Raw genomic sequence first — 143,881 nt, forward strand, 5'->3', positions numbered from 1 at the left:
AAACTTTATATCTTATCCTTTACAGTGGAAGGTTTTGATCAGATAGGGGCTGATGATCCTAATGATGACAATGGGCCTACTGACATATCTGTAGACGATGAAAACAAAGCAATTGATGATGAGGAGCTGGACAAGGACATCCTGGATGATGGAGAGGAACCCATTGATGATCTGGACCTAGCCAACAGGGCTCCCACAAAAACTCCAACTGGGAAGAAAGCAAATGATGATGGTGTTACCTTCCATCCTACTGCTCTGTTAGAGGCATGCGTCTCTCCTGTGAGAGCTGACAAGAAGAATGAAGGAGAATCTAAGACTCAGAGCATGTGCTCTCCAATACCTTTCTCTGAGGCGATCAGGATCCTTAGTACTCCCCACAACAAAACAAGTGATGTCAATACACTTGATGCGTCATCAAGTGGTGCTGCTGTTGTCACTTCCCCAATGTCTGCTCAAAAAGTCTACTGCTCTGGCCTGCTGGAAGAACTGGAGGATTCTGCATCTGATACTGCTAGTGAAGCTCCTGAATTAGAAGAGGAAATGGATACAGTTGAAGCCCCCATAGTCAGTGGTTTGAGGATGGTGGGACTAATGGAGAAAATGGCTCTGCCCAATGAGAGCCAACACCCAAGAACAAGTGGGGCCCGGTTATTGCTCCAAGACTAAGCTCCAGGGTGCACAGCACGCAAAACATCATGGAGAAAGCTGCAGCATACAAAATGAAGCAAAACCTGGAAATCCCCCTACCTTTAAAAGTAAGTCTTTTACTACTGAATCTGCATCTAGTTTAGAAGCTTATGCTTCTGCAGTTAACATCAAGATTGGTGATGATGAGATAGAGAAAAAACAGATTATTAATGACATCATTAGAGATGAAACTGGAAAATGCCTTTTATTTGCATCTCAGAACCCTGAAATATCTCTGCCTGACAATTTAGATACTGGAATTAATGCTGACCCTGGAGTTTGTACTCCAAAAAGAGACATTCCCTGCACCAACACACCAGGGGGCACTGCTGGTGCTATAGGTAGCTCTGGGAATGTTGTGATGGTGGACTTTTTAGTCTGACACATCCCTTCAAAATCCCATGATTGGCATCTTTTGGAATATTAGAGGTCTAGGCCAAAAAGGGAAATTACAGTGCCTGTCTGACTTAGTTAACAAGTATAAGCCTGATTTTTTAGGCTTTCAAGAAATTAAGAGAGAAAATTTATCTGACTCTTTCCTCAATACCCTAGCTGGTTCTACTGCTTATGAGTGGCACATACTACCTGTAGTAGGCTCTGCTAGGGGTATCCTTGTGGGTACCAAATCCAATCTTTTTGAGGTTCTTAATGTTAGTAATAAGAAGTATTGTATTATTATATCATAAAAAATAAGAATGATGGCTTCTGCAGGCATTTAATTGTGGTATATGGAACAGCTTATGCTGTAGAAAAACTTGACTTTATTGCTGAACTACATGAAAGTATGGATGGCTTGTGCTATCCTGTGCTGTTTGGGGGTGACTTCAACCTGATTAGGGAGGCTAAGGAGAAAACCTCTGGCAATATTAATACCTCATGGGCATTCTTGTTCAATGACTGGATAAACAAATGGGGCCTTATGGAATATAAGCTGTCAAACAGGGTTTTTACCTGGAGTAACAATCAGGACAACCCCATCTTTGCCACTATTGACAGAGTTTTCTCTGCCACTAGCTGGGACAGTCACTTCCCTCTCACCACCTTGTGTGCGCTGCCTAGAGTGGGGAGTGATCATGCCCCAATTCTACTTGACTCTGGGGTGGGTGCATGTAACCCAACCAGACCCTTTAAATTTGAGAAGTGGTGGCTGGAACAACCAGACTTTCGAGCCTTAGTTATTTAGGAGAAGTGTTAAAGGATGGAGTATAAACCTGGAAGCTGCCATGAAGAAAAGAAAGAAGGATTTACTTCAGGAATTTGATATCCTGGATGTCTTTGCTGAACAAAACAGAAATAATGCTGGGGATATCCTCAGGATGAAACAAATCAGGGGGGAACTTGAGAAGATTTGGAAAAAAGAGGAAACTGCCATGTGGCAGAGGTCTAGAGATAGGAAGATCAAAGAGGGGGATAGAAACACTGCATATTTTCATGCTGTTGCCAACCAGCATAGGAGGAAAAACCAGCTGTCTATCTTGGAGGGTCCAGATGGACATGTGTACTCCACTAAAGACATGCTAGATGTTGCCACTGACTTCTATAAAAAAACTCTTTGGTTTTGAACCCAGACCCAATATCCATCTAGATGACCAGTTTTGGTCTGAGGAGGAGCTTGTGACAGAAGTAGAGAATGCCTTGCTTGAAAGGCCTTTTTCGGAAGAGGAAATTAAAGAAGTTGTTATGAGCTCATATGCTAATAGGGCCCCTGGCCCTGATGGCCTCCATTCTTGTTTTATCAACACTTTTGGGAGGTTATCAAAAATGATTTTATGGCTCTGGTGAGGGATTTTGAAAATGGGACTCTGGATATCCAGAGATTAAATTACTCTATTGTGACTCTTATTCCTAAAGAGCCAGATGCCAAAAATATGAGAAAATTCAGACCCATTTGTTTGAGTAACTGCTCTGTAAAAATCTTCAGTAAAGCTATGACAAATAGGGTTGCCCCTGTAGGTCATAGGCTTCTATCTCCATGTCAATCTGCTTTTGTGAGAGGCAGATTTATTTTAGAGAGTATGGTTACTGCCCATGAGGCCATTCATGAAGTTAACAAATCAAGTGAGCCTGGGATTGTGCTCAAGTTAGATTATGAGAAAGCCTACGATCGGGTGAACTGAGATTTCCTAGTAGAGATGCTAACTTCTAGGGGTTTTGGAGCTAAATGGATTCGGTGGAACCTATCCATTTTGCAACAAAGCTCTTTCTGTGTCAAGATTAATGATGTCCTAGGGCCTTACTTTGTAGGGGACAAAGGGCTCAAACAAGGAGACCCGAGCTCCCCCATGCTTTTCAATCTGGTAGCTGATGTGTTCTCTTGTATGCTGGTGAAAGCTGTTAACAATAACATAATCTCTGGGATTGTTCCTCGTATCATCCCACAGGGGCTGATATGTTTACAATATGCTGATGACACAATCCTCTTCCTAAATCGCAAACCTGACTATGTTAAGAATTTAAAATGGCTCCTGGCATGCTTTGAAAACCTTTCTGGGTTGAAGATTAACTATGATAAGTGTGAGGTAGTGCCAATAAATATGAATGAAGATGATGCTAAGTTGTTATCCCAAATCTTTTGCTGTAAATTGGGGGATTTCCCCCTGAAATACCTAGGAGTTCCACTACACTACCTCAAGCCGAGAAGAGAAGACATTCAGTACATCATAGACAAGATTATTAAGAGAATTTGTGGCTGGAAAGGGAGACTACTTAGCTATGAGGCAAAGTTAGTCCTCCTTAAAGCCTGCATTACTAGTATTCCTATGTATCTAATGTATGTTATTAAATTCCCTAAATGGGCAATCAAAGCCATCACTTCTCAGATGGCTCATTTCTTCTGGGGGAACCTGGGAGATGAGCATAAATATCATCTTGCTAACTGGTAGATCATAAGTATAGAACTAGCAAACCTAATTTTCTATGGTCTAAACAGGGGGTAGGATCTCCTTTTTGGAAAGGAGTTACTTGGGCTTTTGAAGGTATAAGACCTTTTTTCAAATGGAATTTGGGCAATGGCGATAAGGTCAGCTTCTGGGATGACACCTGGGTGGGGGATTTTTCCCTGAAAACTCAATTTTGGGAAGTCTATGAAATTTGTCAACAACAACACTGCACAGTTTCAGAGGTGTGGGATGGTTTCAGTCTAAAACTTACCTTCAACAGATGTGTGGGGGTTGAGTTTATGGAGAGATGGCGTGACCTGATCCGAGTCATCTCTACCAAAACCATAACTAATGAGGAGGACCAACCTGTTTGGTTGTTAGAATCATCAGGGGTTTACTCGGTCAAGTCTTTTTACACCATGATAAACTGGGGTGGGGTTTCTACCCCTGTCTGGATTTTTTTTTTTTTGAAGATTGTTGTTCCCCACAGATATCTAGTCTTTCTGTGGCTAGCTTTTAATAATAAAATTCTTACCAGAGATAACTTAAATAAAAGGAGGGTGGTGGAAAACCTGAAGTGTTTGTATTGTGATGAGGAAGAATCAGTTTGCCACCTATTCTTTGAATGTGTGGTTGCCAAACAGATTTGGAGTGATGTGGCCGAATCTTTTGAGTTCAATATCCCTAATAATATGACTGAGTTATCCTCCTTTTGGAGTATGAATAATAAGAAAACTGTTGTTAATATTGCTTGTGTTGATACCATTTGGGGCATTTGGACTATGCGTAACGACATGTGCTTTCAGGGCATACCATGGAAAAGCACCCGTGCAATCTTGGCAAGGATCAGCGCATCGTTACATCAATGGAAGATCCTCTGTGGGGGCGACCAATCGGTGCTGCTGAGAAGATGCCTTCAACTCCTGGATCGGCGAAGAGGCGAGCTGCTCAGGATTGCGTGGGCTTGGGGCTGAGAGCGTGGGCGAAGAAGACCCGGGGCGAGGCGCTGAAGGCTCATTCGGAGTGAATGATGCACACCCAAAAAAAACGATCTTATATCCTGTGATAGCTCTGGCGTGGCTCGGGCGAGGGTTGTGTTTTGTCTGTTTGGCAGTAGACGCTTTTCCCTTTCGGCAGTTTTGATATATCTGCAACAAAACATTTAGGCCGTAGTTTCCTACTTTTCCGTATTCTCTGGTCTGCTACTTCGGATAGGCTCGATTGCTTGTAACAGTCTTGATGACTTGCGTTGCTCCATTTTTAATAAGAATGGGGCGTGGGGAAACCCCTTTTGATCAAAAAAAAAAGTCCTTCGTGGTGGGCCCATACAGTAACGTGGTACGTACACTAAGCACCTACTGTGATGTATACGTAGCATGTCCGGCTGTATCCGTCAGGACAAACGTTTCCGTTGAACGTTATGGCGTGCAAGATAAGGAAGAAGGTATCTGGCATCACGGGTCCACCAATGTACACGTCTTGCGCAGAATGCAATCTGAATGAATCACAGATTAGGTGTGAAAACAAGCAATGTTTTGGGGAGAGTATCTGGTGCTACCGAGGCTTAAATGCTACCGTAATACGGACATCTGGGCCGTCGGATTTTTAGATTGGACGGCATCCGGGAGTTGTTGGATCTGCTGGGTCGATGCGCAATTTTTGGACTCCTCGTAGGTGTTTTTGCAAATGTTGCAGAGTTATTGAGAGCCATCAGATCTGAGAATCCAACGGCCCAGAAGCTTGTATCACGGTAGCACCTAAAACATGGTAGCACTAGATATTTTCCCCAATGTTTTGTCCGGCAAACCACAAAGCTATATCACTTCTTTTTTTTCCTTTTCTTTTTCGAGGGGAAGCTATATCACTTCTACCGCATATATTATTTGCTGAGATAGAATATATCGCTTTGTGTGAGATATCACATTAGATGTGATCAATTTTAAAAAAATCTATTTTTCTATAAATGGCGATTTTATTTTCTCAAATGTAAACAAAAATCTATATGTTCAAACATTCTAATTCATGGCAGATGTTTGCAAATTTGCAAATTGTGCATATCCTATCCTATCCTTACCGGGCACCGCTAGGTGTTTTCTAGTTCCATTTATCAAACTACCAGGCCGGCAATCGGTAGTACCCACGTACACACATACTTGCAGATTACTATGTGTACAAAATAACCGGGTCTCCCTACATTTCTTTTTATAAGGCGTGTTTGATCAAGCATGGAGATTAACACATGCCATATAACAAAAAAAAGATCAATTGAGAGAAATGACTATACAATCCATGAATAAGCAATAGTAGTTGGTAACTTAGTGTGCATGTTTAACAAAAAATATTGGAGAGAAAGAGAGGATATCAATGAAGGAATGTACGAGAAGATAAAATTATAGAAACTACGTCCTCCGTTCCAAAATAGATGACCCAACTTTATACTAACTTTGCACTAAATTTAGTACAAAGTTGAGTCATCTATTTTGGAACGGAGGGAGTATATGCCTAATGTTTTTTAGGAAACAAATTCTTTAGTTTTGCATGTGACAAACACATATTTTTCTTACATTTGCCATGATTTAGAGAGCTAAATTTTGTACGTTTTACAGAACAAAATTTCTAAATTTGCCATGTGACCATTGTATATTTTTTAAATTCGCCATGTGACCGTTATATATTTTCTAAATTTTGCCATGATTTTATAGACTGAAATTTGTAGTTTTTTGCCATGTGATACAAAGTTTCTAAATTTTCTGTGATCTTTAGAGAAACAATTATATGTTTATGGCAAAATTTATCATTTAGGCATGGCAATTTTTGTGGTAGTTTATTTATGTTTTTTAAGAGTTTATTTATGTTAGAGCATGGCTAATTTTTTTTCGTATTACAGAGATATCAATATATGAAAATTTTATGTGTGTGGCTTTATCATCTAGGCATGTCTATTTTATTTTTTGCTATACATATGTATTTTGAAATCCTGACTATCTGGTAGTTTTGTTTTTAAAAGTGTGACAATTTTTTAGCTAGTTCCGTCGGTGCGGCCGTGGCCGGTGGCAGCACCCAGCTACGCAATTGCATCCGTCCGCGGTGGATCAGGAAAAGTGAAGATGTGCGTAGCTTGTCTTGTATGACTTTGCTTTTTGCAGGTAGATTCTTTGTGTATGGCTGTTGGTGTTGACTGTGCATCTTAGTTATACAGAAATTGCGTGTGTTCATTGTATTAGTATCCACTTGATACTTTATTTGGAATCATAAAATAGAGAAAAAACGAATAGAATGTATGAAGTCTCAGAGAACTGGTGTAGCATGATTTCGCTGTCTAATTCACCTCCATTTTCCTCATCATGGTGCATCTTGAAGTTTCCACAACTTTTTTGAAGAGACTGAATTTTCTACTCTCGGGTGTACTACACCCGAGCGAGATATTATTTTTTCGAAAAAACGGTGTGTTAACCAAAATCCAAAAAAAAAAAAACAGAAATTTGCAACATAAATATTTATCAAGTGTTTGAGGTTCTTGCAAATTTTCATCAAAAAACACATCTGAGGAGCTCTCACAAAAAAAAATCGCTGCTCAAAGTTTTGTGCACGTTATTATCGTAGTTTCTACATGTGTACTGATAAACATACAACATGGGGCCATTTGTTTTGCGGGGAACAGCATGGTGCCATTGGTCACAACAATTATTATGCAGAAAGAAGAAAATATTGGTACGTGCATCCTGCATCCATCAGTCGCCCCGTGGCGGCAGACTGGAGGTCAGATGGAAGGAGAGCATGCTGGGAGAGTCCACTCTAACGATGACTTCTTCCCCTGCAGATTCATCGCTCGAGTTGTCATCTTCCGCCACTACCACCCTGCGTTGTCGGGCTGCTGCTAGGGGCGGAAAGGGCACAAGTGCCGGAGAAAGAGCAGATGTTGTGTTCATCATCGCATTGGAACCTTCTGACCTCACAGAAAGCAGAGGCAGCTGCGTGCTGGATGCCATCCTTGAAGGTGCCTTGGGATAGGATGTGATGTTCTTGTGGTTCGCTTCCGCGTGATCGAGGCTTGGTCGTCGCTGAGCACGGTGCATGTCATCCATCTGTGAATGAGATGATCCACTTTTTTAGTTCAGTTGATGACACACACACACACACAGAGAGAGAGTGATCATATCAGGCTATGAGACAAACAGGATATAAGAAAAAACTGACATGCTCTTTGCTCTGCGTTGGTGGTGGTCCAAGGTTCGGAGACGGAGACAGCAACGATGCACTTGTTTGCAGATCGGATTCTATATCTGGCATGTCTATTTCAATTAGGATGGCCCTTGTTCTAGCTTCCACCTGATAACTGGTTGCAGTATAGCAGTAGTCTATATGGTTCATGGCTGTAAACAAGTGAACTCATCAATTACTTGTAAAATAAATTAAAATAAAATACTAGTTTTGCTTCCATAACAAACAGAATAACTGTTCGATTGGTGAAAATATTGAGAACCTGAAGACTGCAGGCCAGATTAGTTTAAATCAGCGCTTGATGGCAGCAGCACAGCTGGAGGTGTGATCAGTTGTTGGTGTGTTGTCTTGAGAAACCCTTCGAGTAAGATGCCTATGTAATTATGCCCGAGTTCAAACTCTTCCCCCTTAATGTAGATGTTCATACTAGATCTTTCAGAAAGGAGAACCCTCATCTTACGCATTGCCATTTTCTCAAATATCTGAGGGAGAAAAATCATCGCAATAACTAGAGCGCTTTCCTGTAATTTCCATGTACGAATGATTAATTTGAGGCTTAACAGATGTGAAAAAAGGTAACAATGTTATACCAAATCGACCTAGTGGAGCACACTAGGTAGTAAGATATTTTGGATATTTTAATATGAACTATATACAGACTGAAATGAGTGAACAAACACACTAAAATGCGTCTATATACAGCTGATTCAATAAAAATTGAAAACATCTTGTAATAGTGAACGGAGGGAGTACTTGATAGCAATCTGGTGAAGCGATCTGCCCAAGTAAAAACCCAATTTGGGTGAAGAGAAGCAAAAACCCAATTTGCAACGGTTGTTGTAAGATTGCACATGTTTTAGACGAAAGGCACGATTGCCCTGCTTTTTTAATAAACATATTTGAAATTAGTAATCAGCAGGATTTGAAACCCTATTAAGAACCACAGAAGAAAAAAATCTACTTCACTGATACTTACAGAATAAAAAAGAAAGTAACAAAAGAAAAAGGAGTATGCAATTCGAGAAATGTCCAAGCGTCAAAAATGTTCATGAGTACATGCTTACATAGGCAGCATTATGCGAGGATACCTGCCACATAAAATCCTCAACAGAAGGATCAGACTGGCGCAATTGCTCGATTTTTTTAGCTTCAATGAAGAAACAGTGCACCACCGATTCTGTAATAACGTCACAAATATATGGCTTTCTGGTCAATGCCTCGTATAGACCCAAAGTGCTTCCATGTGGCAAAATTGGATCTAATGAATGCCTTCTGCTTAGTCTCTGACTTTTCCACTGTAGAGAAAGGAGGCAAGGGGATGTATATGTTCATCATTTAACCAGCCAGAAACATACATGTATATACTTTCACTAAAATGTAATAAAACGGTCTTGACTCTAGCTTGAAACAGAAAACATACCTTTACTATTCCAGCCGAAACAAGCCATATACCAATCGGCCTTGAGCCTTCCCTGTAAAGGATTTGTTGTTTCCTTTGCATTACTTAACAATGGACCACGAACAGCAGAAGGCAGTGCACCGACTAAAGGATGAGAGCTTAAAAGTTCGCTAACTCTTGGCATTTTCACCATCGGTGGATTCCTTTTAAGCTTCTTCAAGTCTGTCTGCCAAGTGAATTATTTACTAGGGTTAACATACTGCAATTTGTGAACTGAACCAGAGAGATCGATTCACTTTCACTTCACATGCAATAAGAAATGAAACCATATATTCCAACTACCTGCAAAGCATCATCGAGATGTACCATTTCCTCTTCCTCGAGCAACCCAGTCTTCCTGAGGTCTTGAATATACTTGCTCAAGTGTGTCAATACCGCATATGTTACTTGTCGAGTCATTAATGCACCAAGCACCTGAAAATTGTTGAAATAACTTCAGAAACTAGATAATAGTGTCCTGCCAAAAAATAAGAGAAAATAATAAAAGAATCTAGATAGCATGTGATAATGGTGAATTATCAGGATCACCAAGGGTATTCTTTTTAATCAATATGGCATTCCTTAGTTTATTCATGTCATGGAGTTTTTCTCATTATTACAGACCTATTTTTTAAATACAAAATGAAGTACTCTAAAGCTTTATAGACCTAGGGACAATGTAGAACATCAATTCGGGAAGAATTTTACATCAATTTTGTGAAAGAAGCGACAATTCCTCAAAAATGATTGCCAAATCCCTCCATTCCAAATTCTATATCTAACCATTTATAGCCACCCAACCTTTCAATGTCATGCAAGAATCTGTGTACATGTGTGTCTAAAAGCCGAACTCCTCCCAAACTTTTGTTCTTGAACACACACCTAAGTGCGCACTATTTTGTACTAGAAGAAACACCCAACATTGTGAAGGTCTTGCAGCCAAGAAAAACAAAAGGCAACAACAGGAAAAACAAAAAATATAAAATACTAAAAAGACCAAAAAAAAGAACCAAAAAATTGTACAGCCCCACAGATCGGAGCTGCCCAAGGCGAACTGGCCCCATTTTAATTCAGACAGTCTGCTTTCATCATCAAGTTTTGCCGGAGATTGCTAGTTGAACGAATTTATCAAGATTTGGAGAGGCTAATGATTAATGAGCCCATAATAACTTGAGTCAAATGATAGAAGCACATTGTAACCATAACCTGAGGGAATGTAACACGAACATCTTCTAGAAACTTTTTGCTTCCTCCCTTGCAACAGTACTTTCATCGATCACAATTCTTGCCATTTCACTTTCACCTGAAGAAGAAGAATATAAAACTATTAAAATGGTGAAGTGGATTAGGATATTTATCTCCAATATCCATAAAACAGTGTGCAAATGGGACTTCAGACAACCTTTTCATGGTAGTTGCAAAATAAAGTAAAGTTGTTCAGGGTTCGACCTTGATAAGCTCGAAACATTTTGACGTTGCTATACCTCACAAGTCTGAGCACTAAATACCGTAACTGATAGATTCTACAGGAAAGCAATCCCTCCACTTTCTCTTCCCACTTATATGAACTACAACAGCGGACACCTACACCAAGAATATGTTCTCACACTCTCATACATAACATTCCTAATATAGGCGCCAACTAATGAGATAGAATTTCGTTTGTACATTTTTCAGGACTTTATAGGCCAAACAAATAGTATAAAACTAGCACATAACAGCATTTAAAGAGTAAGAAGGATATTACCGAGAAAATCATGTAGTTGCCTCCTTGCAGTTCTATGAGCATGGAGAAATGCTGCACATGTGTAACATCCTAGCTCCAATCTTTCTACTGTGAAGTATGTGATAAGCCTTTGTGGCAACCTGCTCATTTGAAGGAACCTATAGTAATTTGAGAATTGTACATTGGACCGCAACACCTTCCAATTGCATAATGGTTGACTAGAAACGAGATCCTTAGCTTCATCAACAAATCTCATTAAAATATTTGTTGTAGATTGAGTTATTCGTCCCTCTTCAAGCATTCCACGGTAAGCAGCTTGCACACCTGACAAAAATATTTGTTGTAATGTTTTTAAACTAATCATGTTTACTCCCTCCATTCTCTATAATTGTACATGGCCTCAAAATTATCTCTTTCAAAATCTTTTATACACTGAGTAAATAACCGTGTAGTTATATCAATATTTTCACTGGTGAGCCTACTTAAACACAGTGGAAGTCGTTAAACAGTTGTGAGTGCATAGACTTCTCATGAAATTTCAGATTTAGTGCCTCATTGGTGGACCATAGATAGATACAATGAAACAGATGTAGTAGTATGAAATTGCATATTCTCATACATATTTCAAGATAAGTAGAATCAATGATAAAATATTAAGTAATAACTCAAGAACAAAGAAAAAAGGAAAACGGAATGATACAGAATGTTAATAAGATACACAGAACTAATATGTACCGAAAGTCCCTAACATAGCTAATGAAATATGTTCCACAGAACAAAGAGTGATGTGTTGGCCCGAGTAAAATCCAAATTCCAATTCATGTAGAGAATATGTACCAAAATTATGACCAAGACAGAATTAAATGAGAGCCTACGGTTTAGTTACAATCATGTACAGTAAAAAAATTGTGTGTGTGTGAGTGTGTGTGTGTGTGTGTGTGTGTGTGTGTGTGTGTGTGTGTGCGCGCGCGTGTGTGTGTGTGTGTGTGTGTGTGGAAAAACGTATCATAAAAATGTGGGTACTTGCTACTGCAAGATATTCTATGTAATAAGATATACTGTAGGTCTTCAAAATTTGCCATCTAGCTCCCTGGAACTCCCGAATTGCACATCTAACCTACTAAACAAGTTAGTGGCTTACGGCAGGTCCAAAGGACCTCACACTAGTGTAGAAACCATTATAGAAGAATGCTACCTCTTGAGCACTGCGTTGGTTTTCCCTTGAAGAGGAAAGGGTGATGCAGCAAAGTAGCGTAAGTATTTCCCTCAGTTTTTGAGAACCAAGGTATCAATCCAGTAGGAGGCTACGCGCGAGTCCCTCGCACCTGCACAATACAAATAAATCCTCACAACCAACGCGATAAGGGGTTGTCAATCCCTTCACGGTCACTTACGAGAGTGAGATCTGATAGATATGATAGGATAATATTTTTGGTATTTTTATGATAAAGATGCAAAGTAAAATAAAAGCAAAGTAAAAAAGCAAAGGCAATAACAAAGTGTTGGAAGATTAATATGATGAAGATACACCCGGGGGCCATAGATTTCACTAGTGGCTTCTCTCAAAAGCATAAGTATTTTACGGTGGGTGAACAAATTACTGTTGAGCAATTGACAGAATTGAGCATAGTTATGAGAATATCTAGGTATGATCATGTATATAGGCATCACGTCCGAGACAAGTAGACCGACTCCTGCCTGCATCTACTACTATTACTCCACTCATCGACCGCTATCCAGCATGCATCTAGAGTATTAAGTTCATGAAAACAGAGTAACGCCTTAAGCAAGATGACATGATGTAGAGGGATAAATTCATGCAATATGATAAAAAAAACCATCTTGTTATCCTTGATGGCAACAATACAATACGTGCCTTGCTGCCCCTACTGTCACTGGGAAAGGACACCGCAAGATTGAACCCAAAGCTAAGCACTTCTCCCATTGCAAGAAAGATCAATCTAGTAGGCCAAACCAAACTGATAATTCGAAGAGACTTGCAAAGATAACCAATCATACATAAAAGAATTCAGAGAAGATTCAAATATTGTTCATAGATAATCTTGATCATAAACCCACAATTCATCGGTCTCAACAAACACATCGCAAAAAGAAGATTACATCGAATAGATCTCCACGAGAGAGGGGGAGAACATTGTATTGAGATCCAAAAAGAGAGAAGAAGCCATCTAGCTACTAACTATGGACCCGAAGGTCTGAGGTAAACTACTCACACTTCATCGGAGAGGCTATGGTGATGATGTAGAAGCCCTCCGTGATGGATGCCCCCTCCGGCGGAGCTCCGGAACAGGCTCCAAGATGGGATCTCGTGGGTACAGAAGGTTGCGGTGCTGGAATTAGGTTTTTGGCTCCGTATCTGATCGTTTGGGGGTACGTAGGTATATATAGGAGGAAGAAGTACGTCGGTGGAGCAACATGGGGCCCACGAGGGTGGAGGGCGCGCCCTGGGGGGTGGGCGCACCCCTTACCTCGTGGCCTCCTGGAAGCTTCTCTTACGTAGGGTCCAAGTCTCCTGGATCGTGTTCGTTCCAAAAATCACGCTCCCGAAGGTTTCATTCCGTTTGGACTCCGTTTGATATTCTTTTTCTGCGAAACTCTGAAATAGGCAAAAAACAGCAATTCTGGGCTGGGCCTCCGGTTAATAGGTTAGTCCCAAAAATAATATAAAAGTGGATAATAAATCCCAATATTGTCCAAAACAGTAGATAATATAGCATGGAGCAATCAAAAATTATAGATACGTTGGAGACGTATCAAGCATCCCCAAGCTTAATTCCTGCTCGTCCTCGAGTAGGTAAATGATAAAAACAGAATTTTTGATGCGGAGTGCTACTTGGCATAATTTCAATGTAATTCTTCTTAATTGTGGTATGAATATTCAGATCCAAAAGATTCAAGATAAAAGTTCATATTGACATAAAAATAATAGTACTTCAAGCATACTAACTAAGCAATTATGTCTTCTCAAAATAGCATGGCCAAAGAAAGTTCATCCCTACAAAATCATATAGTTTAGTCATGCTCCATTTTCGTCACACAAGAATGCTCTCATCATGCACAACCCCGATGACAAGCCAAGCAATTGTTTCATACTTTAGTAATCTCAAACTTTATAAACCTTCAGGCAATACATGAGCGTGAGCCATGGACATAGCACTATGGGTGGAATAGAATATGATGATGTGGGTTATGTGGAGAAGACAAAAAAGGAGAAAGTCTCACATCAACGAGGCTAATCAATGGGCTATGGAGATGCCCATCGATTGATGTTAATGCAAGGAGTAGGGATTGCCATGCAACGGATGCACTAGAGCTATAAATGTATGAAAGCTCAACAAAAGAAACTAAGTGGGTGTGCATCCAACTTGCTTGCTCACGAAGACCTAGGGCACTTGAGGAGGCCCATTGTTGGAATATACAAGCCAAGTTCTATAATGAAAAATTCCCACTAGTATATGAAAGTGACAAAACAAAAGACTCTCTATCATGAAGATTATGGTGCTACTTTGAAGCACAAGTGTGGAAAAAAAGGATAGTAGCATTGCCCCTTTTTATTTCTTTTTTTTGGCCTTATTTTTTTTATTTGGCCTTTCTCTTTTTTTGGGGGGGGGGGGGGGGGGACAATGCTCTATTAAATGATGATCATCACACTTCTATTTATTTACAACTCAATGATTACAACTCGATACTAGAACAAAGTATGACTCTATATGAATGCCTCCGGCGGTGTACCGGGATATGCAATGAATCTAGAGTGACATGTATGAAAGAATTATGAACGGTGGCTTTGCCACAAATACTATGTCAACTACATGATCATGCTAAGCAATATGACAATGATGAATGTGTCATGGTAAACGGAATGGTGGAAAGTTGCATGGCAATATATGTCGGAATGGCTATGGAAATGCCATAGTAGGTAGGTATGGTGGCTGTTTTGAGGAAGATATAAGGAGGTTTATGTGTGAAAGAGCGTATCATATCACGGGGTTTGGATGCACCGGCGAAGTTTGCACCAACTCTCAATGTGAGAAAGGGCAATGCACGGTACCGAAGAGGCTAACAATGATGGAAGGGTGAGAGTGCGTATAATCCATGGACTCAACATTAGTCATAAAGAACTCACATACTTATTGCAAAAATCTACAAGTCATCAAAAACCAAGCACTACGCGCATGCTCCTAGGGGGATAGATTGGTAGGAAAAGACCATCGCTCGTCCCCGACCGCCACTCATAAGGAGGACAATCAAAGAACACCTCATGTTTCAAATTTGTTACATAACGTTTACGATACGTGCATGCTACGGGACTTGCAAACTTCAACACAAGCATTTCTCAAATTCACAACTACTCAACTAGCACGAATTTGATATTATTACCTCCATATCTCAAAATAATCATCAAGCATCAAACTTCTCTTAGTATTCAACACACTCATAAGGAAGTTTTACTAATCTTGAATACCTAGCATATTAGGATTATTTAAGCAAATTACCATGCTATTTAAGACTCTCAGAATAATCTAAGTGAAGCATGAGAAATCAATAGTTTCTATAAAACAAATCCACCACCGTGCTCTAAAAGATATAAGTGAAGTACTAGAGCAAAACTATATAACTCAAAATATATAAGTGAAGCACAAAGAGTATTCTAATAATTTCCAAATCATGTATGGCTCTCTCAAAAGGTGTGTACAGCAAGGATGATTGTGGTAAACTAAAAATCAAAGACTCAAATCATACAAGACGCTCCAAGCAAAACACATATCATGTGGTGAATAAAAATATAGCTCCAAGTAAAGTTGCCGATGGAAGTAGACGAAAGAGGGGATGCCTTCCGGGGCATCCCCAAGCTTTGGCTTTTTGGTGTCCTTAGATTATCTTGGGGGTTCCATGGGCATCCCCAAGCTTAGGCTCTTGCCACTCCTTGTTCCATAATCCATCAAAATCTTTCACCCAAAACTTGAAAACTTCACAACACAAAACTCACCAGAAATCTCGTAAGCTCCGTTAGCGAAAGAAAACAAAAGACCACTTCAAGGTACTGTAATGAACTTATTCTTTATTTATATTGGTGTTAAACCTACTGTATTCCAACTTCTCTATGGTTTATAAACTATTTTACTAGCCATAGATTCATCAAAATAAGCAAACAACACATGAAAAACAGAATCTGTCAAAAACAGAACAGTCTGTAGTAATCTGTAACTAACACAAACTTATAGAACTCCAAAAAATCAGCCAAAATAGGACGACCTAGGCAATTGTTTTATTGATCAGCAGAAATTAGAATCAGTATTTTATCACGTTCTGGTGATTTTTAACAATTGTTTTCGTGAACAGAAAGTTTCTGGAAATTTCTGCAAGATCAAATAACTATCATCCAAGAAGATCCTATAGGTTTAACTTGGCACAAACACTAATTAAAACATAAAAACACATCTAACCAGAGGCTAGATCAAATATTTATTCCTAAACAGAAGCAAAAAGCAAAAAAAACTAAAAATAAAATTGGGTTGCCTCCCAACAAGCGCTATCGTTTAACGCCCCTAGCTAGGCATAAAAGCAAGGATAGATCTAGGTATTGCCATCTTTGGTAGGCAATTCTTCAATTGGACATCTATCATCCTTAGAAATTTCCTTCTTTTTAGTAATTATCAAACTTTTAGGCACAAGATCGAAAAATTCATTTGTAGCAAATGGTTCCTTAATGATAGCAACAAGATTGGGATGAATACTTATAGATTTGAGATCCGCAGTTTCCTTACTAGAGGATTCACCCTTATTTTTAGGAACATACATAAGCTTGGCAATTTTAGTAGGAGGACTTGGAGCATTCTTTACGGAAGAAAAAGCGGTTCCCAAGTTGGTAATGATATCTTCAAGTTTATCGATCCTAGTGGAATCCTGATTTATTTTCTCATTAACTATGGGTTCCTTTTCTTTTATATTTTTCAAAGTGACTCCTACTTTAGATCCATATTGAGAGATTCGGTTGTGGATCTTTTTATCCAAATTTTCAATTAACTCTATGGTAGCAACCTTATTTTCAATAATTTCAAGCCTTTACATTACATGCTCCAAAGTTAACATAGTTCCATTAACCAAAAGAGGGGGTGAGCCAAACAAATCTATCATAGCATTATAGGAATCAAAAGTATGGCTACCTAAGAAATTCCCTCCGGTAATGGTATCAAGGATATATCTATACCAAGGATTAGCACCTACATAAAAATTGCGGAGAAGAACGGAAGTAGATTGCTTCCTGGTAGATCTATTTTGAGCATTGCAAATTCTATACCAAGCATCTTTTAGATTTTCTCCCTCCCTTTGCTTAAAATTTAGAACGTCATTCTCGGGAGACAACGGAGAAGATAGAGGACTAGCCATAACGACAAGCAAGCGAAAAAGAGGCAAACGGAAAAGAGAGGGCGAATAAAACGGCAAGGGTGAAGTGGGGGAGAGGAAAATGAGAGGCAAATGGCAAATAATGTAATGCGGGAGATAAGGGATTGTGATGGGTACTTGGTATGTTGACTTTTGCGTAGACCTCCCCGGCAACGGCGCCAGAAATCCTTCTTGCTACCTCTTGAGCACTGCGTTGGTTTTCCCTTGAAGAGGAAAGGGCGATGCAGCAAAGTAGCGTAAGTATTTCCCTTAGTTTTTGAGAACTAAGGTATCAATCCAGTAGGAGGCTACGCGCGAGTCCCTCGCACCTGCACAATACAAATAAATCCTCGCAACCAAGGTGATAAGGGGTTTTCAATCCCTTCACGGTCACTTACGAGAGTGAGATCTGATAGATATGATAGGATAATATTTTTGGTATTTTTATGTTAAAGATGCAAAGTAAAATAAAAGCAAAGTAAAAAGCAAAGGCAATAACAAAGTGTTGGAAGATTAATATGATGAAGATAGACCCGGGGGCCATAGGTTTCACTAGTGGCTTCTCTCAAAAGCATAAGTATTTTACGGTGGGTGAACGAATTACAGTTGAGCAATTGACAGAATTGAGCATAGTTATGAGAATATCTAGGTATGATCATGTATATAGGCATCACGTCCGAGACAAGTAGACCGACTCCTGCCTGCATCTACTACTATTACTCCACTCATCGACCGCTATCCAGCATGCATCTAGAGTATTAAGTTCATGAAAACAGAGTAACGCCTTAAGCAAGATGACATGATGTAGAGGGATAAATTCATGCAATATGATAAAAACCCCATCTTGTTATCCTCGATGGCAACAATACAATACATGCCTTGCTGCCCCTACTGTCACTGGGAAAGGACACCGCAAGATTGAACCCAAAGCTAAGCACTTCTCCCATTGCAAGAAAGATCAATCTAGTAGGCCAAACCAAACTGATAATTCAAAGAGACTTGCAAAGATAACCAATCATACATAAAAGAATTCATAGAAGATTCAAATATTGTACATAGATAATCTTGATCATAAACCCACAATTCATCGATCTCAACAAACACACCGCAAAAACAAGATTACATCGAATAGATCTCCACGAGAGAGGGGGAGAACATTGTATTGAGATCCAAAAATAGAGAAGAAGCCATCTAGGTACTAACTATGGACCCGAAGGTCTGAGGTAAACTACTCACACTTCATCGGAGAGGCTATGGTGATGATGTAGAAGCCCACCGTGATGGATGCCCCCTGCGGCGGAGCTCCAAAACAGGCCCCAAGATGGGATCTCGTGGGTACAGAAGGTTGCGGTGGTGGAATTAGGTTTTTGGCTCCGTATCTGATCGTTTGGGGGTACGTAGGTATATATAGGAGGAAGAAGTACATCGGTGGAGCAACATGGGGCCCACGAGGGTGGAGGGCGCGCCCCCCTACCTCGTGGCCTCCTAGAAGCTTCTCGTACGTAGGGTCCAAGTCTCCTGGATCATGTTCGTTCCAAAAATCACGCTCCCGAAGGTTTCATTCCGTTTGGACTCCGTTTGATATTCTTTTTCTGCGAAACTCTAAAATAGGCAAAAAATAGCAACTCTGGGCTGGGCCTCCGGTTAATAGGTTAGTCCCAAAAATAATATAAAAGTGGATAATAAAGCCCAATATTGTCCAAAATAGTAGATAATATAGCATGGAGCAATCAAAAATTATAGATACGTTGGAGACGTATCAAGCAACAACATTAGCAGCGCACCTCAAAAGTACCACGCCATTGGTATCTGACCAAAATACGAGCGACATGTTCGGATATGCACACGCCACTAATTAAGCATCACTTGTGAGGTGCCGACAGAAGGGCACGCCACTATTAAGTGGTACCCAACAGTCCGACCCGGCATAAGTTAATTGTGGCGTTTGGAGCACGCCACTACTACGAGGAATACTAGTGGCGTAACAGGCACGCCACTAGTAACTGGCGTCGGGCCAGATTCTGAAACCCACTTCCTAATTGTGGGGCCTTTTGTCGGCACGCCACCAGTAAACCTTATACCGGTGGCATGCTACTTTGCGACACACACCACTATGCATGGGTCCCGCTTAGTCACAGTATTCTCCTTTGAAGGCACACCACTAGTTAGTACATAGCTTATTCATTGTGTGCTCACTGTGAGGCATGCCACTAATAGCTCTACTCAAATAATTGAAGTGAGCTCAGTGAACACATGTGAGCCCTCTCCTTCTTTCCTCCTCCTATCCTTCTTTGATCCTCCTCGCCTTCACTTTCTTGCTCCTCACCTTGTTCTTTCCTCCAACTCTCCCTCTCACCTACACCACCTCTCATTTTTTAGATCTAACTAATTAATTAAGATTAGGCGTAGATTTAACTGTCTAGCTAACTAATTAAGCCATCCAGATCTAATCTTTCTCTATCATCCGCTCCCTCACATATATTAAAATTCTCGCGTTCTCTCATCCATTAATAATGCATGGTTAGCTCCTAAAACAAAGGGAGGGGGAGCAATCAACCAAACATCAAATTTAATCAGCATGTTATCATGCAACTAAATTGCATACCATTCAAAAGCCGCACTCGGGTATCCAACAAATTCATGGTATGTGTGTGATCATCTTTGTCAGGAACATCATGAGGATGTGCTTGTACATCTTCCAAGTTATTCAAACATGTGATATATTTCTTCACAGTAATCCAATCAACTGTCCCAAGTTCCTCATCATCCCTGAGATCACCAAAAGCCTCCAATGCCTTATTTAGCATCTCATATCTTGTATACTTCAATACACGAAGCTATAGTTGCAGGAAATCAGATTAGAAAATTGGGCATGAAAAGAACATAACTATGCTATTTCATATTCATCAATGATATGTGAAACCAAAACTAGTTTTGTTTCTGGTTCAAGGTGAGAGTCATACTAGACCTAAACACCCTTGAGTAGAGCATAGAGGAGGCTTAATAATAAATGGAAGGCAATGAAGAACTTTTGAAGCTGCAAGGGGTTAAAGGGTTGAACCAAAATACAGAATATTACTTATTTTCTCATATTTTTACATGTAAAGTTCACAAATGAAGCCTAGTTATTTGGAGTAATCTCCATGTCTGTCAATAACTAGAAACACTGTAAGAAACAAATAGATAGAACCAACATCTTGAGAATAGTGCATCTTTGTGCCGAGATAGGTTTGATCCTGGTGGAGAGCAAATCTTGTTGATATATTATGTGGGAAAAATAAACATGTTTGCCTTGTTGTCATCTAAATAATGTGTCGTGTGTGCTAGTACTCTCAGCCATATTATTTATTTACAATGACTCAATTCATCACTATATGTGTACTGAAGCACCCCTTGAGTTAGTTCTCAAAAGGTCAGCAAAGCATGCAAATGTATAGTTAAGCTAAACCTTTAATCCCAAGATCTAAACATATCATAGGGGCTCAATCGCATTTAGTTCAATAGTTTAAGAGCTCTCTTAGCCTCCCCTGTCGGCTACTTCAGCTGCGGCGAACACTCCTTTCTAACCGCCGGCGAGCATTTCAGCCGCGACTTCCACCAACTTTGCCCCCTTCCCACCCTAGCACATGAGATGTTGTCTGGTACGCCGCCCCCAGTACCCCGATGTGGATGTGCATGATTTCGAGCTCCTCCAAAGTGGCTCATTGGCTTCTAGATCCTAAGTCGAGGTTGGATGTGGGCTTTCTGATGGTCGGGTCTGCCACATCAATTCATCTAATGGCCCCGGAGGTGCAGCCGTCGGCTTGACTCACTTCGGTATGGTTTGTCCAAACACGTTGCCTCTCGTTCGCGCAGCCAATGGGGACCCCTCGCAGATGAAGTGTAACCACCCTAGTCATAGTTGTTCTCGCCGATAGCAGGCCACACTCCCCTCCATCTTCGTTTGGTCAGAGCTCCCACAAGACCTAGAAGGCATGTGCTTTCAACCCTTCAACTGCTTGGAGGAAGATCACATCATTGTGGAGTGCACCAACGGGACGAAGTGTCTTCGTTGTGGCAGCCCTAGGCATGTGGCCTGCGAGTGCAACCGCTGCCGGCCGCATCCCTTTGAGGGGGACAACGTGTCTGCTGCGTCATGCCCATAGCCCGGATCGCACGTTCCCTGTGTTGGCAGCATCCGCGACTCCAGTCAGAAGGCGCCTGGCCATCGTTTCTCCTACGCGCCACGAGGAGCCAGCTTGCCAGTTGGCGTGGGCAGTTTTGGTGCCCCCTTGATCGTTGTCCCACCACGCCACGTGATCCCTCTGAGGCTACTCAACATTGTCTGGTAATCTCCGCGCATGTCGCTCCACCGTCCTAATCATTAGTGCTCCTTCCCATGTAGGCAGTGCCACAGCCTTTCTCGGGTGATCCTTCCCTCTGGCCCTGGGTGGAGACCTATATCGTCCATCGCTCGGTGGCTATTCGAGACGCAAAAGTGTCCAATAGTGGAGCCTGATAGTTGTGGTTCCCTATGACAGCTATTGGGTCTCCCTCTGGCAAGTCAGGTAGTGGTGCTCCAACGTTTGGGGCGTAGGGAACGTGGCTTTCTCAACAGTTACTCGTGGTGTCTCCGACAAAGGTGTCACGAAGCATGGTTCTGGACGAGTAAACTCTTGACGGCGATGGCTTCACCTTGAGATTCTCACTATGGAAAAAGGTACATTGGGGTACTTCTAGGACCATCCGCTTTCGAGTGTTATTTTATTTAGAGGGAATTCCACTGCTGGCGTGGAGTTGCGCCATGGTGGAGTCCATTTTGGGCTCGCCATGCACCATCGAGCGAATTCGTACATATTGATATGACCAGCCAGGAGGACTTGGTGTGTACCTCTTCATGTGTATCTTTGATCATTGACCCAAGCCTAATTACCTGCGAGAAGCTCCTTTGGCCTTTGTTACCGCTGCTCTCTAACTTCGGTCAAGCGGCGTGGATGCAGCTTTGGTGCTGATGACTGTGGGGCCTACGGGATGAACTTTGAGTCGGCCAATCCAATCTCCATCTTGTCTTTTGGCGTACCCTCCCAGGAGCTGATAACTTCAGAAGTGAGGTCTCCAACCGTGGGATCGGTTGTGGTGGTTGCCTCTCTGTGAGCCATGTTCAAACTAGCCGATGGGGTCCTCGAGAAGAACACGTACACCCACCCCTTTCAGGTCCTCGCCAGTTTCCAGTGTGGCGGCATTTCACCAAGACCTCGATACAATCTTAACGAGGCCAATTTTGTGGTAACCAGGAGCTCGTTGACTTGCTTCCTAGGAACAACACGAGGATCGCTGATCAACAAACAACACCGCGTGCTAATTTGTTGCCTAAACCTAGTGCACCAAGGTCAGACCATTGGAGACAACGTGTTGTAGGATTATATCTCCATCTTCTCCTCGCCATTGGAATCCTCACACTTCACCGCAATCTTAGCGTTCTATGGCTAGGTGTCGATTGTCCTCACGCTCTCGAGGTTGTCACCTCTGGTTGCAGCAGTGACATTGATGCTCAGCATCGCTGGTTGTTGGTGCTAGACATTTCGATGGCTTCTACACCTACCAGGCTGCTGGTGTGCAATATGTGGGTCCTCAATTCTCTGTCCCATCGCATGCCTATCTTTCAAGTCATATAATCTTCCAACCCTACTATTATATGCTTCCAGGAAACCAAATTGGAGGTTATGTTTTCCCAAGTTGTGCGACATTGCCTCATCTTGTGGTACGCGTAGGCATATCCTCTTTTCCTGGGGATTTTCCTTAAGTTGCTTCACTAATCTACATACCAGTGATAACACAATAATGGTTATAGTTTACCTAGTCAAGGGTGCTGCTTGGTGGCTCACAGGAGTGGACGATCTCCAGGCCGATGACGGGACGATCTCTTTCTCTAGGAGATTAAAGGTGCCTTTGATTTTGATTTCAAACCGTGGACTATTTTTGGGACTTTAACCTCATTGTCAACCCATAAGACAAAAATGGAATCAATAAATTGGTGGATGATGGCCAGGTTTTGCCATGCCCTAATGCGGTCGAGCTCAAGGCAGTGTATCTCAATGGGTGCGGTGTACTTGGTCTAACTTGCATGATCACATGACTAGAGAAACTAGATAGGGTGTTCTCCACATTGTAGTGGGAAGAGCTGCACACAGCCCTCCTCGATCTCCATGCAAACATGCAACGGGGTAAGTGTTTTAGGTTTGAGTGCTTTTGGCCCAGCGCTGAAGGTTTCCAACAGACTGTGGCTGTTGCTTGGCAATCAATGCCCTTGACTGGTAACCCCTTCCTCATGTTGGGTGCCTAGCTCGGGGCCAGGACTAAGTGCCTAGCTACCTGGAGTGGTCGGTGGACCTGTAATATCAAGCTATCGACCATCATCACCCTTGGAGTCATCCACCATGTAGACATGGATGTGGAAGCGAGGACTCTCTCGCGTGAGGAGTTTGGTCTGTGCAAAATCCCAATCGGGACTGTCCTTTCTGTGTTCATTGCTAGGCCGGTGTGAGCTTAGACTGACAAGCCTCGTCCATGTCCCAATCAAAATGTTCTCTAGAGCCATGGTGAATGGACTGACGACAGTCTTTCCAAGCTCGTTGGCATGCACTGGAGTGCCGGCGTGCATGGTCGTTGCTAGGGTTTATTTTTCCCCGTCAAAAATTCTGCTAACCAAACCTGTTACCGGAAATTCTAGTGACCCCGCAGATAATTTGATATTGTTCGAAATAATTTGAAGTTAAACTACTAGATAATGTCAAATAGGGTTTGTGTCCATATTCTATTGCAACACTGCTCTTGGTCTAGCATTAGGGCGCACAACCTATCGTCTAGACGTTGCATGATCAAGTCCCCGTTTGCAAACTATTTTTTAGCGGTATTCAAGCTTAGCAAAAACATATAGTCCAAGGTGCGGAAACAACATATCATTTGGACGTCACTGGGTCGAGTCCTCATTTGTAAACAATTTTTTTAGAGGTACTCAAGCTTAGCAAAAAAGTTATAGTTCAAGGTGAGGAAACAAAGACTCAAATCTGAGTTGACTGAAACAAGACGTGTTGACTAGCACCGGAGATACTTCATGTATACAATGGATCAAATTCAGTACATTCTGCTTGTCAGATTTTTGAATTCGAAAACCATTCAAAATATTCTAGAAAAATATCCAAAAAAAACTTGGAAACTATTTTTGCAGCCCCTCCCAGAAAGAACCCATTATCGAGAAAAAGACTGGTCGTTGCTTACATGACAACTTTATGGTCGGGCAGTTCATTCCTGGCTAGGAGATTGCATGCACTCAATTAGCCATCAAGGGTTTAGTAGTGTAGGCGATGGCCCAGGGTGATGAGGAGCATGTCGAGTCTCTCAACTGGTTCCATCCCTTTTGGATCACCAGGTTAATTAGACCGTCCACTAGCTTTTGCCAGGCGTGGAACTGTGGAAGACACTTTTCGCTGGCCTTCGCAGCAGGATGGATCCTATTCTTACCACTCTTGGTATGTGGTTCTGTTTGCGGCCCGTTAGGATGCCATGATGTGCATTATCGGTCATCTGAGATTCACGAGCGTCGCTAAACTTAGTCGTTGGACGTTAGATAAGCTGGCTTGTCATGGACTCCCAGACCAACTGGTTGCCCATTTTGCGATCAGCACGATGTACGAAACGGTGGCTAGTTGTTGTGTACGTGCAAGAACATTATGGAGTGCCCCCCTTAGAGCAAGCAGCCGGGCAGACAAGGCCCCTTCAACCTAGGACAGCCCCTTCGAGCAGGGTCGTGCTGTCTAAGTGCCAGGTTTTTAAATCTAAGTAAGTTGATTTTCTCATCATTGATTCTTTTGTCAAGATTCATGTTATCTTTTTTTCCCTTTGTTTTGTTTCATGCCTTTTTGGGTCTAAATTTTTGACTTGCCCCCGTCTGGGTTAGTAGATTTTCTCATTGGGCCTGAAGCCCTTACATGTTTCATTTTTTTTCTTCAATTTTTTTAATTTGTTTTCATATGCTTTTGCTTTTTTAGGTTTTCGATTTTCATTTTATAGGTATTTTGTGATGTTGGGTGAGTCTAAATGTATATAAACAAACACAAAATATTTGCACGAAAATTGCACTATTATATTATTATTTTTGCATACTAACAAATGCAATTTCATACAAACGTGTGTGCTAGTTTGTAGTTTACTTTATTTTTATTTTTTCTTAAAGTATAATACTAATGCCACTAATTCATTATTTCTTGGAAAAAAGCAATTTTCAGATTTAGCTTCAGTTTTATTTTATTTTATTTCTTCTTTAAGGGTAATACCAATGCCACCAATTTATTCCTTCTTAGCACACTTCTTGTTTGAGAAAATTCCATTATTATATGTGATTCTTGATATTATAAAAAAAATGCAATTTAGGTGTAACTGGTGTGAAAATTTTGTCATTATTTTTTTAATTTTGTATTTTCTTAAGGGGTAATAACAATGCCACTAACTCATTCTACCTTGGAAAACTTCATTGTTTTGATTTGTGTGTGTGTGTGTGTGTGTGTGATTATATGTGCATACTATACAGTGTGTGCGTAAATAATACTAGAGTGCAAAAATTGCACTATTATATGCTTATTCATTGCATATTACAAAAAGTGTAATTTTAGTGCAAAGTTGTGTGCAATTTGTTTCAATGTTTTTTCTTTCAATTTTCTTCTTCTTAAAGGGCAATACCAATGACACTGATTCATTCATTCTTAGCAAAGTTCATTATTTTGAATATTGTTTTCCTTTTTCATTTTTATTTTCTTCTTAAAGGGTAATACCAATGTTAGTAATTCATTATTACTTAAAATGTTCATTTTGTGATTTTGTTTTAGTTCCATTTTCTTTCTTTTTTAAGGATAATACCAATGCCGCTAATTCATTCTTCTCATGAAACTTCTTATTTGCGAAAATTCCACAACTATGTGATTATCCCTGCAAATTCTAAAAGTGTGCAATTTATGTGTAAATTATGTGCATACAATTTCATTTTTTCTTTCCTTAAAGGTAAATACCAATGACACTAATTTATTCTTCCTACAAAGATTTCATTATCTAAATTTTGCTTTACTTTTTATTTCATATACTTTTCTTAAGGGTAATACCAATGCCACAAATTCACTTCTTCTTAGAAGACTTCTTTCTTACGAAAATTCCATTATTATATGATTATTCTGGCATATTATAAAAAGCATAATTTATGTGTAAATTTTCTCATTTTTTTATTTTTTGTTCATTTTCTTTCTTCTTAATGGGTAATAACAATGTTACTAATTCATTCATTTTTAGATTTTTTTTGCAAAAAAACCAAAATTATATGCTTATTATTGCATATTATGGAAAATAAATTTATGTGTAAATTGTGTGTAATATTTTTCATTATTTTTTTTATTTTCTTTCTTCTTAAGTACAAATACTAATGCCACTACTTCATTCTCTCTAAGAAAACTTCTTTTTTGCGAAATCACTATTAGATGCTTATTCTTGCATATTATAAAATAATAATTTATGTGTACATTGTGTGCAAAAAATTATTTTCTTTATTTGTAAAGGGAGAAACAAATGCCACTAATTCATTCCTTATTTGCAAATTATGTTTTGAATAATTCCACCATTGTATGCTCATTCTTGATGAATGATATAAAAAGCATAAATTATGTGTAGATTTTTTCATTGTTTTTAAATTTATTTCATTCTCTTTCTTCTTCATAGGAAGTACCATTTCTTTATTCCTTCATTCTTCTCTCTTGTTTAATTTTGTTGTTGTACGCAAGTGTAGTGGGATTAAGAATGCTGGAGATTTTATGTACACATAGTTTCATTTTATTTTAGATTTGTATTTCTTTAATTTAGGGGTAATCCACTCCCATCATTAATTTATCTTATGCACCTTGGTTTTTCATTTGTTCAAATTTCTATCAGGTAACACCATTCCTAGAGTTTTCTTCTATTGAAAGAACCTTGTCATTTTTTGTGTGCCTTTTTTAAGTCGTTATTGGTTTAGCGAGTAGCGGAATTTTTCAGCCTAATTGGTATTTTTTTAGTATTGTGGTCATTTTTCTGAGTAAATTCATGAGTTAGGTTGTGCGAGGGAAATCAACTGTCTCAAAATTGCGGTCAGTTGGTTTTTGCTATATATGGTTGTTTGATATGAATTGAACGGCAGCTAAAAATGTGGTTGAGCCAAAAGAAAATTTTAGTCACCTGTCCACTAGTCGGTCCCTTAAATATATATACCATACACATGCTACATGTATTATTTTTTCTAAATGTTAAGAAAGGCCTCTTTTATGGATTTATGCATCTTTAAGTAAAATAAAAATCAGGTTATGCATATTGTATAGAAAACAAGTCACATATGATACTTTGTAAAGCTAACCTTAGTTGCTGTGAATTTTCTAAGACCAAGTAGGTGCAACAAAAGTTTTGTGGTAGAACCATTTAAAGTCAATGTCAGAAACATAATGCCACCAGTGAAGAACACAAACTGCAAAACATTTATAATATCAAGAAAGCTCGAATGAATATTTCATATGTACTTTCTAGGGGAAAAAAAGGGCATATACCATTGTTCCAACTTCTGGTTTCAGATAAGGTTGAACTGCATCACTGGCATGCTAGTAAAAGTATTCCAGTACATATATTAGAAAATTATACAACATGTTACTTTAAGAAAAGATGTAGACACACATAATGGCAACAACAGATGATAGAGCAACTGCCCCTCGCAGCCCCGACCAAACAAGAACTATGGCTTCTTTGACGTCCAAGCCATACCCGAAGTGACGCAACAATGGATACAAGACAATGAGAACCAATGCACGCGATATTTGCACATACACATAGAGAAGAAGAAGGAACCCCCATGGAGTGCCTAAAATAGCAAGAGACAAGAGATTTATATGGACGACACGAATATGGGTTAGAACCAAGCCCATAATGCCATGTGGAAATAAAATGTATCAGACGCTCAGTTGTGTGCAGTTGTCAGAGGATTTGGTCCAATGATTTTTGACTACTCGTGGCCATAATGATTAGGAAGATTACACATGCACCATCATAAGCATGAGAATAGTGGCACATGATGAATAGATAAATAAAACAAATGCTCTGTAACCCATCCGTGAAAGAGTTAGTAAACTTTAACAAAAACAATTGCTAATGGTCAGATGTAATCCACAATAATGTTAAGTAGCCCACGTTGGACACAAACATGTTAACACATGCCAATCTAAGAACAAATGTGAATTGATCTGCGTAAGCTAATGACAAATAATAGTGATTGATCTTTGATAACTCTTGAACGAGTCTCTAGAACAAAATCCAGATTTCACAGAAGCAGATGGGTATGTCTCAAATAGCAATAAGACAAATTTATGAAGTTAAATTATCAAGGCCGTTGATACTAGTAAGTCTAGTATTAGATAACTATCATCACATTACCCAAATTTGAATCCCCACAAATACCCCAAAAATCAAGAAATACACAAATCTTAAATGGTAGAAGCATAACCTGATGGACTTACGCGACTACTTTCACTATTCAAAATAATCTTTAAACACTGAGTCTCTGGCATGTCAGTGTTGTAAGGTCAAAAGTCTAGTTTTATTCAAGTAAGAAAGGTCTACTATATGGGGGTTTCAACAGAGTTGATACATTCCACCCAGTTTGTTTTGTCCCATGGTGCAGAAGCTCAAAAAACCTCACATGTCTTAAAAGCCCAAGTTCCAAACATATGTGTCATGTATTTATTTGTTTGCAATATCGTGATGAATGGTAGAATGATTTCACACATGACAGTAGAAAACAAACAAAAATCTTGTGAAAGTCAAGTGGAAGTGCTTACATAGTGCCTTTTGATTAACAATGAAAAGTAGATACAGATACATCAATATCCATACCTTGCCTCTCAAAATGGATATTATCTTGTAGTACACCATCTGCAATAATAACCACACTGGAGGGGATTCAGATGTATTAAACATTATGGAAATGTCCATATTAAAAACATTAATCATACCAAACAAAAGCAAACATGGTTTAGTTTAGCTAGGGAGAAACATAAATATCAGAAAGTATGTTTTTAGACATGTAGAAAAGTTCAAAAAAGTTGTTGATACCTCAGTATGAAAATAAGTGTGTTCGCAATGTAAGCAACCATCTCCCTGAATACAAGTACAAAATAGTAATCAGACATGAATTTCACACATCTCATAAAACATAGAAAGAAAATCTAGCATGAATTAGGGAATCTGTGTGTCTCCAACATGGAGAGCACACATCTTTATTACCACAGGTTTGCACTTTGGCCCTCATAGAAATACAATTACCACTCCAAAAGAATCAATAAGTCCAATATATGTTGTCTTGAATGAGAATTTGTAGTAATGCCTAATTTACCATGAACTGAAAGACCCCAATGTACATTCTATAACCAAATTTTCTATGAAAAGAAAGAGACAACAATGCAATACCAACATTGTCTAGTAAACAATAAAATTTGTTCTTGATGCTTCTGGGTGTCATTTAAAAAAATCATGCAATTTAATTTGGTATTTAGGGACTCCGCTATAAGTTGTAAATGCCATTTCACGCCATTAATGATGAAATTACATGGCCATTACCAACTATTTATAAAAATCTAAAGTTTTACAATACATAGACAAATAACAAGCTTCTACTAGTCAACTCTCATTTACTATATTTATGAGAGCATGGTTTAAATATAATGAATTCCAGGCAATGCTCACAGAAATAGAGGATCAACGGCTTCATGGAACTGATTTCATACATGATGAACAATGGAACAATTAATATATTTGACTAGGAGTATTAAGGTTGATAATATGTTGAGAACTTTCATCTTGCTGACAATAGAGAGAGATATATATTGCTTGAACATACCAGAAATGATGTAAATTTTGCTGGTTGTCACCCTTAAAAGCAGTTTGTGCAAAAGCAGCATAAAACCTGTCAACCTAACAAAGTTAATATTGGAGGGGAGGTGTAAAATATGCAAATCAGAATGTAAAGAGAAGTTTTACTAACATCCCAAGGTCATGACAGCCAAAACACCAGAGACCTCCAATGCATCTTGCGCCTCATACCAACAAATATAAGTAACATAAAATAGCTCAAAAAAACTGGAGGTCTGATCAGTGATAACATCTTAGGGAATCTCCAAAAACCCTCAAATCGCCCGCATATGTCCGGACCGAGCTGTCCGGGTGCACTTTGCCATCCAACGCGGACCCGTATATGTTCGCGGGTGGGTGCAAGCGTCCATTTTCACACAAACCGAAAGCAAACTAGGGAACTTTCTGGGCGTCCGAACCTCCGCCACGTGGGACTCCGACACCCCTGGCCCACCCAAAACCGCACCCTGAGCCCGTGTCTCTGTCCCTTTCCACTTGCTCTCCTTTGCTAGGAATTCGCTTCCTCCCTGGCCGACGACGCTGCTGTACCACCTCGACCGCCCGCCATATCCTTGTCGGACCTCCTCCGCTCCACCTTGTCGCCATGCCGCTTTGCCTATGCCGATATTCCACCTCTCGTAAGTCCGCCGCGCAGGCCGTCCATGGGGGTCACCATGCCCGGTAAGTGTTTGGCAAAATGCCCATGCTATTTTTTCTTTGACATTTTTCTCCCTTATTTGAAGCAACGGATTCAGACATGGAGTATTTGTGTGAGAACTACGCCAAGTCTTCCAACGACGCAACTAACAAGCATGAGTATGCAGATGAAACAACGATGATGCAGGAGGTCATTTTAGACGCGGAGCATGCAGAAGAGCATGCTCTCAATTTTAAGGGATCGATTAAGGGTCATCGAGTGTTGAATCAAAATTGGGCAAGGTGGCATTTGACTCTAATGGGTGACTACTTTGCCCTTGATAATGCCCATGTACGAACAATTTTCGCCAGTGCTTCGAATACGGAAAAATGTGTTTGGTTGCCTCTAAAATGGCGTTCGGCCTACGATGACTACTTCATCCCAAAGAAGGATTTCATAGGAAGAGTTGAATTATCTGTTTACCAGAAATGCACGGCTGCATGCACAACTGCATTGCAAACGCGTGCATATGTCACAACCGTAGATTCGTGGGTCGAGTACCTTCGTATGTCCGAGATCACATACGGAAACACCATGGTCAGATTTTCTACTGCGATGGTCAAGGTGTTTGGGCCTCAATACTTGAGAGAACCAACTTTCAGAGACAGCGAAAGGATCATGGCACTCTCGGAAGCAAGATGATGGCCAGTATGCATGAACTGGAGATGGATGAACTGCCCATATGCTCTAGAAGGACAATACAAAGGCTATTTAAAGAATCCCGGCCATCATTCTTGAAGCAATTGCATGATAGGACCACTGGACTTGGCACGCTTTCTTCAGGTCTCACAATGACATCAATGTGTTGTAATGGTTGTTTGCTAGGTTAACTGAAGGACAAGCTCTTCCGTTCAACTATATTATCAATGAGCATGACTACAACATGGGCTACTATCTGGTTAATGGTATATATCCTTCGTGGGTGACCTTTGTCAAGACCATATCTAAACCATTTGGTCAGAAAAGACCTCACTTTACCCGAAGACAAGAAGGAGCTAGAAAAGATGTGGAGAGGACATTTGGAGTGCTCCAAAATGTTTTGTAGTTGTTCGAGGACCTGCAAATATATGGGATCCGAAGACCTTGTGTGAGGTGATGACATGTTGTGTGATCATGCACAACATGATCGTGGAGGATGAGACTGAAGATCCTGCTAGAGGTCCAATTCGAGAACATGGGTGATCCTATCCAACTTCCACATCAGAATCCCGCCACATGTGATGAGATTGTCCAAATGCATCAACAAATTTGGCATCAATCAACTCATGAGCAGCTTCAGAAATATATGACTGAGCATATGTGGGCACTTCAAGGGGATAACCAGAACGTATGCATGAGTTGAATTCAAGTTCGAACTTTGAACTATTTTATTTCAAAACTTAGTTGGATTGTAATATTTACATGTGAACTAGTGTCACATTTGAATATTTTCACTCGCCAAAGACTTGATATGCTATTATTTGAGTATTACAGAATTTTAAAAACAGGGGCCGACAGTTGGGGGACAAGGTTGGATGGCCGGCTCCTATATCCGGGTCTGCGGACAGATATTGTGCCCGTTTTGGGGGTGCGTTGGAGATGCCCCTAAATGGCCTGCAATTTGTCTTGCAGCAGACACCAGAGGAAAAACAATCATGCACAAGCAATGACAAGCTCCAATCAAGAATACTGATGTTTATTTATGCTAGACAAACTTGACAGCTCATATGGATTTAAGCATGATAACTTCAGTTTAATGGTACACAGCCAATGAGTCCAAAAGCTAGAAAGAAAGTAAACTGACTGGACTAGGTTAGAAATGACAACTGAACCATCTCTTGATATATAAAAAATCTAGAACTCTATTCCTCGTGATTTTACTGGAAAAGCCAACATTCTTTTTCAGATTTCCAACTCCCCCTCCCCCCCCCAAACCCTATAAAAATGCATCAATTCATGCGGAGCCCGGGGGTGTTAACCTCCTTTGAGGGTGAGAGAGAGAGAGAGAGAGAGAGAAATCAGTTTATAGGCAAAATTACATTCCATCTTGCAAAAAGGACTACTTGACAATCATTACATGACTGGAACTGGAATTTTTTTCAGGCAGTGAACTATTTCATAACAATGAGCAAATCATGTCCTGGTAGATAAATATGAGAGTTCGAGATGTTTCTTATCAGATTATCTTACAGTGAAGAAAGCAATATAGCTGGCAGCGAGAGTAAGTGAAATCCCTATGATTGTATCATTGAAAATAAAGCTCCGCCATAGTACTGATGCAATTCCAAACGCAAGGCCCAGAGCAATACTGGTCAAAGAAAATACTGATTAGCATAGTAGCATGGCTTTGTATCATCTAGTTCAAACTTATATACTTTTCACATACGCTCCAAATGAAACTTCTGACAAGAACTTTATTATGGACCCTGCATCATAAGTTCTTCCAAGCACCATTCGGTAGAATAACTGATAGACAACAATAGCAGTCCTATGAAAATGCAAGGTCATTTAGTATCTCAGTACTTGTATAATAAATACTTCAAATTTTGGTGTGAAGCATACATTCTAAAGTGTTTCTCCCAATAATTTCTAGACACATCTAACATAACACAAAAACTTGTAATCTGTATATTGAGTAACTCATTCTATTTTGGTTCTCCTGAATGGAATTGCTCCTAGTAAAACATAGAGGGACAGAGAGACAAACTGGAAAAAAGCATGCCGTCTAAGAATCAAAAGATGAACAATTCGTGGGTCATAGTACCATACCCATCGTTCATCAAGGATTCTCCTTCAATTATTGTACTGAGCTTTTTACTTGCTCCTAGGTCTTTTAGAAGTGCAACCACAGCAACGGGATCGGTTGCACTAAGTAGTCCACTACACAGGAACGAAGTTTCCCAGTTCCAATCATATGGAAAAGTAAGCTGTGGAAAATTGACTAGCTAGTCTCAGAACAATGAAAGCAATGGCCTTAGTCCGTTATTTATCCATGTACATACCTTTACGGCAGTTCCAAGCAAAAATTTTGAGATCACCACACCAGGAACAGCATTTTTGGGTCTAAATTTTTGACTTGCCCCCGTCTGGGTTAGTAGATTTTCTCATTGGGCCTGAAGCCCTTACATGTTTCATTTTTTTTTCTTCAATTTTTTTAATTTGTTTTCATATGCTTTTGCTTTTTTAGGTTTTCGATTTTCATTTTATAGGTATTTTGTGATGTTGGGTGAGTCTAAATGTATATAAACAAACACAAAATATTTGCACGAAAATTGCACTATTATATTATTATTTTTGCATACTAACAAATGCAATTTCATACAAACGTGTGTGCTAGTTTGTAGTTTACTTTATTTTTATTTTTTCTTAAAGTATAATACTAATGCCACTAATTCATTATTTCTTGGAAAAAAACAATTTTCAGATTTAGCTTCAGTTTTATTTTATTTTATTTCTTCTTTAAGGGTAATACCAATGCCACCAATTTATTCCTTCTTAGCAAACTTCTTGTTTGAGAAAATTCCATTATTATATGTGATTCTTGATATTATAAAAAAATGCAATTTAGGTGTAACTGGTGTGAAAATTTTGTCATTATTTTTTTAATTTTGTATTTTCTTAAGGGGTAATAACAATGCCACTAACTCATTCTACCTTGGAAAACTTCATTGTTTTGATTTGTGTGTGTGTGTGTGTATGTGTGTGTGTGTGTGTGTGTGATTATATGTGCATACTATACAATGTGTGCGTAAATAATACTAGAGTGCAAAACTTGCACTATTATATGCTTATTCATTGCATATTACGAAAAGTGTAATTTTAGTGCAAAGTTGTGTGCAATTTGTTTCAATGTTTTTTCTTTCAATTTTCTTCTTCTTAAAGGGCAATACCAATGACACTGATTCATCCATTCTTAGCAAAGTTCATTATTTTGAATATTTTTTTCCTTTTTCATTTTTATTTTCTTCTTAAAGGGTAATACCAATGTTAGTAATTCATTATTACTTAAAATGTTCACTTTGTGATTTTGTTTTAGTTCCATTTTCTTTCTTTTTTAAGGATAATACCAATGCCGCTAATTCATTCTTCTCATGAAACTTCTTATTTGCGAAAATTCCACAACTATGTGATTATCCCTGCAAATTCTAAAAGTGTGCAATTTATGTGTAAATTATGTGCATACAATTTCATTTTTTCTTTCCTTAAAGGTAAATACCAATGACACTAATTTATTCTTCCTACAAAGATTTCATTATCTAAATTTTGCTTTACTTTTTATTTCATATACTTTTCTTAAGGGTAATACCAATGCCACAAATTCACTTCTTCTTAGAAGACTTCTTTTTTACGAAAATTCCATTATTATATGATTATTCTGGCATATTATAAAAAGCATAATTTATGTGTAAATTTTCTCATTTTTTTATTTTTTGTTCATTTTCTTTCTTCTTAATGGGTAATAAAAATGTTACTAATTCATTCATTATTAGATTTTTTTTGCAAAAAAAACCAAAATTATATGCTTATTATTGCATATTATGGAAAATAAATTTATGTGTAAATTGTGTGTAATATTTTTCATTATTTTTTTTATTTTCTTTCTTCTTAAGTACAAATACTAATGCCACTACTTCATTCTCTCTAAGAAAACTTCTTTTTTGCGAAATCACTATTAGATGCTTATTCTTGCATATTATAAAATAATAATTTATGTGTACATTGTGTGCAAAAAATTATTTTCTTTATTTGTAAAGGGAGAAACAAATGCCACTAATTCATTCCTTATTTGCAAATTATGTTTTGAATAATTCCACCATTGTATGCTCATTCTTGATGAATGATATAAAAAGCATAAATTATGTGTAGATTTTTTCATTGTTTTTAAATTTATTTCATTCTCTTTCTTCTTCATAGGAAGTACCATTTCTTTATTCCTTCATTCTTCTCTCTTGTTTAATTTTGTTGTTGTACGCAAGTGTAGTGGGATTAAGAATGCTGGAGATTTTATGTACACATAGTTTCATTTTATTTTAGATTTGTATTTCTTTAATTTAGGGGTAATCCACTCCCATCATTAATTTATCTTATGCACCTTGTTTTTTCATTTGTTCAAATTTCTATCAGGTAACACCATTCCTAGAGTTTTCTTCTATTGAAAGAACCTTGTCATTTTTTGTGTGCCTTTTTTAAGTCGTTATTGGTTTAGCGAGTAGCAGAATTTTTCAGCCTAATTGGTATTTTTTTTTTTAGTATTGTGGTCATTTTTCTGAGTAAATTCATGAGTTAGGTTGTGCGAGGGAAATCAACTGTCTCAAAATTGCGGTCAGTTGGTTTTTGCTGTATATGGTTGTTTGATATGAATTGAACGGCAGCTAAAAATGTGGTTGAGCCAAAAGAAAATTTTAGTCACCTGTCCACTAGTCGGTCCCTTAAATATATATACCATACACATGCTACATGTATTATTTTTTCTAAATGTTAAGAAAGGCCTCTTTTATGGATTTATGCATCTTTAAGTAAAATAAAAATCAGGTTATGCATATTGTATAGAAAACAAGTCACATATGATACTTTGTAAAGCTAACCTTAGTTGCTGTGAATTTTCTAAGACCAAGTAGGTGCAACAAAAGTTTTGTGGTAGAACCATTTAAAGTCAATGTCAGAAACATAATGCCACCAGTGAAGAACACAAACTGCAAAAAATTTATAATATCAAGAAAGCTCGAATGAATATTTCATATGTACTTTCTAGGGAAAAAAAAAGGGCATACACCATTGTTCCAACTTCTGGTTTCAGATAAGGTTGAACTGCATCACTGGCATGCTAGTAAAAGTATTCCAGTACATATATTAGAAAATTATACAACATGTTACTTTAAGAAAAGATGTAGACACACATAATGGCAACAACAGATGATAGAGCAACTGCCCCTCGCAGCCCCGACCAAACAAGAACTATGGCTTCTTTGACGTCCAAGCCATACCCGAAGTGACGCAACAATGGATACAAGACAATGAGAACCAATGCACGCGATATTTGCACATACACATAGAGAAGAAGAAGGAACCCCCATGGAGTGCCTAAAATAGCAAGAGACAAGAGATTTATATGGACGACACGAATATGGGTTAGAACCAAGCCCATAATGCCATGTGGAAATAAAATGTATCAGACGCTCAGTTGTGTGCAGTTGTCAGAGGATTTGGTCCAATGATTTTTGACTACTCGTGGCCATAATGATTAGGAAGATTACACATGCACCATCATAAGCATGAGAATAGTGGCACATGATGAATAGATAAATAAAACAAATGCTCTGTAACCCATCCGTGAAAGAGTTAGTAAACTTTAACAAAAACAATTGCTAATGGTCAGATGTAATCCACAATAATGTTAAGTAGCCCACGTTGGACACAAACATGTTAACACATGCCAATCTAAGAACAAATGTGAATTGATCTGCGTAAGCTAATGACAAATAATAGTGATTGATCTTTGATAACTCTTGAACGAGTCTCTAGAACAAAATCCAGATTTCACAGAAGCAGATGGGTATGTCTCAAATAGCAATAAGACAAATTTATGAAGTTAAATTATCAAGGCCGTTGATACTAGTAAGTCTAGTATTAGATAACTATCATCACATTACCCAAATTTGAATCCCCACAAATACCCCAAAAATCAAGAAATACACAAATCTTAAATGGTAGAAGCATAACCTGATGGACTTACGCGACTACTTTCACTATTCAAAATAATCTTTAAACACTGAGTCTCTGGCATGTCAGTGTTGTAAGGTCAAAAGTCTAGTTTTATTCAAGTAAGAAAGGTCTACTATATGGGGGTTTCAACAGAGTTGATACATTCCACCCAGTTTGTTTTGTCCCATGGTGCAGAAGCTCAAAAAACCTCACATGTCTTAAAAGCCCAAGTTCCAAACATATGTGTCATGTATTTATTTGTTTGCAATATCGTGATGAATGGTAGAATGATTTCACACATGACAGTAGAAAACAAACAAAAATCTTGTGAAAGTCAAGTGGAAGTGCTTACATAGTGCCTTTTGATTAACAATGAAAAGTAGATACAGATACATCAATATCCATACCTTGCCTCTCAAAATGGATATTATCTTGTAGTACACCATCTGCAATAATAACCACACTGGAGGGGATTCAGATGTATTAAACATTATGGAAATGTCCATATTAAAAACATTAATCATACCAAACAAAAGCAAACATGGTTTAGTTTAGCTAGGGAGAAACATAAATATCAGAAAGTATGTTTTTAGACATGTAGAAAAGTTCAAAAAAGTTGTTGATACCTCAGTATGAAAATAAGTGTGTTCGCAATGTAAGCAACCATCTCCCTGAATACAAGTACAAAATAGTAATCAGACATGAATTTCACACATCTCATAAAACATAGAAAGAAAATCTAGCATGAATTAGGGAATCTGTGTGTCTCCAACATGGAGAGCACACATCTTTATTACCACAGGTTTGCACTTTGGCCCTCATAGAAGTTACCATTACCACTCCAAAAGAATCAATAAGTCCAATATATGTTGTCTTGAATGAGAATTTGTAGTAATGCCTAATTTACCATGAACTGAAAGACCCCAATGTACATTCTATAACCAAATTTTCTATGAAAAGAAAGAGACAACAATGCAATACCAACATTGTCTAGTAAACAATAAAATTTGTTCTTGATGCTTCTGGGTGTCATTTAAAAAAATCATGCAATTTAATTTGGTATTTAGGGACTCCGCTATAAGTTGTAAATGCCATTTCACGCCATTAATGATGAAATTACATGGCCATTACCAACTATTTATAAAAATCTAAAGTTTTACAATACATAGACAAATAACAAGCTTCCACTAGTCAACTCTCATTTACTATATTTATGAGAGCATGGTTTAAATATAATGAATTCCAGGCAATGCTCACAGAAATAGAGGATCAACGGCTTCATGGAACTGATTTCATACATGATGAACAATGGAACAATTAATATATTTGACTAGGAGTATTAAGGTTGATAATATGTTGAGAACTTTCATCTTGCTGACAATAGAGAGTGATATATATTGCTTGAACATACCAGAAATGATGTAAATTTTGCTGGTTGTCACCCTTAAAAGCAGTTTGTGCAAAAGCAGCATAAAACCTGTCAACCTAACAAAGTTAATATTGGAGGGGAGGTGTAAAATATGCAAATCAGAATGTAAAGAGAAGTTTTACTAACATCCCAAGGTCATGACAGCCAAAACACCAGAGACCTCCAATGCATCTTGCGCCTCATACCAACAAATATAAGTAACATAAAATAGCTCAAAAAAACTGGAGGTCTGATCAGTGATAACATCTTAGGGAATCTCCAAAAACCCTCAAATCGCCCGCATATGTCCGGACCGAGCTGTCCGGGTGCACTTTGCCATCCAACGCGGACCCGTATATGTTCGCGGGTGGGTGCAAGCGTCCATTTTCACACAAACCGAAAGCAAACTAGGGAACTTTCTGGGCGTCCGAACCTCCGCCACGTGGGACTCCGACACCCCTGGCCCACCCAAAACCGCACCCTGAGCCCGTGTCTCTGTCCCTTTCCGCTTGCTCTCCTTTGCTAGGAATTCGCTTCCTCCCTGGCCGACGACGCTGCTGTACCACCTCGACCGCCCGCCATATCCTTGTCGGACCTCCTCCGCTCCACCTTGTCGCCATGCCGCTTTGCCTATGCCGATATTCCACCTCTCGTAAGTCCGCCGCGCAGGCCGTCCATGGGGGTCACCATGCCCGGTAAGTGTTTGGCAAAATGCCCATGCTATTTTTTCTTTGACATTTTTCTCCCTTATTTGAAGCAACGGATTCAGACATGGAGTATTTGTGTGAGAACTACGCCAAGTCTTCCAACGACGCAACTAACAAGCATGAGTATGCAGATGAAACAACGATGATGCAGGAGGTCATTTTAGACGCGGAGCATGCAGAAGAGCATGCTCTCAATTTTAAGGGATCGATTAAGGGTCATCGAGTGTTGAATCAAAATTGGGCAAGGTGGCATTTGACTCTAATGGGTGACTACTTTGCCCTTGATAATGCCCATGTACGAACAATTTTCGCCAGTGCTTCGAATACGGAAAAATGTGTTTGGTTGCCTCTAAAATGGCGTTCGGCCTACGATGACTACTTCATCCCAAAGAAGGATTTCATAGGAAGAGTTGAATTATCTGTTTACCAGAAATGCACGGCTGCATGCACAACTGCATTGCAAACGCGTGCATATGTCACAACCGTAGATTCGTGGGTCGAGTACCTTCGTATGTCCGAGATCACATACGGAAACACCATGGTCAGATTTTCTACTGCGATGGTCAAGGTGTTTGGGCCTCAATACTTGAGAGAACCAACTTTCAGAGACAGCGAAAGGATCATGGCACTCTCGGAAGCAAGATGATGGCCAGTATGCATGAACTGGAGATGGATGAACTGCCCATATGCTCTAGAAGGACAATACAAAGGCTATTTAAAGAATCCCGGCCATCATTCTTGAAGAAATTGCATGATAGGACCACTGGACTTGGCACGCTTTCTTCAGGTCTCACAATGACATCAATGTGTTGTAATGGTTGTTTGCTAGGTTAACTGAAGGACAAGCTCTTCCGTTCAACTATATTATCAATGAGCATGACTACAACATGGGCTACTATCTGGTTAATGGTATATATCCTTCGTGGGTGACCTTTGTCAAGACCATATCTAAACCATTTGGTCAGAAAAGACCTCACTTTGCCCGAAGACAAGAAGGAGCTAGAAAAGATGTGGAGAGGACATTTGGAGTGCTCCAAAATGTTTTGTAGTTGTTCGAGGACCTGCAAATATATGGGATCCGAAGACCTTGTGTGAGGTGATGACATGTTGTGTGATCATGCACAACATGATCGTGGAGGATGAGACTGAAGATCCTGCTAGAGGTCCAATTCGAGAACATGGGTGATCCTATCCAACTTCCACATCAGAATCCCGCCACATGTGATGAGATTGTCCAAATGCATCAACAAATTTGGCATCAATCAACTCATGAGCAGCTTCAGAAATATATGACTGAGCATATGTGGGCACTTCAAGGGGATAACCAGAACGTATGCATGAGTTGAATTCAAGTTCGAACTTTGAACTATTTTATTTCAAAACTTAGTTGGATTGTAATATTTACATGTGAACTAGTGTCACATTTGAATATTTTCACTCGCCAAAGACTTGATATGCTATTATTTGAGTATTACAGAATTTTAAAAACAGGGGCCGACAGTTGGGGGACAAGGTTGGATGGCCGGCTCCTATATCCGGGTCTGCGGACAGATATTGTGCCCGTTTTGGGGGTGCGTTGGAGATGCCCCTAAATGGCCTACAATTTGTCTTGCAGCAGACACCAGAGGAAAAACAATCATGCACAAGCAATGACAAGCTCCAATCAAGAATACTGATGTTTATTTATGCTAGACAAACTTGACAGCTCATATGGATTTAAGCATGATAACTTCAGTTTAATGGTACACAGCCAATGAGTCCAAAAGCTAGAAAGAAAGTAAACTGACTGGACTAGGTTAGAAATGACAACTGAACCATCTCTTGATATATAAAAAATCTAGAACTCTATTCCTCGTGATTTTACTGGAAAAGCCAACATTCTTTTTCAGATTTCCAACTCCCCCTCCCCCCCCCAAACCCTATAAAAATGCATCAATTGATGCGGAGCCCGGGGGTGTTAACCTCCTTTGAGGGTGAGAGAGAGAGAGAGAGAGAGAAATCAGTTTATAGGCAAAATTACATTCCATCTTGCAAAAAGGACTACTTGACAATCATTACATGACTGGAACTGGAATTTTTTTCAGGCAGTGAACTATTTCATAACAATGAGCAAATCATGTCCTGGTAGATAAATATGAGAGTTCGAGATGTTTCTTATCAGATTATCTTACAGTGAAGAAAGCAATATAGCTGGCAGCGAGAGTAAGTGAAATCCCTATGATTGTATCATTGAAAATAAAGCTCCGCCATAGTACTGATGCAATTCCAAACGCAAGGCCCAGAGCAATACTGGTCAAAGAAAATACTGATTAGCATAGTAGCATGGCTTTGTATCATCTAGTTCAAACTTATATACTTTTCACATACGCTCCAAATGAAACTTCTGACAAGAACTTTATTATGGACCCTGCATCATAAGTTCTTCCAAGCACCATTCGGTAGAATAACTGATAGACAACAATAGCAGTCCTATGAAAATGCAAGGTCATTTAGTATCTCAGTACTTGTATAATAAATACTTCAAATTTTGGTGTGAAGCATACATTCTAAAGTGTTTCTCCCAATAATTTCTAGACACATCTAACATAACACAAAAACTTGTAATCTGTATATTGAGTAACTCATTCTATTTTGGTTCTCCTGAATGGAATTGCTCCTAGTAAAACATAGAGGGACAGAGAGACAAACTGGAAAAAAGCATGCCGTCTAAGAATCAAAAGATGAACAATTCGTGGGTCATAGTACCATACCCATCGTTCATCAAGGATTCTCCTTCAATTATTGTACTGAGCTTTTTACTTGCTCCTAGGTCTTTTAGAAGTGCAACCACAGCAACGGGATCGGTTGCACTAAGCAGTCCACTACACAGGAACGAAGTTTCCCAGTTCCAATCATATGGAAAAGTAAGCTGTGGAAAATTGACTAGCTAGTCTCAGAACAATGAAAGCAATGGCCTTAGTCCGTTATTTATCCATGTACATACCTTTACGGCAGTTCCAAGCAAAAATGTTGAGATCACCACACCAGGAACAGCATTTTTGGGTCTAAATTTTTGACTTGCCCCCGTCTGGGTTAGTAGATTTTCTCATTGGGCCTGAAGCCCTTACATGTTTCATTTTTTTTTCTTCAATTTTTTTAATTTGTTTTCATATGCTTTTGCTTTTTTAGGTTTTCGATTTTCATTTTATAGGTATTTTGTGATGTTGGGTGAGTCTAAATGTATATAAACAAACACAAAATATTTGCAAGAAAATTGCACTATTATATTATTATTTTTGCATACTAACAAATGCAATTTCATACAAACGTGTGTGCTAGTTTGTAGTTTACTTTATTTTTATTTTTTCTTAAAGTATAATACTAATGCCACTAATTCATTATTTCTTGGAAAAAAACAATTTTCAGATTTAGCTTCAGTTTTATTTTATTTTATTTCTTCTTTAAGGGTAATACCAATGCCACCAATTTATTCCTTCTTAGCAAACTTCTTGTTTGAGAAAATTCCATTATTATATGTGATTCTTGATATTATAAAAAAATGCAATTTAGGTGTAACTGGTGTGAAAATTTTGTCATTATTTTTTTAATTTTGTATTTTCTTAAGGGGTAATAACAATGCCACTAACTCATTCTACCTTGGAAAACTTCATTGTTTTGATTTGTGTGTGTGTGTGTGTGTGTGTGTGTGTGTGTGTGTGTGATTATATGTGCATACTATACAATGTGTGCGTAAATAATACTAGAGTGCAAAACTTGCACTATTATATGCTTATTCATTGCATATTACGAAAAGTGTAATTTTAGTGCAAAGTTGTGTGCAATTTGTTTCAATGTTTTTTCTTTCAATTTTCTTCTTCTTAAAGGGCAATACCAATGACACTGATTCATCCATTCTTAGCAAAGTTCATTATTTTGAATATTTTTTTCCTTTTTCATTTTTATTTTCTTCTTAAAGGGTAATACCAATGTTAGTAATTCATTATTACTTAAAATGTTCACTTTGTGATTTTGTTTTAGTTCCATTTTCTTTCTTTTTTAAGGATAATACCAATGCCGCTAATTCATTCTTCTCATGAAACTTCTTATTTGCGAAAATTCCACAACTATGTGATTATCCCTGCAAATTCTAAAAGTGTGCAATTTATGTGTAAATTATGTGCATACAATTTCATTTTTTTCTTTCCTTAAAGGTAAATACCAATGACACTAATTTATTCTTCCTACAAAGATTTCATTATCTAAATTTTGCTTTACTTTTTATTTCATATACTTTTCTTAAGGGTAATACCAATGCCACAAATTCACTTCTTCTTAGAAGACTTCTTTTTTACGAAAATTCCATTATTATATGATTATTCTGGCATATTATAAAAAGCATAATTTATGTGTAAATTTTCTCATTTTTTTATTTTTTGTTCATTTTCTTTCTTCTTAATGGGTAATAACAATGTTACTAATTCATTCATTTTTAGATTTTTTTTGCAAAAAAACCAAAATTATATGCTTATTATTGCATATTATGGAAAATAAATTTATGTGTAAATTGTGTGTAATATTTTTCATTATTTTTTTTATTTTCTTTCTTCTTAAGTACAAATACTAATGCCACTACTTCATTCTCTCTAAGAAAACTTCTTTTTTGCGAAATCACTATTAGATGCTTATTCTTGCATATTATAAAATAATAATTTATGTGTACATTGTGTGCAAAAAATTATTTTCTTTATTTGTAAAGGGAGAAACAAATGCCACTAATTCATTCCTTATTTGCAAATTATGTTTTGAATAATTCCACCATTGTATGCTCATTCTTGATGAATGATATAAAAAGCATAAATTATGTGTAGATTTTTTCATTGTTTTTAAATTTATTTCATTCTCTTTCTTCTTCATAGGAAGTACCATTTCTTTATTCCTTCATTCTTCTCTCTTGTTTAATTTTGTTGTTGTACGCAAGTGTAGTGGGATTAAGAATGCTGGAGATTTTATGTACACATAGTTTCATTTTATTTTAGATTTGTATTTCTTTAATTTAGGGGTAATCCACTCCCATCATTAATTTATCTTATGCACCTTGTTTTTTCATTTGTTCAAATTTCTATCAGGTAACACCATTCCTAGAGTTTTCTTCTATTGAAAGAACCTTGTCATTTTTTGTGTGCCTTTTTTAAGTCGTTATTGGTTTAGCGAGTAGCAGAATTTTTCAGCCTAATTGGTATTTTTTTTTTAGTATTGTGGTCATTTTTCTGAGTAAATTCATGAGTTAGGTTGTGCGAGGGAAATCAACTGTCTCAAAATTGCGGTCAGTTGGTTTTTGCTGTATATGGTTGTTTGATATGAATTGAACGGCAGCTAAAAATGTGGTTGAGCCAAAAGAAAATTTTAGTCACCTGTCCACTAGTCGGTCCCTTAAATATATATACCATACACATGCTACATGTATTATTTTTTCTAAATGTTAAGAAAGGCCTCTTTTATGGATTTATGCATCTTTAAGTAAAATAAAAATCAGGTTATGCATATTGTATAGAAAACAAGTCACATATGATACTTTGTAAAGCTAACCTTAGTTGCTGTGAATTTTCTAAGACCAAGTAGGTGCAACAAAAGTTTTGTGGTAGAACCATTTAAAGTCAATGTCAGAAACATAATGCCACCAGTGAAGAACACAAACTGCAAAAAATTTATAATATCAAGAAAGCTCGAATGAATATTTCATATGTACTTTCTAGGGAAAAAAAAGGGCATACACCATTGTTCCAACTTCTGGTTTCAGATAAGGTTGAACTGCATCACTGGCATGCTAGTAAAAGTATTCCAGTACATATATTAGAAAATTATACAACATGTTACTTTAAGAAAAGATGTAGACACACATAATGGCAACAACAGATGATAGAGCAACTGCCCCTCGCAGCCCCGACCAAACAAGAACTATGGCTTCTTTGACGTCCAAGCCATACCCGAAGTGACGCAACAATGGATACAAGACAATGAGAACCAATGCACGCGATATTTGCACATACACATAGAGAAGAAGAAGGAACCCCCATGGAGTGCCTAAAATAGCAAGAGACAAGAGATTTATATGGACGACACGAATATGGGTTAGAACCAAGCCCATAATGCCATGTGGAAATAAAATGTATCAGACGCTCAGTTGTGTGCAGTTGTCAGAGGATTTGGTCCAATGATTTTTGACTACTCGTGGCCATAATGATTAGGAAGATTACACATGCACCATCATAAGCATGAGAATAGTGGCACATGATGAATAGATAAATAAAACAAATGCTCTGTAACCCATCCGTGAAAGAGTTAGTAAACTTTAACAAAAACAATTGCTAATGGTCAGATGTAATCCACAATAATGTTAAGTAGCCCACGTTGGACACAAACATGTTAACACATGCCAATCTAAGAACAAATGTGAATTGATCTGCGTAAGCTAATGACAAATAATAGTGATTGATCTTTGATAACTCTTGAACGAGTCTCTAGAACAAAATCCAGATTTCACAGAAGCAGATGGGTATGTCTCAAATAGCAATAAGACAAATTTATGAAGTTAAATTATCAAGGCCGTTGATACTAGTAAGTCTAGTATTAGATAACTATCATCACATTACCCAAATTTGAATCCCCACAAATACCCCAAAAATCAAGAAATACACAAATCTTAAATGGTAGAAGCATAACCTGATGGACTTACGCGACTACTTTCACTATTCAAAATAATCTTTAAACACTGAGTCTCTGGCATGTCAGTGTTGTAAGGTCAAAAGTCTAGTTTTATTCAAGTAAGAAAGGTCTACTATATGGGGGTTTCAACAGAGTTGATACATTCCACCCAGTTTGTTTTGTCCCATGGTGCAGAAGCTCAAAAAACCTCACATGTCTTAAAAGCCCAAGTTCCAAACATATGTGTCATGTATTTATTTGTTTGCAATATCGTGATGAATGGTAGAATGATTTCACACATGACAGTAGAAAACAAACAAAAATCTTGTGAAAGTCAAGTGGAAGTGCTTACATAGTGCCTTTTGATTAACAATGAAAAGTAGATACAGATACATCAATATCCATACCTTGCCTCTCAAAATGGATATTATCTTGTAGTACACCATCTGCAATAATAACCACACTGGAGGGGATTCAGATGTATTAAACATTATGGAAATGTCCATATTAAAAACATTAATCATACCAAACAAAAGCAAACATGGTTTAGTTTAGCTAGGGAGAAACATAAATATCAGAAAGTATGTTTTTAGACATGTAGAAAAGTTCAAAAAAGTTGTTGATACCTCAGTATGAAAATAAGTGTGTTCGCAATGTAAGCAACCATCTCCCTGAATACAAGTACAAAATAGTAATCAGACATGAATTTCACACATCTCATAAAACATAGAAAGAAAATCTAGCATGAATTAGGGAATCTGTGTGTCTCCAACATGGAGAGCACACATCTTTATTACCACAGGTTTGCACTTTGGCCCTCATAGAAGTTACCATTACCACTCCAAAAGAATCAATAAGTCCAATATATGTTGTCTTGAATGAGAATTTGTAGTAATGCCTAATTTACCATGAACTGAAAGACCCCAATGTACATTCTATAACCAAATTTTCTATGAAAAGAAAGAGACAACAATGCAATACCAACATTGTCTAGTAAACAATAAAATTTGTTCTTGATGCTTCTGGGTGTCATTTAAAAAAATCATGCAATTTAATTTGGTATTTAGGGACTCCGCTATAAGTTGTAAATGCCATTTCACGCCATTAATGATGAAATTACATGGCCATTACCAACTATTTATAAAAATCTAAAGTTTTACAATACATAGACAAATAACAAGCTTCCACTAGTCAACTCTCATTTACTATATTTATGAGAGCATGGTTTAAATATAATGAATTCCAGGCAATGCTCACAGAAATAGAGGATCAACGGCTTCATGGAACTGATTTCATACATGATGAACAATGGAACAATTAATATATTTGACTAGGAGTATTAAGGTTGATAATATGTTGAGAACTTTCATCTTGCTGACAATAGAGAGTGATATATATTGCTTGAACATACCAGAAATGATGTAAATTTTGCTGGTTGTCACCCTTAAAAGCAGTTTGTGCAAAAGCAGCATAAAACCTGTCAACCTAACAAAGTTAATATTGGAGGGGAGGTGTAAAATATGCAAATCAGAATGTAAAGAGAAGTTTTACTAACATCCCAAGGTCATGACAGCCAAAACACCAGAGACCTCCAATGCATCTTGCGCCTCATACCAACAAATATAAGTAACATAAAATAGCTCAAAAAAACTGGAGGTCTGATCAGTGATAACATCTTAGGGAATCTCCAAAAACCCTCAAATCGCCCGCATATGTCCGGACCGAGCTGTCCGGGTGCACTTTGCCATCCAACGCGGACCCGTATATGTTCGCGGGTGGGTGCAAGCGTCCATTTTCACACAAACCGAAAGCAAACTAGGGAACTTTCTGGGCGTCCGAACCTCCGCCACGTGGGACTCCGACACCCCTGGCCCACCCAAAACCGCACCCTGAGCCCGTGTCTCTGTCCCTTTCCGCTTGCTCTCCTTTGCTAGGAATTCGCTTCCTCCCTGGCCGACGACGCTGCTGTACCACCTCGACCGCCCGCCATATCCTTGTCGGACCTCCTCCGCTCCACCTTGTCGCCATGCCGCTTTGCCTATGCCGATATTCCACCTCTCGTAAGTCCGCCGCGCAGGCCGTCCATGGGGGTCACCATGCCCGGTAAGTGTTTGGCAAAATGCCCATGCTATTTTTTCTTTGACATTTTTCTCCCTTATTTGAAGCAACGGATTCAGACATGGAGTATTTGTGTGAGAACTACGCCAAGTCTTCCAACGACGCAACTAACAAGCATGAGTATGCAGATGAAACAACGATGATGCAGGAGGTCATTTTAGACGCGGAGCATGCAGAAGAGCATGCTCTCAATTTTAAGGGATCGATTAAGGGTCATCGAGTGTTGAATCAAAATTGGGCAAGGTGGCATTTGACTCTAATGGGTGACTACTTTGCCCTTGATAATGCCCATGTACGAACAATTTTCGCCAGTGCTTCGAATACGGAAAAATGTGTTTGGTTGCCTCTAAAATGGCGTTCGGCCTACGATGACTACTTCATCCCAAAGAAGGATTTCATAGGAAGAGTTGAATTATCTGTTTACCAGAAATGCACGGCTGCATGCACAACTGCATTGCAAACGCGTGCATATGTCACAACCGTAGATTCGTGGGTCGAGTACCTTCGTATGTCCGAGATCACATACGGAAACACCATGGTCAGATTTTCTACTGCGATGGTCAAGGTGTTTGGGCCTCAATACTTGAGAGAACCAACTTTCAGAGACAGCGAAAGGATCATGGCACTCTCGGAAGCAAGATGATGGCCAGTATGCATGAACTGGAGATGGATGAACTGCCCATATGCTCTAGAAGGACAATACAAAGGCTATTTAAAGAATCCCGGCCATCATTCTTGAAGAAATTGCATGATAGGACCACTGGACTTGGCACGCTTTCTTCAGGTCTCACAACGACATCAATGTGTTGTAATGGTTGTTTGCTAGGTTAACTGAAGGACAAGCTCTTCCGTTCAACTATATTATCAATGAGCATGACTACAACATGGGCTACTATCTGGTTAATGGTATATATCCTTCGTGGGTGACCTTTGTCAAGACCATATCTAAACCATTTGGTCAGAAAAGACCTCACTTTGCCCGAAGACAAGAAGGAGCTAGAAAAGATGTGGAGAGGACATTTGGAGTGCTCCAAAATGTTTTGTAGTTGTTCGAGGACCTGCAAATATATGGGATCCGAAGACCTTGTGTGAGGTGATGACATGTTGTGTGATCATGCACAACATGATCGTGGAGGATGAGACTGAAGATCCTGCTAGAGGTCCAATTCGAGAACATGGGTGATCCTATCCAACTTCCACATCAGAATCCCGCCACATGTGATGAGATTGTCCAAATGCATCAACAAATTTGGCATCAATCAACTCATGAGCAGCTTCAGAAATATATGACTGAGCATATGTGGGCACTTCAAGGGGATAACCAGAACGTATGCATGAGTTGAATTCAAGTTCGAACTTTGAACTATTTTATTTCAAAACTTAGTTGGATTGTAATATTTACATGTGAACTAGTGTCACATTTGAATATTTTCACTCGCCAAAGACTTGATATGCTATTATTTGAGTATTACAGAATTTTAAAAACAGGGGCCGACAGTTGGGGGACAAGGTTGGATGGCCGGCTCCTATATCCGGGTCTGCGGACAGATATTGTGCCCGTTTTGGGGGTGCGTTGGAGATGCCCCTAAATGGCCTGCAATTTGTCTTGCAGCAGACACCAGAGGAAAAACAATCATGCACAAGCAATGACAAGCTCCAATCAAGAATACTGATGTTTATTTATGCTAGACAAACTTGACAGCTCATATGGATTTAAGCATGATAACTTCAGTTTAATGGTACACAGCCAATGAGTCCAAAAGCTAGAAAGAAAGTAAACTGACTGGACTAGGTTAGAAATGACAACTGAACCATCTCTTGATATATAAAAAATCTAGAACTCTATTCCTCGTGATTTTACTGGAAAAGCCAACATTCTTTTTCAGATTTCCAACTCCCCCTCCCCCCCCCCCCCAAACCCTATAAAAATGCATCAATTGATGCGGAGCCCGGGGGTGTTAACCTCCTTTGAGGGTGAGAGAGAGAGAGAGAGAGAGAGAAATCAGTTTATAGGCAAAATTACATTCCATCTTGCAAAAAGGACTACTTGACAATCATTACATGACTGGAACTGGAATTTTTTTCAGGCAGTGAACTATTTCATAACAATGAGCAAATCATGTCCTGGTAGATAAATATGAGAGTTCGAGATGTTTCTTATCAGATTATCTTACAGTGAAGAAAGCAATATAGCTGGCAGCGAGAGTAAGTGAAATCCCTATGATTGTATCATTGAAAATAAAGCTCCGCCATAGTACTGATGCAATTCCAAACGCAAGGCCCAGAGCAATACTGGTCAAAGAAAATACTGATTAGCATAGTAGCATGGCTTTGTATCATCTAGTTCAAACTTATATACTTTTCACATACGCTCCAAATGAAACTTCTGACAAGAACTTTATTATGGACCCTGCATCATAAGTTCTTCCAAGCACCATTCGGTAGAATAACTGATAGACAACAATAGCAGTCCTATGAAAATGCAAGGTCATTTAGTATCTCAGTACTTGTATAATAAATACTTCAAATTTTGGTGTGAAGCATACATTCTAAAGTGTTTCTCCCAATAATTTCTAGACACATCTAACATAACACAAAAACTTGTAATCTGTATATTGAGTAACTCATTCTATTTTGGTTCTCCTGAATGGAATTGCTCCTAGTAAAACATAGAGGGACAGAGAGACAAACTGGAAAAAAGCATGCCGTCTAAGAATCAAAAGATGAACAATTCGTGGGTCATAGTACCATACCCATCGTTCATCAAGGATTCTCCTTCAATTATTGTACTGAGCTTTTTACTTGCTCCTAGGTCTTTTAGAAGTGCAACCACAGCAACGGGATCGGTTGCACTAAGCAGTCCACTACACAGGAACGAAGTTTCCCAGTTCCAATCATATGGAAAAGTAAGCTGTGGAAAATTGACTAGCTAGTCTCAGAACAATGAAAGCAATGGCCTTAGTCCGTTATTTATCCATGTACATACCTTTACGGCAGTTCCAAGCAAAAATGTTGAGATCACCACACCAGGAACAGCAAGTAACACCATCTGCGCCATGCATTTCTGCAAAGTAAATATTTTAGCATACGCTGAACAAACATACACACAACTGTAGTGCTATATAACAATTTTGGAACAAATAATTGGCAGGCAAGAGGTAGGTATATAATACTACCAAAACTACCGACGTTTTAGATCTTGCCTGCAAGAAAAATTAGAGAAGCGAAGAATGAGGTGTGGATTATGATTATCAAAGATTATCTGCATCGAGGGACGTACTAAGGGGCGGGTCACCCTACGACACTTTTTTCCATTTTGGGAAATTCCTCTATTACCTTTTGGTTTAGTGCCGGTATTCCACCCGGCGCATGGAGTAGTATCGCTTTGGCAAGCGCAAAAGCAGCCAAAAGAAAAGCATGCGTGCTTCAGAAATTTTGAACTTTTAGAATATTCAGCTTTAACTTTCAAATATTTGAAATTTTAGAAAATTAGGAATTTCAACTTTTACAAATAGAAATTATTTCACGAGTACAAAAGGACGACTCGGCTAGACCCGTTCACCCGTCGGGCCGAGGCAAGCTTGGGCTGAGCCGAGCCCAAAAGCCCGATGGGCTCGTACCGAGTGGGTGAGAGAAAAGATGAGGAAAAAAAATGTGATCGTCCATATTAGCATCGCATGCACAACATTTTCGAGGGAGAAATCGCATGCATGAGGCCCCACCCAAGTCGCGGCAGTGGCCTGTATCCAATTCGCGCTGTGACCGTGCCCGCGGTCAGCCATCAAGGCGCAAACTCACGTATCAAAGCACCAGCTAGCAAGCTGATGACACCAACTGGATGGATATACCTTGATTTGGTGCCCTTCCATGGAGAAGGAGCTCTCGAAGAGAAGGGCGGGAAGGAAAACAGCCAGAAGAAGATCAGGATTTATGGCAGCCCCTGTTGGTGTCTAGCCTACTCACTGAACCACGGCGATCACCGGAGACAAGGAAGAAACAAGAGAGAGAGGACACGAGGTTTCCCGGCGCACAAACGCCTCCGGCCGCACGAACAACCCCTTGTATTTCCGGCGAGCTCGAACTCTGCCACACACACCACCCCACCACACATACACTCTGAGAGGCTACATCTCTGTCTGGCTCCTCTACTCTCTACACAACACCACCAACCACTTAAATATGCAAGGCCACACACAGCCTAGCCGCCTCCATCGGCCACTAACAGCACTTACTAACTACCACGACGCCACACCTCCATGCACTAACCAACTCAGCTAGCATGCATACTAGAATCGCTCACGCCCAGCCTCGTAGCTAGCCCACTAACTAACCAGCCATGCATGTAGATGGAATCCCGGCCGCTACTCACGCACGAACGTGACTCGGCCAGGTCGCTGCATGAGGCCGTGATCAAGATTACTGCTGACAATTTCCCTCCTAATCTTGACCGGCTCGCCATCGTCAAAGTTGTTGCAGCTGCCGTTGTTGTCGTAGTCACGAGCATGATCCAGCCCGTGGACCGACCTGACGCAACGACGCCGGTCGCACCGTGCTCCGTCACGACTCCGGCGACATACGTCGAGCTCCTTCTCCGTCGGCGACACACGCCTGGCGTCCCTCTGCGCCCCGCACGTCCCACGCGCACCCGACGCGCCCGACGAGCCCGACTGCCCCAGTGCATCCCGCACGTCCCGCCGCACCTGACGCGCCCGACGAATCCGACTGCACCAGACGCTCACCGCGCGCCGCCTCCACGTCCGCCATGGCAGCCGCCAGCGACAAACGCCGGAAGGATGTAGCCGAACTCAAGCACGGACTCGAGCACAACGGCGACATACGCCTCTCCCAACGTCAACCGCACGCTTGTACGCGTGCCCGCGGTCACGACGCGCCCGACGCGTCCAGTGCGCACCCATAATACGCACCGGTCGCCCCCGGCACGCCGCCACGGCTTATTGCCCTGCACCGCTGCGGCCTCAACCGCGGCGCAGCACCTCCATGCCGCCATGCCGCTGTATGTCGTTGAAGCCGCCACCACGCAGGTCCTCCGCGGCCTCCTCACCGTGCCGCCGCAGCCACCGCGGCCTCCTCACAGCGCCGCGGACCTCCCCAGGCCGACACACGGCCCGGAGCTTCACCGCGCAGCCGCCGGCGAACGCCGTCACCGCCGGCACGCCTCCGGCAAGGGAACGACACTCAAGATGAACCAGCTCTGATACCAATTGTTGGTGTCTAGCCTACTCACTAAACCACGGCGATCACCGGAGACAAGGAAGAAACAAGAGAGAGAGGACACGAGGTTTCCCGGCGCACAAACGCCTCCGGCCGCACGAACAACCCCTTGTATTTCCGGCGAGCTCGAACCCTGCCACACAGCCCCTGCAGGCACGATCAGCACTTGTGGTAACCGTAGAAGAGAAAATACTATGTACATCCAGTCTAGTCTAGTCCAGTCCAGTCCAGGGTGGGCTTACAGATACGAACGCCAGCTCCGAGCTTGCCCAGGCCATGCTTCGTTCCGTACTCTGAGCATCGAGGAGAGAAAAGAAGTTATACGCTGGAGTTAAGCGGAGGTCGGGAGGTGGGAAGGGTAAGGAAGAGGGGCCAGACCAAGGCCTCCGAGGGCGACGCCGAGGACGAGGAGGGCGGCGGTGTAGGGGACGCGGGTGCCGCGGAGGAGGTGGCGGGAGCCGATGCCCAGCACGAGGGACACCCCAAAGAACAGCACGGCGTCGTCGGGGCTGGACCCGCCGGGCTCCCCCATCATCGCCTCGCCGCCGAGGAAGGAGAAGCAAACCGAGGAGAGGAGAGCAGCACTGCTGCCACTTCCACAGTTCCTGGAGAAGAACACGTACGAGCTGGCTTCATGCATATATAGATCATTTGTACGCTTTACCACTGTATACCTTTATGTATGTTGCTTCGTTATGCTTAATGAATGATGCGCGCGTTGGAGACAGGCCGCATGCGATGCTTTCCTAGCTGATGCTGCAACCACGCTAAAATATGAACCATACAAATTGAACTCTCCCTCGGAAATGCTGTGCATGCGATGCTTCGCTATCAGATGGTGGGACGATGTTTGATATGGACCAGACAGATTGAACTCTCCCTCGAAAATGGTGTGCATACGATGCTTTGCTATATATCCAACGGTGGTGGTAGGACGCTAAAATGGACCATTCTTTCCATATCAAAGCAGCCGGCCGGGAATCGATCCACTTGGCTAGTTGTGCTTTGGCCGTCAAATTTCCTCTATGATAACCGCGGAAAACTATATACCGCTTAGGCACTACTCTTTGCTAAGTGTTTTTTTGTCAGGTACTCGGCAAAGGCCTTCCTAAACCTAAACCAAGTGCGGTTCAAAAACACTCGGCAAAATATGGACGCTCGGCAAAGCCTGTGCTTTGTCGAGTGGGCTTTGCCGAGTGGAAGCCAGAAAACACACGGCAAAAAGATGGGCACTCGGCAAACGCAATGAGACGTGTCCTTGCTCACCTCGGTTAACGGGGGGTTACGGTGTGGTCTTGTTTGCTAAGTGTTGAGTGTCTAAAAGACGGGACTCACCAAAGGTTTTTCTTTGTTTCTTTCTTTTTCAAAATGCCGCGCAATCTTGGCCGGGTGCCCATTATAAGACACTTGACAAACTAACCTCTAAAATTGCTCATTTCTTCATCTTCTCTCTCAACTGTTATTCTTCCCAACGTGTTCCACCATGGTCAGTCTGCGATGCGCTGAGGCTTGGAGGAGTCGACGACCTTGTTTGGACCGAGGAGGACACATGCATACTAGCTTGGAGGAAACGACAAACCTGTTTGTGTAATTAAAATTACATGAACCATTTTTTAAACCTACGCAAGCTTTTTAAAATTATGTGGACATTTTTCTTAATACGTGAACATTATTTTACAATACATGAATATTTTAATTATTTAAACATATTGTAATCTATAATTTTCATCGAAATTACAAAACACAAATCTGTACTGGGTCGCAGTGATCCCAGACGGGGGCTCCTATTTGGCACCATATGTGTTGGGAAACCAGCCAACGCACCCCATAGCTTCCCGTGCGCCATTTGGGCTGGCCCATGTGCATGGTGGGAACACCAGTTTCATTCATTTCATTTTTAGCTACTCACGAGGAGATCTTCCAGAGCCCTGCTTCCACGCATCAGTTTATCTGTAGCTTCATAAGGGAGCTAGAAGACATGCCGGGCAAGAGCACAAATTCAACAACAACCAGCAATGAAGTATCCACACAGCCTAGGGCTCCACCTCCAGGTTTTATGAAGATCCATGTAGACGCTAGCATTGCAAGGAATCAGAACAAGGGTGCTACTGCAGCCGTTTGCAGAGATGGCGATGGAAATTTCATGGGAAGTTCTTCATTAGTGATTTATGGAATTAATGATGCTGTAACAATGGAAGCTATCGCATGTCGTGAAGCCCTTTCATTGGCGGATGATTTGATGTTACAAAGCTTCGTAATAGCATCAGACTCGAAGCAGATAGTGAATGATATTCAGAAGGGAACCAATGGTGCTTATGGCACCATCATTGCTGAGATTAATAGAGCTTTAATGTTTAATTGTGAGTTTACTTTTGAAGGCCGAGCTGCTAATAGCGATGCCGATAGGTTAGCCAAGTTTTCCAATTCTCTTGATCAGGGGAGGCACATTTGGATGATCCAACCCCATGATCCCTTTGTAATGCCATTTCATGTGGACTTTGAGCAATAAAGCTTGGTTACACCCCTCAAAAAAAACTATTTTTATTTTCTTGTCTAAAAAAAACTCTCTTTCTTTTCAGTTTTTTTAGATCTCTTTCTTTTCAGTTTTTTCTTCTTCGAAATTATTAATGAAATTTTTATAAAATTTGAACTAAAAAAAACTTGAGAAACCATAATGCTAGTGAATTTAAAAAATGTTCACGATTTTGAAAACTGCTTGTGGATTAAAAAATATTCTATATTTTGAAAAAAATAGCATATAAAACAATGTTCATGATTTTGAAAAATCATTTGTGGGAGTTAAATTTTTTTCCATCATTTTGTAAAAGTATTCTCACATTCAAAAAATGTTCATGATTTAGAAAAATGTTCGGGAATCAAAACATGTTCACGATTTTGAAAAAAATATTCCAGTATTCAAACATATTCTTTAATTTCAAAAAATGTTTAAAAATGAAAGAAATGTTCATGAAAATTTTAAAACAAAGTTCTCAGAATTTAAAAATGTACATGTATTTCAGAAATTCGAAGAAAGTTCACAGTTTCAAAAAATGATCACTGATTCAAAAAAATCGTCAAAACCAAAACATGTTAGTGAATTACAAAGATTGTTGGAAATTTTGAAAAAAAAATCTTCGATTCAAAAAATGTTTATGAGTTCACAAACAATGTTCAAGAATTCAAAAACTATTCATGATTTATAAAAAATGTTCGCTTATTTATAAGAAATATTCACAAATTTGAAATATGTTCATGATTTGAAAAAAATTATAAATTCAAAAAATGTTGATGGTGTCAAGAAACATTTACGGTTCTATCAAAAAATTATGAATTTGAAAGATGTACGAAAATAAAAAATGAATCAAGTTAAAGGAAAATAATAGGAAACTACAAAAAAAATTGGAAAAACAAAAAACAAAAAAAGTAAAGAAAGGAAAGAACGAAAATGAAAAATAGTAGGAAAACCCGAAAGAAAAGCACACACAAAAACCGGTCTAGGAAGGTCTAGGACCTTCCTAAAACCGAAATAGATGTAGGTAGGTCGGATCTAGCGTATGTAACGGGGATCATGTGGTACGTACAAGGTCGCTACTTGGCGACCTCCGCACCCATTCCCTCCAGGCTTTAGCGAAGCCGCCACTATTGCAGCATGCGGGTGGCAAATAAGGGGAGAATATCTAGTGTATGATGCTTGTGGTGCTACCGGTGCACGGAATTCACGTTACACATTTTAAGATATTCAAAAAGTTCTGGAAAAAACCAGCACATTCACACAACACAATGTAGGTTGTCACGGAATTTCAATCAAAATTTGAAACAGATCCCGAAAAACAAAAATGACAAGTTCAACATTGAATAGTACATAACATAAGTTGGGCTTTAGATTTGACGCATTATCACATTCATGTTAAATTATTCATTTTTGTATCTTAAAAAATATTTTGAATTTTGATATGAATTTTTGCAACAACGTAGATTGATGCTGTGTCAATGTGCTAGATTTGCTTTCAGGGTTTTCTCAATGTCCTACGGCATCCGGTACACCGGTAACACCATAAGTGTGGGTGCACCGGATACATTCGCGGCAAATAAGGGCTCTCTGCAATCCGGACTAGCACAAAAAATACTGAAACCACACAAACACAGATGAGGCGACAGCACCATGCTAAACAGGCCGGCCCAAGTGAGCGGCCGGGGCTATCGCCTGCTACACAGGAAAATATTTTTCTTTCGAACACAATGAGAGTCTTTTATACAGAAGGAAAATGTTGAATACATCATCACCTCGACACATTGTGTCTACAAGTTGTGTAAATTGCAGGAATTAAACATGGATGAGTAAGAACAAACTGTTTCACAAGAAATAAAGTAGATTTAGGAACATGTAGAGTAGAAACTTTAGCAAGATTCTCAATCGACACACAAGAAATCCCAGGAACAATAAATTAAAGACACACAAATAAAAGCTATTTGAGGCACAATGCATCAATTTAACGGACCCTCATGGTCTCGTGTTGATGGGAGAATATCATAATGAATAGTGACATTACTGTTCAGCACTATTCAATGCTGATTTTGTTTTTTTTTTCATAGCTCATATCTAGTAATGTGTTTGAACATAAAATTTTGCAATTCAATAGAACATCACTCTCTTAACATCCCGTGTTTTTTTTTAGATTTTTTCAGGACTTTGGAACATCATTTTCGAGTGGTTTTCACTCGTTTCCATCAAATGTTGGTTTCATATGATATTTTCCCCGTATTGATAAGATATGGTCATGTAATAGTAATACTTGCTCTTAACGAACGTGAATTGCTGACCGATTGCTCACTGATTTTATTCACTCAGACTGGATTTGTCAAGCTCCGCCACTGACACAGGGAAAATGTTGAATAGACATTCACCTCGCCAAATTGTGTCCACAAATTGTGTCAATTGCAGGAATTAAACATGGATGTGTAACAACAAACTGTTTGAATGTACTAGTCACAATAAATAAAGTTGATTTAGGAACATGTAGAGTAGAAGCTTTAGCAAGGTTCTCAATCCACACACAAGAAATCCCAGGAACAATAAATTAAGGACACACAAAAAAAACATTTGAGGCACAGTGCGTCAATTTAACGGCCCCATGTGGCCTCGTATTGATGGGAGAATGTCATGCAGAAACCAACATTCGAAGAAAACTTCGTGAAAACCATGTTTAAAAGTTTCAAAAAAATTCTGAAAAAAAGTGCGATGTTAGGAGGATGATGTTCTATTTCCATGTGAGATTTTAAGTTAGAACACATTACGGGGTGCGAGCTATGAAAAAGACAAATTCCGCTATGAATAGTGACATTACTGTTCAGCACTATTGAATATTGATTTTGTTTTTCTTCATAGCTCATATCTAGTAATGTGTTTGCACTTGAAATTTTGCGATTCAATAGAACATCACTCTCTTATCATCCCGTATTTCTTTGAGATTTTTTCAGAACTTTGAAACATCATTTTCGCGTGGTTTTCACCTGTTTCCACGAAATGTTGGTTTCATATGATATTTTTCCCGTATTAACAAGATATGGTCATGTAATAGTAACACTTGCTCTTAGCGAACCTGAATTACTGACCGATTGCTCACAGATTTTATTCACTCAGAGACTGGATTACACTGAACTACAAATACATCAAGGAGTTCTGCAATTTATTCAGACCACATCGGACCGCAGACAGATGGTGTCCTTGTCTCAGAGCTCCACGGGGCTGAGCAGTGGCTTCCCTGCGAAGAAGGCGTCGAGGTTGGCCGCGACGAGCTCGATCGTGCCGCGGATGGACTCCGGCGTGGCCACGGCCCTGTGGGCCGAAAGCACGACGTTGTCCATGGAGAAGAGCTCCGGCGGCACGTCCGGCTCGCTCTCGAACACGTCCAAGCCGGCGCCGCCGATGACGCCCTCCTGCAGGCAGCGGACCAGCTCCGGCTCGTCCACGAGGCCGCCGCGGCCGACGTTCACCAGCACGCCGTCCTTCCCCAGCGCCTCCATCACCTCCCCGTTCACCACGTGCCTCGTCTCCTCCGTCAGCGCGCAGGATAGCACCAGCACGTCGCTGCCGGCGGCGAGGTCGCGCACGGCCGGGACGAACTCGTACGGCGCCGACGGCTTGGGCGACCTCGAGTTGTAGGAGACGGCGCAGCCGAAGGCGGCGAGACGCCGCGCGATGCGGGAGCCGATGTTGCCCAGCCCCACGATCCCCACCCGCTTGCCGCTCACCTGCCATCGATTGCATAAGACTCCGGTGATCAAAATTCTCCTCTTGTGCGCGTTCTTCGAAATAATTTGGATGCGTTGCAAAGTTGCAATTGCATAAATTTTGCGGGGATGGCCAAGAACAACTAATTCTAGCTACCGCGATTGATGGGGATCCCCGGTAAAATTAACCTTGGTGGCGAGGGGATAGTCCCCGCCGGCCGGCCAGCCGCCCCGTCGGACGTACGCGGCGGAGAGCGGCTATGACTAGCCCGACGGCGTAGTCGGCCGCGTCGTCAGAGAACGCGCCCCCAGCGTTGGTGACGGCAATCCCGCGGCGGCGGCAGGCGGCAAGATCGACGTGGTCAACGCCGACGGACGAGGCGAGTACGAGCTCCAGCTTTGGGAGCGCGCCCATGAGCTCGGCGGTCACCGCCGGGAGCTCGACTGTAAGGAGCGCCCGCGCCGAGGCGGCTGTGTCCGCGTCAACATCGGCGAGAGGAAGGAGACTGTAGCGAGCTGAGAGCTCCAGCTCAAACTCTGGGATGATGGGGTCGGCCAGGAGCACGACAGGCTTGGAGGCATCGGCTTGGGTTCGCGCCGGCGGCCGCATCTCCTCAATCGGTGGTGGGTTCGGTAGGTAGTGAGCCAAGCGAAGGGGAAGAACAGAGCACTACTACTAAAAAACAGAGTCGTCCAGCGCACTGGTGGCCAAGAACTGGACAACTTTATGTCTCTACCTACCTTGGTGGTGAGAGGATAGTCGCCGTCGGCCGCCCACCTGCCGGCCCGGACGTGGGCCTCGGCGGCGGCCAACCGGCGGAGCACGGCGACGACGAGCCCGACGCCGTAGTCGGCCGTGTCGACCGCGAAGGCGGCACCTGCGTTGGTGACGGCGATCCCGCGGCGCCGGCAGGCGGCGAGGTCGACGTGGTTGACGCCCACGGAGATGCCCGCCACGAGCCCGAGCGCCGGGAGCGCGGCCAGGTGGTCGTCCGTGACCGGGTTGAGCCCGATGAGCAGCGCCCTCCCCTGGGCCAGGGTCGCGGCGTCGGCGTCCGCGACCAGGACGAACCGGAAGCGGCCGGCCAGCGCGGCGGCGAACTCCGGGAAGAGCGGCTGCCCCAGGAGCACCAGCGGCCTCTCGTCGGCGGACGGCGTCGTGTCTTCCATCGCTCCGTGGAGGAAGGAATGGTATCGCTATCGCCTATCAGACTACCTGCTGCTGCTTTGGAGGGATAGAGACAAAGCCACCAGCAAACATCGGTTGCTGGACCAAATGTGGCTATTCCGAAGAACAACTCCAACCGATACGGACAAGCGCCGGTACAACCCGCGGACCCAAACTGAATTCTCCTTCTGTGTCTGAATCCAAATTTACATCTCGTTTGCATCCGTACGAACACAAAACGGACGCGACGCACGTCCGCCCAGTGTCCACCTCGGTCCCACCTGTCGGCCGCCCAACCACCCCGCGCATGCGGGGTGCCGACCTCATCCACTTCCCTTCCCCGTCCACATCTAACCAAGCTTGCCCCCTCGCCCGTGACACGCAAAACCTAACTCGCCATGGGTTCTTCAGCAAGGGCAAGCAAAAGTTCTGACCCGACGCCATCTCGTCCCGTGCGTCGTCACTGTCACCACTAACTCCTCGGCATGGCGGGCCGCCACAGAAAAAGCAGCGCGCTGTACATCCCGGTGCACCAGACGCGATGGCACTAGGAGTACGGTACCGTTGGCCTATCAAGATGTCAACCTGCACCATTGTTGGCATATGGATCCGCACCGTATTTCAGTGTCGGCGATGCCCCAGTCGGCGCGAGCACACACCGAGGAGGTGCGCAGACGCCATGAGTTACTGACGCCGGAGCAGTGGCGGCTCCCTGCGTACGTGTCGGACTCTCCCAACTAGGATGTCTGGGTCGCGCTCGAGCTCGAGGCATCGGCGTCGACGACCAAGACAAACCGGAAGCGCCCGACCAGCGCGGCGGCGAACTCCGGGAACAGCGGCTGCCCTAGGAGCACCAGCGGCCTCTTGTTGGCGGGCGGCGTCGTGTTTTCCGTCGCTCCGTGGAGGAGGGAATGGTATCGCTATCGGAGTAGAAACCTCCTTTTATCGGTTCTGGTGAAACATCCACGGTTGGTTTGCTTTTAGATTTCTGCATGGTCTCATCGTACATGCTGCTTTGGAGGGACAAAGTGTTACGCTCCGGATCTATAGCTAGCAATATAGGTGGCTGTTTTACAGAATCAGAGTTACAAGAATCCGGGATCGGAGGAGACCATAGAGGGAAGGGGAAAGGGGAGAGCCGCCGCCAGGTTCTAGTTCTTCCATGCCGCCCTCCGGGAAACCCTCGCCCTACTTAACCTTCCTCCGGGTGTCCCAAACGTGGGCTGGGAAGCGGCCGCTGGGCCTCCGAATGCGATGGGCCCATTCCGGCCCCGTGGGTGTTGAGGCCTGGTCTTGATAGTGTGGTACTTGGGCCGTAACACTCCCTCCTCCTTGAGACACAGCTTGTCCCCAAGCTGGCGCGCTCGGAAAGTGGTGCTGAAGCTCTGGCCGATCCTCCCAGGTGGCTAGCTCGGGTGGCTGATCGGTCCAACGAACGTGCACCTGGGGTACGGGTGCGCCACCCCGCTGGATGACGCGGTCCTCCAGGATTTCTTCTGGCATAGGTGTCGGTGCTGCCGCTGCTGGTAGCTGTTGAATCGCCTGTTCCGTGGGCGGAAGCGCTTGCCGCAGTTGGGAGACATGGAACACGGGGTGGACGGAGCTGCCTTCGGGCATCTGCAGCTTGTACGCCACTGCACCCACATGTTGAAGCACCATGTAGGGGCCGAAGTAGCGGAAGGCGAGCTTCTGATTGCTGTGCGTAGCCACCGATCGCTGGACGTAGGGTTGCAGTTTGAGGAACACCCAATCGCCCACCTCGAATACTCTGTCGGAACGACGTTTGTCCGCGGAGTCCTTCATTTGTTGGCGAGCCCGTAGCAGATGTTGACGAATGAGGTTTGTCATCTGGGCGCGGTCTTGGAGCCACTCCGCCAAGTCGGGAGAAGCGCAAGCCACAGGGTCGATGATGCCGAAATGACGCGGGGCGTGGCCGTAAAGCACCTCGAAAGGAGTAGTGCCAAGAGCTGAGTGCGGGGACGTATTGTACCAGAACTCAGCTAGGGGGAGCCATACGTACCATTTGGTAGGACAAGCGTGGACGAAGCAGCGCAGGAAGGTCTCCAAGCACTGGTTGACCCGTTCTGATTGCCCGTCCGTCTGGGGGTGACGAGCCGTGCTCATACGGAGTTGAGTGTGCGTCAACCGGAAAAGCTCTTTCCACAGCACACTTGTGAAGATGGGGTCCCGATCGGAGACGATCGACTCCGGAAGGCCGTGGAGCTTGTAGACATGAGAGACGAAAGCCTGCGCCACTTGGAAAGCGGTGAAAGGATGCCTGAGCAGAATGAAATGCGTGTACCGGGAGAATTTGTCCACCACCACCAAGATGGAGTTGTGGTTGGACGAGTGCGGTAGCCCTTCCACGAAGTCCATCGTGATCATTTGCCATGCTTGTGTAGGCACCGGCAACGGCTCCAGGAGGCCTGGGTAACGCACACGCTCCGGCTTGGCCTGCTTGCAAGTCTGGCACGCCTCCACGAACAGCTTCACATGATGTTTAAGGTCGGGCCATGTAAAGAGACGTCTCACTCGACGATAAGTAGCGTTGAATCCTGAATGCCCACCGATAGCACCGGTGTGTAGTGCTTCCAAAACATGCCTCTGGATGGCCACGTTGCCCCCAAGCCAAACCCGGCCCCGGTGCTTAATGACACCATTATCCAACAGGAAACCATCAAATCCTTCTGGTGAAGTTGCAAGCCTGGTGAGGATTTTCTGTGCTTCCTCATCACCTTGATAACCTGCCTGTACGTCCTCCAGCCAGGCGGGCACAGCAGAAGTGATCGCTGCCAGATCACCTTGAGGCGGGCCTGGGCGTCGAGAGAGCGCGTCGGCAGCTCGGTTGTCAGTGCCCTTCTTGTAGATGATGTGATAGCGAAGGCCCAGGAGTTTGGCCATGATCTTTTGTTGCCAAGGAGTTGCCAAGCGCTGATCTTCCAGGTGAATGAGGCTCCGTTGGTCGGTGTGAATAGTGAACTCATCGTTCTGCAGGTATGGGCGCCAGTGATCCACGGCCATCAGGATCGCGAGCCCCTCCTTCTCATAAGTAGACAGGGCGCTGTTGCGCGGCCCGAGTGCTTTACTCAGGAACCCAACTGGATGCTTGTCCTGGGAGAGGACCGCGCCAATTCCGTGCGCAGAAGCATCGGTCTCCAAGTGGAAAGGTTTCTTGAAGTCGGGTAAGGCCAGAACGGGAGCTGAGATCAGGGCTTGCTGGAGTGCCCGGAAGGAGCCTTCTTCCTCGTCCGTCCAGCGGAAAACCGTACCTTTCTTCAGCAGGTCTGTCAGCGGCCGGGAGATGAGGGCGAAACCACGGACGAATTTCCGATAATACCCTGCTAATCCCAAGAATCCACGCACTCCCTTCACCGTTGTCGGGGGCGGCCAAGACTGGACGGCCGCGATGTTCTTTGCATCAGTGCGAACCCCTTCCTTGCTGATTACATGCCCAAGGTAGAGCAAACTGGGTCGAGCAAAAGAGCACTTGTTGCGATTGATTCTGAGATGGTGTTCCTTCAGCAGGCTGAACACTTGGCGCAACAACCGAACGTGAGTGATCAAATCTGAGCTGTGGACAAGGATATCATCAATGAACACCAGCACTCCTTTGCGTAACAGCGGGGATAGGACGATGTTCATGCCCCCTTGAAACGTGCTGGGCCCCCAGTGACTCCATACGGCATGACCTTAAACTCGAAATGTCCATGGTGCGTCTTGAAGGCTGTCTTGTATTCATCCCCCTGTCTCATGCGAATCTGGTGATATCCTGCCCTCAGGTCCAAACTGGTAAAGAAACACGAGCCCGCCAACTCGTCCAGCAACTCGTCAATGATGGGGAGGGGGTAGCGGTTCTTGATCGTGATCGCGTTGAGGTGGCGATAATCTACGCAAAACCTCCAGGTCAAATCCTTCTTCTGCACCAACAGCACAGGTGAGGCAAACGGGCTCACGCTGGGCTGAATGATTCCTTGGGCGAGCATGTCGGCCACTTGCTTCTCCACCTCATCCTTCTGCGCTGGGCTGTGTCGGTATGGTCTGAGATTTACCGGTTTCGCTCCTGGCACCAACGGAATAGCATGGTCGAACGCTTGATGTGGTGGAAGTCCCCTTGGTTCTTCAAAAAGCACTTCATATTGCTCAATTAGCTCGCTAACTTCAGCTGGCAATGGTGGCTCCTTGGCATGTTCCTGAAGGGCGCAAAGTTGCACCACTCGAGCGACGGCAGAGTTCTGTATCATGAAATTGAGCTCGTCCTTGGATATCATCTGACAGGAGGTGGTGTCGGCCCGAGCTCCCTGCAGATGCACTCGCTTGCCCTGGTACTCGAAGCTCATCGTCTTTCCCAGCCAATGGACCTGCATCGGGCTATGTGTGGCGAGCCAATCGATGCCGAGAATGGCGTCGTAGCACCCCAACGGCAGAACTTTGAACGTGGTGTGGAATTCCACCCCATGAGATCGCCACTGGCAGTCAGAAACCTCCTGATCGCTGTGCATCTGCTCCCCGTTGGCCACCCGGACTGAGAACGGGTGTCGAGCAGCTTGAACCCCTTGTAACCTCTCAGCCAGAGCCGAACTGACAAAACTATGCGACGAGCCGGAGTCAATCAGCATAAGCACTTCTCTGTTCTGCACCCAGCCATGGAGGCGCATAGTTGTGGGCGAGTCGGCGCCTTCCACCGCCTCTCTAGACAGCACACAACAATCTGCCGACGGCGCCTCCAGTTGCTCTTCCTCCGTGTCTGTCGCCGGCGAGTGCAACATCTCGAGCATTTCTTCGACGACGTGAAGCTGGACCGTAGGCCCGCAGCGATGATCGCGGCCCCACCGTTCACCGCAGGTGAAAAAGAACCCCTTGGCCCTAGGCACGCAGCGTCGACATCCGGTCGTCGCTTGCCGGTGCTCGAGCCGCCTCCGTGGCGCGGCGGTCCTCTGCACGCGCATCCGAGCTGCTCCCCGCCACTTGTCGAGGTGGTGGTGGAGGTGGTAGGGGAAGGGCTGTGCGCGGATGGCCCGGGAATGGGAGCCACTAGGAGCCCGCCGATCGTCTCTCTTCATAGCCTCCAACACCTCTTCCTGCAAACAGGCCAAATCGACGGCAGTATCGAGCGTTTGGGGTCGATGCAACAAAACAGCAGCTCTGATTTCCTTAAGCAGACCATCTACAAAATGAGTAATAAAGAAAGCCGGCTCCCAAGAGGTGTGATGTGCAGTGAGATTATGCATGAACTGAGTGAATTTGTCCGCATATTCGGTCACGGACCCAGTCTGTTTGAGACCATTAAACTGACGCAAAAGGACTTGAAATTCCTCCCGACCAAATTGCAAACAAACAGCAGCGGCGAAATCGGCCCAACTAGAGTACAGAAGATGTGCTTGTGTAGCTTGAAGCCAGGAAAGAGCCCCATCAGTGAAGTACATAGCAGCACAACTCACCCAAGTGTCGGGAGAGAGTGAGCAGACTCGAAAATAGGCTGCGCACTTCAGCAGCCATGGCCGAGGCTGACTGCCGTCGAAAATGGGGAAATCAAAACGCGGAGGAAAAGGCAGGCGAGAAAAATTGCGATCCCCCGCAAACGAACTCTCCCCGGAATGATGAGAATCGAATGCACCGGTGACCGGAGGCGCCCCCAGGGTGTGCTCACCCAGTGACTTCCCCCGGTGAAGTGTTGTGAAGCCGTGGCCCTGCCTGCCGTCACCACGAGCCGCTGCCGTCAGAGGAAGCAGAGGAGGCAGATCCGTCAAGCGGATCGGCGGCCCTCCGTTCCTTGCCGACCCCATGTCCGCCGTTTGGCGCGATGCTGGTGCCGCCAGAGGAAGCAGGGGAGGGAGATCCCCCAATCGCGCCGGTGGCGCCTCCCTCCTTGGTGCCTCCACGCCCAGCGTCGCGGGTGTCTTCCCCGGCGCCGCCTGCGCCAGATGAGAGCGCAGATCACCCACTTCGGCCCGCAGCTCCTCCACGGACTGCTCGATCGTAGGCTTCCACCCTTGCAGTTCGAGGACGACCAGGTGGATCTTGTCGATCTTGGTCGTCAACGCTGAGATGGCCGCCATCAGATCCGCCAACGCCTTGGTGTGCTCCTCCATCGTCGCGGCCTTGCGTCGCCTTGTCTGGATGATCGATGGGAAACGACCCGCCAGATCGGAGGGAAAATCGGCGACGGATCGGGGAGGGAAAGAGGCTCTGATTACCACTTGTTACGCTCCGGATCTATAGCTAGCAATATAGGTGGCTGTTTTACAGAATCAGAGTTACAAGAATCCGGGATCGAAGGAGACCAGAGAGGGAAGGGGAAAGGGGAGAGCCGCCGCCAGGTTCTAGTTCTTCCATGCCGCTCTCCGGGAAACCCTCGCCCTACTTAACCTTGCTCCGGGTGTCCCAAACGTGGGCTGGAAAGCGGCCGCTGGGCCTCCGAATGCGATGGGCCCGTTCCGGCCCCGTGGGTGTTGAGGCCTGGTCTTGACAGTGTGGTACTTGGGCCGTAACACAAAGCCACCAGCAGACATCGGTTGGTGGTGGACTAATCAATGCCAGTTTTTATTTCTTTGTGAAGAGCTCGCGGCCAGTCACGATCGACATTCTTTGTGCTCAGTCGGAGACGACGACCGGCGTAACCAGCGGTGCGCCGGCGAAGAAGGCCTCCAGGTTGCCGGCGACGAGGCGGTCGAGGTCGGCTATGGACTCCGGGGTGAACGCGGCCCGATGAGGCGTCAGCACGACGTTGTCCATGGCCAGCAGCTCCGCCGGCACGTCGGGCTCGCCCTCGAACACGTCCAGCCCGGCGCCCGCGAGCCTGCCCTCCGCGAGCGCCCTCACCAGCTCCGCCTCGTCCACGTTCGGGCCGCGCGCCACGTTCACCACCACGCCGCCGCTCCCCAGCGCGTCCAGCACCCGCCTGTCCACGACGTGCCGGGTCTCGGCCGTCAGCGCGCACGCGACGACCAGCACGTCGGAGCACGCCGCGAGGTCGCGCACCGCGGGGTGGTAGCAGTAGGAGACGTCGTGTTTCCGGCGGCGGGAGTGGTAGGAGACGACGCAGCCGAACGCCTCCAGCCTCCTCGCGACCGCCGACCCGATGCTGCCGAGGCCGACGACGCCCACGCGCTTCCCGCGGAGCCTGGACCCGAGAGGGAGGAAGTCGCCGCGCTCCGGCCAGAGCCCCCGCCGCACGTACCTGTCGGCGACCGATACGCGGCGGAGCACGTCGATGAGCAGGCCGACGGCGTGATCGGCGACGTCCGAGGAGTAGACCCCGGCCGCGTTGGCCACGGCGACGCCGCGGCGCGCGCACTCGGGGAGGTCGACGTGGTTCAGGCCTGCACTGACGGTCACCACGCAGCGCAGCGACGGGACGGCGTCCAGGAAAGCCGCGTCGACGCGGACGCCAACGCCCGGGACGAGGGCCAGGCGCGGTGGGTCGACGTCGGCAGCCGCGGCGGCGAGGAAGGCTTCCATGGAGAGCGGCGAGGCGTGGCGGTCGAGGAGGCTGAAGCGGGCGGCGAGGCCGGCGAGGGAGGCCGGCGAGAGGCGGCAGAGCACTAGCACACGCCGCGTCGCTGCCATCGTACGTTGCCGCGCGAGAGGAGGGCGTGATGGGCGGTCAGGTAGTTGATCTGGAGCTGCAGTTCCATTAGGGAAGGAAATCTTATGCGACCGGGTCGCTGGCTCCCAACAGAACGACCCATTCCATCGGCGTACACGTGGATCACGAACCTCTAAGCAAACAACCGAATCCCATCTTCTTCGTCCCGGCCTGCTGTGCTACAACTCCCCGTACCGTCTCTTATTCTACCACGACGCGAGTCATCGGCGGCGCCGGGAAACTTGCCGGCGACCTCGTGAAGTTCCTTCGAAAGGGGCAGGGCAGCATAATTTAGTCACTTCTCGTGGGATGTAGCGGCTGGTGTTGCCGTGCTGGATCGAGTACGGTCGGCCCGGGCTTTCGTATTTTGCAGACAGGGAGCGCACTGGTCGGCGGCGAGCTCGCTGTGCATGTGCTCCCACCACCGGCTCGACTGAGTAGCCGCTCCCATGGCTGCTATGCCTCCTCTGCCCCTTGCCGTATCGGGTGTGTGATTTTTGTCCGCCTACCAGCTCGCCGGACATGGGCGACAGGATAGACGAGTAGCGGAGGGGACTAGATCGACGAGTGCTGGCGGCAGGCTGGGCATCGTTAGGAGGATTGGGAAGAAAAGGCGCATCAAGATTGGTGAAGGACACGTGGCATCTTCTGTAGAGGGTCTTACGAGATGCGATGTGAGACCAGGTCGTATAGGACGTCATTTCTGCTGCGATAAAGAATGCGGCGTCGCCGTCGGGGACGCCATCAGGAACACAGGAAATGACGAGCAAAGCGGAGTGGATGCAACGACTAAAGTATTTTTTACACGAAAATTTGGAATTTGTCACTGATTAGTATTTTGTATTGGGCATGTGCTCCCGATTCAAAATCAACATTTGATTTATAAAATCCGTTAAAACATCACAATATACAATATCGCTCAAAGGGATGTATTTAGTATTAAAATACGTTTAGATACATCCATTTTAGACACAATTAATTAATGAGGAATGGAGGGAGTTTTTTATTTACTTAGAGTAAGAACAAAGGTGAGCTTACTCTCTCCAGCTACTTTTACTTTTATAATAATAATAATAATAATAATAATAATAATAATAATAATAATAATAATAATGATAATATACATGGGGCCAGTAAACTTGCAAAATACCAGCAGTAAATAAACAAATGTAATCATACACACATATGGGACTTTACAAAAGGCATACCATCGGAAAATACCCCGTGGAATCTTAGTCTAGGCGTATCTGTATTAATTTTTTGAAAAAATAGTCATTTTTTTGAATTTTTTTGACAACATACATGATCTAATATAATACTCACGGTAAAAGTTTTGAGACAAAATCATTTGTGCCATATTTCAGGAAAAATGCAACATAATCAATGCTCTCTCCGTCCCAAATTACTTGTCGCGAAAATGGATGTATCTAGACGTATTTTAGATTAGATACATCAATTACTATTTATTTCCGCGACAAGTAATTCAGGACGGAGGGAGTACTATATAAATGCTACTATTCACAGTTTTTATAACTACACTCTTGTTTTTCCGTTCAGAATACATAGCTCATTTTGTGCTGAAACTTTGAACGTGAATTTTATGCTAGATTATGTTTGTCGCAAAAAAAGTTTCACATTCTTTCAAATTTCTTTACTATTTTAGAAAAAATAATTTTTGCTTAGTCGGGTGCGCCTACACCCATGTCCCAAAATTCCACACTAGCACACCATATAAATACATTCTTAATTTTGTAACTGCCGAAGAGACTTTTTTTTTCAAAAGATTAGATTCATAGTTTAAAGAAGGATACAAAAATATGAAAATAAGAGCTTCCATTTGTAAAAATTGTACAAAATGCCGACTGATTCGTAGGCGTGGACGAATTAGAGTCATTTGCTCTAATACGAAGCATAAACAAAGACATGTGTAATCTTTCGAAAAAGAACTTTACTTTTTAAAAAGTAAAAAAAATACTTCTGAAAATGTTCCAAATAAATAATTTGAAATAATTAAAGTAAACAGTATATTTCACCCTGAAACTGAGATATTCATATATTTTTTCTTCTTTATATTTCTAACTCATATTTACGAGAATAAAACATGGCAAAAGGTATATAAAAATTTGGTTCATGTAAGAAAGTATGTATTGGTTTATGTACAAATGCACGTTTTAGTTTATAGAAGAGTGCACGTAGAATAACAGAAGGGGTTATTCATGTTCGCTCATATTCCTGTACCGGACCAGCATACTAGAGCCGTATAGTGTGCTTTGCTGCGTGGTTTGGTCAAAATACTTGTGGCGAGGTACTGAGGTGGGGTGTATTAGGTTGGTTGATTGTTTTATAGACCATTTGGCTCTCGTTCTTTCAGTGTCATAAAACCAAATGCGGAACTTCGTGAGGTGTTGCAGCTGAACAATTGTAGGGTCCTTATCAGACATCCATCAAAATTGAGTTGAACAAACAAAATTGAATGTCACATACATAACAGAAACATGACATACATGGAGTGGCAAAGAGTACACTGGAAATAAGAGACACATACCGTAAGTCCATGGCCACAAGTCATAGTGCATGGGTCACCTCTCCGAGCCTGATCATGTATGATGTATTTCAAAGCCTATGAATAGGAATAGGAAAAGAGGTGTCATTTGGTTCAAGGGATATTTTTTTTCATTGAGTCTAGGCTAATATTTTTTTTAAATGTCGAGGAGAGGAATCAATCCTATAGAGAAATAGAAATCCATTCCTATAAACCAAAGGGATCTAAAGGTAATTTTTCTATAGAAATCCTATCATGTGGAATTCTTATCAAATTCCTCCAAACCAAATATGCTTTTAAGTTGTGTAGGAAGCAATACATACTCAGGATGCTTCATATCATATTACAGACGCGGAGTATATACTCACACCAGTGTAAAAAATGCTCTTATATTATGGGACGGAGAGAGTAATATTTTTTTATTGTTCTATTCATACCTGGAGCATTTGAGCTCGAGATGAGAAAGTTTCATCATGCTGCTTGATAAACCACAAAGAACCGATTTTGACTTCACTTTGCTGCTCAGTTGTGATTCTTCAGTTCTCCCTAGCAAAAGCTCAAGAACAAATTAGGTAGTGCCGAACATGTTCATCTAATTTTAGATTGAACCATGAAAGGATATTTCTCAGTAGGGTGTCGAATAAGGGCCATATATTTTTATACCATTTATAGTATTATTGTTTATAAGAAAACATGGAGCCAAGCAAAAGAGAAACATCTGCCAAAAGACTAACAACATTATGCGACTTCAAACTAATGAAGGCCATAGCTTAGATTAGTCCAATGTCTATGTAAGTACTCATTCCCCAAAGTTCAATGCTTCCAGCAACCACGCATTGCACCGGACAAAAATACCTTTTCACAATGTGTACATTACGATTCAAAATTCAAGCATCAATACAATGGCTAATTGCTCTTCTTGATAGACACACAAACTGCTAAGATCAGAAGAGAGCCGACAAATATGACGACGCGAATCTTACAAGCCCTTCATTAGTGCCGAATCAGACCTCATCATTGTAGGAAGAGGCCGAAGCAACCTTGATGAAGGGCTTGTGAGATACTCTCCAAACTTGAAAGGCATATGTCTGATATTGTAGTAGGGTACCTCGACTTTGCCAGTAGACAAGCATCATATTTTTTTCATTCATATATCGCAATTCTTTTTATCAACATCTACGCGCATACAATGCTCACTTCAATGATAAATCAAAGTGAGATAAATTTTGCTACCTTATTTTCCGGCTTCATTATAAACCATTTCTTTTGTCAGCTTGGACAAAAACATGATTGTTGATCTACCAAAATAAAAAGGGAGGGAAACATGCCGCGAGTATGAACATGACTAGTTGGTTGTCAAACATTGGCCAGGTAATATTTTGTAACTAAAAATGTGGCTATCAATTGATTGGCTACAAAAAAAAAGATTTTGCCAATCTCGCGAAACTACTTTTTTAAAAATAACTCGGTGAGAGAAATAGCAAAGACACAAATTGTCAGTGGCAGATGAAGTATTTTCAGAAAACAAAGTTCTGTTCATCCAAGTCTCAAAAAGGGATACAAAAAACCGACTAAGACATGGGACGCGGATTTCGTGTACATGGTTCCACGCACACCTCTTATGAATAGTAAATTTAAAAAGATTACTACAAAAAAAATCTGAATTATTTTTGTAACATACTTAATCAACCGATATACCCACGTATGAAGTTTCACAAAGAATTTACATCCTTGTTATTCTGGGCAAAAATGACAAAATCGAAGCTATATTAAAACGACACTGTTTTTTTGCGTGAAAAAAAACACTTTTTAATGAATAGCAAGGTCTCAATTGTATTTTCTCCACTGAAAATATCACGCGTGTCCTTGATGAAACTTCACACGTGAGTAGAACGGTCGACCCAATTTGTTACCCCAAAATAGCCAGCAGTGCCTGCTCCTCCGGCGATCCATGTATGGCTCGCTGCTGCTCATATGCAGCACGCTGTGTTTTTAACGATACATAGTACGCCGTGTTTTGAAAGACAGATAAAAATACGAGACTTGCAGTGGTATTAGTATCAGTAAAACATGGGTTTTTGTTTTGTTTTTTGAAGTGAGTAAAACATATGGGTTAGGAATGAATAATGACCGAGCTGGAGCAGCCTAGCCCGGTGGTTGTCTTTTTCTCACCGGCCCAAGCATCCGCCTACGGCTGGCTACGGGCCTGTACAGTCTGCCCGCTAGCTGCGTAAAAAGGAAGGACGGGCGTGCGTCCAGCCAGGCACGGAAAGTCGCCATTATCTTGGGTTAATGCGTTCATTCCCCAGCAGCATCCACAAGACCACAGCGCTCCTAGTTTATACGCACCATAAGGAGCAATGTGAGAATGTCACGTCGGCGCTCTTAATTAATCATCATTGTCGTCGGAGAGTGCCGAGGGGATGAAGAACCGAACAAACAAGAGCGAACAATCATGGCGCAGGAGAGGTACGTACCCAGACCCAGTGATCCGTCGCAGGGTCAAAAGAAACAAAAGGTGGCTTTGGCTCCGTTCAAAATGATTTGCATGTGTCATCCGCGCTATCAGGAGATGCGGGAGACGTGATCCATCAGATCGCTAACGTACGCACTGACATGTGGACCAATCCTGATGCCCATACTCTCACTTCACCTGGACCACTCCTACCCCTACTCCTCCTCGCTCTCCATCCCTCTCCTCTCCCTCCTCGTCGCGGCAACGAGACCGACCGGCCGCAAGTCCGACCCGACCTGGCCAGTAGAGGTACACGATCCCGTCCGTCCGCTGGAACGGGCGACGGACAGGGACGGATCATGGGCGGAGGATCAACCCAAACTCACACGGAACTCATGCACGACGGATCATGGACCTGTCGCGATCGCCGCTGGTTCCACGGGCCTTGCCGCACGGACTCGGAGGAGTGTGGGAGAGGTTTAATGGCGATGGGGCGATAGCTGCGTTACGTAGGTACGAGCCTAGCTGCGGCGTGCCAGCTTCGCCTTGCATTTGCATGCTCCGGCCAGAGCCCGTCCGTGAGGTTGCTCCTTGCTCCTCAACGTCCGGACTTGGAGTTGACTTGTGGTTCGCTCGGCTGTGGACGTGCCTGCATGTTGTTAGTAATACGTATGTGGTTGTGTTAAAGAAAACCCTCCTGATAAGTGTCTGCACGAAACAATTCCGCCCTGACATTTTTTAATAGCAATTTTAGTTACCCGAGGACGGACGGCAACTTTAGTTGTGAAGTATGGCAAGTTTTAGTTTATTTTTATTTTTAATGACAATTTTATAGTTATAAAAGCGTGTCACACGTGTGCTACTTATCATTTGGGAAAAAAAAATATTCATAAGATCCTAACAAAGTACCTTCTCCATTCCAAAATATTTGTCATGGTTAAATGAAGGTTGTGACTTTATCCGGAATGCATGAGATTTGGCAACGTTGCATTCTATTCTTTAGAAATCGATGGAATTATCGGCATTTTTAACATTGGGTGACAACTAGTATGATTCTAAGACACGGCAACAAATGCAATAGTCGTGGCCAGATTCCATTTTCATATGGACATCTTGCCCTTGGCGAGTATTTGTGGGTGTAAGATTTTGTTCAACCAGGGAATCTCTTAGTAAAATAGGATGGTTTAATCGTGCGGAAGTGCCACTCGCGTACAAATAGGAAAAAAAAATACATCAACGTGGATGTGTCATGAGGCACTTACTTTCCATTTAGCGTTTGAGAATAAATGCCTCTTGTATATCTTCAAATGATTGTTTCGTTTCTCCGGACCATCTTCGGATGATTGTAATGTCAATAGTGTGGACATACACATACTAGTAAGTCATAGATGAAAATCCTTGGATGTATTATGCAAAACAAAGATCCATAAATGGTTGTAATGACAATGTTATGTAATTCCCTGTATGTTTTGAAAAAAATGGCATCATATTTAACGATTCTCTCAACGATACGTGCATTATGTGAAACAAATCACGCAGATTTAGATACACTTTTTTACCGCTGTGATTTTTGTAACTACAAGCAAACAAATTGGAAAGATTGAGATCAAAGTTTAACTACGAAGAACACAAGCACACAATTTACCAAAAGAGGGAGTGCATGAAACATAACCTCTGCTACTGAAAAATTACTTAATCTTTGCCCCTCCCCATACCGCTCTCCCCACGTGGGTTTCTTCTACCCTCTCCCCATGTGGGTTTCTTTTGTACAACCCCTTCTCACCATGCTTCAAACCCGTTGTGAAGCTTCCCGTTTGAGCTCTCACTAGCACCTCAACCCGCACCGGCGCCTGATTTGGTCGTTACCATGTTCGTCGACATCGCATTTGACGTTGGCCACTCTTTCTCTCTCTCTTCCATCTCTCACTCACGCATCAGGGAAATTGTGGGCGTGTAGAAATCAATAATATCATCTGAATTGTGACATTCCATAACTACTAGTATGATGTTAAGGCATGACACGAAATGCAATAGTTTTGACTAAATTTCATTTTTATATGAAAACCCTGCCCTCGACATGTGTTTGTAGTGTTAAGCCGAGGCTGAGGCCGCCGCCGGTGACGCGAAGCCGGCCAAGGAGACCGAGGCTGAGGTGACCCCGCACGCAGCACCTCCACCTCCCCCTCTCCCTCTTCAAGATCTCATTTTTACTCCATCTCCGGCGGCTGGATCCGAAGCACGGCGGCTCGATCTGCAACGCCATTCCTCCAGTCCATCGCCAACAGCTGCAGTATGCCACCCCCTCATCTCTCCCTCGCTGCTGCTCATCTAATCTTTGCTGCTGCTCATCTAATCCTCTCTCCCTCGCAGCGGCGGCCGTGTAGCTCGTCCCCGGCATGTAGCTTCGCCCTCTTCCTCCTAATCAATCCCCAAGTGGAGTACGAGCAGAACAGGTTCCGTCCCCTCCTCTCTTTCTCTGTTTTATGCAGCAGTTCCCAACTGATGAGTAGCTTAAAATGCAGAATTTTGTGCTATGAGTAGGACAAGGTGGCCATCAGCGTCGCGATGGCACTGCCCAATTTTTTGTATTCCCAACTGATGAGTAGGACAAGGCGGCCGTCGGAGAAGCCCTTGAGCATTATGGTACTGAATTTCGTAGCATCAGCACCCCTCCATGCTTGATTGTGTGTGCAAATTATTCCAGCATGACTGAATTTCTTAGCATCAGCACCCCTCCCTGCTTGATTGTGTGTGTGCAAATTATTCCAGCATGACTGAATTTCTTAGCATTACACTACTTTCTGCAAATCATTCCAATCATGACTCAATTTAGGATAACTGAATGCAACAATCAGTAAGATTGAGAAGATGATCTTACTCCTTGTTCAGTGTAACCTTGCATTTATCTGGAGTACTCATTTGTACTGTACTCCAGAAGGAAATTAATCTTGCATTTTCTTGATCAGTTTTTGAGTAAATACTCTAGGAGTATTTGTACTGTACTCCTTGTACTCAATCGTGCGGGGCTGGTGCAGGTGCTGCGGCGTTCTGCGGCAGGCGCTGGTTCCGCGGCGTCACCCTGCACACAAGTGCGGCAAGTGGGAGGCCAGGATCAGCCAACTCATGTGCAAGAAGTGAGTGATCCATTCACCTGCCTACTCGTACGTGATCACAGAATGCTCACAGAAATCCTCAATGCCTACATGACCATGATGTTCTTTGATGCTGTCAATGTTTAGTTTTACCAATGCTACAGTGTTACCAATTTTCAGTTACTTAACTGAAACTTTTTCAGTTACAGTAGGACTTCTCTTCTTCTCTCTTCTCTTTCTCCTCTTGCATCTGTAGTTTAGTGTAGGGTTTATTGGAGTAGTGCTCATCTTGAATTGCTACTGTGAGAGGATGAGTAGTGCTCTGTTAGGAATAATTCCTACTGTTGGAGGAACATGCAAGTACTCTAAACAGAGGCAACTCTGCATTGTTTCTGAATCACATTTTAGTAAAAAATTACTCCACAGAAACTGTAGACTAGTGGCATGGAAATGTAGACCACGTTGCTTGTTGACACTTAAACTACAATACATCAGGATTTAATTCAAATGGAGTAAACTCTCTTATCTTCTTCTCATATCTAAACTGGAGTATGGAGTAGCTTAAAATGAAGTGCAGTACTGTTTTGGTTTCATTGAAAAAATTCTGAACAAAAGAGAAACATCACCTGCTGATCTGTGTGAGGATGTTTTCGTCTGCTCCAAAATTCCTGAGATTCCAAAATTCTGCAATGAAGCCCGTGTTTCCATTGCTGCTGATGCAGTAGCTTTCGATCCGCAGGCCTGTCACTAATGCCAAGTGCAATAAGAAGGCCCCGAGGATTTTTCACAAAGCAGAGAGGAAGAAGCATAAGCGCGACCTGCTCAATGATATCTTCAGTGAACTTAGCGAAATGCTAGGTGAGTTCATCACTAACCTCGTACTGTAGATTACTCCATGTGGGATCCTGTTTCTCAGTTTTTGGGGTCGTTTTATTGTGGGTTTTAGTGGCTCTTTACATCTCACTGTAGTTTGTTTAAGGTTATTTTCTGAGCTGAATATTCAAGCTGAGCTCATGATACCTTTGATAACAAATACTCCTGAGCTGAATATTTTCAAAGGTAAGACTATTTAGTTCATGAAACAGAACATACAATTTTGTTTCCTTGGCAAAAAAACCAGTTTACAGAATTCAGTTTCCAAAATTTTACAAATTCTGTAATTTTGCACATGAAGCTTCAGTAATTTTGCCCATGAAGCTTCAATATTTTAGCACATGAAGCTTCTGCTACTGTTAATCTTGTCATGAATCTTCTGTTGAGTTGGTACATTAGCTTAAAATGAAGTGCAGTGCTGTTTTGGTTGCAGTAGTTTTTCAGTAGCTTAAATTTGTCTTGTTAACTTCCTGATGCTTTCATAATTCTGTTAATTCTGTGCAGCTATTTTAGTGTTCTTCTCTTCTCTTCAGTAAATTAAATTTAGGAGTAGGAGTAGTTCTTGGAGTAGGACTTGTTGTTGCTGCTGTTAAGTTTCAGTTAATTAACTGAAATTTTCTTCTCTCTTCTCTCCATCTTCTCTTCTCTTTCTCTTCTCTTTATGTTATCTCTTCTTGCTAGTGTTTACTCCTATGAAATAAACTACTCCATGTCAAATAAACCTTGCTAGGTGAATCTTTTCCATTAATCAAATTTAACTGAATTTAAAGCACATAACCTTGTGGGATGTTACTGTCAATTACTGACTGTTTATAATTACTGTTTTCTTGAGTACTTAATCATGATCTGGAGTACTAGCATGGAGTAATTTTTTTGCAAGAGTACAATTACAAGCATGAGTACACAGAATTTCTTGTAGCAGATGGAGCACATAAAAATGGAGTAGCTCACCTACTGTTGATCTGCTAATTTGTCAATTTTCTGCTCCAGCAAATGGAGTACTCCTTGCTGATCTTGCTTTTGTTTTGACAGGTGAACAGATGGACAGTGGCTGCTCCTTGCTGATCAATTCAAAATTTCTCTGGCGATCAATTCAAGCTTGCTGTGACTGGCGAGAAGACGTCCTGGTCAATCACCACATCTGATAAATTTCTGTCTGTGGCGAGAAGAAGTGGTACAACTCTGGCGATTAACAATTTTGATCAATTCAAACAGCAGCACGGGCGGCGCTACTGCTGCTGTTGGTCAGTGCGGGGAGGAGCACGGGCAGAGGTCAATTGGCCGGATCCGGAGCTCCGGTGCCTGAATCGAGGAGCTGGGAGGCTGAGGCAGGAGGAGGAGGAGGAGCACGGGCGGCGCTGCTGCTGCTGGTCAGTGCGGGGAGGAGCACGGGCGTCATATGATTGAGAAGGTAGTCAGTGTAAATCCCTGCTTGAGCTCTATGCTTGTACAACTTTTGATTGCTCATTTACATCAAAGTGTGATTAAAATCTACCAAGTTCTATAATGAACAAGCCATTTGTTTTGAAGCCTTGAACATCCAGTCTGGTTCAGATAAATAAAAACCTGACTATTACTTCGATTGTTGTTTCCTCATAAGCTAAAGGAAAAGTTGAATTTCCTTTTGTGCCACATCACATAGAACATCTCATTTTTTCCGCACTGACATAGTGAACATGATGAACTTTTGACATATCATGCCCTATGTGGTTCTTTTGAAAGCTGCTGACATGTTTATCCCTTATGCAGATTGAACATCACACAAGTCCAAAGAACATAATAGCAATGGGATCTCGAAGCATCTGCCTTCTCATTCTTCTTGTGATCTTCATCCCCAGCTCTGTCATGTCTGAATCAAGTGATATAAAAAGTTTGTTCACTCTGAGGCACTCAATTGCTGAAGAAAAAGGTTTCCTTCGCAGCTGGTTTGATTCAGAAACTCCCCCTTGCAGCTGGTTAGGTATAACCTGTTCGGGGCGTAGCGTTGTGGCCATAGACTTGTCCTCCATGCCACTCTACGTCCGGTTTCCTTCATGCATTGGGGCATTCGAGTCGCTTGTTCTGCTGAACTTAAGTGGGTGTGGGTTTACCGGTGAGCTTCCAGACACCCTGGGGAATTTGCAGCGTCTTCAGTACCTAGAACTGAATGATAACCAGCTTACTGGGAACCTGCCTGCCTCATTATATACCTTGAAGATGCTGAAAGAAATGGTGCTTGACAACAACTTGTTACATGGAGAACTGAGCCCTGCAATTGGTCAGTTGCAGCATCTCACCAAGCTGTCCATATCCGGGAATTCCATCTCCGGTGGCATTCCTACAGAGTTGGGCAGTCTGCAGAACCTAGAGTTCCTGGACCTTCACATGAACAGCCTAAATGGATCGATACCAGCAGCTTTTCGTAATCTGTCTCAGCTGTTGCATCTTGATCTAAGCCAGAATAACCTCAGTGGATTAATATTTTCTGGAATAAGCTCATTGGTGAACCTTATGTCACTTGATCTGTCCTCAAACAATTTTGTGGGGCCAATACCTAGGGAGATTGGTCAACTGGAAAACCTTCGACTGCTGATTTTGGGCCAAAATGCGTTCACCGCGACCATTCCAGAAGAAATTGGTAATCTGAAGCGGCTTCAAGTACTTCTGCTCCCTGAATGCAAGCTCACAGGCACCATCCCTTGGTCAATCAGCGGTCTTGTAAGCCTGGAGGAATTTGACATATCAGAGAACCACTTCGATGCAGAACTCCCAACATCAATCGGTCTGCTTGGCAATCTGACACAGCTGATTGCGAAGAATGCAGGGCTCAGGGGGAGCATACCGAAAGAACTAAGTAACTGCAAGAAGATTACTCTCATAAATCTGTCATTTAATGCCTTCACTGGCTCCATCCCTGAAGAACTTGCAGAACTGGAAACTGTTATCTCTTTTTCTGTGGAAGGGAACAAACTATCAGGCAATATTCCAGATTGGATAAGGAACTGGGCAAATGCAAGATCTATATCAGTGGGTCAAAACTTGTTCAGTGGACCTTTGCCATTGCTGCCATTGCTGCATCTGCTCAGTTTCTCTGCAGAAACCAACCGTCTCTCAGGTTCTGTCCCTGCTAAGATGTGTCAAGGCAACTCCCTGCAAACACTCATACTGCATGATAACAATCTGACTGGAAGTATCGAGGAAAATTTTAAAGGATGCACAAACCTCACCGAGCTAAACTTGCTAGGTAACCATCTTCATGGAGAGATACCAGGGTACCTGGCTGGGCTGCCTTTAGTTAGTCTGGAATTGTCCCTAAACAATTTCACAGGAATGCTGCCTGACAGGTTGTGGGAGTCATCAACTCTTTTGCAGATCTCTCTCAGCTATAATCAGATTACCGGCCAGATCCCAGATAGCATTGGTAGACTGTCCAGCTTGCAGAGGTTGCAGATTGACAATAACTATTTGGAAGGACCCATACCACAGTCTGTCGGCTATCTACGAAATCTGACTATTCTGTCTCTGCATGGCAATGGGTTATCTGGGAACATTCCAATAGAACTCTTCAACTGCCGAAACCTTGCTACACTGGACCTGAGCTCTAATAATCTGACCGGGCACATCCCGAGGGCCATATCTAACTTGACATTGCTCAATAGCTTGATTTTGTCTTATAACCAGCTCTCTGGTGTTATTCCTGCTGAGATCTGTGTGGGGTTTGAAAATGAGGTTCACCCTGACTCGGAGTTTGTGCAGCATAACGGTCTTCTTGATCTGTCATACAACCGGTTGACTGGTCAGATTCCGGCAGCAATAAAGAAGTGTTCTATGCTGATGGTGCTAAACCTGCAAGGCAACTTGCTAAATGGCACCATTCCCTCAGAGCTTGGTGAGCTGACAAATCTTACAAGCATTAATCTGTCTTCTAATGGATTAGTTGGACCAATGCTTCCTTGGTCTGCACCATTGGTACAACTTCAAGGCCTTATTCTATCAAACAACCACCTAAATGGCACCATTCCTGTTGAGATAGGCCAAGTTCTTCCCAAAATTTCAATGCTAGACTTGTCCGGTAATGTACTTACCGGAAGTCTACCCCAGTCTTTGCTGTGCAACAAATATCTGAACCGCCTGGATGTCAGTAACAACAATCTCTCTGGGAAAATTTTATTCTTTTGTCCCATGGACGGAGAATCCTCAAGCTCACTGTTGTTCTTCAATTCAAGCAGTAACCATTTCTCAGGGACCCTAGATGAGTCTATCTCGAACTTCACACAACTGTCTTCTCTTGATATCCACAACAATAGCCTCACTGGAAGCTTACCATCAGCACTCTCTGATCTCAGCTTTTTGAACTATCTTGACCTCTCAAGCAATGATTTCTATGGTGTCATCCCTTGTGGTATTTGCAATATATTTGGCCTCACATTTGCCAACTTCTCTGGTAACCACATTGACATGTTCAGCTCATCAGATTGTGCAGCAGGAGGTGTTTGCTCCACTAATGGCACTGGTCGTAGGGTGGCTCATCCATCTCATCGAGTTCGAAGATTAGGGATCATTTGTATCCTTTCACTTGCTGTCATCATTGTGTTAGTACTTCTCGTGTTTTATCTGAGACACAAACTATCGAGGAACAGTTCATTGGTTATTGCGCCCGCTGGTAAGGCCAAGGCTACCGTTGAGCCAACCTCAAGGGATGAGCTCCTAGGAAGGAAGTCACGGGAACCTCTGAGTATCAATCTCGCAACTTTTCAGCATTCACTGTTGCGGGTCACCACTGATGATATACTGAAAGCCACAAAGAATTTCAGCAAAGAACACATCATAGGCGATGGTGGCTTTGGCACTGTCTATAAGGCGGCACTCCCTGAAGGTCGGAGAGTCGCGATCAAGAGGCTTCATGATGGCCATCAGTTCCAGGGTGACCGTGAATTCCTAGCTGAGATGGAGACCATTGGAAAGGTGAAGCATCCAAACCTTGTTCCCCTGCTTGGTTACTGTGTTTGTGGCGACGAACGGTTCCTGATCTACGAGTACATGGAGAATGGGAGCCTTGAGACATGGCTGAGGAACCGAGCAGATGCGGTTGAAGCACTTGGATGGCCAGACCGTCTCAAGATCTGCCTCGGGTCTGCCCATGGGCTTGCTTTCCTTCATGAAGGGTTTGTGCCTCATATCATCCACCGGGACATGAAATCAAGCAACATCTTGCTGGATGTAAACTTTGAGCCGAGGGTCTCTGACTTTGGCCTCGCACGGATAATCAGCGCGTGCGAGACTCATGTCAGCACCGACATCGCCGGTACATTTGGATACATCCCCCCAGAGTACGGCCAGACAATGAAGTCCAGCACGAAAGGCGACGTGTACAGCTTCGGCGTCATCATGCTGGAGCTGCTTACAGGACGGCCACCCACAGGGCAAGAAGACTTGGAAGGTGGTGGGAACCTTGTTGGCTGGGTACGATGGGTGATCGCTCGCGGAACGAGGAACGAGCTGTTTGATCCTTGCCTGCCAGTCTCAGGCATGTGGCGGGAGCAGATGGTGCGCGCGCTCAGCATCGCCCTGGACTGCACAGCCGACGAGCCGTGGAAGAGGCCAAGCATGGTGGACGTGGTGAAGGGCCTCAAGATGACCCAGGCGATGGAGTGCGGACCTCTGGTGGTGACGGTGTCCAGGGGCGGCACGTAGAGCCGGCCTCGTAGCACTGTTCTTGACAGTGATGTGACGTAATAATGTAGGCTGATGGTAGGTAACTTGTAGCTGTAGTTGGGACAAATGCTGGAGATTGTAAAAGAGATAAACCAGTGTTGCTCATGTTCAGGCTGTAGTTGGGACAAATGCTGTTGTATCTTAATTCATGTACTGTGTGTCAGTCACTCATGGCAGCACAAGCTCTGAAGATGGTTGTGCTGAAAGTTCACTTCTCCTTTCTTTTGTTTATGCATTTTAGAGAACTTGTAGTTCTAAGCTCATGTTTTTTTAATCTCTTTTACCAGATCCAGAGCTCTTCTGATTTGATGTTGTCCGCGCTTTGCTGCTGCTTCTGTTTTGACTGATTTTTTTCTGTGTGCAATTTCAGGAATCAGGTGACATGTGTGCAATTTCAGGAATCAGTTTGCTGACTTACTTGCCACCAGCCGTGCTGCTCGACGCCCGCCGCCTCTGCCATGCGCCTCACCCACGATCGAGCTACGGTGGGTCTGCCGCGGCCGGCCGAGAGCACGGCCTCGTCACTGAGGTGAATAACCCGACACCTTCTCTTCTCACTGGATTTGTGCTGGTCTGTGCGTCATCAGTGTGATGATCTTATCTGAGTTTATTGCACTTGCAGCCATACAGGCGTAATTATGTGGAGAGTTGTACAAAAACTGCAAGTGCCAAGCGGGGCTCGCTTAACTAGGATAGGAGAATCATCTTCCCTGCTGACAAGTCAACGGTGACCAAATGATGATAGCCATGGCCTGGTCCGTCAAACCCCTTGGAGAGTAGTAGAGTAGGCACCCTTCACCGTTAATCTCAGTGAGGCGAGTGACAGCGAAGCTAGAAGAACGATGTCTTGTTGCTTGAGCGGCCTCGTGCTGCTGCTCCTCCTTGCGCTGTCGGCTCGAGCTCAGACAAACTCTCAGATCCAGTTCAATTTTGTCAATTTCTGAAGGTTAACATGATATCACAAACCCAGCAGCTAGCTACCCTCTTGGCTCTTGACATCCTAACTTTTCCAATACCAAGCAATCCAAATCCGTTGTGTCGTGCAAACACACAGAGGCAAGTTAATTTTGTGAGTGAACAGCTTCTATCCAAATTTATTTATGGCAAATGCACTTGATACAGACGCTGAAGTGAATTATATTTCACAAGGCATTGGCAGCAACGTCTTTGCTGTTTAACCGCTTCTATGATTCTACCAATTAAGAAACTCAGGATGGAAATCGACGGCGATTACCCGCATAATAGAGGAAGCGGGTCAGGGGAGAGGGAATGTCTGTCCTGCTTCAGTTAGCAATTTAATGCTACAAGCTTCATACGAGTAATATCGATTAGTGTATAGATTACACATACTCCTTGTGAGATATGAACCGAAGATATGACTTACATAAGCATGGAATTAACCAGCACATTCATCCTGGGATGAGCCGAAGGTTGTATTCTTCTGTATGTCCTCTGCTTCATCGTTGGAGGTTTAGTTGATCTCTTTTTTTGTGTGCTGTCTAAGACCTATTAGCGTGCTACACTGATATTGCTACTTCTTCAGAAAGCCATGTATTGCGCACTTTTTTGTGCTCTCCTCATTTGGTAATTGGCCCCATGTATGTCTATGGCGCAAAGACATGTTTTTCTCTTATTCCTCTGGCACTAAAAATCACTCGATATCTTATCCAGTTGTTAGGGCTGTGTCTGAAAAGCTTGGCGGACCTGTTGACATTCTTCATCTTGACGCACATCCAGATATCTATGACTGTTTTGAAGGGAACACTTACTCACATGCTTCTTCATTCGCAAGAATAATGGAGGGAGGTTATGCGAGGCGACTTTTGCAGGTAACTCTGTTTTTTCATGTCTGAGTTTTGAAATCCAAATGAACCATGGGGATACTACCGATTGAAGTTCTTTGTCCTTTTTCTTTTCCTTCTCAAGTTTAAATAGAAAATGATAATTATGAAATATGAATATAATGTTGGGTAATGCATTCGTTGCAAAATATGTTACGAAGATTAACATCTATAAGTTGTATCAAGGTTGAAATAATGGTTATAGGCCACCAGAAACATTTGACCGGCTGTGAGTTTTAGAGGTTTGTTTTTTCATTTCTTGTGCTATCCTTGGACTAACCTTTTGGTGCTCACTAGTCAGTATTGTGCGACTCTGCTTCTATCCTGCTTCTGTGTCTTTACCTTGAGTCTGATGGATTTTAGGTTGGACTTAGATCAATTACCAAAGAAGGACGTGAGCAAGGGAAGAGATTTGGTGTGGAACAGTATGAGATGCGAACCTTCTCCAGGGATCGGGAGAAGCTTGAGAATCTGGTAACTCGCTAACATAAACCACATCATTTCATACTTGTCTGTCTCTGTCAGTTATTCATTTTATCACGAGGACAGTTCATATTGATGTGTCCTGTGGTTCAGTTCTTCCTATTAATTTCATTTGGTATTACCTACCTCTGGTGGTATTCAACATTCATAATAGACCATTCTGTGCTCATTTTAATTCAACACAATGTGCAGTAACCTTGTGTTTTCCTTTCTTGTACTCCTTCGGTGGAATACTTTATCACCAAAATGATACGAATTTCTTGAATGATTGTCCTTCACTGCTTTTGGCAGAAACTTGGGGAAGGTGTGAAGGGGGTGTATGTCGACGTCGACGTGGACTGCCTCGACCCCGCATTCGCTCCTGGTGTCTCTCACATCGAGCCGGGAGGCCTCTTGTTTCGCGACGTGCTCAACATCCTTCAGAATCTGCAAGGCGATGTCGTCGCCGGAGATGTGGTGGAGTTCAACCCGCAGCGTGACACGGTCGACGGCATGACGGCTATGGTCGCCGCAAAGCTGGTCCGGGAGCTGAGCGCCAAGATCTCAAAATGAGCAGCGATAGTCAGGACCAAGCAGCAAAGAGGATTTTCAGGCACGGTGGTCGTTGATCTCAGTTCCTGCCAATCATTCATTTGTGCCACGTTTTAGTCTGACAATCTTCTATAAATAACAAAATCAGGCTGCAAAATGTCCTTGAATTTGGTATGCAATATGTGGTATTTGTTGGTTCTCCTTTCACATGCACGCATCCAAGATTAAGCTCGTAGGCGCCTCGTAGTCGATGAGAACATGGTGTCTCACGCAAAGAATATGTTGAAAAATCTGAAATAAATTTGAAAAACCAAGGTGTCACTAGTCTTGAGTGAATTGATTAGTATGGTATCTGCAGGACTTGAGATAGTTGTAGATACAGAGTGAATGTAACGGAAAGTAATGGAACTAAGGAACAATAGGCCACAAGTAAATATAGCTGAAAATGGGCGGTGTTTCCTTCAGTGGAGGGGGAAGGGGTAGGTTTAAGTCGCTGGCCACAAGAATCAGTTCAGCTCTGGATCAGCAAAATTCCCCTCGGAGCAACGGCCGATGGCATCCACCGTCGGCGCCGTGGCGCGGGCGCCTGCCGCCGGCGGGAAGCCATCGGTCCTCTACCTTCGCCGCGCCAATGACGGTCTCGCCGCCGCGCTGCGCGCGCGCTACCGCGTCCACAGCCTTTACGACTCGGGCGCTCCGCTCCTGGCGTTCCTCGCCGGGGCCGCGGCCGCCCGGGGGGGCGGTGAGCCCCCGCGGGCCGCCGTCGTCGTCGGCGGAGGCGCCATCCAAGTCGACGCCGCCTTCCTCGACGCGGCCCCGTGCCTCCGCTGCGTCGTGACCACCGCCGCCGGCCTGGACCACGTCGACCTCGCCGAGTGCGCGCGCCGGGGCGTCGCCGTGGCCGGCGCCGGTGAGACATTCTCCGCTGACGTGGCGGATCACGCCGTCGGGCTCCTCCTCGACGTGCTCCGGCGCATCTCGGCGGCCGACCGGTTCGTCCGGCGCGGGCTGTGGCCGGCGCGCGGGGACTGCTCGCTTGGCTCCAAGGTCCGTGGTTTCCTTCTCTACTGAAATAGCAGCAGACACATTATTTCTCAAGTCTTTACTTTTCTTGATCCGGAAATCACAATAAATTTTGTATTCATCTGAAAATCACAACAAATTTTGGTCCTTGTCAACCAGAGTATTTGATTGAACTGACAAGATTTGAATCCACATCTTGCCATTTGTTTTGCAAATTGCTCAACGAGAACAACGGTAGAGTGCTAGAATTCAGAGTACCTCATATTGATTCCCCCAAGTTATGTTCTTTGCGTACATATGTTTTATACTTATATCTCAAATAGAAACTGATGTCAATATTTATTGCAATGGTTCACCAGCTCAGTGGCAAGCGAGTAGGCATCATCGGTTTGGGGAGCATCGGTACATTGATCGCGAGGCGGCTCGAGGCATTTGGCTGCACCATCTCCTATCACTCCAGAAGGGCCAAGGATTCAGCTACCATCTCTTACAAATATTTCCCCAGTGTCATCAACTTGGCTCTCGAGTCTGATGTGCTCATCGTCGCGTGCTCTCTCAATAATCAAACAAAGCACATTGTCAACAAGGAAGTCCTGGAGGCGCTAGGGAAAGACGGCGTCATTGTGAACATTGCCCGCGGAGGGAACGTCGATGAGGCGGCCCTAATCTGCGCACTCAAGGGAGGGGGGATAGCGGGCGCGGGCCTCGATGTCTTTGAGAAGGAGCCTGAGGTGCCGGCAGAGCTACTCTCCATGGAAAATGTGGTGCTCACAGCGCATGAGGCCGTCTTCACTGTGGAGTCGGCCTCTGATATTTCGGACCTCATGATCGGGAACCTTGAGGCGTTCTTCCAAGGTAAGCCATTGCTCACGCCAGTGCTTCCGGAGCAAATGCTGTAGATGATACAACAACAAGTCAGACCACGTCAGGTTTCATATGACATTTGTGATTGATGTTACATGCGACAAGTAGATAGTATATATTGCTCCTCCTCCGAGTAAGCAAGGGCCGCGCCAGCATTATTAGTGTCGGTTCTTAAAATGCAGCAAGGGACATTTATAAGAAATGTGCATGGTCTGTAATTAGAAAAGGATGATGGAGAAATCCAATATCTTGGTCTATAAGTATGTGAAGTATTTGACTGCTCAATGTTTTACTGATCACTACCAGTCTACCATGCATGCAAATCCCATGTAGCTGAACATGAATATCACGTCTGGTTCGCTCCAGTAGCTGCTGCATTTCTGAAGAACCAGGTGTGTACATGTACGTAGCAACCCACAGCTATTTTGATTGTGGAGCCATGTACATCATGCATGCCCGTGAAATTTGGCAGAAACTTGTGATGAAATTTAAAGTTGAACTCCATCCATGTGGCAGGATAAAAGCAAGGAACACCTCCCTGGTCAGGTGGTGGTAACTGGCTAACTGCCCAGGTATGCAGTAAATGAGCTCGCCGCCCTATGGGATTTCCATGTTCCTGTAATCTGATACAAAACTCAACCGACAAAAGAGCGCCATGACTCTCTGAAGGCGAAGATTTCTCGCTCAGAAATATGTACATGCCAGTCGGGGATGAATGGTGGACTGATCAGGCGAAGGATGAAGGTTAGGCGCGGTCGCTGCTCAAGCAGCAGATTCTGAACCCTGCCTGGTTCTGCCCCTTCTCAGCAAAACTGTGCCATTTCAGAAATAATTGTAGGGTAAGTTTTGCAAATTGCTTCTGGTTCATTGCTCAAGGAGGTAGAGTGATCTGTAGTCTGGGTACATTGTGCGGGTGGTCATCATTCACTCACTGTTCCCAAGTCCTGGACAAGTTTCCCCCTTGTTAGATGGTTACCAGTCGAAGGGTCTAGGCGCAAGGATAAGGTGGAATTGGAAATTATATGTGGGCTCGTGTTAAGTTTAGTGTACCTAAAGCCCTCACAAAATTGTTACTATCACTTGTGGAAGGGAACATAATTTTTTTCAAGTGAAGTATGAAAACGTTCCGTGATTTTGCGAGACGGGCGGGCAAAGTGGACACTCACACCTTAATGTGGAACAGACGAGCGTGAGATGAAGGACTTCAAATGGTGCCATGGCTTAACGCTGGTCATGAAACATGGTAGGGTTGAGGGGCCGTCTTAAGGGGCAGAGGATTCGATGCTAGAGGTTGTAGTGGGGTTATGATGATGCAGGTAGAGGACACGGGCATGGTGAGTTCTTTGATTGGCGATTACACCAGGAGCATACCTGCCCCAAGTAGAAGTGTAGAACCAGGGTGGTCAGAACAATGGTACAAGGAAACTTAATGGCACAAAAAGCAGCCCTGTGAAGCCTAGGGATGTGCCAAGGCGGATAAGAATGCCAAGAAGCGACCGGCTCTAGAGGAGGTTGATGACACTGAGCCAGCTATGAGGGACCTGACTCCCACAGTCCCGATGCTCATAGACTTGATGCATGATGTAATGAGGATGATATGAGGAAGAATAGTGAGGCGTCAAGGAGGCATAAGACAGAAAGTGGTAACTCAATTTTAACTACACACTCAGAATTGCTGGGCTCCTTCGAGGAGTTGTGCCGGGAACAATGAGAGCCCTAGCCTAGAATAGCTGGGTACTAGGGAACGCCTCAGCAGTTCAAGCTATATGTTGGATGTCCAGTGGAGACACAATCCCAAGGTATTGTTTTTCTCGGAGACTCACTTGGATGGCAATCTGCCATATTGTTTGTGACGTCATCTCAAAATAGATTTTGTGACAGTAAACCCTAATGATGGAAGGAAAAGAGGAGTTGCTTTATTCTGGAGAAAGGAAATGAAGTTATCTCTCTTGTTCTCTGACAGAAACTATATTGATGTTCGAGTGGAAGGCGGTGATGGTGTATGGTGCTTTACTAGCATCTATGAAGAATTTTGATTGGAAGAGAAATACAAAATGCGGGGCCGAACAAGGGACTTGTGATGTGAGTATTTAAACTTCCAAAAGGGATTTGCAAGGACATCATGAAAATTATTGTTGGGTTTTGGTGAGGTGATAATGAGGAGAGACTAAAATGCATTGGAGTGGTTGGTGGAAATTACGTATACCAAAGAAGTTGGGAGGTATGAGGTTCAACCTTGACTGTTTCAACTTAGCTATGTGAGCCAAGCAAGTATCATGCGTTGTCACAATACTAGTCCCTGTGTGCAAAGGTTCTTCATGCAAAGTACTATCCGGATGGAGATATCCTTCGGGATGGTCCCAAGAAGGTCTCCTCACTTATCTGGCAGAGTTTGGTGGTTGGGATTCAAACTTTTAAGCAGAGTCATATTTGGAGATTAGGGAATGGACACAACATAAACATCTAGACGGGTCCTTGGACCCCTTCAAGCCCAAGCAGAATGAACAACACGTTGCACCGGCAAGTTCTTATCTCCAAGGTTGAGGGCCTCATTGATCTTTCGAGCGGCCTATGGGATGAGGCCTTGGCCTGATTCATCTTTTTCTTGGTGGATGCATTAAGGATCAAGCAAATTCCATCGAGTTATGATGCCTTCTATGACTTTATCTCGTGTCACTTTTCCATGTTGGGTGTTTTCGTACGATGTATCACGTGGAATGGAAACACCAGCATGTTGATGCCATCAATATGCATGCACCATGCGCATCTATGAACAACCCACTCTAGAGTGCTCTATGGAAGATGAAAATACCACGCAAAGTGCAAAGCTTTTGTTGGAGAGCTCTCCACAACATCCTCCCACATAAAGGATCCTTGTTGATAGGCACATAGGTATGGATGATCAATGCTTGTTTGCCAACGAGGGCCTGAGGGCATTCAACACCTTCTGTTCACCCGCGGTCGAGCATCAAATCTATGGTGCAGACTGGGGATTTTTTAGAATATAAATTTAGTGTTTGTGGTGGATCGATCGGGATCAGCAATGTTGGAATATCTCCTCAATGGACCAACGCAGCCGATGTCACCACATGTGTGAGTGTTTCAGAAGTTATAGTTGTGGCTCCTTGGTACCTATGGTGGTTCAGTGGCAAACTACTTGGGCTGAGTGCATTCCTCCCTGTGGGCGCTAGGCTTCTTCTATTCTTGCCATTGCGGCAAATGCTTCAATGGTTGAACGTCTTCCCCATGGAACATGAGAATAGGTAAAATGGGAAAAACACACAGTAAGGTTCATAAAAATTAATTTCGATGCCTCTTTCCATGAGGATGATGGGGCGGGAGCTATAGCTGCGATCCCGGGAGATTCATTTGGATTGTTTGTAGCAACACAATGTGTTTTCTACCCCAACGTAGCAGATTCAACAAGAATGGAAGCTCTAGCGATGAAAAAGGGACTCCATCTCGGTGTATGCACTTTGTTTAGAAAGATTGCGGGCAGAATCTGACTTGACAAAGGTTATTAACTTGTGCACGGGGCAGGCAAGCTGGTGGAATGCGGCAGTGGCTATTTATGCGGATTGTGTGGACACGTCAACGACGACTAGGACACTTTCATGTATTGTTGATGGGAAACAAATGTGGTGGCTCATGAGGTAGTTAAGTCCGGTTATCACACTACAACTTCTTGAACTTGGGGCGATGATCACCATAGTTTCCTGGTATGAAAGCTTCGGTACACCCCCTAAACATATCAATGGTAGATCTCTTCATACCCTTTTATAATAAATGGTAGGATGGTTTTTCTTTAAAGTACGTCGTCCGCGCAAACGTGATACGCGGCCTGCATGCATAACCAATGAAACTTTATCTTTCTTTTTGAAACCTGTTAAAAAATTTGAATATACCAAAAATAATTGTTGCTTTAAAATATTTTTTACAATTTTAAAAATTGTTTAGGAATTTCAAAAAATGTGCCCTTTTTGACTTTTTTGGTTCACAAATTTAAGAAATGTTCTGGAATTTTTAAAAAAGTTCATATATTAGGCACCCATGCCAGGTTCTAACGAATTCCGACACCGTATGCAAGTTACGTCACATCTAACCATTTTTCACCAAGAAAACTCCAGAAAATGCAATCATTTTTCACCGTATGCATGGTACCTTGAATTGGTCGTAGAAGCTAGTGCAAAACATCGGGGGCCATTTGATGGATGTTAACAGCAACGTGCTTTCAAACGGACTCTTCTAGCCTACCCGAATACCCTTCGTTGAACATGATCTAGTTTTGTACATTTTTTAAACGACTCCAACTTTTTCAAGGGGGTGGCCTGCACATGGTAAACATCCATGATAGGTTTGAACGATTTCCGACACCATATGCAAGTTGCGACACGTCCGGCCATTTATCGGCCTTTTTCGACCGAGAAAACTATAGAAAATGCAAAAATTATCAAAAACAAAACAACTTGGCATGGTGCCTTGAATTAGTCATACAAGGCTATGCAAAAAAATTAGGGCCATTTCAAGGATGTCTAGAAACAACGTGCTCTTAGACGGAGCCTTCTAACCTACCCGGACACCCTCTTTGAACATGGCATATGTTTGGACATCCTTCAAATGACCCCAACTTTTGCGATTAGGTGGGGATGCCAATGGTAGGCATCCATGTTAGGTTTGAATGATTTTCTGACACTGTATGCAACTTGCGACACATCCGACCATTTATCGGTCTTTTTTCACTGTGAAAACTCCAGAAAATGAAAGAATTGTCAAAAACTCAAACTACTTGTCAGGGTGCCTTGAATTTTTCATACAAGCTGGTAGAAAAAATTGGGGCCATTTCAAGGATGTTGAAAACAACGTGCTTTCACACGGAGTCTTCTTGCCTACTCGAACCTCTTCCGTTGAATATGGTCTAGATTTGAACATCCATGAAATGAATCCAACTTTTGTAGAAAGTTGAGCACAGCCATGGTAGGCATCCATGTCAAGTTTGAACGATTTTCGACAATGTATGCAGGTTGCGACACATCCGACCATTTATCAGCCTTTTTTCACCGGGAAAACTTCAGAAAATGTAAAACTTGCAAAAATCCAAACAACTTGGCATCGTGTCTGGAATTGGTCACACAAGGCCATGGAAAAAATGGGGCCATTTCAAGGATGTTGAAAAACAACGTGCTCTCAGACGCGAACACCCTCCGTTGAACATGGTCTATATTTGGACATCCTTCAAATGACCCCAACTTTTCCAACCAGGTGAACATGCCCATGGTAGGCATCCAGGTCATGTTTGAACGATTTCTGACACAATATGCAAGTTGCGACATGTCCGGTCATTTATTGATTTTTTTGACCGAGAAAACTCCAGAAAATGCAAAATTTGTCGAAAACAAAACAAATCGGCACGATGTCTTTAGTTGGTCGGTTAAGCTCATGGAAAAATTTGGGATCATTTGACGGATGCCAAAAAATGCTCTCAAATGGAGCTTTCTGTCCTCTACCCTCTACCCGAACACACTCCGTTGAACATGGTATTTTTTTCGTTCATTCATGAAATGACCTCAACTTTTGCCAGCAGGTGGGCATGCCCATGGTAGGCATTCATGCCAGGTTTGAATGATTTTCGACACCGTATGAAAGTTACGACACGTCCGGTCATTTATCATCCTTTTTTCACTAGAAAAACTTCAGAAAATGCAAAATTTGCCGAAAACAAAAATTAACTTGGCATGGTGCCCTGAATTGGTCATACAATCATATTGAAAATTTTGGAGACATTTGATGGATGTTGAGAAATAACGTGCTCTCACACGAAGCCTTCTAGCCTACCAACAAACCATACGTTGAACATGGTGTTTTTTTGTTACATTCGTGAAATGACCCCAAATTTGTAAAAGCATTTAAAATCATAATTTAAATATTAAATGTTTTAAAAAGCATTTCATAAATATTTGAAGAAAAATTAAAAACATAATTAAAATTGAAAAAATGCTTAGGCCTTGGCCCATCTAGGCGACGACATCGCCCCCATTGGTCACCTGTTGGGCCGGCCTAGCGCTCGCGGATTTGAAAAAAGTTCACTGATTCAAAAAAAAATTCCCCCCTTTTTCAAATTAGTTCACAAATTCACAAAATGTTCCTTTTTTCAATACTTGTTCAAAGATTCAAAATATGTTTGGGCAGTTTCAAATAATATTCGGGCTTTCAATATTTGTTTGGAATTTATTTTTTTCCTGTTTTCAAAGCTATTCTGAACAAATACTTAAAAAGTTCAGGGAAATTGATAGAAAAATGGTTTCAATTTTTTTTCCATATTTTCTGATTTGTTTTGAAATTCCAAATTTACTACGGTTTTTCAGAAAATGATCAAACGAATTCAAAACTCTTCATGATTAAAATCTTGTTTGCTCTTTTTTTTTCAAAATGTTCATGTTTTGTAACTCTGAGCAATTTTTGAAGACACATACATTTCGTTTGTAGTGTACGTACAATTTACTAAAATATAAATTTTTGTTATTTTTGAAAAATATATTAAAAGATGAACATTTTTGAAATTTTGAACAAATCTTTAAAAGCACGAGCATTTTTTGGAAAAGAAAAAAGAAGCGACAATGAAAAATGAAAAAGAAACAAAATGTGAGCAGATAAAAGAAAAAGACGCTGTTGTTCTGGAAAAAAGCCGATTATCTGTAAAATATTCATGAATTTTAAAAAATAATTCCTGTATTTTTCAAAAGTTCATGGTTTTGGGAAAAAAGTAGAAAATAAACTGAAAAGAGTCATGGCTTTGAAAAAATTCACCAAAGTGTTAGCAAAAAGCTGAAAATAGTTTGCGAAATTTGAAAAAATTAAAAAATTCACGAATTTGAAAAATATTAACAAATTTGAGAAATGTTCACGAATTTTGGAGAAGTTTCAAATTTTCAGGAAGGTCGCACATTTGAAAAAAATCGAAAAAAAGGAAAAAATGAAAATCCCAGTAAAAACAAAATATCGACCAAGACAGCCTGATAGAAAAGGAAAACTAGAGTCTCTCTTTTTAGTGTTGTATTTGACGCACTACAAAAAAATGGAATGAAGAACTTAGACATAGGAGGTGAGTTCACAGGGGGTGTGTACATAGAAGAAAAAAAGAAAAGTAAACCGTAGGAAAGAAAGGTCAAACAAACCGAAAAAAAGAAAACTAGAGTGAGAAGATGCACAACAATTAGAATAAAAAAAGTAACCAGACATAACAAGTGAGCCGTGTCAGTAGGTTACTTCAGGTGAAAGTACAAGAAGTGGTTGGGAGTTCAAATCCCACCTCTTGCACATACCTTTTGAAGGTTAAAAAAGAAACAAAAAATGGGCCATATTGCCCTTATAGGGTTTGTGAGGAGGATGTAATGAAGCAAGGCTCTTTCCGAAAACAATTGAGTGATTACCATGCATGTGAAAACAAGGAGCACCCGCTCACTAGCAACCGGCCGGGTTAATAGTTGTATATCTCAGATATTTTTTAGACCACATCCAATTCGCATATGTGGAAACCATTATTCTCCGGCGCAATATGAACCTCGTATATATTTGTATCTAACACGGAATTTCTCATCAACATGCACCCAGAACGTGTGCTAAAGACAGTTTTGGGGGGCAAAATGAAAACCACTCACTTCCTCATCTTGCCAAGCCGAAAACAGAAAGTAGAAAAATATCTTCTTGGTCTGCTTGATAGTGTAGTGTCAAAAACGTTTTTATATTATGGGACGGATGGAGTATTGGAGTATATGGTAAGTTGAGACGGGTCCTAGCTCTTCCCAACGCCATAATTATTTGGCCATTCGAAATTACACTTAGATAGATGGTTTTCTTTGGCACTCGCTTGGAAATAGGCTACCAACTGACTTGAAATTTCTCCAGTGACATGGTCCTACGTACATCTTAATTGGGACCTCTGCTCCACAGCATATTTTCTAAGTATCATTCGAGGGCTTACCGATACCAGATGTAGGAGATATACCAGATATATCACAGATATTTTTCAAAACACATCCAATTCGCATCTGTACAAACCATTCTTCTCTGGCACAACATGAACCTCGTATACGTTTCGTATCCAACACGGGTTTTCTCACCAACATACACCCATGAACGCGTCCAGAAGGACAGTTTTTCCGTGTCAAAATGAAAATCACACACTTCCTCCTCCTCCTTTCCAATCGTGGACAAGTAGAAAAGATCTTCCTCCCACGCTCCAGTTGCTTGCCTGAAAAATATCCTCAATGAGACGACGTGGCCCGGAACGATTGGCCCAGACATGATAGGAAACGAGTGCACGTAAAACCTCCCCCCTCCCAAACGCCCAAACTTGATAGGAAACGAGTGCACCAAAGAGCTTCCCTCCCCAAGCATCCAACCAGAGCTATAAATACAAACCTTACCGCATCAAACGCAACAACTTGTTACAGCCTAACCACATAAAATTTCGGCCGATCCACCACACCCTGCAATGGCGTCCGCGCTCACCAACGTGAGCCTGTCTACCTTCGCGCCCACGGCCAGGGGCGACGTCCTGGCGAGGCCGCAGGTGGCCCCCGCCCGCGTCACCTTCCCGACGGCGTACCGCGGCAGCGGCGCCCTCTCCTGCAGGGCGGGCGGGCCGGCCACGCCGCCGGGCATCTCCGACAAGATGTCGGACAGCATCAAGGAGGCCCAGGAGACGTGCTCGGAGGACGCCGCCAGCGGCGAGTGCGCCGCGGCGTGGGACGAGGTGGAGGAGCTCAGCGCCGCGGCCAGCCACGCCCGGGACAAGCTCAAGGACTCGGACCCGCTCGAGAACTACTGCAAGGAGAACCCCGAGACCGACGAGTGCCGCACCTACGACAGCTGAGCGTACGTGCTAATTTGTTCTGGACGGCGGATAGTGAAGCTGGACGTGGTGTTCTTGGCTCATGGGAGCCCGAGAAACCTGCTATGTCTCAACCTACCGTTACTTACACGATCGGGATGTATGTAGTAAAAACGCGCCAAATATTTTCCCAGGGACATACGTGGTTGATATACAATTGATATTACAGACGTTTATTTAAAGTTGTATTATGGATGTGTGCATGGGTATGGTGTAGAGGCGCGAGTCTGATCCTCCTTTTCCATTAAGAAAAAAAGGAAGCTCTAAAAACCTGACATCCGAATTTTAGCACTTCCGGTCGAACGCTGTTTTAGCCATCGGATCACATTGCACGCATCTAAAAGCAATCTGATAGCCACGCTAGACTTTGAGATGTGTTTGGTCCCCACTCACCCCCCCTCCCCCCCCCCCCCCCCCCACATGACTCCTCCGAACAGATTTCAGTGAACTCGGCAGCCAGCCCGCGGATTCGACCAGTTCCCGGCGAACTGGCTTGAGGTCACCCGCGAATTCGCCGGTTGTGCTCCCGACGCCGCCCCACAGATCCACCTGTCGGCCGTTCCACGACGAGGGTGTCTACTCTGCGGCGTCCTTCTTCGTCTCCGCACCACGGTGTCGCCCCTCTGTCTTGCGGAATGATGAGCGGCTCTGGGCAGCGGGGCAGTTTCCTCGCCATGTCCTGCATGCTGGTATCGTGCCTCCATACCCAACACCGCTTCAGAGATACCGGGGGAGGCCCCCGTTGAGACGCAACCCAAGCTGACGTAGGAGGATTCCTCCCCCATTGCATCTAACAGGTCAGCGCCATTGCCTCTGCTATGGTGGTAGCCGGTCCTGCCTCTGCCCCGGCCGCCGCCGCCAAGGCTAAGTCTTTGGCGGCGTCGAGGTCCCAGCAATCGAGGAAGGGTGTACGGGGGACCAAGGACATGAGTCGGTTCGAAAACACGGGCGCTATCGTCGACTCTGACGTCGTCATATATGCTGGTGAGGTTTCTGCTCGATTCCTCCCCCATAACAGTTTTCATTCGGCTGGAAATGCAGGGGACAGTGGATTTTACAGCCATGGCAATTTATGTAGTGGATTTGCCATGAAAATCCAGTGGACAGTGGCTGGTGAAAATGCAGTGGATAGTGTAGGCCTGTGAAACACAACATTGGAATTTGTTGATTTTTTTTTTGTATGTTTTTGTCCATGACAATTTTAATGCCAAAATAGATCCATATCATGGCCATTTTGCCATGTGCCATGTAGCATGGTTGCATCACATAAGTATTTGGAAATCATTAGATTGGAATGATGGCAGTTTCTTACAAATTGAAACATGGTCTCATAATCATGACACATTTGTATTGGGGTGGCATTTTTTAGAGTAAAAATCATGGCAACTTTAATAGAACCCGGAACCTTTTTTATCTACCTTGATGGCAAATCTAAACAAACTAGGGTGTCACCATGATGTAGTTTTTCAACATCAAAGCAAGTAGTGTATTTGCATCAAAGAATAATTATGTTGTTCTTTAGCCCGTAGCTATGTTTATGCCTTGAAAAATTTAAGTTTGCTTCTCTTTAGATATAAACTATTCACATGGCAAATTAGTTTTCTTATACACAAAATTTTAAGTTCCTTTTTACTACATTTTCAATTACTATTCACATGGAAATTACTATTCAATTACTAATTAGAGCATGACATTTTTATTAATTAGACCATGATGGTTTTATTGTAGGTACTATGTCATTTATTTTATTTTATTTAGAGCATGTCCATTATATTAATAAGACCTTGGCGGTTTAAACTTAGGTAGCATGTAAAACAAATAGACCATATCAGTTTATTAATTAGAACATGGCAACTTCCCCCTTTATCCGCGTTGCTCTGTCCTGCAACTGCAAGTGTATAATATTGCAATTTTGCCTGATTTTCAATTTTGTTTTCATAAGTCGGCAAATCTACTTTATGCATTGTGGCAAGTTTCATTTGTGCATAACATGGTAATTGTTATTATATTTTTTGTACCATGGCAATTTTGCCATGTGTCTATGGAAAATGTAGTCTATACACTATGACAGTTTTAGCCTTTTAGGTTTATCAAATATAACATGGAAAATTCCTAATTTTGCCATCCTTATTTACAATAATTTTTTTTGCATGTGCCCATTATTATTTTTTCCAAAAGCTGCCATCCTTTTAGGAACAAAAACTAATTTTTCCACGTGTCCATGACAATTTTGTATAAACTTTTGCCATCCTTTTTGTTTAAAGAACAAATCTCCTAAATTTGTCATCTGCCCATTTAACAATTTTCCAAAACATGACATTTTTTTAGAGAACAACATTCTTTCAAACTTGCCATATCTCGATGGAAAATTCCTATATTTGTTGTCTTTCTAAAATAAACACAATCCATATCTTTTTTCCCTGTACCCATTAAAAATTACCCAAAAAAGTTGTTGTGGCAAAACTTTATGGACCATGGCAATTTACTATACGAAACATGGCAATTTTTGGATCAAAGAAAATTTACCAGACAATCCATGTTGTATTACATACCATGGCAAATTTATATTTTTCAACCATGGTAAAAAAATTGACCAAGGAAAATTTAGTTTTTACAATAGCAAATTGTATATTTGGACCATGGAGAATTTATAATTGGAACATGAAAATTGTATTCTTTGTACTATGGAAAATTTATTAGTTGGACCATGGTCAATAATTTTTTATTGTTGTTTTACACCATGACAACATTTATTAGGTACACCATGGTAGTTTTGTTTGTAGGTAACATGGCACTTATATCATCTATACCATGGCAATCTTTTATTTTATATCCTGGCAATCATGGTTGTTCATTTGTAGGTACCATTGTAATTTTTAATTATGTATATCGTGGGATTTTTTTGTTATTTAGACCATGCAGTATTGTTTGTACGTAGCATTGGTAATCTTTCTTATATTTCTACATCGATGGCAAATTGTAGGTAGTTTTGTTTTTTCATAAGTAATGCGAAATGAAAATTCATTTTGTAATTTTTCTAGGTGCTTTTGTTCACTTTTTTTAATGTAGATCATGAAAAAATTGCTAGTTTGTACTCTATCATTGCACTTTTTTTTCTTTCTGTAGGTACCTTTTGTGTGCGGTAGTTTTAACAAGTATAACATCGCAATTATATCGGCTAATCGATGGCATTTTTATATAGTTTTGGTTAGCTATTTTTTTTAATACATATGAATTTCTACATATTTTGTGGATCTTTTATTGTTAAGATTATTCTTTATTTTTTAAATCGTTTTCTGCATTTTTACATGTTTAGCACCTAGATGGTCCCGTTGGTTTGTTGGTCGTGCTAGTAGGCCCAATTTCCTTTTTTATTATGTTTGGTGTTTTGATTAGCCCAAAGACTAGTTTATCGAGGGGTGTTTCGCGATGGGACGAAGACGTTAGCTCGACCCTCCTACCTAGATTGAACGTCAATGCCATATTCGGGTCCAAACAAATTGTACTCATGATACAGATCGGAACAAGCTTTTGTGTTCAACACATGAGATCCCATGGTCCCTCCTTAGGCATTGATTACAAGCGAACCATGTGGTACTATGTGATTCGTATTGGCCACTCCATGCTTATCTCTCTTTCCACTCATTCTCCCCGAACCTCCCTTCCCCGGCCACCTCTGTATCACTCAGTCTCCTAGCTAGACTCGTCGATGGGCTACTGTTGCTACCATGACGATGGCGAGGATCGATGATGCCTTACTGTTACCGCAACACCCAAGACACCCTGACGATTGCTACGTCAAGGGTGTTCATCCCGCGGATCGGTGATACGCCGAGGAATATTCCTAACCGGCAACTTCGGGATCGGGCCAAGCGGCAACAGGCTGCCTTCAGATCCGGCGCAATGTTTTCACCTCTGAGCCCGTAGCTCAGGATTTCCTCACTGATGGCGAGGGTGCTGGAAACGTGTGGTCACATCCTCCACTTGCAAAACGTGATATCTCTATGTAGGTAGCCGATGTAGCCTTTGTCCACCAAATCACTCGGATGTAGCCAATGAATTCCTCGCCATCGGTGCCATCCCACACTAGATCGAGGTTTCTCTTTCGTCCGTGCGCTGGACAATGATCTGGCACGACCGCCACATGACCAGGCAGGCGAGGAGCCATCGCAAGTGGATTCTGGGTTTAATTTTTTTCATGCATAGAGGTTCCTTTTTTCAACTTTTGTGGTTAATATTGATGTCTTGCAGCAACTAGTGTCCTTTTTCTGATACATTAGTTCTAATTGTCTTAGTCTCTTCGAATTAGTATCATGAAATTCTCACTTTTTTACAGAGAAAATATCATGAGATTATTATCACGTAGTTCTCACTTATTTTCATTTAAAACGAAAACATGAAATATAATGAAATTGCAACAATTTTTTTCATCCTACAAAGGCGCAATTTGGTGGAATCTGTATATTTTTATGTATTGGCATATTTGAAAATTCTCGGCTTCTCTTCCATTTAATGTTAATAATAATAATAAATCAGTTATTCATTTTAACCATCGTGGGTTGCCATTTTATGTTTTGTTATAACACACATAACTTTCGGTTTCGTACATGCTAATTCTTGGAGACATAACATATTGTTAAAGTTGAAATAATATTTGATTCTAATACTTGGCTAAAAAATAATTACTGTTTAAAACATCATACAAAAACTGATGAAAGACATTATTTGGGATAAATCTTTGCTCTTAGTTCGCCGGCGACCTGATTATTAGATGGGTTGTATGAGTGAAAACGGGTGGCTCGAAAGCATCCGATGTAGCGATTGGTGATGTGTCTACAAAGAAAACTAATTAGTGACTTCGTCAAACAAGAGGCAGCTACAATGTAAAATGTGAACGTTCAGACGGTTTTTATCTGGATGATTTTTATTTCGGTTTTTTCACAGCGTGGGTTCTGCTTGTTTTTTTTTCTTTTTGTCCGTGTTGTATTTTCTTCCTTTTACATTTTCCAAAATTCTTGAAAAAACCAATTTTGTGAAAATTTTCAAATTTACGAATAGCTTTCAGTTTTTGCGAACTTTTGGAAAATTAGAAATTTAATTCAAAACCTATCAACTCTTTTTCAAATGTATAAGAATTTTTTTAAAAAATTACAAACTTTTTCAATTTTTGGAACTCTTTTAAAAACCCGTGAACTTTTTTGTAATCAATTAAATTTTTTTTGAAGCAGCAAACTTCTTCAACTACATGAACATTTCAACATCTTTCAACATTTTTTCCGAGTCCATAATATTTTCTAAATAAATTGAACTTTTTCATATACACAAAGTTTTTGGAACTTATGACCTGTTTTAAAATCCAGTAATTTTTTAATAAAACTGTTTTTAAAAGTCAACTGGTCAACGTCAACCGAGCCACCTGTCAACCAGTCCATATGGCAACCCATGAAAGGTCCACGTGAAACCAGGCGTAGCTGGGCCGGCCCAGCACACGCGCACGTGGGCACTAGTTGGTTTAACTGGCGCTTAAGGCGCTGTTTAGGAGCTCTTGCTACAAAGAGTTTTTTTTCAAGCAGATCCTATAGGAAGGATTTTCCTTTAGCCGATATCGCAGAGCAAGGTGACAAAAAAGATATATCTCGCTTATAGCAAGGCTTCTTTCGGTCTTGCCTGAAGCGTCTATAGTTGAGGGTTGTCCCATTCATGCATACTTACAATCAATCGCGGAATCAGCAGGTTGCAGTGCAGCGCTGCTAGCCACCGGGCCACCGTCCGGTTCGTGTTAAAATACTACTCCCTCCGTCCTATACTATAAGAACGGTTTTGACACTAGTATAGTGTTAAAAACGTTTTTATATTCTGGGACAGAGAGAGTAGGTCGTGACCTTGTTAAAGAAACAGACCCAGTTTTTCACTGTTTTTGCTCACCGGTGTTTCTTTGTTTCTTTCTCTTCTTACTGGGTCTTTTCTTTGGTTTTTCTTCGCTTCTTTTTCAATTTCACAAGATTTTTTCATTACTTACCTTTTTCTTCAATTTTCTTCGGATTTCCTTTTTTATACATGTTTTTCATTGGTTTTTCTTTAGTTTTCTCTCCGGTTTTCATTTTTTTACACACATTTTTGTACATACATTTAATCTTTTTCAAATGCTTTATAACAGTTTTTTAATACATGGTCAATATTCTTTCTATACACATTTTACAGTTTTTCAGACACTATATTAATATTTTTATACACATTTAACTTCTTTTTCACATGCTTGATTAACATTTTTTTAATACATGGTCAACCTTTTTTACACACATTTAACATTTTTGAAATCATTGACTACCATTTTTCAAATACTTGTTTAACATTTTTTGAAACACATTATATATTTTTTGTATACATTAGAAACATTTTCTCTATGTACATATAATGTTTGTTTAACATTTGTTTTGAATGGTTTATGTAAAGTTTTTTTAATATATTTATTTATAGTATTTGGAAGTATAAATAAATGTGAAAAATAAAAGAAAAAGACGATAGAAAAAACCTTAAAATAAAATGAAAAGAAGGAGCAGTGGCCTGACGCGTACTGGGCCCGCCCATACGCTCGCGTGACAGCACCCCGCTTCAGCGAGTCGGAAGGTTCTCGCTTTAACCGAGGTATAGCAGTGCCTGCAAGGTGAGGCCCATGCCTAATTAACCGGGCAGGGTTATTGAAGCCGGACTTGGTGAGGAGAAGCCTTGTTCGGACGAATAGCCACTTGGGACTTTCTATCGGCCAATATGCCAGCGAATTCACTAATTGAGGAGTACTCCTTTCATAGATCACTTCAACCTCTCCAGGTTAAGACAAGTGGCGCACTGCATGTGCGCGACTTGGCGCAACTTGGGAGTTTTCTCTTTTTTCGTAGATCCCGTTTATTCAAAAACATTTTATCTCAAAAACCGTGCTTCCAAATCTCGATCCGATTTCACCTTTGGATTTCTCGCATCGAGATCTTTAAAATTAGATACCATGTCGATTGATTTTGACAAACTTTTTTTTAACAAAAAACGGACGACTAAACCACTTCGGGAGAAAGTTTTTTCCCGTTTCTGAAAGCCGTTTTCAAGAGGCACGACCATGCCTCTCACGGAAGTAAAACCATGACTCTCGCGGAAGGAAAAAACACGTTTTTCCCGTTTCCGGGAGGCACGGCCTCTCGCGGAAGCAAAAAACAGTGCATCCCCCTATTTCCGAGAGGCATGGTCGTTCCTCTCGCGGAAGCAAAACCAAGCCTCTCGCAAAAGCCAAAAAGAAAAAGGGAATGCATTTTTTCTGCGCAAAAATATTTTTTTTCAAATATTTTTTGTCAACAAACTTAGAAAGACCGATGGAAAACCGAAAAGCCGAAAAAACCATTAAAAAACCAGAAACGCGTGCGAAAAAAACAAAATCTGGAGGTAGCGCCAGAACGTGACACATGGCGGCGGCTAAAAGCGCCAAGTGGCGCGCTCTCAGCACACCCCAAGTGACCTTTGGGCAGGCTCGGGAACGAGCCCGCCTTTGTTAGTTGCTACCGCATGCCAGCGCGCACTCACTCCCCTCCCGCGTGCTCCTCATGGGCCGGCCCATAAGCGCGGTTGGGTGCCCCCATGTTATTTATTCGGTATTTTATGTTTTTTAGTTTCTTTTTCTCTAAAAAATAGGAATATAAAAAAGTTTAACATTTAAGGAAAATAAATAAATTTTGGGAAAATGTTTCAGAAATCACAAAATGTTCATGGTTAAAACAAATGTTCATGATATCAAATAATATATTCACATATTCAAAAAATGTTTGTGAACCGAAAAAAAGTTCATAAATTTGAAAAAAATGTTCGCTAATCCAATATTTAATGAATAAATTTCGCACGCGTTTTTTTGAGTTTGATGAACATTTTTTGAATCTAATGCACAAATTTTTTACAGGATTCGACAGATTCCAAAATTTAATGAAAAACCATGCCGCTTGGGACTTTTGAAAAATGGATGAACAAATTTCACGTTCGATGAACATTTTTTCAAAATTAAATGAACAAATTTCGAATCTGTCGAATTTTTTTTCAAAATAATATGAACATTTTTGTTATTTCGATGAGATTTTTTTGAGTTTGATGAATAATTTTTAGATTAAATGAACAAAAGTTGATTTCGATAAATTGATTTTTACATTGTTGAACATTTTTTGAATCTAATGCACAATTTTTTTCAGGATTTTTAAAAATGTTCACGAATTTAAATTATTTTCGCAAATATTAAAAACAAAGAATAAAAATGGAATTGGAATATCAGAAAAGAAAAGGTAAAACAAAAAAGAAAGAAAATGAAAGTTGAAAGAAAAACAAAAACAAAAAAGTAAATAGGAAGAAACAATAAAGAAAAACCAGGGAAGGTCCTAGAACCTTCCCAACACCGGATTGGATGAAAGCGGGAAGAATGGGCCAGCCATACAAAAAACCAGCGCTTGGGGAGTACGCGGTACCCCTCACTAGCCCGCGCCAAATGGGAATCCCCATAGCCACTTGTAACAGAGTGCCACCAGCATCATCGAAAAACTACCATGGACTGGTCCACCAACAGCCCATGACGGCGGCCGGCGACGTCGGTGGCCCCGCCCGCTGGCTCGGACGGACCGCAGGCGAGAAGCACCGATTGCATGCACCGGCGGCTTGCAACGCAATCGGCAGCGGCAGGCATACATAAATACACGTGTCGTACTGTGCACGCGCACAGAAAGATGAATGACGTGAATGCTCTGATTGCTTCTGCTGGCTGCAGCCGGCCAGCCTGCGGCGCTGTCTGCCACACCATCACATTAACGCGCCATCAATTCAATTGAATCGATCTTCGTTGGCACTGGGCAGCTCAGAGTCGAGTACACGTACGAACGAGGACTATTCTGCGGGCGCGCGAGAATGCAGCATGCTGTTCCGGTCAGTCTACGGCGCCCGACTACTCCACGGCAGCGGACTCCATCGTCTCCATGCACGTACACGTACGTACGTACGGTCGAGATTCACTCCGTTCCATTTGATCCGGTGATTTGACGAGCCGGATAGACATTTGAATAATTGAAATTCGTATACGGCAATGATGATCGAGTGGATGTGATCGGATTGTAGCTCGACCCACCACTCGACGACCAGCCTCGTAGGCCACACGACTAGCTTGTCGCCGGCCGACGACCCAGGAGCAGTCGAGCCACATTGCGCTTGTCAGATGCACGTACACGAGGTACTGGCCTTCCGGACGGGAGCAGTACCTAGTACTGCACTGCACGCGACCGCGTGCATGCATGCTGCATTCTACGTAGTACTGTACTACTGCATGCCAATGCCATGCATTTATCTACACCGACACCCACCCACTCTTGTTAACGCATCGGTCCGCTGCGCTCCTAGAGACAGATCATGTACAGCAGGTTGCACATGAGTGACCGGCCAGGTCCACAATTTCCATTCATTCACCTTGCTGTACATCCATCGCTCGACCACGCGCATCTTTCATGATGTGTATGCGTCCAACGTCGTGTGGGCCCCACGAACACACCGTGACATGCGTCCGATCAGTTTCGTACTATCTGTGTGATGTTGGTTTTTTGGGACCGCCTATGGATCACGCATCTGGAAAAAAAATGCATCGGTCACTTTCGTTCATGGTCGCACCATCTTTATCCAACGGTAGAAAATAGATCAGGTACTGTTCATCTTCTACCTTCACCTACTTCCACCTCGCGCAGCCGCTGGCCAGCCGTGGCTTAACTGCCTGCCTCCGCCACTCCGCGGTCGGCAGCTAACGCCGTCTCGCCGCCCTGCCCCCGCCACACAACTCCGGCAATCCCATGCACCCCTGCACCCCCACCCCCTAACATAGATAATGGGCCATGGCCTCCCCCTAAGATAGATAGTGGGGCTAGCTCTTCTCCGGCGAGGTCTCTCCTTCTCCAGCGACCTCGGGAAGAACTAAGAAAAAGTGACTGGCGCTTTAAAAAAATTAAGCACATGAGAAATAGCAACTTCGTGGTTTTCTTTTTTGGGTGGTAACCCTACCTCCGAATTATTCCCGCATTTGCAATGAGCAGCCCCTAAAAACGCATCAATCCATCCCTGGAGAAGAAAGCGAGGGGCCGTGGGTACGGCGTGGCTGGTTACGACATCCCATACGATGCCGAGTAAGGACCGCGCCCTGACGGAGACCAAGTCAGCATGGCTAGTCGCGGTGTTGCCGATAAGAGCTCACGAAGACCTCTCGCTAGAGATGAGGACAATGTGACGTCACTGCCGGAGGAGAGACTAGGGCACGGGATCGGAAGTACTCCGTCCGTCCCGAATTACTTGTCTTAAATTTGTCTAAGTATATACGTATCTAGACATGTTTTAGTGTTATACACATCTGTATCTAGACAAAACTAAGAAAATTAATTTAGGACGGTGCTAATAGTAAGAAGGAAGAAAGGCTAGAGAAGGGAAGACGAAGGACGGCCTTAGAATTTCGATCCAATGGTCAAGGTAAATTCGGCGGGGCCTCAAATGTTCTAAGCTTCAAAGCAATCTGAGGCGACGGGTTATAGTCGGTCGTCCCAAATGTTCCTGCCTCTTCCAATGTATCCCATATGACCCGTGAGCGGTGCATGTGCGCAGGTACTCCACCGTGAGTACGTCTTAGCCTAGCTAGCGTTGTTGTCAGCATTTGCCGGTGTCAAGCATGGGATGCCGGCCAGGGCCACGTCGAAAAGGAAGGGAGGAAAGTTAACCAGGAATGGAAGCCCAGGCACATGCATGCATGCATGCATATGCCGCTCCTCAAAACTTCACGAGCAGTTCACGCACATCGTTTGCATCATTGCATGAACGGCCCGTTTGCAGTAGGCCGGTACTCCTTCCATCGCTTCGTCTGTCGTCCTTCAGTTCACGGGACGCCACGTCTCTCTCTCTCTCTCTCTCTCTCTCTCTCTCTCTCACACACACACACACACACACACACACACACACAAGTGCACATCCTCTCCTGAAAAAACCGTCCAGTGCAGTAGCAATCCAGGGTAGCCACGTCTATCACGTGCCGCGGTCAGCGTACGACCTGCCGGTCAGGCGCATACGTTCCCTTTTTATCGCAGGGAGGCCAACTTTGTTGCCTAGCTACTAGCTCCTTTCAAAAGTTCAAAAGAAAACGAACAAAGCTACATAGAATCGGAGCATATGCACAAGCACATGCATGCACGTAGTGACTAAGCGTATATGCGTGCATTACATGCATGTCCAGTTGTACACAGGCGAACGCATATGCATGGACGTCGTATATATAGACACGCACCGACGAACGGCACGCACGATGGGTCGACTGCGACCACGCATGCATATGTAATGTACGTACGCACACGCCACACCTTGAAGTTTGAATTGTTCGCGCCCATAGCTCACTCGCTGGCTCTGGTGATTAATTTAGTGCTGGTGGGCCGGGGCGCGCACGTACAGCCCGTGAGTGTGATGTCGCCCGGAGTTATTATGGTCGTCATGTGCACTTTACCCACTCAGACGCAGGCCGGGGACTCTACCCGGTTAGCTACTGCTAACCCCTCTCGAAACACAGCTTGATTTTGCTACCTTCCCGGTCGTCACATCATCACCGATGAGAATGTAACCGGTTGCCAATCATCAAGCAGTCTGAAATTCTGCTGCTTTAATGGCATTTTTCTCTTTTCCATCACTAGCCATTAGCCACTCCTTTCTACGGTGCTCTATATTTTTAATGGGCCATATATATACATGCATAGCAGATTATGCCCCACACCCCAAGACCTGGGCCCAAGGCCGTCGCCCCACTGGCCATGCACCAGAGCCGGCCCTGCCCCAACCCCCACTCTCATCCTCTATCTTCTGGACTCAAGTGACCACAAGTCGTCGGATTCACCTCCACCGGATTGCGGTGCGACTTCCTCTTCAACTAGTTTCTTTCCATGTTGAAAGCACTATTACCCAATCACTGTACATGGTTATTGGTAGAACAACTTACAAAGCATCGAGCATAACAAGCACATGACAGAAAATAAAAAAGAAGTGCGACTTTAAGTCACAAAAAACACATATTTATGATCAGATGACATACATGAAGCTAACACAACATCGGGAGGTACAAGAAAGCCAATATCATGCCCTCTCCTTATCTAGGAAGTCGGGATGTAATAACATCATCCTTCTCCATGTCTGAATAGAGACACTATCGACTTGGCTCCAAGTGTCACCGAATCGTGGGGCCGATGATCATCTGAGAGCTAGGACTAGTGTTGATCGGAAAACTACTTGGGAGGAGGAGATGCTAAACATGACCTTACACCAAGCACACCTTGCGAACTACGCGGAAAATCAGTTCACCCAAGAAAAATGACTAGGGAAAATCCAGGCGCCAGATAGTGCTGCATTGCATGCAGCCCCACTCCCGCGTTCCTCGTAAGGGGCTAGCCCGTCTAAGGAGTCTACTATATTTTTGTTAGCGGAAGTTTCCTTCCGGTTTTCCTTTTCTCTGTATTCCTCGGGTTTACTTGGTTGGTTTCTTATTTTATTTTTATCTTTTTGTTTAAAAAAAAATATGAACATGTCAAAATTTTGTGAAATAATTGAAATCCATTTATAAATCTGTGCATATTTCTTCAAATTCTAATATTTTTAAAATTAATGATTTTTTATATTTATAAAAAGTTTCAAGTTTTGATTTTTTAGAGTTCACCTTTTTTTTCAATTTCATGAATAATATTAAATGGGTGTGGCTAGGCCTCATTCGACTAAGATTTAAGCAAGTCTCAGTCAAGCGAAAAAAAGAAAAACTTGTAGAATTTTTTATACGGATCTTAATGTAAGATCTCACAGATATAGCATCGATTGAGACATAACCAAGTCTAAGTCGACAGAGATTTAGCAAGATTCAAGACTGTTATTAAATCCACGTACAGACTGCACAAATGTGTAAACTCTAAAAAAATGGAACTCATGACGACCACCGGCTCGTACAGCAGCCGAGATGCACCAATTGCACCGGCGTTCTGCAATGCAACCGGCAGACATGCATAAATACACATGTCGTACTGCTAAACACGTTTAACTGCTTCTGCTGGATGAGGCCGGCAAAGCCTGCAGCGCGGTCTGCCGTTCATCACATTAACTACCCATCAATTCAATTGATGTTGCTTGGCTCTCTGCAGTTCAGACCTCAGAGTACGAACGAGAATTGATTCTGGACAACGCGCGAGAATTGATCCTTTGGCCTGCCGGGTGGACATTTGAAATTGAATTCGTATCCGGCAATGATCGATGATCAAGTGGATATATGCGGAACATAGCTCGACCGGCCACTCGACCAACCTCGTGAGCTACTCGATCGGTCCTCCGCCGTTTTCGCTCGCTTGTCGCCGCCGGCCGGCCTCCCTTTGCGACATGGGAGCAGCCGAGCAACATTGCGCTTGTCAGAGACACGTACACGTTCTGGCCTTCAGGGACCAGTGGTATTGCATGCATGCTGCATTTTACTACTGCATGCCAATGCCAATGCCATGCATCTACTCCACACAGACACACACCCACTCTTCTAAATGCGTCAGTCCACTGTGCTCCTACAGACAAATCATGTAGTACAACACAGGTTGTACATGAGTGACCGGCCAGGTCCATTATTTCCATTCATTCACCTTGCTGTACATCCATCGCTCGACCGAGATGTGTAAGCATGCTGTGTCGGCCCCACACACTGCAGCGTGACATGCGACAGATCAGCTGTGACGTCGACCGTACCATCACTCCCCGTGTAGTGCTACCCCTACAAAGGAACCACATGGTTCGCTCCTTCATTCATGCATGAGAAAGGGGCTTTGGTTCAGCCAGAAAAGAGCATTAATACCGGTTGCATTACGAACCGGGACTAATGTGAGCATTAGTCCCGGTTCGAGCGGCGAGGGCACCGTACATGCATTACTCCCGGTTCAAATGGGACCTTTAGTCCCGGTTGATGCCACGAACCGGTACTAAAGAGTGCGATACCCATTAGTACCGGTTCGTGCCACGAACCGGTACTAACGGGGTTGAGACCTTTAGTACCGGTTCGTGCCACGAACCGGTACTAATGGTGCAATTTTCAAATCCTACCCCTCTCCCCCCACGTGTATCGCCTTTTCAGTTTTGTAAAAAGCAAAAGAAAATGATAAAAACTTCAAAAGTTAAAATCCTTCGAGATGTAGTTATGTTACCACATCTACTAGTTAGGAAAATTTAAAAATTTAAATTTGGACATGTTTTGCAAAAAGTGTAGGGAAAATGTGAAACGGCTATAACTTTTGCATATGATGTCAGAAAACAACGTATAATATATCAAAATGTTCAGCACGAAAATCCGCATCCGATTTTGACCGCCTAGGGCCTGTTTGCAAATTTTTAGAATTCTCAAATTCCAAAAGGAAAAAAAGTTATGCTCAAATTTCAGTTTTTTTTAATTTTCGTTAAATCTGGTCAAACTATGGTCAAACTACTTATTCAAGAAGTATTAGTGTTACTAAATAATTATTCAAGAATATTAGTGTTCCTAAATAATTATTTCACTTCTTTTGAATTTTGGTCAAATCTGGTCAAACTGTGGTCAAACAATGGCCAAACTACTTATTCAAGAAATATTTGTGTTACTAAATAATTATTGTTTTTTAGAACAATAGTTTCAAATTCAAACAGTGAAATGTGTGACTTCATGCTCAAGCTAAACTCCTGGGGTTAATAGGATTGACATCTTACTATTGTCAGGAAAACAACAAGTGCAGACTTGGAAACGAGGGAGAATATAACCCGGAAGTTAAGCGTGCTCAGGCTAGGGGAGTGGGAGGATGAGTGACCGTTCGAAAAGTTAGATGATTTGGAATGATGAGGGGTAATTAGAGATTAAATTGAGCAGTGATGAGGGGTGATTAGAGATTAGAGATTAAAATAATTCAAAATTTTAAAAATCAGGAAAAAAATTCAAAAAAAAATTCAAATAAAATCCTTTAGTACCGGTTGGTGTTACCAACCGGGACTAAAGGTGGACCTCCAGGCAGCAGCCACGTGGAGGGCCTTTAGTCCCGGTTCGTATAAGAACCGGGACTAAAGGGGGGACCTTTAGTAACGACCCTTTAGTCCCGGTTCCAGAACCGGGACAAAAGGCCCTTTTTCTACTAGTGGAACTCCAACTCTTCACCATCTTCCACCGTTTGACGCCGTAGGCACACACGCGCCGTCGATGCCCTGACAAGATCATATCATTTGTACATGCATTGGAGGGAGCAGGGCGCAGCCAGCGGGTGGGTCATGCCCACCCAGAATTTTCGAGGGAGATGATTATGGTATCTTGTAAAATTTTCGCTCAATTTTGCACTGTCTTTGAGATGTTCTTTTTCTGCGTGGCTCAATTTTGCACTATCTGTGTGATGTTTTTTGTGTGTGGTACACCCTACCTACAAACTTTTCCGTCGTTTGCTAATCTGCAGTCGCCTAAAAATGCAAAACACGCCAATCACTTCCTGGAGAAGGAGGCGAAGCGTTGTTGATACAGAGATAGGGTTGCGACATCCCAGTAGAGTAAGAGTTTGGATGGCTACTCGTGGCATTGTTGATAATGAACTCAGTAGAGAGTAGAGACGGGGACAGCGTAGCGTCGCTGCCGGAGAAGAGAAGGGGTACAACATCGGAAGCGGAAAGGAAGAAGGCCAGAGGAGGAAGACGAATGACGGTCCTTGAATTTCATCGAACGGTCCAGGTAAATTTTACGGGACCTCAAAATAATTTAGCCTCCAAGCATATTCAGGCGACGGGATATAGTCGCCCATCCGATATTACCCTCCATGTGCTCAGGTACGTTCTAGCCCTAGCCCAGCTAGGTTATTGTCAGGCGTCAGCACATGCCAATGTGATTCATGGGAGGCCGGCCAGGTCGAAAAGGAAGCTAGGAAGTTAACCAGGAATCGAACGCTGAATGCATGGCGCTCCTCCAAAGTTCACGAGCAAGTGCGCGCTTGCACGAAAGGCCGTCCAGTGCGGTAGCAATCCAGGCTAGCTAGCAATAGCATGCAGCCACGTCTATCACGAGTCGCGGTCAGCGCACAACGCCTGCCGACTTTGTTGCCCAGCTAGCTAGTAGCTCCCTTTTAAAGTTCAAGAGAAAACGAACAAAGCTAGATGGAATCAGAATATTTGCACGAGCACAAGGCTGCACGTAGTGATATGTATATGCATGTACGACGGCACGAGTGCCCGACACACTCGCACGCTCCCGGTGGGACACGTAGCTTCATGTGCGTTCATGCAGCCACGTACCACGCACGCACCTTTCTGTCTTTCCTGACTAAAATATTTGGTTACAAAGCGTACGGGTGTGCTTGCACCTTGCATGCATGTGTAGGCGAACGCATGCACGGACGTCCTACACATATAGACACGCACGGTACTGTAAGTACTGCAAGTAAGCATACGTACGGCTGCGACCAGGCATACAAATGTATGTATGTACGTACTACAACGTGTACACCACGCGTTCAAGTTTGAATTGTTCGCGCCTATAGCTCTGTTGCTGGAAATGATGATGGCTGGTGGACCGGGCGTGCGCGCACGGATAGCCCGTGAGTGTGCCGTCGCCCGGAGTTATGGTCACGTATCTTTGGATGCTCTCCATGCTCCAACTTCAAAGCATCAATTTTAAATACTTTAAAATTTTCGGAAAAAAATGCGAATGCTCACAAGGAATGTGCTATGACCTCTAAAAATTTCAGTTCCAAACTCGAAATGTACATTGAGAATCAAAAAAGACAAATTCAAATGTTGCTTTTGTCCTTTTATGACACTATTCATGCTAGATCTCACATTTACGTGTCTCAATTATAATAATGAGTTTGGACCTGAAATTTTTAGGACTTCCGATCACATTCCTTGTGGCATTCACATTTTTCCTGAAATTTTTGAAGCATTTAAAATTGATGTTTTGAAGTTGGAGCATGGGGAGCACCACAAGGACTGGAGCACCCGATATTTCCCCCACTCGACTCACACGCCGGCCGGGGACTCTACCGCCTCTCAAAACACACCTTGATTGATTTTCCTAGAACCGTCGTCTCAGTCTTCGCATCATCACTCTCCGTTCATTTCCGTTCCATAATGTAGTGCACATACATAATTTAATAAGTCAAACGTACAAAATTTACCAAATTTATAGAAAAATTATCTATATCTAACCATGCTAAATATATATAATATGAAAATATAACTCGTAATGTCTCCAATGATTTCCATTTGGTATTCTAAATATAAATATTTTTCTCTACAAATAAGGTTGAAGTTTACAAGGTTTGACTTTTGAAAAAAAATACACACTACATTATTGAACCGACGGAGTATCAAGATTTGTGTTGCTTTGATGGCATTTTCTCTTGCTTTCCATCACTTTTCCACTACTTTATGTGGTGCTCATCGTTCATGTCGACCCCCGATACAACCCGCCCGCTACTAGCCCTCCCACAAACCCCCGCTCTCATCCTATATCTTTTGGACTCTAGTGAGAACAATCCGTCGGGTTCACCTCCACCAGAATAGATCGGTAGTGTCGACTACCTGTTCAACTAGTTTCTTTCCGTCTACAAAGCACTACGCACAATTTAAAGTACAAGGTTACGGGAAGAACAATTTACAAAGCATCGAGCATAACAAGCACGCGACAACAAAGAAGAAAAAGAAAAAGCACAAATTTAGGTCATAAAAAAGCCCACGTACACAACGCGAAGGGAGCTCCAAAACAGGAAGGAAGCAGAAGAGCTCACTCAACCTGCTGAACATCAATGCTGATGGAACCACTCGGACTGTACCATCACCACCTCCAAACGGCCCGGCACGCCACAGCATCCATCTTACCCCCACTGATAGCTAGCAAGTAAAAAATTATTTAGTTGCAAGTAAGTTGTTCGAAAATTAAATTTTGGACAGTTGATTTCGTCGGGAAGGAAGCAGGTGGCGAGGCCCGGCATGAAGCCGCCAAAGGTGATGCTGCGGCAAGCGGTAGCATGGCCCGAGGAATCAGGCCATGTTTCGGCCAGGTGGGGAGGAGCAGGGGCGGAGGGGAAGGAGGCGGCGGCTCTAGGGTTCCGTCCGAGTTGCCCTGGAGCGACGCGGGGGTCCTTTTTAAAAAAAATTGGGGCACCGGTTGCCCTGTATCTCATATTTGATACCTCAATTCCATACAAAGCATGCAAGATAAAATCTACGTACTACACGGGTAACCTAAGCTAGCCTACATTACTCATTATCGATGGAGATGTCAACGATCTCCGTGCCGGGCTCCGGGTTCCATAAAAACAGTCTCGGTTTTCTTTTACCGGCCAGCGACCGGACCATTCGCCCGGTCGTATAGGGAATTGTGGGGGGCCATGCTGTAGATGCTCTAATAGCTAGAGTAAGATGTAGATTCATCCTATTGATATACGTACGCTGCGGTCTACCATCCGTATTGTTGACGTATAATGTGCTGCCTAGTCTCTTCCATCAGATCGGTCTTTTGGTTGCATTGGCTAGAGCATGCACTTCTACATGGTATCGGAGCTAACAGGTCTTGAGTTCAAGACCCGGCTGTCGCAATTATATTGCAGCCCACTTTCGGTCCACATAGGCCTGAGGGAGCCACACGTGAGGGGGAGTGTTGACGTATAATGTGCTGCCTAGTCTCTGTTGAGATGTATATTGCATGTGTGTTTCTTGTACAACAAGTCTACCTCCTTCCTTGTATAGTTGAGGACTAGACTCCCCTTGTACCTATATATACACGTGCATACGCACCCGATGAATATATCGTGAGTTGCACCAATTGTCTACATGGTATCAGCCTAACTCGTTCCTCCCTCGGGCGCCCTAGCCTGCCGATGTGCCTTCCCTCGCACGCCGCAACCCTAGCCCGCTGCTGCGCCATCTCCCGCCGCCCTAGCTGCCGCCGCGCGACTCCCTGCTGCGCCGCCGCCCTAGCCGCTGCCGCACCTCACGTCCCAACCCGCGCTGCGATCGCCTCCCAGCCGCTGCCTCGCTTCCACCTCCCAGCCGCAAGTCGCTCGCCTCCCTGTCGCGTAGACGCTCGCCGCTGCCTCGCTTCTGCCTCCGCGCCTCGCTCCCTTCCAGCCGCGCGTCGCCTAACCCTATCTGCACCACCCCTTACCTAAAAACCCTAACCTCCAGCCGCCATGTCGCACTCGACCCGCTCTGCCCGCAGCAACCCCTTCGCGTCCTCCTCCGAGGCCGGTTCTCTCCCCGACCCGGCTTACATCCGCGATGTTCCAATCTTCGATCGCGTTCCGATCAAGCTATCCCACACGGAGGCCAACTTCTATGCCTGGAAAACCTACTTTAACCTCCTCTTCCGTGAGTACAACCTCCGTGACCACATCGACGGCACCACCGACTTCCTCGCCATGCGTCGCGATGAGGATTGGTTGGCGGTTGACGCCACCATCATCCGGTGGCTCTTCCTCACCGTGTCCAAGGACATCTTTCACACCGTTGTTCGCGACGGTGATGATGCATACACGGTGTGGACGAAGATCATCGGCCTCTTCACCGACAACAAGCTCCAACGGATCGTCTTCTTGCAGCGGGAGTTTTTTGGTTGCCACCAAAACGACTCCTCCATCGACGCCTACTGCATGCGCCTCAAGACTCTCTCCGACGAGCTCAACGACGCCGGCTTCAAGGTTGGGGGCGAGCTCCTCCTCTCCACCCTCACCGCCGGCCTCAATGAAGATCTCGGTAATGCTGCGTCCAATCTTACTCTTATATATGGCTAACCCTACTTATGAACGGGCGGTGGCCTATATACGCCTTGAGGAGCGTCGTCTGAAGAACCTGCGGGCTCGTGCGGTTCATACCGCCTTCGCCGCTGGCTATTCCCCTGGCGGGTCTACATCAGCCCCTCCCGCCGGGGGCCACGGCGCCCCGCTGCCCTCGCAGCCCCGCCCGCTGGTGCCGCCAGCACCCGCAGGTGCTGCTGGCTATGGCGCCCCCTACGGTGCCCTCCCGCCTCGTCCTCCCGCGCCGGTGCCCCCGCCGCAACAACAGCAGCAGAACCAGGGCGACCGGCGCGGCCGTGGTGGGCGCCGTGGGCGTGGCAACCGCTCCAACGGCGGCGGTCAGCAGCAGCAGCTCCTTTCACCGCCTTGGAGTACCGGCCACAATCCCTGGACCGGGTTTGTGCATGCTTACACGATGCCGGTTCCCCGTGCTCCACTTCCGGGTCTTCTCGGGCCTCGACCAGCGACGCACCGGGCCTTCTACGCCGCTCCCCAGCCCGGCACCACTGCTCCACCGCCTCCCCCTACCCTGCATCATTCGGCTATGGCACGCCGAACCCTAGTGGGGGGGGGGGGGTGACGGGGTTCACTGGCTACCCCACTCCGCCGGTCTCATACGACCCGGCCCTGCTCTCGGCGTTGCAGTACATGCCTCAGCCCGGTTCTTACACCGGCGGTGGCGATTGGTTCATGGACACCGGTGCATCATCTCATATGGCAGCCTACCCGGGTAACCTCTCCTCCGCGTCTCCCGTTCACACATCTTCTCGTATCATCGTCGGTAACGGCGCTGGTCTTCCCATTACTCATGTCGGTTCTACTCCTTTTCCATCTACGTCTAGGCCATTTTCTCTTAATAATGTGCTCGTGTCTCCTCAACTTATTCAGAACTTAGTCTCTGTTCGTAATCTTTCCCGTGATAATTTTGTAACTGTTGAATTTGACGAAGTTGGTTTCTCTGTTAAGGACGCCCGCACCCGAATGGTTCTTCACCGATGTAACAGTCCCGGCGACATGTACCCCGTCCAGCCTTCATCATCGTCACGCACTGGACCTCTCGCTCTTTCCGCCGGCATTGATCTTTGGCACGCCCGTCTTGGTCATCCTAGCACCACCGCACTTCGTCAAATAGTCAAGGTTTTTTCTTTTTCATGTAATAAAGCGGATGCTCATTCTTGTCAAGCATGCTGCATGGTCAAACATGTTAGACTCCCGTTTAGTTCTTCTTCGACAGTTGCTTCTTATCCTTTTGAATTAATTCATAGCGATGTATGGACGTCACCTATCACAAGTAATTCTGGTTTTCTATACTATCTTATTATTCTCGATGACTACTCTCATTTTGTGTGGACCTTTCCGCTTCGTCGGAAATCTGACGTTCCCGCCACCCTCCTCGCCTTTTTCTCCTATGTGTCTACACAGTTCGGTCGTCCCATCCATGCTCTCCAAACTGACAACGGGAAGGAATTCGATAACCTCACCATCCGTACACTTCTCTCCAACCACGGCACCATCTTTCGGTTAACCTGTCCATACACCTCCCAGCAAAACGGTCGGGACGAACGTGTTCTTCGCACTCCTTAATGACTGCGTCCGCACTCTTCTGTTTCACGCCTACATGCCACCCCGGTTTTGGCCGGATGCCCTTGCCACCGCCACCCTCCTCGTTAACCTACGTCCGTGTCGTGTCCGTTGGAACTACACCCCACATCATCTTCTCTTTGGGTCTCCTCCATCCTACGACGGTCTTCGCATTTTTGGATGCCTCTGTTATCCTAGTGTCGCAGCCACCGCCCCTCATAAACTTGCCCCTCGCTCCTTGCCTTGTGTCTTCCTCGGTTACCCGGCTAACACTAAAGGCTACCGATGTTATGATCCGGTGTCTCACCGTGTCATCACCTCTAGGCATGTTTATTTCGACGAGTGCTCTTTTCCTTTTGCACAAGAACAAATGGAGGTGCCACCTGCTGGAGATGATCACCCCGTGGCTGGCTCTACTCACCGACGTGCTGCACTGGGACCATTTTCTTTGGGTCGTGTACCGTTGGCCTCGCCAGCCCCTCTGCTGGCTTCGTTCGAGTCTTTGTCGGCCTCGCCTGGCTCGCCGGCCACGCCGGCCTCGCTGGCCACCCCGGCCACGCCGGGCTCCTCGCCGGCCACGCCGGCCACCCCGGGCTCTTCGCTGGCAACGCCGGTGCCTTCACCAGCCTTGTCGGGGCAGTCGGCCAGCCCGGTCGTGCATGGCGCGCCCCCGGCACCTGATGCTTCTACGGCTACTGCACCACCACCTGCTGGTCCTATCACTCGTGCACGCATGGGCGTTCATCGGCCGAGTCTCCGTTACTCCGCTGATGAGTATGCTTGTCCGGCGTCTACGATGCCACTGTCGCCTCTTTTCGACCTCCGCTCGTATGGCTCTTCGCGACACGCTTTGGTATGCAGCGATGAAGGAGGAATTTGAGGCTCTACAGCGCAATGCGACTTGGCAGCTTGTTCCCCGCCCCCGGCACGCCAACATCATTACCGGGAAGAGGGTGTTCAAGCACAAGTTTCATCCCGATGGCACCCTCGACCGCTATAAAGCACGTTGGGTGGTCCGAGGTTTTTGACAGCGTGCTGGCGTTAACTTCACGGATACATTCGCACCGGTTGTCAAACCCGGGACGATTCGCACTGTTCTTCAGCTCGCGGTATCTCGTGCCTTGCCGGTGCACCAGATGGATGTCTCCAACGCCTTTCTTCATGGCCATCTTGAGGAGCAGGTCTATTGCCAGCAGCCTACGGGGTTCGTCGACGACACTTGTCCGGAGCATGTTTGCCTGCTTTCTCGCTCCTTGTACGGGCTCAAGCAGGCTCCCCGCGCTTGGTACCAGCGCATCGTAGCGTTTCTTCATCAACTCGGCTTCCGCTCCGCTCGCTCCGATGCTTCGCTGTTCATTTACCAACACGGGGATGCTACCGCCTACTTACTACTTTATGTCGACGACATCATCATGACAGCTTGCTCTAGTGCTCTTCTTCGATAACTTACCGATCGTCTTCGCGCTGAGTTTGCCATTAAGGACCTGGGTCCTCTGCACTATTTCGTCGACATCGAGGTTGTTCGATGTGCGGATGGCTTCTTTCTTCATCAGCGGAAGTATGCTCATGAGCTTCTTGATCGCGCTGGGATGCTTAATTGCAAACCCGCGTCTACGCCTGTCGACACGAAGGCCAAGCTCTCTGCCACCGACGGCTCCCCGGCTCCCGGATGCTTCGTTTTATCGGTCTATTGTGGGCACTCTTCAGTATCTCACGCTGACACGACCGGAGCTTCTGTATGCTGTCGAGCAGGTCTGCTTACACATGCATGCCCCTCGTGATGCTCATTGGACCGCGGTCAAACGTGTTCTCCGTTACATCCGCGGCACCATGGATCTCGGATTGACTCTTCATGCCTCTACTGCTCTGGACATCACCGCCTACTCTGATGCTGACTGGACTGGCTGCCCCGACACGCGACGTTCCACCTCGGGGTACTATGTTTATCTTGGACCGTCCTTGATCTCTTGGTCGTCTAAACGACAGCCCACTGTTTCTCGCTCCAGCACTGAGGCAGAGTATCGAGCGGTGGCTAATGTTGTTGCAGAGTGCTCCTGGCTTCGTCAACTTCTTCATGAGCTCTCTTGTCCTGTCGACAAGGCCACGATTGTCTACTGCGACAACGTCTCCGCGGTTTACCTCTCCGCCAACCCGGTTCATCATCGTCGCACCAAGCATATTGAGCTGGATATTCATTTTGTCCGGGAACAGGTAGCTCTTGGTCATGTTCGCGTTCTCCACGTCCCTACTTCCCAACAGTTTGCGGACATCATGACCAAGGGGTTGCCTACGGCCCATTTCGAGGAGTTTCGATCCAGCCTTTGCGTCGGCCGTAGCGACGCTTCGACTGCGGGGGGGTGTTGAGATGTCTATTGCATGTGTGTTTCTTGTACAACAAGTCTACCTCCTTCCTTGTATACTTGAGGTCTAGACTCCCCTTGTACCTATATATATACGTGCATACGCACCCGATGAATATATCGTGAGTTGCACCAATTGTCTACAGTCTCTTCCATTAGATCAGTCTTTTGGTTGCATTGGCTAGAGCATGCACTTCTACACGTATAAAATAAATTAAGTGATTGGTCGATGGATCCACCAAAATCGTACGGCATGTGCGAATGCATCCATCCACTTGTTCGCATGCATTTCAATTTTCAAACAACGCAGCCCGATTCAAATCCGCAACGTATACCTGACACAAACAAATCTACTACTATCCCCGGATGTACGGACGGACGGGTCTAATCTACTCACATTGATTAATCTGCCGCTAGTACTTGCTAGTAAGTACTGGTTCGAATAATTAATCTACCGACAGTGTAGGCCTGCATTTGATTTCAGAAAACATCACTCATTGTGATGTTGCTGCTACTACTCAAGAATGAAAGGAAAATGATATGGTAAATGATACAGTAGTAATGTAGTATGTTACTGTGTGAAAGGTTTTTCGCAAAAAAAAAAAAAAATTGCTGTGCTGTGAAAGGGATAAGGAAGATTTCCAGTAGTGGTCACGGCGGCAGCATGCAGCCACCACTGGGTGCTCGGGCTAGGTGCATCATGTCAGGAAGATTCGGGCAGTGCATCACTTTCAGTGCAGCCAATGGGCGCTCAAAACGTCGCCATGATTCCCTATCCGCTGGTAATCACCTCGGTAAACGCGGATTACCAGCACTTAGTTACCGCGGTAGTTATTAAACCGTCTGCCGAGGCTGGCGTGCGTAGGGCATTAGGCCTCTCCCAATGCTCCATCTTGTACGGGTGCTAAGCCTGCCATGTAGACGAAAAATCTGATGTGGCAAGGCAATTAAGAGGAGAGAGATGGGTTTGGTAACCCGAGGAAGAACCAATGCCAAGCACGCGAACCTAGGTAAAACATTTAAATGAAGCAAACTCACCAATGCATGAGAGAGTTTAGTAGCTAAATCATTAAATGAAGAGAGCTTAGCTACAAGAAACTAAGCACCTATGCATTAGGAAGTTTGGTTGCTAAGCTATTTAATATGCTTAGCACCCCATCTAAGCACCGGTTCATTGGGAGCAGCCTTATGCTCGCATCGCATAGACATGGGGATTAATTACCGGATTGACTATAGTAGTAGTAGTACACAGTGGGAGGATTTATCAATCTTGGTAAATAATAAGAGATTCATGAATCAGTGGACAGCATGCATCCATGGTCATGCAAAGATGGAGATGTAGGTACTAGTACATGTGAGCCCCAATTGGTTTGGCTTGCTCGATGGCACTTTCATCGTCCGCCCGTCCGTCGTGCCGTCATCTTCTTCCTCGAAAATGCGAAGTGCTCTCATCAAGAAAGAAAAAGGAGATGCAAATGCATGATATACAGTGTAGATGATTCGCTCCTTTCCGACTCCCAAAGCGAGCCTTATGGGAGTGTCCGAAAGAGTTCAGACAAAGAAACAAACATGGACTATCATCATAACCCTTTTCTGGTCCCTAACTGCATGCCTGGCCCACTTTTGCTAGTAGTAGTACTAATTTTCACTCACATGCATGCACGTCTGGGCCGATTTCGCTATTTATTCGTCGCTTGGAATTGCATATCGCGTTAGTCAATTTCTGCAAAGCGCTGAGGCGAAGCGATCTGGAGCCAGGAACAACGCGACATCGGTGCCCTAGGTGGAGGGAAGTCGGATATTTGACGGGTTCGGGTGCATTGGGGGAGGTCGTCGGTGATTGGATTGTTCGAGGCTTGGATGGAGGCCAAGAGCAGCGTTCCGTGGTATGTTCGGGGCATAGGACGGCGTGCGCGAAGAACGGTGGACGGCCGGAGGAAGAAGTTGGAGCGTGGGCCGTTGGACGTCGATCCAACGTATGGTTCAGATAGAAGGAAGGAAGATCAACAGACAGTTTGCTATTTTTTAGTTTGTTATATACACGTTGATTAGGCATAGGAATAGGATGAGTGGACAAGTTGATCCTAGATCCACAGGCGCTTAAACAAACAGCACGTGGGGTCCACTTTTTTTAAAAACAAACGGCATGCTAGTAGAGTAATCAAGAGAGTGACAGTCCAGCGTAGGTGCGTGCTGCGTGCATGGGGTGCCGGGGCTCCGGGAGGTGCCGCGGCGGGAAGGATCGCCATCAGCCTCACTGCATGATAACAACTTTCTCCTGTTACGTTGTCTTCTCCGGCCAGCAAACAACCACCCAGACCCCAAGCTCGATGTCCATCATTGATCATCCATCCACCTCTCCCCCATCCCCCAATGCACCACCGCCAGCATCTTTCTCTAACACTTCGAGTTTCTCGCTCTCTGTCTAGTCTAAACCCATCTGCAGCTGCTGTTGTTCTCTGTTATGCAGTGAAATTTGTTAGGTTGATCTCTCCACCAATGGGCCCAACGGCTCATTGGGCCCTTGATCCACGCCCTGATCGGGGGCGTCCAGCCCAAGCAAGGCTGGTGGGCCCCTGTCGCACAGTGCTATAAAGAGGAGGTGGGGACCAGGGGCACGGGGTACGAGATTCGTCACCGCCACTGTTCCCCACTCCTAACCCTATCCGATCCAGAGGGAGGCACTGAAGCGATGGGAAGCTCCACCGCTGCCACTGCCCACACATCACTACCGCCGCCATCCACCATGGCCACCCATCGGGCTCATCAATCCAAGGAAAAGGTAAAGACTACAGTGAATCTTTAACCCTAACCGATCAGAGAACACAACAATGGTATCAGCCATGTTTCGGTTGAGGATTTCGATGCAAATCAAAGAACTTTCCCCTCCCACAAGAACCCTGAAGTTACAGGGCAAAGAAATCACCGGAGAGGGCCTCGTGCTCGCCGGCAAAGTGCGCCCCCGCAAGGCCGCGCCGTTCCTCTCGATCCCCACACGCATCGGCAAGCCGAGGTGCGGGGAAGAAGAACACAGCCTCCCCAAGGGGGCAAAAGGGCACCACCACCGCACCGCTTGACGGCGGCGTGCTCTCCCACGGGAGCTCGCGCACACCGGCAAGGGGGACAGAAGGGGCACCGCTGCTTCACGCCGTCGTTGTCCTCGGTGACACAGAGAGGAGATGCGGGTGGTGGAGAAACAAATCAAGAAGAGGGAAAGAAAGAATCGCGACGGCGGTGGCCGTCGCCGGCAACTGCGCGTGGCGCGGTGGCCCGACGACCCGTACAGAGGCCGCCGTCGCGAGCGAGAGGGAGAGGCGAGGGGGAGCAGAGGAGGCGCAGCCGTCGCTCTCTCTCTCTCTCTGCGGAAGAAAGAACAGGAAAGGGAAAAAGGGGTGAGGAGCTCGTGGCGGTGGCGTCGCGCGCCATCGCGCCGTCGTCGGCGGGCCGCTCCACTCGCGCCGTTTTCGGGAGAGAAAGACAGGAGGGCAACAGAGTGAGGGGAGCTAGGGTTTGCGAGGCCCGTGCGGGCGGTTTTTTGTTCGCGCGAGAGCCGCGGAGAACCGATCGATCGAATCGGACGGCCGGGAGCAAGTGAGCACGCGCTAACGGGCCGTGGGCCGGTTTCTCACCGCGGTTGACAGGCGGCGCTCGCCAGCCTGCTGTGGGCCGAGAGCAGCAGGCCGCAGAGCGACGCGCTGAGCAGGCTGTGGGCCGGCGGCGTGAAAGAAATGGCCCACGCAGAGAGTTTTCTCTGATAATTTTTACAGAGCACAATTTTGATGTTTTTTGTTCAGTTTTTGGGCAAATTTTCACCCAGTTTTTCTATTCAAATTGATCCAACGAAAGATTTGCTTAGAAAATAAGAAAGTGGCAGAAGTGCTTCTGAAAAGTAAAAAGTTCATGGATTTTTTATTCATGTTTGTTCGCTGCAAATAAAAAATATATAATAAAAGCGCTCTTTTAAAAGTGAATAGAACTAAAGTAAAAGACTAAATTGTTACTTCTCTAATGCAATTTTGAATCAACCGGTTAAAATTGCTTAGAGAGTAAAAGAGTACAGAATTATTTCTGAATAGAATATTGTAAAGTTTCCGCTGCAAAGTAAAAGTTTTATCCTACAATTAAATTGGAACCAATGAGAAAATTTAATTGGAAGAACTGTTCTGAGCAATGTTTTTCCCCTGTGGGTGAAATCAGATTCATATAGTTTCCGCTATGACAAAAGAAAGATATTTGTTTTAAAGTTAAAATATGGTATTGTTATTTTCTGACCAACGTTGATGATAACGGTACTATAATTCTATGAGTCTTATGTTCAAAGCTTAAATCTCTGATAAATTTTTGTATCAAAGTGACCAATTTTCAGAGCATTTGATAAAGATTGAGAAATGTATATTAAAAGTTTTCCGCTGCAATAAAGTTGATAATGATGATTATTTTCTTAGCAAAGTCGCTTAATAGAAATTTTATCATCACATTATTTACGAGTTATATGCATTATTTCCATTTCCGCCCAACGGTGATATGGAATTAATGTAGAAGGATGATGTTTTATTCTAATTCTGCCCAACGATAATTTAGAATATAAAAGAAAGTTTTTTTTCAAAGTTTAATGTGCATATTTTTTTAACCAGACCAACATGGGGTTATTTTTTATGCTCATTATTGTTGATTATTGGCTAAGTTTTCTCAGACTAAAAGTTTTCCATGCTTTCATTCGTGAAAGTGAATGGCTGGGTACTTGTTACCCGAAAGATGACCAAGAAAGGTCATAACGTGAGGGAGTATGTTCTCTCTAAAGAATGGCTTCAAAAGAAAAGAATTCTTGGATATTAATCCAAGAAAAGAAAACAAATATATCATTGAGAGTCTTGGTTGACGAATGTCTTTCATGTATTCTATATGAAGAAGACTTTTCAGTCAACACAATTTGAGATGAAACAAGCAACATGCGTGTTTAATTTGACCAACGTCGGATTAAGCATGTGTGTCAAAGAGCGTTCGGATTGTTGGAAATATGCCCTAGAGGCAATAATAAATTGGTTATTATTATATTTCCTTGTTCATGATAATCGTTTATTATCCATGCTAGAATTGTATTGATAGGAAACTCAGATACATGTGTGGATACATAGACAACACCATGTCCCTAGTAAGCCTCTAGTTGACTAGCTCGTTGATCAATAGATGGTTACGGTTTCCTGGCCATGGACATTGGATGTCGTTGATAACGGGAGCACATCATTAGGAGAATGATGTGATGGACAAGACCCAATCCTAAGCCTAGCACAAGATCGTGTAGTTCGTTTGCTAAGAGCTTTTCTAATGTCAAGTATCATTTCCTTAGACCATGAGATTGTGCAACTCCCGGATACCGTAGGAATGCTTTGGGTGTACCAAATGTCACAACGTAACTGGGTGACTATAAAGGTGCACTAAAGGTATCTCCGAAAGTGTGTGTTGGGTTGGCACGAATTGAGACTGGGATTTGTCACTCCGTGTAAGTGGAGAGGTATCTCTGGGCCCACTCGGTAGGACATCATCATAATGTGCACAATGTGACCAAGGAGTTGATCACGGGATGATGTGAGTTACGGAACGAGTAAAGAGACTTGCCGATAACGAGATTGAACAAGGTATAGGGATACCGACGATTGAATCTCGGACAAGTAACATATCGATAGACAAAGGGAATTGTATACGGGATTGATTGAATCCTCGACATCGTGGTTCATCCGATGAGATCATCGAGGAGCATGTGGGAGCCAACATGGGTATCCAGATCCCGCTGTTGGTTATTGACCGGAGAGTCGTCTCGGTCATGTCTGCGTGTCTCCCGAACCCGTAGGGTCTACACACTCAAGGTTCGGTGACGCTAGGGTTGTAGAGATATTAGTATGCGGTAACCCGAAAGTTGTTCGGAGTCCCGGATGCGATCCCGGACGTCACGAGGAGTTCCGGAATGGTACGGAGGTAAAGATTTATATATGGGAAGTCTTGTTTTGGTCGCCGGAAAGGTTTCGCGCATTATCGGTATTGTACCGGGAGTGCCGAAAGGGGTCCGGGGGTCCACCAAGGGGCCCACATGCCCCGGGGGGGCCACATGGGCTGTGGGGTGTGCGCCTTGGCCTATATGGGCCAAGGGAACCAGCCCCAAGAGGCCCATGCGCCAAGAGATAAGATAAAGGAGAGTCCTAAAGGGGGAAGGCACCTCCGAGGTGCCTTGGGGAGGATGGACTCCTCCCTGGCCTCACCCTTCCTTGGAGGAAGGGCCAAGGCTGCGCCCCCCTCTCCCTTGGCCCTATATATAGTGGGGGGAGGGAGGGCAGCAATACCTAAGCCCTGGCGCCTCCCTCTCCCTCCCGTGACACATCTCCCTCCTCCCGCAGCGCTTGGCGAAGCCCTGTTGGAATCCCGCTACTTCCACCACCACGCTGTCGTGCTGCTGGATCTCCATCAACCTCTCCTCCCCCCTTGCTGGATCAAGAAGGAGGAGACGTCGCTGCTCCGTACGTGTGTTGAACGCGGAGGTGCCGTCCGTTCGGCGCTAGGATCATCGGTGATTTGGATCACGACGAGTACGACTCCATCAACCCCGTTCTCTCGAACGCTTCCGCTCGCGATCTACAACGGTATGTAGATGCACTCCTTCCCTCTCGTTGCTAGTAAACTCCATAGATTGATCTTGGTGATGCGTAGAAAATTTTGAATTTCTGCTACGTTCCCCAACACGGATTTATTTCTGAATTTCATGATTGCATGTGCAGTCAAAAGAGCCAATTCTGGCATTTATGTTCCTTACAGGGAATTACCCGCATAGCGGGAAAAGAGGACTATGATAAAACCCGCATGGCGGGGAAAGTCTGGGAAAATACCTGTGTAACTGGGTAAAGTTGACATAGTATTATGTCAAAAATCCTATACGTCAGGATAATTTTTGGCTAAGACTTATCCTGTGTGACAGGAGAAAGATATGATGACTCATGTGCGTTTAATGTGTCCCACTCTGGGAGAAAAGTATGGAGTAGCTATTATGCTTTCCTAGTATCGACCGTACACCTTATGTGCAACGGTCATTAAGCACTCAATAAATCCAAAGAGAATAAAAGTTACAGACGAACCTAAAGATAAGAATGATATGCAAGTGTGACTTGCAAAAGTACTAATGATAAAGAACTATTTTTGAGTTTCCGAAATGGAATGAGGAATAAGGAAAAAGTACTCCCATACCGTTAACAGATAACTTCATTACATATGAAGTAATCAGATACATGAAGTAGATACTCAAAGTTTCCTCAATTCACAAGAGTTGTGAATGGTTTTTCGAAATTGTGGCATATCACATTTCGAAAAGGGTCCTTATGAAGGGTAAATAGAAATTGGCATATCACGTTGTGGTTTTACGTAGGTAAGAAACGTTCTTGCTAGAAACCTATACAAGCCACGTAAAAACTTGCAACAACAATTAGAGGACGTCTAACTTGTTTTTGCAGCATGTGCTATGTGATGTGATATGGCCAGAAGATGTGATGAATGATATATGTGATGTATGAGATTGATCATATTCTTGTAATAGGAATCACGACTTGCATGTCGATGAGTATGACAACCGGCAGGAGCCATAGGAGTTGTCTTTATCTTTTGTATGACCTGCGTGTCATTGAATAACGCCATGTAAATTACTTTACTTTATTGCTAAGCGCGTTAGCCATAGAAGTAGAAGTAATCGTTGGCGTGACAACTTTATGAAGACACAATGATGGAGATCATGATGATGGAGATCATGGTGTCATGCCGGTGACAAAGATGATCATGGTGCCCCGAAGATGGAGATCAAAGGAGCAAAATGATATTGGCCATATCATGTCACTATTTGATTGCATGTGATGTTTATCATGTTATGCATCTTATTTGCTTAGAACGACGGTAGTAAGTAAGATGATCCCTCACTAAAATTTCAAGAGACGTGTTCCCCCTAACTGTGCACCGTTGCGAAGGTTCGTTGTTTCGAAGCACCACGTGATGATCGGGTGTGATAGATTCTAACGTTCGAATACAACGGGTGTTGACGAGCCTAGCATGTACAAACATGGCCTCGGAACACATGCGAAACACTTAGGTTGACTTGACGAGCCTAGCATGTACAGACATGGCCTCGGAACACAAGAGACCGAAAGGTCGAACATGAGTCGTATAGTAGATACGATCAACATGGAGATGTTCACCGATGATGACTAGTCCGTCTCACGTGATGATCGGACACGGCCTAGTTTGACTCGGATCATGTATCACTTAGATGACTAGAGGGTTGTCTATCTGAGTGGGAGTTCATTAAATAATCAAATGAACTTAATTATCATGAACATAGTCAAAAGGTCTTTGCAAATTATGTCATACGCTTTAGTTCTACGGTTTAAGATATGTCCCTAGAGAAAATTCAGTTGAAAGTTGGTAGTAGCGATTATGCGGACTGGGTCCGTAAACTGAGGATTGTCCTCATTGCTGCACAGAAGGCTTATGTCCTTAATGCACCGCTCGGTGTGCTGAACCTCAGCGTCATCTATTGATGTTGCGAAACATCTGACATACACGTTTTGATAACTACGTGATAGTTCAGTGCGTAATGCTAACGGTTTAGAATTGTGGCACCAAAGACGGTTTTTTGAAACGTCGCAGAACATATGAGATGTTACGAAGACTGAAATTGGGATTTCGGACTAGTGCCCACGTCAAGAGGTATGAGACCTCTAACAAGTTTCTTAAGCCTGCAAACTATGGCAAAAAAGCTCAATCGTTGAGCATGTGCTCAGATTATCTGAGTACTACAATCACTTGAATCGAGTGGGAGTTAATCTTCCAGATGAGATAGTAATGGTTCTCCATAATCACTGCCACCAAGCTATTAGAGCTTCGTGATGAACTATAAATATCAAGGATAGATGATGATCCTTGAGCTATTCGCGATGTTTGACACCGCGAAAGTAGAAATCAAGAAGGAGCATCAATTGTTGATGGTTAGTAAAACCACTAGATTCTAGAAGGGCAAGGGCAAAAGGGATACTTCATGAAACAGCAAATCATTTGCTGCTCTAGTGAAGAATCCCAAGGTTGAACCCAAACCCGAGACTAAGTGCTTCTGTAATGAGGGAACGGTCACTGAAGCAGTACTACCCTAGATACTTGGTAGATGAGAAGGCAGGCAAGGTCGACAGAAGTATATTGGATATACGTTATATGAATGTGTACTTTACTAGTACTCCTAGCAGCACCAGGGTATTAGACACCAGTTCGGTTGCTAAGTGTTAGTAACTCGAAATAAAAGCTGCGGAATAAACGGAGACTAGCTAAAGGTGAGATGACGATATGTGTTGGAAGTGTTTCCAAGGTTGATGTGATCAAGCATCTCATGCTCCCTCTACCATCGAGATTTGGTGTTTGCGTTGAGCATGATTGGATTATGTTTATCGCAATACGGTTATTCATCTAAGGAGAATAATGGTTACTCTGTTTATTTGAATAATACCTTCAATGGTCTTGCACCTAAAATGAATCTCGATTGTAGTGATACACATGTTCGTGCCAAAAAATATAAGATAGTAATGATAGTTCCACATACTTGTGGCACTGCCATTTGAGTCATATTGGTATAGAACGCATGAAGAAGCTCCATGTAGATGGATCTTTGGACTCAGTCGTTTTTGAAAAGATTGAGACATGCGAACCATGTCTATTGGTATATATGCATGAAGAAACTCCATGCAGATGGATCGTTTGGACTCACTTGATTTTGAATCACTTGAGACATGTAAATCATACCACATGGGCAAGATGACTGAAAGGCCTCGTTTTCAGTAAGATGAAACAAGAGAGCAACTTATTGGAAGTAATACATTTTGATGTATGCAGTCCAATGAGTGCTGAGGCATGCAGTGGGTATCGTTATGTTCTTACTTCACAGATGGTTTGAGTAGATGCTGAGAATATTTACTTGATGAAACACAAGTCTGAATTATTGAAAGGTTCAAGTAATTTCAGAGTGAAGTTGAAGATCGTCGTGACAAGAGGATAAAATGTCTATGATATGATCATAGAGATATCTGAGTTACGAGTTTGGCACACAATTAAGACATTGTGGAAAGTATTTCACAGTTAATACCGCCTGGAACACCACAATGTGATGGTGTGTTCGAACATCATAACTGCACCCTATTGGATATGGTGCATACCATGATGTCTCTTATCGAGTTACCACTATCGTTTATGGGTTAGGCATTAGAGACAACCGCATTCACTTTAAGAGGGGCACCACGCAATTCCGTTGAGACGACACCGTTTAGAGAAACCTAAGTTGTCGTTTCTTAAAAGTTTGGGGCTGCGACGCTTATGTGAAAAAATGTTTCAGGCTGATAAGCTCGAACCCAAAGCGGATAAATGCACCTTCATAGAAAACCCAAAACAGTTGGGTATACCTCCTATTTCAGATCTGGAAGCAAAAGTAATTGCTTCTAGAAACGAGTCCTTTCTCGAGGAAAAGTTTCTCTCGAAAGAATTGAGTGGGAGGATGGTGGAGACTTGATAAGGTTATTGAACCGTCGCTTCAACTAGTGTGTAGCAGGGCACAGGAAGTTGTTCCTGTGGCACCTACACCAATTGAAGTGGAAGCTTACGATAGTGATCATGAAACTTCGGATCAAGTCACTACCAAACCTCGTAGGACGACGAGGATGCGTGCTACTTCAGAGTGGTACGTGATCCTGTCTGAGATATCATGTTGTTGGACAATACTGAACCTACGAGCTATGGAGAAGCGATGGTGGGACCATATTCCGACAAATGGTTAGAAGCCATGAAATCTGAGATAAATAGATCTTTGAGAAGAAGACGGACGTGGACGGTAATGTTACCGTCTATGAAGCTCGACTTGTGGCAAAGAGTATTTCCACAAGTTCAAGGAGTTGACTACGATGAGATTTTCTCATCCGTAGCGATGCTTAAGTCCGTCGGAATCATTTTAGCATTAGCTGCATTTATGAAATCTGGCAGATGGATGTCAAAATAAGTTTCCTTACCAGTTTTCGTAAGGAAAGGTTGTATGTGATACAATTAGAAAGGTTTTGTCGATCCTAAGGATGCTAAAAGGTATGCTAGCTCCAGCGATCCTTCCATGGACTAGAGCAAGCATCTCGGAGTCAGAATATACGCTTTGATGGAGTGATCAAAGTTTTTGGGTTTATACAAAGTTTGTTAGAAACTTGTATTTACAATAAAGTGAGTGGGAGCGCTACAACATTTCTGATAAGTATATGTGAATGACATATTGTTGATCCGAAATGATGTAAAATTTCTGGAAAGCATAAAGGGTTGTTTGAAAGGAGTTTTTCAAAGCAAGACCTGGATAAAGCTGCTTACATGTTGGGCATCAAGATCTATAGAGATAGATCAAGATGCCTGATGATACTTTCAAAGAACGCACACCTTGACATGATTTTGAAAGAGTTCAAAATAGATCAGCAAAGAAGGAGTTCTCGGCTGTGTTACAAGGTGTGAGTATTGAGTAAGACTCAAGACCTGACCACAGCAGAAGAGAGAGAAAGGACGAAGGTCGTCCCCTACGCTTTAGACGTAGGCTCTACAGTATGCTATGCTATGTACCGCACATGAAGTGTGCCTTGCCATGAGTTGGTCAAGAGGTACAATAGTGATCCGAGAATGGATCACATGACAGCGGTCGAACTTATCCTTAGTATCTAGTGGACTAAGGAATTTTATCGATTATGGAGGTGAAAAGGAGTTCGTCGTAAAGGGTTACGTCGATGCGAACTTTGACACTAATCCGGATGACTCTGAGTAGTAAACCGGATTCGTATAGTAGAGCAGTTATTTGAAATGGCTCCATGTAGCGCGTGGTAGCATCCACAAGATGACATAGATATTCGTAAAGCACACACGGATCTGAAAGGTTCAGATCCGTTGACTAATAACCTCTCTCATAAGCATAACATGATCAAACCAGAACTCATTGAGTGTTAATCACATAGTGATGTGAACTAGATTGTCGACTCTAGTAAACTCTTTGGATGTTGGTCACATGGTGATGTGACCTGTGAGTGTTAATCACATGGTGATGTGAACTAGATTATTGACTCTAGTGCAAGTGGGAGACTGTTGGAAATATGCCCTAGAGGCAATAATAAATTGGTTATTATTATATTTCCTTGTTCATGATAATCGTTTATTATCCATGCTAGAATTGTATTGATAGGAAACTCAGATACATGTGTGGATACATAGACAACACCATGTCCCTAGTAAGCCTCTAGTTGACTAGCTCGTTGATCAATAGATGGTTATGGTCTCCTGACCATGGACATTGGATGTCGTTGATAACGGGATCACATCATTAGGAGAATGATGTGATGGACAAGACCCAATCCTAAGCCTAGGACAAGATCGTGTAGTTCGTTTGCTAAGAGCTTTTCTAATGTCAAGTATCATTTCCTTAGACCATGAGATTGTGCAACTCCCAGATACCGTAGGAATGCTTTGGGTGTACCAAATGTCACAACGTAACTGGGTGGCTATAAAGGTGCACTACAGGTATCTCCGAAAGTGTCTATTGGGTTGGCACGAATCGAGACTGGGATTTGTCACTCCGTGTAAGCGGAGAGGTATCTCTGGGCCCACTCGGTAGGACATCATCATAATGTGCACAATGTGACCAAGGAGTTGATCACGGGATGATGTGAGTTACGGAACGAGTAAAGAGACTTGCCGGTAACGAGATTGAACAAGGTATAGGGATACCGACGATCGAATCTCGGACAAGTAACATATCGATAGACAAAGGGAATTGTATACGGGATTGATTGAATCCTCGACATCGTGGTTCATCCGATGAGATCATCGAGGAGCATGTGGGAGCCAACATGGGTATCCAGATCCCGCTGTTGGTTATTGACCGGAGAGTCGTCTCGGTCATGTCTGCGTGTCTCCCGAACCCGTAGGGTCTACACACTCAAGGTTCGGTGACGCTAGGGTTGTAGAGATATTAGTATGCGGTAACCCGAAAGTTGTTCGGAGTCCCGGACGTCACGAGGAGTTCCGGAATGGTCCGGAGGTAAAGATTTATATATGGGAAGTCTTGTTTTGGTCGCCGGAAAGGTTTCGCGCATTATCGGTATTGTACCGGGAGTGCCGAAAGGGGTCCGGGGGTCCACCAAGGGGCCCACATGCCCCGGGGGGCCACATGGGCTGTGGGGTGTGCGCCTTGGCCTATATGGGCCAAGGGAACCAGCCCCAAGAGGCCCATGCGCCAAGAGATAAGATAAAGGAGAGTCCTAAAGGGGGAAGGCACCTCCGAGGTGCCTTGGGGAGGATGGACTCCTCCCTGGCCGCACCCTTCCTTGGAGGAAGGGCCAAGGCTGCGCCCCCCCTCTCCCTTGGCCCTATATATAGTGGGGGGAGGGAGGGCAGCAATACCTAAGCCCTGGCGCCTCCCTCTCCCTCCCGTGACACATCTCCCTCCTCCCGCAGCGCTTGGCGAAGCCCTGTTGGAATCCCGCTACTTCCACCACCACGCCGTCGTGCTGCTGGATCTCCATCAACCTCTCCTTCCCCCTTGCTGGATCAAGAAGGAGGAGACGTCGCTGCTCCGTACGTGTGTTGAACGCGGAGGTGCCGTCCGTTCGGCGCTAGGATCATCGGTGATTTGGATCACGACGAGTACGACTCCATCAACCCCGTTCTCTCGAACGCTTCCGCTCGCGATCTACAAGGGTATGTAGATGCACTCCTTCCCTCTCGTTGCTAGTAAACTCCATAGATTGATCTTGGTGATGCGTAGAAAATTTTGAATTTCTGGTACGTTCCCCAACACGGATTTATTCTGAATTTCATGATTGCATATGCAGTCAAAAGAGCCAATTCTGGCATTTATGTTCCTTACAGGGAATTACCCGCATAGCGGGAAAAGAGGACTATGATAAAACCCGCATGGCAGGGAAAGTCTGGGAAAATACCTGCGTAACTGGGTAAAGTTGACATAGTATTATGTCAAAAATCCTATACGTCAGGATAATTTTTGGCTAAGACTTATCCTGTGTGACAGGAGAAAGATATGATGACTCATGTGCGTTTAATGTGTCCCACTCTGGGAGAAAAGTATGGAGTAGCTATTATGCTTTCCTAGTATCGACCGTACACCTTATGTGCAACGGTCATTAAGCACTCAATAAATCCAAAGAGAATAAAAGTTACAGACGAACCTAAAGATAAGAATGATATGCAAGTGTGACTTGCAAAAGTACTAATGATAAAGAACTATTTTTGAGTTTCCAAAAATGAATGAGGAATAAGGAAAAAGTACTCCCATACCATTAACAGATAATTTCATTACATATGAAGTAATCAGATACATGAAGTAGATACTCAAAGTTTCCTCAATTCACAAGAGTTGTGAATGGTTTTTCGAAATTGTGGCAGAAAAGTTCTTGCCACATTTCGAGGGGGAGAAAGAAATATGAGATATCCATTAATGAAGAATGTGATCATCTGGGGGAGTACGACGATCATAATAATACCCCTAAAGAAAAGAAATAGATGTATTCCTGGATCTTTTACAGTTCCGAAAGCAGACTAAGGAATACTAAGACGGTGCTTAAAGTGCCATAAAGAAGAAAGTTTTAACAGAATAAACCCAAATAATAAAGTTTAAAGATACGCCATTTTTAGTAAAGATGGAGTAATCCGGGGGAGCATGGTATGAAAATACCTAAGACTCGAAAATAGATTGTATCTGGGGTGCATGTTGTATGACTTATACAACACCTGTTGTTAGCTCCATAAAGGAGGAATGAGTAAACATGGATCTTGTGATACAGGTCCTGTAAAACCTATTGCCTCTTGGAAGTGAAAGACTACAATTAATTTGCCTCTTGGCAATGACAGAGCAACAACAACCCCATATGAAAGAAGTGCCAGTACCTGAGACACAGATGGTCTCAAGGAATGAGAAAATCAGATACTTCTGATTACTATAAAGTCTATGGTAGTGAAATTCAAATGGAGGTTGATCCCACCTCATTTAAAGCGCTCAATCGAGTTTTGAGAAGTGTCTGCTTATCTAAATGATAAGAGACTATGTGAGATGAAATGAAATTGGTGAATTCTGACGATGTTCGGGACTCATGAGTAATTTCCAATGGAGCCAAAACAGTAGGCTGTAAAAAGTCTACAAGGTCAAAGTGACTCCAAAGGAAATATGTAAAGGTGTAAAACACGACTAAAATCGAAAGGTTTTTTGCGCATTTTACACTGAATAGATTACAATGTGTGTAGGTAGCACATCATGATCTGAGTTACATCAGATGAAAGATATTATGATCTGAGTTACATCAGATGAAAGTAAAGAACACAGGGGATACTGCCTGAAGAAGTCTTTTATGGACTAAACAAATCAAATGTTGTTTTGGGTTAAAGAAAATGAGAGGACAATTGTTTTTGTATAAAGTTATAGAATGGGAATTTCATTTCCTATATCTTGTACATGTGGATAACATTCTGCTAGTTAGTAGTGATGTTAATTCGTCTGCAGGAGGAAAAGAAGTTCTTGTCCTCAAAGTTTAAAATAATATCTCTCGTTATAAGGATCGAGATTCACCGAGAAAAGAATAAAAGGGGTATTAGGTGTGTCGCATGGGCATGCTAAGGAAAGTTTCTAAAGTATGCATGCGAGAAAACCTACGCCTGTTCTTATAGTAAAGGGTAATGATTTTGGGAACTTTAGTGTTCCAAGAGTCAATGTGAAATAGACCAAATGAATATGGTACCATATGCTTCAGCTGTTGGAAGCTTTATGAATGCAAAAGTGTAACATTACCGTGACATAGTTCACATATCCGGGTTGTTTTGGCAATGTCCAGTACATATTTAAATTGATGGAATGGAGTCAAAGATATCGGCCTCATGCTGAAAGAAACAAGTGCTCTCAAAAGGTTGTGAGTACAAAGATAAAAACTAGTGAAATGTACAGCGAAATCCACAATTGTCGTTGACCTTCACATTAGGAGTTTTTGTGTGGAAGAACTCTATAGAATGAATCATTTATCATCAATGTGATGCAAATATAAAGTATAGCATGATATGAGGCTGAGGGATAGGCAAAATCGTTATGGAAACCTGTACCCGGAATTGATAATGGTTGACAACAGCGATAACCATTTTAAGTTTTTCGCTCCTATGACAACGAGTCAAGTGTTGATGCCAAACACACTGACACAGAGTTATGCGTTGTGAAGGAGAAAGTCAGGAATCATGTAGAAATGCTTGAAGCATAAAAGCAACAGACAAGTGTTTGCAGATCTGCTTATTAAAGGCTTGCCGCCCAGTGTGTTCGGAGAACACACAGTCGACATGGGTTTTATGGTATAGTCTAAGATTTCTGGACAATAAAAGGGCCCAAGGTTAAAGAATCCGTTTCAAAACAGAGGAGTGTGTTGTAGGTGTTGATTCTATCGGGAATGAACCATGATGATGAGACATGCTCTACATGCAAATCTGTGATGGAACAAGTACTTTGAAAAGAGTAATTTCAAAGTATAAAGTTAAAAGTATAATGATGAGATCAAGGGGGAGAATGTTAGGTTGATCTCTCCACCAATGGGCCCAACGGCTCATTGGGCCCTTGATCCACGCCCTGATCGGGGGCGTCCAGCCCAAGCAAGGCTGGTGGGCCCCTGTCGCACAGTGCTATAAAGAGGAGGTGGGGACCAGGGGCACGGGGTACGAGGTTCGTCACCGCCACTATTCCCCACTCCTAACCCTATCCGATCCAGAGGGAGGCACTGAAGCGATGGGAAGCTCCACCGCTGCCACTGCCCACACATCACTACCGCCGCCATCCACCATGGCCACCCATCGGGCTCATCAATCCAAGGAAAAGGTAAAGACTACCGTGAATCTTTAACCCTAACCGATCAGAGAACACAACAAAATTTGCCTCATACTACTCTCAAATACAGGGGTGGTCCGGGTTTCCCGGTCTCACTCACTATCCTGTACTAGCAGTAGGCGTACCCTTACATATGGGAGACGCATAGATGACCTCATCACAGAAATTAATGTAAGTATAATATTATTATTACGATAAATCAGCTGATTATATGAGCTCATTAGAGCATCTACACTTCTACAGCCAGGCTCTCAAAAATACTCTTCACTGGTCCGCAAACACGCCCGGTCAGTGTCCGGACAGGAAAAAGAAGGAAAAATGACCCAACCAAACCCCTAATATCATCCCTATACGTCAGGGATGTCCACAAATACTCGAATTGACATCAAATATGGGGAGGATGAGGGTACACGGACGCGCCGGGTCAATCTGCCATGTAGGAAACGGCCCACCAGGACCATCTTTCCTCTTTCTTTTCTTTCTCTCTTTTCATCTCCACCAATCAAATGCAAGTGACCAGTCATATAAGCTAGGAAATGAGGAGCATGGCTGCATGCACGGACAAGTAGGGGCTCAATGCGGACGCACTGGGCAACGACCAGGCGCGTCCGCAGACATTTAGTGGGGAGGATTTGCTACGTCCAGTTGTATATGCTTTTATGATTTGAAAATATATGTGTATAAGTTTATTTTAAATTCCTTGTATTGGCAAAACTCCCAAACTCACATGCTATTTTGAAGAACCACCGCTATGGAATGTTTGATGTTGATTATCTAGGAGTCTAGAACATACAACTTTCTAACCTGGGAGTACAGATGGCATAGAGGTCCCTGCTAATTAAGAACCTTTCTAACCTGGCAATACAAAAAGATTACACGAAGGCCCCCTTGAAGAACCTTGCTAACTATTTTAACGTACACATGTGAATAAAACCAATTACCAAAGTGGTTGTACACCTCTAATCATTTTTGCTAATTAATGTATGCCTCAGTTTTTGCTAATTACTATGGTTGTAGGTTTACGTCACAAATAGCACCTACATAACCATGAAGCACGATTACTCTTTGTTGTTAGTTTAACTGTTGAGATGTAGGAACATGAGACTTAATTAAAAATCACAAGCCCATACTAAAATTTGTTAAATGTGTGGCCCCATGTAGATCAAATCTACAAGCCTATCCTGTCGCAAAATCTATCTTTCTTGACTAACATAGAGCCCAAAGAATCAAAACGTAGCTTTTGTCAAACAATCAATATACACAGGAGCAACATAAAAGGACCGCTGAGAGCCAAGCCTTTGTAGCAAAATTCCACTATGGCATCAAGATCATAAATTTGCATTTAGAAGGGAACTAAGAAGAACATCAAGCAATAGATCTCATCTAATTACCTACACATCACCATATGATACGCCTGCATATCGCATATGCTCTAAATCATACCTGCAACTAATTGTACTGCTCATGATGCCACTGTAGGGGGATATGCTATCACTAGTAGAAAACTGGGCTTTGGTCACAGGGCAATATTCACATTAGTCCCGGTTCAGTCACGAACCGGGACTAATATGAGCATTGGTCCCGGTTCGTGCGGCCAGGGGCCTGCCGGGCCTCGTGGGGGCATTGGTCCCGGTTCGTCCGGCCCCTTTGGTCCCGGTTGGTGGGACAAACCGGGACCAATGGGCCTCGCTCCTGGCCCACCTCCATTGGTCCCGGTTGGTGGCTTGAACCGGGACCAGAGGCTCACCCTTTAGTCCCGGTTCATACCACAAACCGGGACTAAAGGGTTGGTCTTAGTTGCGGTCAGAGTTTAGTCCCACCTCGCCAACGAAGGGTGCTCACACCAGTTTATAAGCTCGTCCCTCTCTGCCTTGTTGAGCTCCTCCCAAAGTGAAAATAGATGCCCTTATACAGGGAATTTGACCTAAATTCAGAGTAAATTTCTGAATTTCATAGAAATTTATTATGAATTTAGGTTGAATTTTCTCTATAGGCGCATCTATGTTCATTTTTTATAGTAAATAAAATAAATAAACCTTAATAAACTAAATAAAAATAAATAAACCTTATTAAAATTAAATAAAATAAACTATAGTAAATAAAATAAATAAACCTTAATAAAATAAATAAAGCAAAAGAAATAAAGTAAAATACATAAGTAATTAGAAACAAAATGGAATAAAATAAATAAGTTTTTTGTTGTAAGTAGAAACAAAACAAAATAAATAAAGCAAAAGAGAAAACAAAAAACATGGGAAAAATCATACCACCTACTGGGCCACCACGGCCTGAATACGACTTGAAACCCATCCATGGGCCAGGATTCAGGCCCGCAGAAGGCCCAGTAGGCCCCACAGGCAAAGAGAAGGGTTAGGCCCGAAAGCCTGCAGTTGAGAGGAGCTCGAGAGGGTGGGCGCAGTAGCGCTTATAAACCACTCCCGAGCTCTCTCAACTAGCGAGGTGGGACTAAAATTTTGACGCGGGGCCGCACAAGGCCTTTGGTCCCGGTTGGTGCCACCAACCGGGACTAAAGGGGGGCATGCGTACCGGTTCGTGGCACCAACCGGGACCAATGCCCCCCCTTTAGTCCCGGTTGGTGCCACGAACCGGGACCAATGTGTTTCCTATATATACCCCATCGCCACAGCAGAGCACTCCACAGTGCTCTGTTTTTTCTGGCCGGCGAGGGGAGGGCATTTGGGTGCTCTAGCTCACCTCCTATGCACATGAGGTGTTTGATGAAATGTCTGAGCCACACTAGTTAATCTTTCTCCTCTTGAAACTCGACCTCCGAGCTCCATTTTCCCCGCGATTTGTCTAGGTTTAGCGGTCCGTCATGTCCCGTCCCCGTCTTCACCGCCGTCGATCGCCCGCGCCGATCTCGTCGCCAGCACCACCGTGGTGAGCCTCTTGTTCTTATCTTCTTTCTGAAAGAAAAAAATTCTTACTTTAGATAGATACTTGTCTAATTTTGTTACTTTTATTATTCCTTCTTATTACATAGTGCGATGGTTTTGGTATCCGCCCCCGTCTGCCCTCGTCCTGTCTATGATTCGGATGTGGTATATATTATCTTTTTATAACTATTTGGTTCATTTATTGTTTATGACAAATATGCCAACCAACGTGACATAGATTTTATTTATCTAGGAGGTGGTTGAACCGGAAATTCCAACCGACCCTATTGTCGAGAGGTTAAATTTAGTTGAAGAAGAAAACAATTACTTGAAGAAAAAAATAAAAAAAAATTAAGGAGGAGAAGATGATATTGGAGTTGCATGTTGCGGATGTCGTCGATGATCACAAGATCAAGATGGATGCAATGCGCTTGAAGATTAGAAAGATTAGAAAATATGACATTCATACCGAGGCTTGGTATCATTATGCCGTTGGATCAATTGTTACCTTGGTTGCGATTATGATCGCATTTGTTTTCGCATTGAAATGTTTTACATAGTTTCAATGTATGGTTTAATTAATTAGATGCTCTGGAGAGCTATATATATGTTGTTAGATGCGAACTATGTATGTACTTTGGTTTTAATGTGATGATGAACTTCTATTAATTTGGTCACTTAATTATCTATTCATGATGTTCTGTAATGGTTTTTGACACACTTAATTATATATAATGCACCCAGATGAACCGGCAATGGATGTACGGTGACAGACACACCTCCGAGTACATTAAGGGCGTGCATGATTTTCTCGAAGTGGCTGAGGCAAACAAGCAGAATGGTTTTATGTGTTGTCCATGCCCTACATGTGGAAATACGAAGTCTTACTCTGACCGGAAAATCCTTCACACCCACCTGCTTTACAAGGGTTTCATGCCACACTATAATGTTTGGACGAGGCACGGAGAAATAGGGGTTATGATGGAAGACGGCGAAGAAGAAGAGGACGATGACAACTATGTGCCCCTGAATACGGTGATGCTGCAACGGGGGAAGCTGCTGAAGATCAAGAGGAACCAGACGATGTGCCCAATGATGCTGCAAGGGGGGAAGCTGCTGAAGATCAAGAGGAACCAGTGCCCGATGATGATGATCTCCGCCGGGTCATTGTCGATGCAAGGACGCAATGCGAAAGTCAAAAGGAGAAGCTGAAGTTTGATCGCATGTTAGAGGATCACAAAAAAGGGTTGTACCCCAATTGCGAAGATGGCAACACAAAGCTCGGTACCGTACTGGAATTGCTGCAGTGGAAGGCAGAGAATGCTGTGCCTGACAAAGGATTTGAGAAGATATTGAAAATATTGAAGAAGAAGCTTCCAAAGGATAACGAATTGCCCGACAGTACATACGCAGCAAAGAAGGTCATATGCCCTCTAGGATTGGAGGTGCAGAAGATACATGCATGCCCTAATGACTGCATCCTCTACCGCGGTGCGTACAAGGATCTGAACGCATGCCCGGTATGCGGTGCATTGCGGTATAAGATCAGACGAGATGACCCTGGTGATGTTGACGGCGAGCCCCCCAGGAAGAGGGTTCCTGCAAAGGTGATGTGGTATGCTCCTATAATACCACGGTTGAAACGTCTGTTCAGAAACGAAGAGCATGCCAAGTTGATGCGATGGCACAGTGAGGACCATAACAAAGACGGGAAGTTGAGAGCACCCGCTGACGGGTCGCAGTGGAGAAAAATCGAGAGAAAGTACTGGGCTGAGTTTGCAGCTGACCCAAGGAACGTATGGTTTGGTTTAAGCGCGGATGGCATTAATCCTTTCAGGGAGCAGAGTAGCAATCACAGCACCTGGCCCGTGACTCTATGTATGTATAACCTTCCTCCTTGGATGTGCATGAAGCGGAAGTTCATTATGATGCCAGTTCTCATCCAAGGCCCTAAGCAACCCGGCAATGACATTGAAGTGTACCTAGGGCCATTAGTTGAAGAATTTTTACAGCTGTGGAATGGAAACAGTGTACGTACATGGGATGAGCACAAACAAAAGGAATTTAACCTGCACGCGTTGCTGTTTGTAACCATCAACAATTGGCCCGCTCTCAGTAACCTTTCAGGACAGACAAACAAGGGATACCACGCATGCACGCACTGTTTAGATGACACTGAAAGTATATACCTGGACAAATGCAGGAAGAATGTGTACCTGGGCCATGGTCGATTTCTTCCGACCAACCATCAATGTCGAAAGAAAGGCAAACATTTCAAAGGTGAGGCAGATCACCGGAAGAAGCCCGCCATGCGTACCGGTGATCACGTACTTGCTCTGGTCAATGATTTACACGTAATCTTTGGAAAGGGTCCCGGCAGACTAGCTGTTCCGAATGACGCTGAGGGACACGCACCCATGTGGAAGAAGAAATCTATATTTTGGGACCTACCCTACTGGAAAGAGCTAGAGGTCCGCTCTTCAATCGACGTGATGCACGTGACGAAGAACCTTTGCGGGAACCTGCTAGGCTTCTTGGGCGTGTATGGGAAGACAAAAGATACACCTGAGGCATGGGAGGACCTACAACATTTGCACGAAAAAGACGGCATGCCTCCGAAGCAGTATGAAGGTCCTGCCAGCTACGCTCTTACGAAAGAAGAGAAAGAAATCTTCTTTGAATGCCTGCTCAGTATGAAGGTCCCGACTGGCTTCTCGTCGAATATAAAGGGAATAATAAATATGACAGAGAAAAAGTTCCAGAACCTAAAGTCTCATGACTGCCACGTGATTATGACGCAACTGCTTCCGGTTGCATTGAGGGGGCTTCTACCGGAAAACGTCCGATTAGCCATTGTGAAGCTATGTGCATTCCTCAATGCAATCTCTCAGAAGGTGATCGATCCAGAAATCATACCAAGGCTAAGGAGTGATGTGGCGCAATGTCTTGTCAGTTTCGAGCTGGTGTTCCCACCATCCTTCTTCAATATCATGACGCACGTCCTAGTTCATCTAGTCGACGAGATTGTCATTCTAGGGCCCGTATTTCTACACAATATGTTCCCCTTTGAGAGGTTCATGGGAGTCCTAAAGAAATATGTCCGTAACCGCGCTAGGCCAGAAGGAAGCATCTCCATGGGCCATCAAACAGAGGATGTCATTGGGTTTTG

The 143,881-nt window shown here is 43.6% G+C and overlaps 10 protein-coding genes and 1 pseudogene across 18 annotated transcripts; 5 read left to right on the forward strand and 6 right to left on the reverse strand.

The window, feature by feature from the left end:
• Positions 1 to 7,297: 7,297 nt before the first annotated feature.
• On the reverse strand, positions 7,298 to 54,357 carry LOC109746700 (sodium/hydrogen exchanger 8-like; annotated as a pseudogene).
• On the reverse strand, positions 30,321 to 34,888 carry LOC141041873 (sodium/hydrogen exchanger 8-like). Its single transcript, XM_073509429.1, has 6 exons — positions 34,868 to 34,888; positions 33,980 to 34,063; positions 33,747 to 33,904; positions 33,364 to 33,465; positions 33,168 to 33,285; positions 30,321 to 30,486 (listed from the first exon to the last, which is right to left on the reverse strand). Exons 1-6 carry the CDS (start codon positions 34,886 to 34,888, stop codon positions 30,430 to 30,432), a joined length of 540 nt encoding a protein of 179 aa, XP_073365530.1. The 3' UTR covers positions 30,321 to 30,429.
• Positions 54,358 to 59,430: 5,073 nt separating the features above from the next.
• LOC109746663 (glyoxylate/hydroxypyruvate reductase HPR3) lies at positions 59,431 to 61,331 on the reverse strand. The gene is made up of 2 exons (XM_020305778.4): positions 60,798 to 61,331; positions 59,431 to 60,077 (listed from the first exon to the last, which is right to left on the reverse strand). The coding sequence occupies exons 1-2, from the start codon at positions 61,224 to 61,226 to the stop codon at positions 59,556 to 59,558; spliced, it is 951 nt and encodes a 316-aa protein (XP_020161367.1). The 5' UTR covers positions 61,227 to 61,331; the 3' UTR covers positions 59,431 to 59,555.
• On the reverse strand, positions 60,104 to 60,787 carry LOC123496982 (glyoxylate/hydroxypyruvate reductase HPR3). Its single transcript, XM_045232471.2, has one exon. It carries the CDS (start codon positions 60,664 to 60,666, stop codon positions 60,241 to 60,243), a length of 426 nt encoding a protein of 141 aa, XP_045088406.1. The 5' UTR covers positions 60,667 to 60,787; the 3' UTR covers positions 60,104 to 60,240.
• Positions 61,332 to 64,862: 3,531 nt separating the features above from the next.
• On the reverse strand, positions 64,863 to 67,313 carry LOC141040614 (uncharacterized). The gene has a single exon (XM_073506727.1). It carries the CDS (start codon positions 67,311 to 67,313, stop codon positions 64,863 to 64,865), a length of 2,451 nt encoding a protein of 816 aa, XP_073362828.1.
• A 427-nt stretch (positions 67,314 to 67,740) lies between these two features.
• LOC109746729 (hydroxyphenylpyruvate reductase-like) lies at positions 67,741 to 69,780 on the reverse strand. The gene has a single exon (XM_020305835.4). The coding sequence runs from the start codon at positions 68,788 to 68,790 to the stop codon at positions 67,816 to 67,818; it is 975 nt and encodes a 324-aa protein (XP_020161424.1). The 5' UTR covers positions 68,791 to 69,780; the 3' UTR covers positions 67,741 to 67,815.
• Positions 69,781 to 75,890: 6,110 nt separating this feature from the next.
• On the forward strand, positions 75,891 to 83,690 carry LOC109746629 (leucine-rich repeat receptor protein kinase MSP1). 4 transcript variants are annotated; one of them, XM_020305771.4, is made up of 8 exons: positions 75,891 to 76,096; positions 76,177 to 76,259; positions 76,329 to 76,449; positions 76,842 to 76,940; positions 77,638 to 77,756; positions 78,804 to 78,898; positions 78,987 to 79,182; positions 79,521 to 83,690. In XM_020305771.4, the coding sequence occupies exons 7-8, from the start codon at positions 79,171 to 79,173 to the stop codon at positions 83,442 to 83,444; spliced, it is 3,936 nt and encodes a 1,311-aa protein (XP_020161360.1). In that variant the 5' UTR covers positions 75,891 to 76,096; positions 76,177 to 76,259; positions 76,329 to 76,449; positions 76,842 to 76,940; positions 77,638 to 77,756; positions 78,804 to 78,898; positions 78,987 to 79,170; the 3' UTR covers positions 83,445 to 83,690. The 4 variants fall into 4 exon arrangements, with proteins under 4 accessions (XP_020161360.1, XP_020161344.1, XP_020161334.1 ...); XM_020305755.4 differs by having other exon boundaries at positions 76,842 to 76,967; positions 78,804 to 79,182; XM_020305745.4 differs by having other exon boundaries at positions 78,804 to 79,182.
• Positions 83,691 to 83,832: 142 nt separating this feature from the next.
• LOC109746619 (arginase 1, mitochondrial-like) lies at positions 83,833 to 86,566 on the forward strand. 2 transcript variants are annotated; one of them, XM_020305739.4, is made up of 4 exons: positions 83,833 to 83,994; positions 84,088 to 85,294; positions 85,670 to 85,780; positions 86,081 to 86,566. In XM_020305739.4, the coding sequence occupies exons 2-4, from the start codon at positions 85,085 to 85,087 to the stop codon at positions 86,339 to 86,341; spliced, it is 582 nt and encodes a 193-aa protein (XP_020161328.1). In that variant the 5' UTR covers positions 83,833 to 83,994; positions 84,088 to 85,084; the 3' UTR covers positions 86,342 to 86,566. The 2 variants fall into 2 exon arrangements, with proteins under 2 accessions (XP_020161328.1, XP_073363816.1); XM_073507715.1 differs by lacking the exon at positions 85,670 to 85,780.
• Positions 86,567 to 86,782: 216 nt separating this feature from the next.
• Positions 86,783 to 89,347, forward strand: LOC109746609 (glyoxylate/hydroxypyruvate reductase HPR3). Of its 5 annotated transcripts, none has more exons than XM_073507714.1 (4): positions 86,783 to 87,367; positions 87,703 to 88,198; positions 88,514 to 88,599; positions 88,724 to 89,347. In XM_073507714.1, exons 1-4 carry the CDS (start codon positions 86,873 to 86,875, stop codon positions 88,769 to 88,771), a joined length of 1,125 nt encoding a protein of 374 aa, XP_073363815.1. In that variant the 5' UTR covers positions 86,783 to 86,872; the 3' UTR covers positions 88,772 to 89,347. The 5 variants fall into 5 exon arrangements, with proteins under 5 accessions (XP_073363815.1, XP_040257279.1, XP_040257277.1 ...); XM_040401345.3 differs by having other exon boundaries at positions 88,541 to 88,609; XM_040401343.3 differs by having other exon boundaries at positions 88,541 to 88,599.
• A 7,253-nt stretch (positions 89,348 to 96,600) lies between these two features.
• Positions 96,601 to 97,285, forward strand: LOC109746601 (calvin cycle protein CP12-2, chloroplastic). Its single transcript, XM_020305719.4, has one exon. The coding sequence runs from the start codon at positions 96,699 to 96,701 to the stop codon at positions 97,077 to 97,079; it is 381 nt and encodes a 126-aa protein (XP_020161308.1). The 5' UTR covers positions 96,601 to 96,698; the 3' UTR covers positions 97,080 to 97,285.
• A 19,038-nt stretch (positions 97,286 to 116,323) lies between these two features.
• Positions 116,324 to 116,923, forward strand: LOC141040615 (uncharacterized). Its single transcript, XM_073506728.1, has one exon. It carries the CDS (start codon positions 116,324 to 116,326, stop codon positions 116,921 to 116,923), a length of 600 nt encoding a protein of 199 aa, XP_073362829.1.
• Positions 116,924 to 143,881: the final 26,958 nt, after the last annotated feature.

The sequence above is a fragment of the Aegilops tauschii genome, chromosome 2 (assembly GCF_002575655.3).
Source record: "Aegilops tauschii subsp. strangulata cultivar AL8/78 chromosome 2, Aet v6.0, whole genome shotgun sequence".
NCBI classification, from domain to species: Eukaryota; Viridiplantae; Streptophyta; class Magnoliopsida; order Poales; family Poaceae; genus Aegilops; species Aegilops tauschii.

What these genes read in the sequence shown, in the direction of transcription:
- LOC109746601 (XM_020305719.4), top strand. Translation starts at nt 96,699, where the DNA reads ATGGCGTCCGCGCTCACCAACGTGAGCCTGTCTACCTTCGCGCCCACG.
- LOC109746619 (XM_020305739.4), top strand. Translation starts at nt 85,085, where the DNA reads ATGTTTTTCTCTTATTCCTCTGGCACTAAAAATCACTCGATATCTTAT. An exon ending in ATGCGAGGCGACTTTTGCAG is followed by an intron (nt 85,295 to 85,669) that starts GTAACTCTGTTT and finishes GATGGATTTTAG; the next exon opens with GTTGGACTTAGATCAATTAC. An exon ending in GGGAGAAGCTTGAGAATCTG is followed by an intron (nt 85,781 to 86,080) that starts GTAACTCGCTAA and finishes TGCTTTTGGCAG; the next exon opens with AAACTTGGGGAAGGTGTGAA.
- LOC109746663 (XM_020305778.4), bottom strand. Translation starts at nt 61,226, where the DNA reads ATGGAAGACACGACGCCGTCCGCCGACGAGAGGCCGCTGGTGCTCCTG. An exon ending in ACTATCCTCTCACCACCAAG is followed by an intron (nt 60,078 to 60,797) that starts GTAGGTAGAGAC and finishes AATCGATGGCAG; the next exon opens with GTGAGCGGCAAGCGGGTGGG.
- LOC141040614 (XM_073506727.1), bottom strand. Translation starts at nt 67,313, where the DNA reads ATGGAGGAGCACACCAAGGCGTTGGCGGATCTGATGGCGGCCATCTCA.
- LOC141041873 (XM_073509429.1), bottom strand. Translation starts at nt 34,888, where the DNA reads ATGGATGAATCAGTGTCATTG. An exon ending in TGGATGAATCAGTGTCATTG is followed by an intron (nt 34,064 to 34,867) that starts GTATTGCCCTTT and finishes CTACTAACCCAG; the next exon opens with ACGGGGGCAAGTCAAAAATT. An exon ending in TGCTTGGAACTGCCGTAAAG is followed by an intron (nt 33,905 to 33,979) that starts GTATGTACATGG and finishes AATTTTCCACAG; the next exon opens with CTTACTTTTCCATATGATTG.
- LOC123496982 (XM_045232471.2), bottom strand. Translation starts at nt 60,666, where the DNA reads ATGCGGCCGCCGGCGCGAACCCAAGCCGATGCCTCCAAGCCTGTCGTG.
- LOC109746729 (XM_020305835.4), bottom strand. Translation starts at nt 68,790, where the DNA reads ATGGCAGCGACGCGGCGTGTGCTAGTGCTCTGCCGCCTCTCGCCGGCC.
- LOC141040615 (XM_073506728.1), top strand. Translation starts at nt 116,324, where the DNA reads ATGTCGCACTCGACCCGCTCTGCCCGCAGCAACCCCTTCGCGTCCTCC.
- LOC109746609 (XM_073507714.1), top strand. Translation starts at nt 86,873, where the DNA reads ATGGCATCCACCGTCGGCGCCGTGGCGCGGGCGCCTGCCGCCGGCGGG. An exon ending in ACTGCTCGCTTGGCTCCAAG is followed by an intron (nt 87,368 to 87,702) that starts GTCCGTGGTTTC and finishes ATGGTTCACCAG; the next exon opens with CTCAGTGGCAAGCGAGTAGG. An exon ending in CTGCATTTCTGAAGAACCAG is followed by an intron (nt 88,600 to 88,723) that starts GTGTGTACATGT and finishes TCCATGTGGCAG; the next exon opens with GATAAAAGCAAGGAACACCT.